A 144,179-nucleotide genomic window follows, 5' to 3' on the forward strand; every position below is an offset into this window, starting at 1 on the left:
CACAGGCTTTGAGTCTAATTGTGCAGCGGCTGGAATTTACCTAGAGATGGTCAGGGAAGTCAAGAATGCCCACGAGCAGATCTGCTGTGTTGCCCTATAAATCAGAAAATCTAAATGGAGACTTTCAAATACTTATTGAGAGGGAGAAATCTCACAGAGGAACACGAATGGCAACAAAATTTGAAAAAAATTCAACTACAATTAATTATAGAAATGAAAATAAAAACAGATATAAATTTAGAATATTAGGATACAGGATCTCATTTCTGCAAAGGAATATAAAATTATTTGTGTATCTATATAACCTGTTGCTGTATCTAAGTTAGTATCTAATTAGCAAGGAAAAACATCTGGAAGGACACGGCCTACTAGCAATAGTGGTTTCATGGAGTAAAGGACTGTGAGGTAAGAGAGACAGAGGTTAAGTTTTACCTTTTAATAATGTATTACTATGTTGTTTCATTTTGTTCAAATAAACATATATTGATTTATAATTGCGTTGATAATTTTGACACACAGAAAACAGTTGTTATGTTTTTTTAAAAGATTGGCACCTGAGCTAACAACTGTTGCCAATCTTCCTTTTTCTTCTTCTTCTTTTTCTCCCCAAAGCCCCCCCCGCCCCCAGTACATAGTTGTACATTCTAGTTGTGAGTGTCTCTGGTTGTGCTATGTGGGACGCCGCCTCAGCGTGGCCTGATGAGCGCTGCCATGTCCACACCCAGGATATGAACCGGCCAAACCCTGGGCCGATGACGAAGCGGAGCGCGCGAACTCAACCACTCGGTCACGGGGTGGCCCCAACAGCTAGTTTTAAACTGAATCACCAAACTGATAATATAAATGTATGTAGTGATATTGAAAGGTGTTCACAATACACCCTTCAATGGGAAAAAATCTCATTACAAACCATACAGTAAGATTCTATTATTTCAAAATAAATCAGTCTGTGTAAAATATGTTAAAAAATAACTCCAAATATTTACACACAGATAAACACACACATGCACACAATCTCCTCCTAAGATGGGGCTGGAGCTGCCTGTTCCTCCCCTCTCAAATCTGAGGTAGTTGCTGAGTTCCTTAGCAATATTCCTGCTCTAGGAGGAGTCCAGAAATCTCTGTCTGGTTGAGGGAACACAGAAAATTCCCTCATTCTCCAACTTCCTGCTCCATGATATTCAAACTGCAACTCTCATTGATGTCAATGGTTATTCTTCTAAGTTTTATTGAAAGGAAAAAAAATGACTTTCTAATCATGAAAATCAACAATATTTTTGAAATCTGGTAAGAGAGCAGATATATAATATAATCCCAATCCATTTCAAAAGATAAATATGGATAGAAACACCTTGAAGAGATAAACACTCAGTTTCATTTTCCGCTGTCTCCAAAAATATGTCATTCATTCATTCATTCTTCCATTCATCATATAATATTTGAGTGTCTCCTGTGTGCCAGCCACTGCCAGCCTAAATCTCTGCCTCCCGACCTCTTCTTTCCTGAGCTCCAGAAGTGTAATAGTCTACATTCCACTAGACCTGTCCCATGTTAGTGTTCACCTGTACACACATGACCAGGGTCAGATATCATCGCCCACCAGCATAAACCGAAGAGTCCAGGAACCCTGGGAGACAACTCTCTAAAGGGAAGGGGAAGAGAGACATCCTGATGCTTTGAGCATTTCGGCTACCTTCTCACTCATGCGTTCTCTTTTTTACATACTAATGATTTGTGTTCTTTTCCTGATTGCGGCTCACTGCCAAGATGGTGCAGAAAGAGTTAAACATGAGATGACTCTTGGGAAGTCTCATTCTCGGTTTCTCTCATGGGCATGAACTACAGGGTTCGGGCACTTTCTACAATTGTGCTGTTAAGTTTCACATAGATTTCCAGACTTGCCCAACTGCAAGGTAGTGGATTTCCCCAGGGATGAACCAGGTCATAGAGTATTTCCTGACTGTTATAGTTGTCTAGGATCTCAGATTAACTCTGCCCTCCCTTTACCCAGCTAATGCCTCCTTATCCCTCAGGTCTCAGCTTAAACATCACTTCCTGTGGGAAGCCTCCCCAACACACCCAAGACCAGTTAGGTACTTGTGTTATCTGCTCTGCTCCCATAGCACTCTGACTTCTCCTATCATAGCAGCTACAACACTTCATCATCATTTCTGGCTTCACTATCTTCACCTTTAGACTGCAAGCTCAAGGAGGGCAAGGACGATGTCTGTGTTTTGCTTTGTTTTTCACCATTGTAATGTGTTACACCTCTAAGGCTTCATGCCTGTATTTTTATTTAAGTTCAAAAGTGATGCGAATTCTTAGCGATAATTTCTGCTGTACTAAAGAGTGTCTTCATCCTTTTACAATTTCATTATAATTTAATTTGATTTAAGCCACACCAAATGAGTTTCCACATGCTATTAAAATTACAGAGGCTTGTGTACAGATATTAATGAGAGCCTTGCAATTTTTGATTGATAGGCCTTCATTCTTCAGTTTTATGTTTTATTTCATAACACCTATCCATGGAAGAAAAAATTAATACAAAAGATCAAAAGAACACAAATCTCTCATAATCCTGCCACACAACTAATACATTTTTCTCATCAATAACAACGGTGAGATGAATGACATTTAGTCAGTTTCCTATTGCTAAAGAAGGTATTTCATATTTGCAGTTACAATAAATCTAGTTCATTTCTGTTTTCCTCTTTATGCCCCTGAAATCCATTGGGTAATTTTTAGGCTTTTTTGAATAGACCTTGATGACTAGTTTGATGTATGCGTACACGAGTGTTTACGAGCATGTGTTTGTGTGTTCCTAGAACACTTGTCTATGTTTCCATATGCCCCTTCATTGACGGATATCCTTTGTGTTCTTTTTATCCTTCAATAAACTTAGGTTTGTGGTAAAGACCAAAGTTAGGTCTTTAGGCTGATAAATTTTATTGTTTCCATACTCTTGTGAACATCCTTAACTATTTCCTTAGGGTACATTTCAAGACATGGAATTGCTGCCTCAAATGGTATACACATGCTTAATTTAATCCCCCACCTGCCACCCAGAAAAGTTGTGCCAATTTAAAGTCCATAAACTGGAATTAAGAGAAAAAAGCCTCAGGGAAGTGAGGAGCGTGGCTGTACTGATGTCCTGTTAGAAAGTGCAGGCCTTAGATTCCACTGAGCAGCAGTTTTAAGGCCACGATAACAGTAAATACACCTCAGAGTGATCAGCAGGGAATGGCAATATTAAACATAAGCACATTTTGAAACAGCATGGAGGTAAATAATAGAAGAGCACAGGACTTGAAGAGATTAGCCCTGGATTACAGTGGCAATTTGATGAAGAATACGTAAAACTGTTTTAAAATCCCTGCGTTACCATTATTATGAGATAAATTGTACCCCCAGGCCATCACCACATTTAGCCAGAGTTAATCCAAGTTCTCACTGAGCCAATCGATGGATCAGCTGCTCTCCTACCTCATGTCCTCAGCAGAAGACTGTTCTGTCCACTCATCATAACAGTCTTCCAAAAGGAGGATCTTGCTGTCCCTATTACTTGAACACTCATTGCCAAAGTTTCCTTGATAAAGAGAAAGATTCTTGGACTTTGCAAGATGTTGCAGATGCTTGCTCTGGATGCTTAGCACCTCTCTTGAAACCTAAAAGTTGATACTTTCGTGTTTTGGTGTCCAAGAGATAGAAGGGCTCAGACAAATGACTTAGGCAGAGACTGTTGATTCTGGTCTGGATTGACCTGGCTTGGTCTCCAAGAAAAACCTTTGAATAGTAAAAGGTTTATATAAGGGTCGGATAACTGGGGCAGAAAGCAATTAAGCAATTCCAGACACTGCCTTAGACCCTGGAAAGATAGAGCCATTTATTTTCCTATTTGAACATAAGCTCTTCTTTCTCTTTTTCAGCAAATATAGTTTAGCACGCCGAGTCCCTCTGAAAACAGTATGACTCAGCCAGATGCTGAGGCCTGAAAGAGGCCTAAAAAAGCAGGTTTGTGCCGTTGAATTGCATGAGAATTTGCAAGGGGTACACATAGGCGTTACATAATACTGTTTGGTCGTGAAGGTTAGACTTTCACATTTACTTCAGACACTCCTAGAATAATTGACATTTTTTGCAATTACCATCAACGTTTTTTCATACTTTAACTACCATGATCAAGATATAAAATAAAAGGGAAAATAAGGAGAAAAAGTAATTACCGTGATGAACTGGATTTTATACCAGTCCTCTCTAACCTTTTTCTCAAGTAAAATTTCAGTGTCCAACAAAATGCCATTTTCTACTCTTTTATTTTCTATATTTTCCCATAGATATGCTCTGTATTAAGCTATCTCCATTATGGCATTCTGAATAGGTGAATTACGAACTGGCTGTTCTTATTACTTAAAGATCTTGCAGCAGAGATTTCTTTTAAAGAGAATCAAACTCTTAATTTTTAAACTACTGTGCAAAGTTATTGTCCATTATCCTAATACCAAAAGGGTGGAGGCACAAAAATATAAAGGTATATGGAAGGTTCACTGAAATAATACATCAGAGGATGTAAAAAGGATAAGGCAAATTGATTCGTCCAGTTCCCTTATTTTTATGGTTGAGGAAACAGGAGTAAGAGAGGTTCAGCAACTTGTTGATGACAGAGCTGATTTGTGGATGACAAAAGACTAGGTACCAGAAATGGAAAATAGCATTTCTAAGATTCTGAACAACAGACATGCATTTTCCACTGTCCCTGTGATAGACATCCAAGTTGCCTTCAACTTCCCACCACCAAAAATATATCCTTATACATATTCCCTTATTTAGCTATGTATAAAACGACTCTGAGATATACATCCAGGAGCAGAATTGCTGGGTCATTGAGCATGTGTACCCTTGTTGTGACTAAGCGCTTCTATATTGATCTCCAGAATGAACGCACCAGTGTGTATTTCTGCCAGCAGCATATGTGGGGACCCACAACCCTCAGCAATACTTGGCATTATCTACCATTCTACTTTTTGCCTGTCTATGAGGAAAGTGATATTTCATTGTTGTTTAATTGTAAACTACTAATGAATTTGCATGTTAAATACTTAAAATACATTCTATGAAATTTGTTTTTTGTTATTATTGTTATTTACCACTAAGCTATATATTAGTTTTTACACCAGGTCCACGGTGGGGTTTTGTTACTTCCTATTTTACGGTTTGCAAAAAAAAATCAAAGGTTATGTTTTTTAATGAAAAATTTACCCACTGACCCAACACCACTTCCTAAATAATCCATGTTACCCACTGATTAGAAATGCCAAGTTTATCACATTTTAGAACCTTCTTGGGACTGAGCTTTTATTCTGTTCCATTAAGTTGTATCTAAGATTTTTTCCACCAGTCTTATCCTGTTTTACTATTTGCTTCCTAAAGCTTTTTAATAACTGAAACGTAACATTTCCCCCATTATTTGCTCTCTGGGAAGTCAACAACAAACAACAACACCACCACAGTAATAAATATAGCTAACATTTGCAATGTATCTAATACTTGACTTACATTATCACACTTAATCCTGGATTACACACAATGGTATAGATACTATTTTTATCCCCACTTGAAACATAAGAAACTTGAGGTATAGAAGACTCAACTGGTTTAATGTGGAACCTAGTCTCAAACCCAGGTCTCATTACAGCAAGCTTATACTTCTAACCACTGTTGCAGTTAAATGAACTGTATGAAATAGTCGATATTGGAGCATTTCTGACCAATGACAATGCCATTTCTTATAGTTCGATCTAATGTACAGCAATTTGTATTTTAGAAGTGAGGCCATCCCAGAGAAATAAACATGCTCATGATCCAGTAACTGTAATGAGTCTGCTATCTGGATCTCTGGTCTTCTAACTCCCCTCTTCTAACCAGCAGAGTCATTACTCTCATTTATTTCTTGGACTCGAATAGGAAACTATTTCATTGGTGACCCAGTAGAAGGCAGTATAAGAGAAAGTACATTAAAGTAGAGAAAATTCCATAAAGGCTATTTTTCCCTTTTCCCATATTCATCAACCTATCCTACAACTCAGAACACTGACGCTCACAGATAATTAAAAATGTATTTACATTTCACTTGTCACTATTGCACTTTCAAATACTCTGTACAATAATTTTGCTATGTAATTTATATTAAATTCATATCTTTAATGGGCAAGAAGGCAGGGAGACAGCAGTAATACTTGTTCAAAGTCTGCTATGTCTAGACAATACTAAAGGTGTTGCATTTTTTACCTTGCATTAGCTCTTTGAGTGTATGGTGTTTATATCTGCTAAAAATATCATTTTTATAAGATAAAAAAGAAATATGCTTTGCTTTATTTACAACATGCATTTTACGAAATAGCTTGTACAGAATTATCCCAATTTTGTTTTCAATCACATAGTAAAAATGGAGATATTCATTCAGTTTTATTTGCTGATTTGATGATGACTTAGGCATTTCTTTCTTTCTCTATCTTTCCTTTATTCATTCAACAAATATTTACTTCACACCTGCTAAGTACAAGGCACTGTCAGATCAAATCATCTCTCTATCACAGGTCTTTTCTTTAGAGTTCCAGATCCTACTACCCAACTACAGCGTGATATGTATTTACCTGTGTGACAAGGCATGGACATTTTGTCAAGCCAATTCAAATTATACAGTTCTTGAGCTCGGAAGTCTTATCATCTAAATAGAAGGCCATGTGGTAGTAGCAGGAGGAGAGCATAAGGTTTGGAAATAGGCAAATATGGGTTAAAATTCCTGTTCTACCACTTACTTAAGGTGCATAAACTTGGAAAGTTTACTTAGCATCTCCAAGACTTAACTTCCTGATTTATATAAGGGGATTGTTATCTGAGCTTCAAAGGAATGCCTGTGGAATGTAGTGCATTCAGCCATTCTGTCTGAAAATTCAGCACACTAATTTTTTCCCACTCCGTCTCCTCCTTTTCCTAGCAGAAATGACCATGCGATGAACTCAATAGCATAACTATGCCATAGAGAACATTCAGAAATGCAACAACAAAAATAAAATTAAATGTATGTTTACATTATGAATGTGATCTGATGCTGTTTCTGTGTAATGGAACAAGTTGACTGATAGAATTCAATCATTGTGCTTTTCCTAACCTGTTGGACCTTCTGGATTAACATGATGCATATGTATGGCTTGGGAGGTTCTAATATTCTTTGAGCCTCAGAATGCTAAGACATAGCAGAAATATAATGCATAATGATGGATCTGCAGGAGGGACACAAGAACAAGAGTCAGGAACTCTGTCTGGGTCCCAATTCCTAAGCAATATCTGATAATAGGACAAAGCACTCCCAAGTGTTCAGAAAAGTTGTGGAACTCAATGAGATCCCTATTTCTGCAAGCATTCGGAGTTCTCAGAAGGGAAGGAAGAAGCTCTCTTATGTGCAAGGAATCAATTTGACAAGAACCACGTAAGAAAATTAGGCCTCTAGAGAGTAGTCACCAAATAAATGTCTTCTATTCATTTTATCTTTTAAATGCCCATTATGTTGGCAAGGTACCTGGTAGAATTCAGAGACCACCCACAAACACGTGAAGCCTGCCCATTAGGGAACAAGCTAATTAAATTCTCACTATGATAACTTCTTTACATGGTCAACTCATTTAATTATGTTAGCAAGCCTCTGAGATAGAGGTTGTTCTGAAAGTGGGATTGTCTGATACTGCAGTGTTCTTTAAATACACACACACACACGAAAATATACATGTGTGGTTTGTATCTCTGCTCTTGTCTACAACAGTTTTCTGCATGCCATTCTGCAGTTTCTGCCCTTTTGTTGGGGATTTTCTTTTTTATCTCCAAGTTTGGGCCTTTATCAAAGGATGTAAGCTTGCTTTTAGGGGAATGTATAAAATCATACCTGAACTGAGTCCCTTGACAGTTCTGGCTATGCTGACCCTGATCCCAAGACCTCTGCTAACAGGGGAGTGGATCTACTGAATGTTAATGGATGTTGTCGTGACTGTCTGGAACAACCGTACATTCAATTCTAGAGATGTAATCATGACAACAAGGTGTCCACACAGCCAATATTCAGAATCCTTTCTCTCTATTAAAATGACATATTAGATTTTTCTTATTCTAAGGTTTCTTTCCTTCTCTCTTCCCTCCCTTCTGCCCTGTAACAAATTGAGTCACAGCAGTAGCTCACATATAGCCTTTTTCATTGGGTTTGGTAGTGAGCCTGTTGGTGATTATAAAATACTGCAGCATCCCTTGGATGTTGATCAAAATGAAAGAAGTCAGTCCGGGATATGAAATAATAAGAGAGAAAGAGGCCATTTCATTCCTTTCTTTCTGTTTCAAAACCACGGGACCATTCTTATCATTCTTCAAACAAAAAAAAAAAAACAGTCGAAAAACATCATATGCAGACATTAGGCTCTAAAACTCATTAACTATGTAGCACTATCTCTAGGCAACTCCTATTTTTCAGAATTTTGAAATATAATCTGAAGCTTGTGTCTCTCTTTTCTGGGAGACCCCTGTACAGGAGAGGCCAGTCATGAGGTGGGCCAGAGAGTCATGTTTCATCAGATCTTGAGAGCCGTCACAAACATATAGTCTTTCCCATATTCTACCAATCCAAATATAGGCAGTATTTGGTTATCTCCTGCTGTATAAACAAATCTCCCCAAACATACAGGCTTAAAACATCAACAGTTTATTATTATTTGTCATGATTCTATGGGTTGGCTAGGTGGTTCTTTTGTTTCTGGTGGTCTCAGTTGGAGTGCTGGGATGGTCAAAAGGTCAAAAATAGCCTTACTCACATACTGGAGGTTGATGAAGGCTACTGACTGGGAGGTCAGTTGGGGCTGGCAGCAAGGAGACTCAATTCTCCTCTCACGAGGGTCCTCTACATCCCTGCTTGTGTTCTTCACAGCATGGCAACTAGGTTCCCAAAAGGAGCATTCCAAGAGGCGAAGGTGAAAGCTGAAGACTCCTTAAAGCACAGCCTCGGAAACTCCACAACATTACTTCTCCTGCACTTTATTGGTCAAAAGTAAACACAGGGACAGCCCAGATTCAAGGAAAGGAAAGATAGACTTTTCTTCTTGATGGGATAGAGGCAAGGTCACATTCCAAAAGCGCATGTGGAATGTGAGATATTGTCGCAGCCATCTTTGGCAACATGATCTACCACAGGCACCAGTCTGAAGCACTATCTCTCCCAGATCTCTACCATGTCCCTTACCCCATCATCCACTTCAAGCTTCTGCCACAAAGACCCCACCACTTCTCCTCACCCTCAACCAGAGGCAGTCATGCTTTCCTCTCTCCTAGACGTCTGTATTCTGTTGAGGAGTCCTCAAACCTCAGTCATCCATACCCGTGAATTCAGTACTGCTTGAAGCAGTGACTGAACTTCAGATTCAGTTGCTTCTCACTCAAGTTTTTAATGGAAATTTCGTACTCATCTAAGCGGCAGGGAGGGAGTTGTTTGGTCATTATACTATTTATTTTATATCACAGTCATCTCTATAATGGAAGGAAGCCATGTGAGGTTAGATAACATTCTAGAAACCTTACCACGTGCTAGACACTTTTCATAGATTGCCTTGTTTTCTCTTTGAAAAAGTCCTTTAAGGAAGACAGCATAATTCATATTTTTCAGATGATTAATCTCAGGTTTATGGAAGGTAAGTAACTTTTCTAAGAATTAACACATAACAAATGGCAGTAAGAGGATTCTAACTCTCATTCTCCCCATCTGCCTTTCTGTTAGATGTGTTTCCAAGGTTCAGGGACTGGTTGTTTTAAACTTGCCAGCAACAATGTCTAGGGTAGATGAAGAAGAATAAGCAGAAGCAGAAGGAGAAGAAGAAGAAGGAGGAGGAGGAGGAGGAGGAGGAGGAGGAGGCGAACTTGGAGGACGAGGAGGGGAAGAGGAAGGAGAAGGAGGAAAAGTTATACCAACAGAGGATGTGAAGTAATGGCCCTTGGCCTAAAAAGCTAGACTAGAGGAACATAGGAGTAACTTCTTTTTATACCTTTTAATAATATTGAAACCTTTAGAGGCTTAAATAAGTTAAATACTTATCCCAGATCACCAAACACGTAAATATGAGAGCAGGAATTCGAAACTAGGACTGACACTGAAAGCCCTGCTCCTTACACTGAGTCCTGTATTTTCCAGGTTGTTAATGTCATAGACTTCCGATCTCCTGCTTAGCTGACTTTCCGGTTTGCACAATCAGGAGAGTGGTGAATGCACCACTATTTGATCCAAATTTATTTATGTTGAACTTTGGACAGAGCAAAATTTTAACACATTCTATATGGCAAAAATCATCATGAATAAAATTAAAAGCCATAAAAAACTTGAGAGAAGATATTTGCAAAATGTATCATTAATGTGATCAAATTCTTAATATATAAAGAGCCCTTACAAACCAACAGAGGAACAAGCTAAGGATACGAATACTTTAAGTGTGTGCATATATACATAGGTGTTGGTATAACAAATGCAAAGAAACTATTAAAGGATTTTTAAATCAAAGGATGTCTTTGGAGGAAGGAGGAAATATAGACAGATTCACTTTATGCATATCTGCATTATTCAAATTTTTTACAACAAACATGTATTTCTGTCAGCTGTCTTAGAGAGTTCTGAAAATGGGGGTTCTAGAAGCGTTTTCTTTACTAAATAGACTTCCAGATAGATCTCTCTACTGGGTTAGAGCAATGATCCTTCCCTCACTCCTTCTTTCCCTCTTTTGTCTGAGGTATTTAAGTTTCATTTCTGGCTCTGATCAAGAGCTGAAATTCTGCTGTTTTTTATAAAATCCGTCCAATAAGTAAATATAATTCTTATAAGGAGGGAAAAAATATGGCAGGTATGAATTTTCAAGCCACAGTAATGCACTCAAGTATACAGGAAGTGTTACTCTGTATATTTTTCTATATTGTAACTGAATCTAATTTCCATTTTGAGCCCCAAGTCTGCTGGAGTAGGAGGTATAATTTCTCCAACTCAGGGTAAATTCAGTTGCTTCTTGGTTTTCCCGGTTAGTGTATAATAAACGTGTATCAATGTACCAATCAATTTATACATCTCCACTTCTCATCATATGACATCTAAATTCTCAAAGATTATGTAGTGTGTTGATCTTTACTGTCCTTGGTGATATCCGCAACATATGTGAATTTCCATCTAAACCTCAAACATATGGTTCATGTTGCCGTGCTGCAGCCTCTCGTCTTGACCATAAGACTGATTCAGGACTGTAGGCACTCTTGCACAGCTAATTTTTGTGTCCTACTGGGAACACAGAAAAACTGGACTGTGTTCGACACCTCTGAGGGATGTGGGAAACATAGTGGGACTACCTTAGGCCTTCTCTGACCCTCATATGAAATGAAGCCATCTGTATATACTATACTACATTGTGGTGACACCTAGAATTCTTGTAAGGCTATGCTGTCTCAAATATCCAGAGAGGGGAAGGGAAGTATTGTAGGGTAAAATGTATATGTGAGGGGGCAGAAATAGATCAGGTGATATTCGTCTTGCCACATTTCCTACCCCTAGGAAATCATTGTTCCCTCACAAAGAAAATATATTTCTCATCTAGGTGTCACCCCCTCAAAGAAGGTAAGAATAGAGTTGCTGTCCAAAATTTGTCTAGCATAGTAATTCCCATATATAAATCAGCAAGTAGGTATTATCTTCCCTAGGGTCCCCTTTTGTCAGGTGGATGAAGCTGGATACTGGGTAGATTTTTCACCTCCCTCATTTATGGGTGATTATTTGTTTTTCCAGGCCCAACTGCTGCCAGACAAATCATTCTTATTTACCCCTCCCATCCATGATTCAATGATGCAATCTAAGATCCCCACCTCTGGGACTTAAATTCTAGCCTAAATTGATTTAGCTCACCCTGAATTGACTGAGAAGACCCTAAGGTGACTGAATTTACCTTCAGTTGGCAGGATTAGTTTTTCTGCAACAGGCAGAATGGGGCTCAAAATGCACGCTAAGATCAGTTGTATAAAAGCAGGGATTTCTTTACTAGCTGAGTCTTATATCCTGAAAATTCGAACCCACTAAAAAATAGTAGAGGTTATTTCTAAAGAGATTGTGAAACATTTTGTACAGTACGATCTCAAATTCTTTGAAAAAGGGATATGCATAGAAAAAAGATTAGAAGGGTATACACTCAATTTCACTTGCTGATAACCCCCAAAATCTATAATTCATCCAATAATTCATTCATTCAAAAAACATTTATTGGGTATTGTTATGCATCAGGCACTAGAAATTCAATTCCATAGCTTCATCCCATAGCTTGTTTCTCCTAAATTCCAAACTTATATAGCAAATTCCCTACTACACATGCCCATTTGAGGAAGATAAATATTACTAACCAACTGAAAGTCTATGACCCCACATGAACTGTACCAAACAAGTTTGGGCCAACCTTTGCCCTGAATCCTGAAAGCTCACGATGTAAAAGGGAGGCCGTGTGGCAGAGTGGAGAGAACCTGGGCTTTTAAGTCAGACACAACTGGGCCAGAACTCCTGCTCTACCTCTTATTAACTGTGTAAACTTGGAAAATGTAATGAAGTTCTCTGAGCTTTACGGAGCATGCTTAGTAAAAAGATGAGGAATAAAAGAGATCCTGGTATCTACTGTACAGCAGTTTTGAGCATTTAAAGAAAAAACGTAGAGAAAGTACCTAAGAGGGTTTCTGGCCCATACCAGACACTCAGCAGAAGCTCGCTTCCCATCCTGTCATCCTGTCTCCTCCCTTCCGTAGCAGAGGCAGCATTGCCGTAAGTGAAGTAGCACAACTATTATCACAAAAAGCTTTTGGCATGGCTACCATAGAAAGGAAAACCAACACACATTTACTTATGCAGAAAACACAGTGCATTCCTTATTATATTTGCCCAAACCACATGAAATTGCTCATATTCGGTCATTTTTGACCTACAAAAACAACTTCATATCTTTCAATTTAATAGAAGGATCTGCATCTTGAGTTGAAAGAGTGGGACGATCTTCACCCTTTTTCTCTTGAAGTGCGATTTTTACCCCCTCTCCTCTTTCTGCATCTGAAGGTAGACGTCAGGAAAGCACACAGTATGGGTGTGTCTACTATCCTTTTAGCTCCCAAAAGACTACGATAACACAAAGTAATAGTGATAGATCTGCTAGGCAGGATGCTGGAGAGAGAGTCAGGAGAGCTGCCTGGATCCCAGGACTGGAAGTATTGCTGATGACAGGACCTTGGCTGAGTCACTTTCCCTCTGATAGCTTGTACTGATCATCAGGATGAAATTGAGGAGCCTATCCAGCCATCTTGGAGTGTTGTGGAGATCTATGAGACCCAAGCTGGGCAAGCACTCTGGGTTCTCAGCTGAGAAGATCTGTTAAGGCCAAGGAATTATTTTAACAGGAATTAATCTGCAGGAATAACAGAACACTATGCGTTAGGCACTCAAATAGCAATTATTTATGAAGTGTCAACAAACACTTGCAAAACACAAATGACACTCAGATGAACATGGATTCTGCCCACTATAGAATTAGGGAAACTCATGTGAAATGTATCTACCAGTGTTCTATGAGCTTTCCATGTGCTGTCTCCTTTAATACTTAAAGTAAGCCGATGAGGCAACTTTTACTAGTTCAATTCTTTAGATGAGAATTCTTACATTTCATTAATTGAATATTGTAGTGTGTAAGTGGCAGAGTCCAAAATTCACATGTAGCCTTTCTATCTCCCCAGTCTGTGTTCTTTCCTCTCCAGGACACTGATATGGGGATAAGCAAGTTCCTGGAGTGTCCAGCCCTAGGTCTCTTAGCCCAGTGACAAGCATGGCATATCTGTTATCAACACCGCCAAGAAATCAAGAAACATTGAGTGAGTGCTCCTGGGTGTATAACACGGCATGCAGTGGGAACAACGTGAGCAAAGACCTGGAATTCAAGGAAATGTTTAGGCTCCTTGAGAACTGGAACTGGACTGCTGGGGTTGATACTGCAGAAAGGAGTTCTTTGAACTAGGATGATCCCATCAGTCAAAAAACCAACTGTGTATCTCAGACAGCAGTCTAGCACAACTGTAAGCCAAATGAGATGTAAAAATTCTTGGAGGCTTAATGTCCTTCACTGTCAGTTCCACACTCACAAGTTAGTTCAAATTTTAAAAGCAAATTTTAACAGAAATAGAACTAAGTATGTGTCAGATACTCCTTTGGGTCTTTATATCTACCTAGAGCAGATGGGCAAAATTTGAAGGGAATAGCTTTCTCTTTGTTGCTATCCTCTAGTTCAAATTGCAGGTTGAATTTTCTCATCAGAATTGTGGAACACGTCCTCCTTGTTCCTCATCAAACTCCCCTGGGTTAATAACGGGCTGGGAGATGAGTGGTAGGGTGTGGGGGGTGCTTATTTCTGCGGCTGTCCAGAACAAGTCCTGCTATTTATTTCTCTGTGTACGTGTGTTTCTGTCTAGAGCACTTTCGTGTCTTTCTCCTCCTTTGCTGTTGCCATTCTCTCCAAGTTTCTCTTTTGTTCTGTAATTCAGGTCTTTGTCAAAGAAGTTAAAGCAAAATTTAACTGGATATAGAAAATCATACTTGGCCTGACTTCCTTGGCAGTTCCGTATGATATGTCCTTGATGTCAATCTTTGCTGACTGAGAAGTGGACCCACAAAATGTTGATAGACCTTGTGGTGATAAGCTAAGACATCTGGCAGATGGCGCATAACATTCTAGAGGTAAAAGTGCCATAATAAAAAGGAGGGCTTTAAGGTCAAGATGGTAGAGTTTCCAGGCAGCCAATATTTGAATTCTTATTCTCCATTTAAGAAAAATGCAGTGTGTGTTTGTTTTTCCTTATTCAGAGTATCCCCCATAATCCATTCATTTATCTCCTTATTCATTCTCATATTATCCCCAGCCCTGGTAGCATCTCATGTTCAGTGCTTTTTATTGGAAGGTCCGCTGACATTTCGCTGATGTGTTTAAGTTACTACAACAGCCCTTATATATTGGTATCATTTTTCCTTAACAAATGCAAGGAAAGAGTCAAAAATATAAAATGGTCACTGAAAGAAAGAGGCCTTTTCATTCCCTCATTTCTTTTCCAAACTCACTCCTACAAACAAACAACTCCTCAGAACAATCCTGGCAGTCAAAGACATCGTTTGCAGACATTAAGCTCCAGACCCACCACCTGTCCATGCTGTGACTCATAATACAAACATAGACCCTCTGTGTAGCCTGTTTCCTAGAACTCTAAAATATAACTCACAGCGGGTGTGTCCCCTTCTGAGAGGTCCCTGTGTATGAGAGGCCCTTTCATGGAGTGGGCCAGAAAGCCCATGGTCCAGCAAAGCCTTGCATGAATCTTAAGAGCCTTCACAAACTTGTATTTTTCTCCAAATGTATTAATACAATCTGAAGCACTCTGTCTCCTAGAGGCCTACAATGTCCTAACAGACAACTCCACCATCCACTTGAAGCTTCTGCCACAAAGATCTCACCCCTTCTCCTCGCCCTCATCCAGAGGCAGTCATGCTTTTCTCTCTCCTAGACATCTGTATCCTGTTAAGCAGTCCTCAGGCCTCAGTCATCCATATCTGTGAATTAGATGCTTCTTGCTGTAACTACAGAATGGTCACATTCAATTGTCTCTCATCCAGGTTTGATACTATGTGTTTTTTGTTTGCTTACTTTTAAAATATTCTTTAGAAAGAAAGAAGGGTTGTATAAATCTCTTAAACCTATTGTCCCTAGGAAGACTGTAACTCATTGAGAATGAAGACATCATTCCCCAGGTTTGTGTAAACAATTCCAGAAAAATAGAGAGTGGACACAAAGAACAGAAGACCTAATATAGAATTTGGCAGGCTGACCATGGAGTGGACCTGCTGAAAGAATTATATGGTTGTTCTATATCTATTTTGACTGTCTAGCTCAGGGGTTGGCAAACTTTTTTTCAGTGAAGGGTCAGATGGTAAATATTTTGGTCTTTGGGGGCGATGTAGTCTCTGTCTCAACTATTTAACTCTGCTGTTGTAGTGCAAAAGCAGTGTGGGTGTGTTCCAATAAAACTTTATTTACAAAAACAGAAGGTGGGCTGCATTTGGCCCACAGGCCATAGTGCACAAATCCCTAACTAGCAGATGGTATAGTCCCTAAGTACATGTGCCTGCATATCCAAGCAATCAGTATTCAAATCCCAAGTGTTGGTTAGGAGACGGGGCTTTTATTCCTCAATTCACTGCCTATTATCTCACAGATTCATGTTGTAAGTGGATCCTTACCATTGGTTAGTGCTCAGCATGTTTTACTGGAGTTAATGTTGAGGTTCCTTGGGTACTTGTAAATCACTGCAATATCCTTTGGAAACTGGAATTATTATCTCTTCACAAGTGGAGAGAATGTGTTCAGGATACTAAAAAGTAACAGAGAAAAAGAGGAGTTTCCATTTCCTAAAGCTTGGCACCGCTCCTATACATAACTTTTCAGTGTAGTAACAACACTCAGAAGTAATATTCCAGATCAGCCACCTGTTTCTGCTACTACTGCAAATGCAAACATAAATAGTCTTTAGATTCATTTTCTAGTTGTCAGTATTCTTGCCTCCTTTTAAACTATAAACATGGCTAATATTTTGCTAATATCAGAATAGAACCTCAAACTTTGAATGTCAAATGAAGAATAAAATAAAATTCAGAGATAGTGACAAAATTTCCTTTGCTGCTGCTTCCATTTATTTCAAGATTTACCTAATCATGCTACTATACTTTTGTTCTCAAGTTGGGAAATCCTACCTTTGACATGTAAACCTACTGGACACTATTTACATATATATTGTGTGGTTTCTACTTGTTTGCCTCTCAGAGATCGATTTTACTTCTAAGTTAGAGGAAAAAGGTTTGCTTTAACAGTTGCCCAGAGAGATGTTATCTCCCTTTATTTTCTTCTTAAGCAGACCTCATTTCAGTCTTGAGTATCCACTGATTAATTTTCAGTCTGATCACATTGCCCACATTGGGCCAGACAGATACACAGTTCTCTTAGATCATTTTGCCCTAATTTTCTGGAGCTGCGCCCAAGTTCTGGAGGGTGGAGTCTTATATAGTATGAGAACATTGTCGGGGGAACCTTCTGGTCTCCGAATCTCTTGTCCAAGAAGGTATCTGCTGAGACATCTCTATCACATCTGTTGCTTGGTCATCTGTATATACCAGTGGACCCAGAGGTATTGAAATTAGTCATCCTGAATACATAGTCCTTTGCAACAAATTTCTGCCTACTGTCTCTGTACTAGGCTTCCTCTGATTACCTGGTAGTCTTTCTCACTACAGTCCTGCATTTATCAACAAGGATGTTATACAGGCTGATGCCTCACTACGGTCATCTTCCCTTGCAGACACCCTTTCTTTAAAGGCCAGAGATCCAGCATAGCTTAGATATATTTGGGTCATTTTATATCTCCTTTCCTTCTTCTTGAATCTTTCCTAAATTCTGCCACCTCGTGAGACATACTTATGCCGTCTATTCCTTGGTTTTCTTCCAAAAATATCTTTCTATGTTTTCCCTAGGACTTCTGACGTCTGTTTTTATCCCAAGCCTCCTAATGTGTCTCCTGGACACAGCTTAGATTTTGCTTAGTAAATGCAAATGCGTTCCAGCCCTACCACCATAGGATTACTTCCAGTTCTCCTTGGTCGAAGGAGTGATACACAAATCCTTCAGTAATACATGTGGTGTTATCTCCATCTTTAGTCCCAGACTTGGATAACAATCAACATTGCCAGGAGATTATTATTCTTAAACTTTCAGGCTGCTTGCTTATTTCCAAATTATTTGAGGGTTTAGGAAAGCACCTCATGTAGCTCCCACGTATTTATATTATTCTCCTTATTTTTGGTCTTCTTTAAAAAATAAATAATTGATGACAAGCATATGACCAGTTTCATCATACTAGTTGAGGAAATAGTTGTATTTTCCTAGTCCCTAGTGGCAGATTTGGGCTAATATTACTCTAATTACCTGGCAGGTTTTCTTATTACAAGTCTGTGTTCAAGCATGCACGTTATCATCCTTCATGTTAGTCTCTCTTGCGGAGGCCCTTTCTCTCAGAGGAAAGCAGTACATTTTGTCAAGGCTGATTTAATGCAGCTGTTATGCCAAGGCTGCTTCAAAATGTCAGTGTTGAATGTCAAAAGGCTGTTTTTGATTACCAAGCTATGTACGCAACAGCCATCCCTGACCCTCACCCTATCCTTGACCCTTTCTTCTAGAGAACAGACCAGCTTTTCTCTTAACATTTTCCACTTTCAATGTCTGTGGTCAGTAAGTCTCTGTGGGATCTAGGGCTATTTTTCACTCTTTATCCAGTCAGCTTCTCAGTGGAAAGTCTTACAGGATATTTCCCCCATCACTCGCATCTTGATGAGACCACTGGCATTTCTCCTGCATCTGATTTACATAGTCTAGGGGACTATGTATCGTCCTTTTTTTGACACATTATTACCTAAAGTTCATCTTTTATTCGGATTTCCTTAGATTTTTACCTAATGTTCTTTCTCTGTTCCAAAATCCCATCCAGGATATCACATTACATTCAGTTGACATGTTTCCTTAGGTTTCTCTAGACTGTGACAGTTTCTTAGACTTTCCCTGTTTTTGATGAGTTTTGAGGAGTACTGGAGAGGCATTTTGTAGAATATCTCTGAATTGGGATTTCTTTTTTTCTTATGATTAAACTGGAGTTATGGGTTTTTGGGAAAAAGGCCACAGAGTTAAGGTATCTTTCTCATCACATCGAATTTTGATCTTTTGAGGAACCTCCCTACTCTTTTCCATAGTGGCTATGGCAATTTACATTCCCACCATCAGTGCACAAGGGTTTCTTTTTCTCCACATCCTCACCAATACTTGTTATTTCTGGTCTTTTTGATAATAGCCATTATAACAGATGTGAGGTGATGTCTCCTTGTGATTTTGGTTTACATTTCCCTGATGACTAGTGATGTTGAGCATCTTTTCAAGTACCTGTTGGCCATCTAGGTGTCTTTGAAAAAAATGTCTATTCAGATCTTGTGCCCATTTTTAATTGGACTGTTTCGTTTTTTGCTATTGAGTTGTTTGAGTTATGTATATATTTTGGATATTAGCCCTTTATTAAACATATGATTTGCTAATATTTTCTCCTATTCAGTAGGTTGCTTTTTCATTTTGTTGATGGTTTCCTTTGTTGTGCAGAAGCTTTATAGTTTGATGTAGTCTTACTTGTTTACTTTTGCTTTTGGTGTCAGATCCAAAAAATCATCACCAAGACCTATGTCAAGGAGCTTACTGCCTATGTTTCCTTCTAGGAATTGTATGATTTCAGGTCTTACGTTGAAGTCTTTAATCCAGTTTTAGTCAATTTTTGTATATGGTGTAAGACAGTGGTCTAGTTTCATTCTTTTGCATGTGGCTGTCCAATTTTGTCAACATCATTTATTGAAGAGACAGTCTTTTCCTCATTGTATATTCTTGGCTCCTTTGTCATGAATTAATTGACCATATATGGCGTAGGTTTATTTCTGAACTCTCTATTCTGTTCCATTGATCTATGTGCCTGTTTCGACGCCAATACCATGCTATTTTAATTACAATAGCTTTGTAATATATTTTGAAATCAGGAAGCATAGTGCCTCCAGCTTTGTTCTTCTTTTTCAAGATTGCTTTGTCTAATTGGAATCTTTTATGGATTTACACTTTCGTATCTATTTTTTTCTTTTATTTTCTGAAGTAATGTCAATTCTTGAAAATGGCTTTGGATGTACTTTACTCAGTCTCCAAGGTCGAGTCTCACCCTTTTAAAATGTCACATAATTTCTCTGAAATTACACCCTCATCTGTATTGCATGAAGCCAAAAAAGAATTTACAGCACGTTAAATGTACTGGATATTATCTAACTCAGGCTTCCATTAATAGACCCTAATAATTTCTGATGAAAATATATTCTCCTTCTTTAATTTTTAATTGCACAAATAGTACATTTTCATTATAGAAAATTTAGAAACATACAAAAGTAAAAAGGAGAAAATCACACTTTCCACTTCCCAGTTAAAAACATTACTAACATTTTATGTTTATGTTTTATTAATTTGAAGGTGTATATATGTATTTACATATATCTTTTACAAAACAATTACAACTTTGTTGCAAGATATTTTCCCATTTATTTTTATTTATTTTTATTTATTTGTTTTTGGATGTACATCATAATATATTTCGAATTCTGTGTAGATTACGTCATGTTCACCACCCGAAAACTGATTATACTCCATCCCCTCACATGTGAACCTAATCACCCCTTTTGCCCCCTCCTTCCCCCTTCCCCTGTGGTAACCACCAATCCAATCTCCAATGCTATGGGTTCGTTTGTCGTTGTTTTTATCTGCTACTTATGAGTGAGATCATATGGAATTTGACTTTCTCCCTCTGACTTATTTCACTCAGCATAATACCCTCAAGGACCATCCATGTTGTCACAAATGGCCAGATTTCATCATTTCTTATGGCTGAGTAGTAGTCCATTGTGTAGAAATACCACATCTTTATCCATTCCTCCCTTGCTGGGCACCTAGGTTGCTTCCAAGTCTTGGCTATCGTGTATAATGCTGCAATGAACATAGGGGTGCAAGTATCTTTATACCTTTGTGTTTTCAAGTTCTTTGGATAAATACCCAGCAGTGGGATAGCTGGATCATATGGTAGATCTATCCTTAATTTTCTGAGGATACTCCATACTGCTTTCCATAGTGGTTGCACCAGTTTGCACTCCCACCAGCAGTGAGCAAGGGTACTCTTCTCTCCACATCCTCTCCAACATTTGTTGTTTCCTGTCTTGTTAATTATAGCCATTCTGACCGGAGTGAGGTGATGCTCCATTGTAGTTTTGATTTGCATTTCCCTGATAGCTAATGATGTTGAGCGTCTTTTCATATGCCTGTTGGCCATCCGTATATCTTCTTTGGAGAAATCTCTGTTCAGATCTTTTGCCCATTTTCTAATTGGGTTGTTGGGTTTTTTTGTTGTTGAGCTGTATTAATTCTTTGTATATTTTGGATATTAACCCCTTATCTATTATATGGTTTGCAAATATCTTCTCCCAATTGTTAGGTTGTCTTTTCATTTTGTTGATGGTTTCCTTTGCTGTGCAGAAGCTTTTTAGTTTGATGTAGTCCCATTTGTTCATTTTTTCTTTTGTTTCCCTTGCCCGGTCAGACATGGGACTTGAAAATATACTGCTCAGACCGATGTCAAAGAGTGTACTGCCTATGTTTTCTTCTAGAAGTTTCATGGTTTGGGGTCTTACATTCAAGTCTTTAATCCATTTTGAGTTGATTTTTGTGCATGGTGTAAGGGAATGGTCTACTTTCATTCTTTTGCATGTGGCTGTCCAGTTTTCCCAACACCATTTATTGAAGAGACTCTCCTTTCTCCATCGTATGCTCTTGGCTTCCTTGTCGAATGTTAGCTGTCCCTAAACGTGTGGGTTTACTTCTGGGCTCTCTATTCTGTTCCATTGATCTGTGTGTCTGTTTTTGTGCCAGTACCATGCTGTTTTGGTTACTATGGCTTTGTAGTATATTTTGGAATCACGGAGTGTGATACCTCCAGCTTTGTTCGCTTTTCTCAGGAATCCTTTGGCTATTCAGGGTCTTTTGTTGTTCCATATAAATTTTAAGATTCTTTGTTCTATTTCTGTGAAAAATGTTGTTGGAACTTTGATAGGGATTGCGTTGCATCTACAGATTTCTTTAGGAAGTATGGACATTTTAACGATGTTAATTCTTCCAATCCAAGAGCTCGGAATATCTTTCCATTTCTTTGTGTCTTCTTCGATTTCTTTCAACAATGTTTTATAGTTTTTGGAGTACAGATCTTTCACCTCGTTGGTTAAGTTTATTCCTAGGTATTTTATTGACTATCTCTCTGTCGGGATATGTAAGAGATACTTACATATTAAATATATTAACCTTCTGTCTATAATATATGATTCTAATGTTTTATTACTGTTTTTCATATGCCTTTCAATGGTGGTTTAGGCAATACAAAAAGTGGTTTTTATTTATCTTTTGTTTATAAAACACATCTCATTGTAAAATATTTAACAGTACATTGACATACATTCACAAAAAGCATTATCGATCTATAGAGTTTGTAGTGGTTTAACAATCTCTACTAGATCCAAAACTGGTGGTGACCAGAATGAGGACCGCACTAACCTTCTGACAGTCCGTGAGTGAATATCAGCCCATTGGACCTGAGAATCATACCGGATATTAATTCCCTGTGCAGTCACTTCCTAACTGAGTGACCTAAATCAAGATACTTAACTTTTTAAGCCTTAGCATCTTCATCTACATAATGGAGATAATAATACCTAACTCAAAAATTTGTTGTGAGAAGAGGTAAAATTTAAATGTCTCAGACATGATAGCTTCTTTTCCCCCATGCCATCTTCTTTCCTTCCTGAGGTCATTTATATGTCTGAAGACCACACTGACTAGAGACCATCCAATCCATGTGGCCCACAGATCCAGGCTTCTTAGTCCAAACAGCAGGATTGCAAATCCACCATTGATACCAAATGATGCTTATTCCTTCACTCAAAAAATATTTATTGAGCACCTATTATGTGCCAAGCAGTGAACAAAATGGAAGATCTGCCATTTTAGAGCTTATATTCTAACTGGGGGAAATATACAACGGACAAGTACTTATTTAATAATATGTTAGACAGTGAGGCATTTTAATATAGTAAAGAAAGTATATTATAGTTTCTCTTACTGAACTTGCACAGATCTTGAGAGAGAGTTTTGAGGCCACAAAGTAGGTTTGTGCTAGCTAGCTTTCTATCATACTACCCACCTATCAATACTAGATTTAGGATTCCAAAGGAAGATATCACAGAGAGTCATTTATACATTTACTGAAATTGAAAAATGAAATCAGACTTTTTCTTATAAAAGGCAATTCTGATCAGATTTGATGTTTTTTCAGTGAGGACTAATTTTCCAATTGAGTAACATGCTGAACATTTTCCATAAATTGATTGAACTATATTTGGAGGGCCAAGATTTATGAGAAAAGGATATATATATATATTTTTTAAAGATTTTATTTTTTCCTTTTTCTCCCCAAAGCCCCTCTGGTACATAGTTGTATATTCTTCGTTGTGGGTCCTTCTAGTTGTGGTATGTGGGACGCTGCCTCAGTGTGGTTTGATGAGCAGTGCCATGTCCGCGCCCAGGATTCGAACCAACGAAACACTGGGTCACCTGCAGCAGAGCGCGCGAACTCAACCACTCGGCCACGGGGCCAGCCCCTGAGAAAAGGATATTTACAGCACACATAAAATATACAATATACCAGAAATTACATCCTTTGCGAATAAAAAATACGAGAGGGCTGGTTTTGAAATTCTTTTAGGGAATGTGAGAGGAAAAAAGTAAAAAAAAAAAAAAAAAAAAAAAAAAACGACCTCGAAATTCTGCTTTTGAAAAGTATCTGCTGCTCTGATCTGCACCAAGCAATGCTCCCCCTAGAGAAAGCTGTGAAGTGCTTTACCATCCCACCCTGCTTGGTTCCCCGCAGCGCAAGGGGACTCCCATCTGGCCTCTCAATTGTTTTCTGTTCAGAATTCTCTGGGCAGCACCTGACATTAGGCTGGGCTAATGTTCTGTCCTTTGAGGGAAGGAGAACAGGCTTTCTCATTATCCCTGCTTGAGGTTTTTTAGTATTTTTTCTAGACATCCTAAGCACTGCAACTGTGTATCACCTACTGGAAAAGGGATACTGGGTTCGTGATGAGTTAAAGATTTAAATTGTCCTCAAGTCACTTACGGTAAATAGTAACGACAGGGCTTATTATTCCTTTTGACTGAAGAACAATCTAACGCACAGTGTGGTTTAAGGTAATGCCTTGGAAATCGCAAAATATCTTCTTTTAAAAAATTATTTTATTGAGGTCATATTGGCTTATAACATTGTGTGCACATTATTATATTTCAGCTTCTGGATAGACTGCATCATGCTCACTACCAATAGTCTAGTTTTTATCTGTCACCATATATACGTGCCCCTTTCCCCCTTTCTCCCTCCCCCGACTCCCTTCCCCTTCCCCTGTGGTAATCGTCAATCTGTTCCCCTCATCTATGTGTTCGTTTGTTTATCTTCCACGTATGAGTGAAATCATATGGTATTTCTCTTTCTCTGTCTGACTTCATTCACTTAGCGTAATACTCTCATGGCCCATCCGTGTTGTCCCAAATGATACAATTTTGTCTTTTCTATGGCTGAGTAGTAGTCCATTGTGTATCTATATACCACATCTTCTTTCTCCACTCATCCATTGATGGGCACTTGGGTGAACAATGTCGCCATGAACATCGGGGTGCATATCTCTCTTTTTGAATTGATGATTTCAAGTTCCTTGGATAAACACCCACTAGCGGAATAGCTGGATCATATGGTATTTGCACTTTTTAATTTTTTGAGGAGTACCCATACTGTTTTCCACAGTGGCTGCACCAGTTTGCATTACCACCAGCAGGGTATGAGGGTTCCCTTTTCTCCAAATCCTCTCCAACACTTGTTATTTCTTGTCTTTTTAATAATAGCCATTCGGACAGGTATGAGGTGATATCTCATTGCAGTTTTGATTTGCATTTCCCTAATAATTAGTGATGTTGAACATCTTTTCATGTGCCTGTTGTCCGCCTGTATACCTGCTTTGGAAAACAGTCTCTTCATATCCTATGCCCATTTTTTGATCAGGTTGTTTGTTTCTTTGTCGTTGAGTTGTATGTGTTCTTTATATATTTTGTAAATTAACCCCTTGTCAGATATAGGGTTTGCAAATATTTTCTCCCAGTTGGTGGGTTGTCATTTCATTTTGTTGATGGTCTCTTTTGCCATGCAGAAGTCTTTTAGTTTGCTGTAGTCCCATTTGTTTATTTTTTTCTTTTATTTACCCTCCCTGAGTAGACATGGTATTCAAAAAGATACTTCTAAGACCAATGTCAAAGAGCACACTGCCTATGTTTTCTTCTAGGAGTTTTATGGTTTCAGGTCTTCAATTCAAGTCTTTAGTCCATTTTGAGTCAATTTTTGTGTATGGTGTATGATAATGGTCTCCTGTCATTCTTTTGGCTGCCCAGTTTTCCCAACACTGTTTATTGAAGAGCCTTTCCTTTCTCCACTGTATATTCTTGGCTTCTTTGCTGAAGAATGAGAAATCAAGAATACAATCCCAGGTTTCTGTCCGGTGGCTGAATGATTAAGTTCGCACACTCCACTCTGGTGGCCCAGGGTTCGCCCGTTCGGGTCCTGGGCATGGACCTACACACCTCTCCTCAAGCCACGCTGTAGTGATATCCCACATAGAAGGACTAGAATGACTTACAACTATGATATACAACTATGAACTGGGGCTTTGGGGAGAAAAAAAAAAGAGGAAGGGTGGCAGCAGATGTTAGCTCAGGGACAATCTTCCTCACCAAAAAAGCATACCTTTAAAAAAAAATACAATCCCATTTACAATCACAAGAAAAAGAATAAAATAGCTAGGAATTAATGTAACCAAGGAGATGAAAGACCTATACACTGAAAACTATAAGACATTACGGAAAGAAATCAAAGAAGACATAAAGAAATGGAAAGACAATTCTGTACTTACTGATTGAAAGAATAAATAGAGTTAAAATGCTCATATTACCTAAAGTAATCTACAGATTCAATGCGATCCCAATCAGAATCCCAGAGACAGTTTTCATGGAGATAGAACAAAGAATCCTAAAATTTATGTGGGACAACAAAAGACCTCGAAAAGCCAAAGCAATCCTGAGAAAAAAGGATAAAGTTGGAGGTAGCACACTCCCTGGATTCAAAATATACCGCAAAGCTATAGTAATCAGAGCAGTGCGGCACTGGCAGAAAAACAGACACACAGATCAATGGAACAGACTCGAGAGCCCAGAAATAAACCCACATATCTATGGACAGCTAATCTCTCACAAAGTATATTTAAGATCTAGAAACTGGGAAGAACCCCAGATCTCCTGACCCTCAATGCTGATAACTTACAGTCAGTGATAATCATTCTGAGCATCCAAAGCATCCATTTTTCAACACCGCCAAGTGTTCTGCTAAGCCTTAGATATGTGTTATCCAGATGAAACCCCATCAACACCCTTATGAGGTCACATCAATTGCCATTCTCATTTCAAAGATGGATAATGAAATCTTGGAAGAGTTAATGTACCTGGCCAAGGTCGTGTAGCTACTAAGTGGTAAAGCCATAAACCCTGGGATCTAATCTTAAGATATCTGATGCCATTATCCCATCTACCCAAAGACGACATTGTACCGCAAAAATTAAAACAGTCATGGCCGGTCTACTTCTTTACCTGCAATTAGAACATAAGAAAGAAACCTTTCTGAAAGAAAACAGAAAAACAAAACGAAAAAACTAAAGCAAAGCACATAAACCAAAAACTATGATCACATGCTGAGTGCCATGAAGACAAGTAAGACTTGTCTGACAAGGTGACCAGAGATGTGAATTAAGTAAGGAAGCTGGTTACAGGGATATCTGGGGGCAGGCTGTTACAGGAAAAGACAGAAAGGCATGGGATCATGCTTGGTAAGTTAGTGTTAGAGGAGCAAAAAAGAGGTTCCTGTGGCTGGGGAAAAATTCATTTACTCATTCAACAAATATTCAAGTACCCATTGAGCCAGGCACTACTATAGGCACTTAGGATAGCTTAACAAACAATAAACAAGGATTTCTGCCCTGTTGGAATTTATATTTTTCCACTCTGGGAGATGGACAATTAAAAAGAAAACAGCATATGAATAAAGCATATTGTATTCCAAAGGGTGGTAAATAATGTGGAAAAGAAAAAGAAACAAATAGGGAAGAAGCGGAACCAGGAGTGTGGGGTGAGGGTTGGAAACGAACAAATATAAGCTACCCTTGTAATTGATAGGACTCTTATTAGATGGGCGGAAATTTTCTCCTTTGTGCTGCTTTGGTCCGGTGTCCATGTAAACGCTATGCTGGCCTCACTGCCCTGAGGTCAGAACATATTTTTCCTATCTTTGGTGGGGTCTGGACTCCTTGTTTAATGTACCAGAGCAGCAGGGACACGAATATCGGAGAGCCTTTTGTCGTCAAGCGGCCGCTCATGTTTAACACCTCCTGCAGCATAGCCAACGAATTTGAACATTACTTCTCTGGGTTTGAGACCCGGCCCGGTAGAAGCCCTGGCAGGCCAGGGCCCAGGCCGCAAGCAGAGACACTGTGCCTCGCTTTCCACGCAAGGAGATCGAAGCCGTGGAGGGGCGCACGCGGAACCATAATCCTTTCAACCGCTGCGGACTTGGACAGAACTGTGTTCCTCAGGGCGGGTCCGCGAGCCTGGCCCCGCGAGCCTGGCCCCGCCTCCCAGGACAGAGCTGATTGAGTGAAAGGGGGTCACCTGACCTAAGCTGCACCAATCGAAGTCCTCTTCCGGCTAGTTTAACTTTGAGAAGGAACCGTTAAGGAAGGCGCCGGGCGTGACCAGGGTTGGGTCTGGTTTCTGCGAAGCTCGCGAGGGAAGGTCAGGGGCTGCCGCCGCCGAGGTCTTGGATGGCTTCCGTGTTTTTCCCAACTCTTTTTCCAGTTAGGTAAGGTACAACAGTGTCGTTTTCTAGAACTTAAACCTAATAGTGGCCTAAATTACCCAGGGTCGAGGTTTAGGGGTTAATAAACAAGGCAATCCAGCTGGATTGCTCAGTGATCCGTTCTCCTCTCCACCCTCTATGCATCCGTCTATCCTCACGTCTTATTCGCTTCAGTTGTACAGCCAATCATTTCATGCTCCCTCTTTAAAATCCCTCAGCCTTTCTCTTCTTAAAAAGAAATTATGTTTCTCCTTTGCATCTTAGTTTTGTTTGCGGTTAGGTTTGAATCCCAGACTTTAAATCGTAAACACTGAAATATATGTATAAAAGTATATTTCTGTTTCTGTTTCATTTCTTTTATACTTAAAAATGCTGTTCTCACCTGAAGACCAAAAAATATTCATCTACATCTTGGAGAGGACTACAGTGTCGTTTCTTACTACAGGCTCTCTAAAGAAGTTGGAATTCATTTTTAAATGGATGATGGTGATAGGAGCATTTTTCCATCTTTCTATCCATCCTTCTAACTATATTTCGGTTGGTTAAACTGTCATTAAACAGTGTCGTTTATAGAATAACCATTCCTGTAATTACTGATTTTGTCTTTTTTAATTCTTTATTTTGAAATAATTTTAGACTTACAGAAAGGTTGCAAAAGATAGTACAGAAAGTCTTCACCCAGATTTCCCTAATGTGGACCTCTTATCTAACCACAGAAAAATCATCAAAACTAGGAGGTTAACGCTGATGCAGTACTATTGACTAACCTAGATACTCTCTTTGAATTTCACCAGTTGTCTCACTAATGTCCTTTTTCTATTCCAGGATATCGCATTGCATTTGGCCATCGTTGCTCCTTAGTCTCCTCCCGGCTGACAGCTCCTCAGTCTTCCTGGGTCTTTCACAACCCTGACGCTTTTGAAGATACTGGTCAGGTACTTCACAGAATGTCAGTTTGGCTTCGTCTGATGTTTTCTTTTGATTAGATTGAAGTCAGACATTTTGGGCAAGATAACCTGTTTTATTCTTCTCCCCTTCACTCCACTAGTGATGGAGGGATTTCCAACCTAGTGTTATGGGTGTGGCTGAACACATCATACCCGACACTGGACACGTGAGATCCATAGCAGTTTATTAGTAACACTGACTCACAGCCTGTGGGAGGAGGACACTATGCACCAGGTGGAGCCTCATGGGTGCCACGCTCTGGAAGCGAGTGAAGAAGCAGGGGCTGTGGGCGGGCAGTCTTTGCAGTAACGAGAGGATGAAGTGACCCTTGGTTCCCCTGGGAGAATGTAATTGGCTTGTCTGCGTAATTCTCTGGGCTGGTGGGGAACTGAAACCTGCTACTCAGGGATGAGCAGGCACAGTGCCTAGTTCCCGTGATAAGGAAGATTCTTTGGCTAAGGAGCCTTATTCGTGCAAGCACAATAAGGAGGAGAACCTGTGGTTAGGCCATTTGAGGCCCTCTGGATTTTCCCCAGATGTTAAGGCATACATGTTATTGGGCCTTAATTTTAGGTCTTATGCCACAATACTGCAAAAGTGATTTTGCTCCCTTCTCTGTGCCTCATGTCAGGGGTATGTGATGTCCTTAGGTTGTATTACTGATGATATTCAGCTTGATCTCTTGATTAAGATGGTGGCAATTATGTTGCTCCATTGTAATGGTACTATTTTCCCATTGGTAAGTGATAAATATCATGTGGGCAGTACTTTAAGACCATGAAAATACCGTGTTTCTCCTCAAACTTTTGCTCGCTACTTTTATAATCCATTACCTAATGGTGACTTTCTATTTTCCTCATTCCTGCTACATTTATTCATTGGAGTTCTCCTGAAAAGCTGTCCTTTCTCCCTCATTCATTTATTTATAGATTTTCAAGTTATTTATAAAAATTATTTTATAAAATGTATTTCAAATTATTTGTATCAGTATTGACTCATGAATAACTATGTTTTACTATGAGTTATAATCAAGTTATATCATTACTGATTTTGTGCCTTGAATCGTTCCATCTTTGGTCATTGGGATTTCCTTTCCGTTGGTTCTGTGTTCTTTTGACGTGACCCTACCCTTTTCTTTTGTATATTTCTTTCCTTACTATAAGATGTTCATGTTCATCTGGTGTTTTTTCCCCCACCGCAGCCCTGGATTCAAACCGCTTCTGCAAGGAGCCCCAGTTCCATTTCTTGGAGAATGACATTTTAGAAACTGATATCTCAATGTGTATTCATTGCTACTGGGGTTTCATTGCTGCTAGGCCGTGTCTATCCACAAAAGTAGGAGATATATTGTATGTGTATACACCCGTGCTTCCAGATACATCTACATTTATTTCTGTACCTACCCATCTGTACAGATATTAAAAGCCAGGAGCTCGTACTGATACTTCTGATTTCAGTCCCTTCCAGCTTTATTTGTAACTTCTTTCTCTTGCCTGGCTCTCATTATCTACAAGATTTACTTCCTGCTGTATACATAAAGTAGTTGCAGAAATGCTAACAATATCCCTGTCAGAAACAGATTTACCAACTTGTATTTGTGTACAGTTCTTTTTGTCTTTAGCCTCAAAAGATGTAATCAGAATGCAGTTTTCCCAGGTTTCTTAGCTTAGCTGTTCTTCCTCACCTCTTCAGTGTGGTTAAGATATTCGTTTGTAATATACTTAGGTTAATTTGTTGGTGTTTGAATTTGAGTTTGGGTTCTCCCCACATCCTGGTAGATTTTAATTGTTTATTTAACTAACGTTACTATGATTCAAAAAGTCAGGGCTATACAAAAACGTCTACTCAAAGAAATGTCACTCTTTCCTCATGCCTTCTGTCCCTTTCCTGTCCCCCACTTCTTTCCACTCCTTTCCCACACTCCCCCGTGGATAACCAATCCCTTTAGTTTCTAGTTTAATCTTTCCTGTATTTATTTCACACAAATGAGCAGATACATGTATTTTTTTTCTATGCCCTTGTTTGTTAAGCGAAGGATAGCATTCCATACATATCCTTGCACTTTTTCTTTTTCACTTAGCGGTGTGCCAGGAAATCACTCCTTATCATTCCATAGAGTTGCTTCATCATTCTTTTTTACAGCTGCTCTGGACTCCATTGTGTGGCTGGGTCACTCACATTCAACCACTCACCTATGTATGGGCATTTAAGTTGTTCTCAACATTTTGCAATTACAAACAGTGCTGCAATGAGTAACCTTGGGCATAAGTATTTTTGTATTGGTGGAAATACATCTTCAAGTTATATTCCCAGTAGTGAGATTATTGGGGCAAAAGTTAAGTACGTATGTTTTTTTGTTGGGTATTTCCAAGTTTCTCTCCAGAACGGTTGCACTGGTTTTTATTCCCACCAGCAATGTGTAAGAGTGACTGTTCCCCCACAGTCTCACTAACGTGTTGCCCTGCTTTTTTAACTTTGGTCGACGTGGTAGGTGAGAAATGGTATCTCGGCATTGTTTTAATATGCGATTGTCTGATTGTGAGAAGTTTTGACTCATCGTGTGTTTCAGGATCGTTTTATATATTTTTTTGTGAATTATCTGTCCATATCTTTTTTCTCAGTTTTCTATCGAATTTTTAGCCCTTTGCCCTTTGATATTTAAGAGTTCTGTATATATTTGGGATATTATCCATTTGTCTCTGGTGTATGCCGTAAATACTTTATCCCAGTTTGTCAGTTGTCTTTTGATTTATTTAATATGTATATTATGATGTGTTTGTCATACACAAGAAATTCTCATGTAGTCAAGTTGATCATTCTTTTCTTTCATTGCCTGTGGAATTTGAGTCACAGTTAGAAAGGCTTTCCCTACACTGAGGTTAAAGAAGAGTTCTGCCATATTTTCTTCGAGACCTTGTTACGGCTTCACTTTTTATGTTTAGATCCCTAACCCATTTGCAGTTTGTTTTTTGTGTATGGTGTGTGATATGGACCTACTTTAATTTTTTGCCAAATGTCTCCATTGTTCCAGCACCGTTTATTAAATGTCCATCTTTGCTCCAGTGCTTTTACATGCCCTTTTATCATATACTAGAATTTCCACATGTACTTGAGTGTATTTCTGGGTTTTCTGTTCTATTCCATTGGGCTACTTGTCTGTTCATGTACCAGAACCACAATGTTGTAAATTACAGAGGCTTTACAGTATGCATTAATGTCTGGTATCAGTACTCCCCTCTCAGAGGTTTTCTTTTTCCCTTATGTTCCGGCTATTCTTGCATGTTTGTTTGTTTTTTTTTTTTTTAATATGAACTTTATATCAACTGGTCTAACTCCATAAAAATGTTTGCTGATGTTTTTGAGATTGTATTAAATTTATGCATTAACTTAGGGAGAATTGACATTTTTGCGGGGAAGGGGGGAAGATTAGCCCTGAGCTAACATCTCTTGCCAGTCTTCCTCTTTTTTGTTTTTCTCCCCAAAGCCCCAGTACATAGTTGTATATCCTAGTTGCAAGTCATTCTAGTTCTTCTGGGTGGGATGGTGCCAGAGCATGGCCTAACGAGCGGTGCGTAGGTCCGCGCCCAGGATCCGAACTGGAGTGCGCGATTTTAACCACTCTGCCATGGGGCTGGTGCCAAGAATTGACGTTTTTTTTAATGCTGAGTTGTTCTCTCCAAGGACAGTGAATGTCTTTCCGTCTATTCAGGGTTCTTCTGTGTCCTTCAGGAGTATTTTTAAAATTTTCCTCATATAGGTGTTCTGATTAAGTTTATTCCTACGCATTTAATCTTCTTTGTTGCTATCGTCTATGGGATTTTCTCTATCAATGTGTTCTCCAAGTGGTTTCTGTGTGTGTCCAAAGACTACTGATTTTTGTATGTTAACTTTATGTCTGTTTTCCTTACTGATTTCTTTGATTCAGTTGATTTGTCATTGTTTCTATAGGGCTTTACAGATATACTATAATATCATCTGCACAGAGAGATGGCTTTACTTTTTGTTATGCGGTCTTATAAATCTTATGGATTTCTGTAGTCAACTGACTCATACTTATAGTACAAGACTGAATAGGAACGAAATACTGGGCACACTCTCCTTGTCCCCAACCTTAGTGGAAAACCGCTAGTGGTCTCCCATTAAGTAAAATACTGGCATTAGGAATTAATGATATATCTTTTCTCGTGTTAAGAAAGCATCCTCTGATTCATATTTTGTTGAGGTTTTTCTTTTTTCCTTAACATGAATGGGTATTGAATTTTTCCAAAGGTTTGTTCAGCATCTATGGTGGTAATCATGTGATATTTGACCTTAACTCTATTACCGTGGTGAATGATATCAATGGAATTCCTAACGTAGAACCAACCTTTTATTAATGGGATAAATCTCACTTGGTCACAGTATATTAATTTCTAAATGTATTGTTGGGTGTTTGCTAATATTTTATTTAGTATTTTTGTATCTACACTTGACCGGCCAGTGTCATACTTGCTTCATAAAGGGAGTTAGGAAATTTTCCCTCCTTTTTAATACTCTTGAATAATTTATAGAGCATTGGTGGTATCCGATCTTTGATGATTTACCAGCATTCACCTGTAAAACCATCCGAGTGAGATGCGTCTTGGGGGTAATTCCTTAATAACTTACTTTATTTTTTCTATGAAAATTGGCTAATTTCAGCTTTCTAACACTAGAAGTAGAATTGTGGCCATGTGTATTTCTCCAGGAAATTATCTACTTCGTGTAGATTTTCAAATTTATTTGCATAGAGGTTTGCAAACTAATCTCTTTTATTTTCTTTTCTCTGTTTGAATGGTTATCTTTTGTCATTTATTACTTTGTGTATTTGTGATCTCTTTCTTCCTTTATCAAGCTAGCTAGTGGCTTGTCTATTTTAAAAAACAAGATTTTCATTTGTTTCTCTATCCTATATCTCCTTCATTTCTGCTTATATATTTATTATTTCTTTCCCCTGCTTTACTTCGTTCTTTTTCTTTTTCAGTTTTCTGAGGCCATACTTTAATTCATTTATTTTCCTTCTTTCATTTTTACTCATAGAAGTATTTAGTACTCTGATTTTGCCTCTGATCACCGATTTAAATGTATCCCATAGATTCTGATGTGTAGCTTTTCATTCTTTTAAAAAAATTTCTACAGCTGCAGTTTGTGTCTCCTCTTTAACTCAACATTTTTTGGCAGAGGCTTTTAAAAACTTTCCAGGTAGAAAGGCCTTTCCTTTTTCGGTCTGTGTTAGTAATGTTAACTTTTTTTGCATTGTGATTAGAGAGGATTGTTTGTGATATTTCTACTTGATGGAAATTAATGAGGTCATTTCTGTGTGACAATTATGATCGATTTTTGCCAAGAAAATGTATTCTCTAGTTTCAGAATGTCTGTGTGTGTGTGTGTGTGTGTGTGTAGTTTGCCTTATTGATTATGTTCTTTAGATTTTCTATATCCCTAGTCTTCTTTTATATCACTTAATCTGTCTTGTACCGAGATTGGTGTACTCCTACAATTCCCGTGTTTTTATCTAAATCTCCTTGCCCTTTTGCTTTAGAGAGGTGGGTGCTGTGTTATTTGGTGCGTAGATATTCCTAGGTGTTATATCTTCCTTGTGAATCTTGGCTTTTATCGTTAAGACATGTTCTTTGTCCTGTTTAATGCTTTTTTAAAAATCATCCTTAACCCCCTGTTTTCTTAACACTTTACTATGTGGTCCATTCGTTGTGTTTTTTGTCCCCAGTGTCATTTAACACTCGCCTACTGAGCTATGACAAAAATTTTATTCTGTTTTCTTCTACTCCTCTCCTTTCTCTCATTTTTAGTGGTGCAATTTATGTTTTTTTCACAACATAAAGCATTTGTACGTTAGTCTTCCTCCCTTTCCTCCACCTTGATTTTAGTATTAGGTGTAAAATGCTCACCATCAGATATTTTGGTGAAGTTTTTCTGTCATTGCATGGGGGATCACAATCCCGGTTCATCTTTCAGATTACCTAGCAAACGTTCTGTAAAGAAACAGACAGAAAATATTTTAGGTTTGTGGGCCACAGTGCCTCTGTCACAACTACTCAACTTTGCCATTGTAGTGCAAAAGCATCCATGCACAGTATGTAAATGATTGGTCACGGTTTTGTTCCAATAAAACTATATTTACAAAATCAAGGAGTGGACTAGATTTGGCACAATGGGCCACAGTTTGCAGACCACTGCTCTAGTAGATTCCTCAGGCAGGGCTGAGGCGTACAGAATTTCCTAAGTTCCTCTGTGTTGAAAAACTGTTTTTCTGTAGGCTGTGATATTTGAGGCACAGCCCAGCTGGATATAAAACCTTTACTTCAGACTTTCTTTTTAGTCCATTTCTCTTTTTAGATTTTTACAAATATTCTGATTCCAGGTAGGTTTCATATCCTCGAATGCTTGCTTGAGTATAATTAATTCTGTTTGGAGTGTTGACTTACAGTCTCCTGCTTTGTGGTTGTTAAATATGTGTGAAATTTTGCTTCCTTGTCCTTTTTTTTTGCCATGTTTTTCTGTGGTATTCCCCTTCCTTTTGTTCGTTTGTATGAAATTGGGTTGTTTCAGGAGATTCCTAGTTTAATGATGTCATTTCCTGCCAGTATAGCAAAGTCCAGTTCTTTTATTCATTGTTTTGGGTTGTTTTGGTGATGGAGGGAGAAGTTGTGAGTGCTCTGATTTTGTGGCTCTCTTAGTCTTGCAAGATCCTTAATTTTTCCTTTTTGTTTCCTTTCCCCATCATTACCTAAATGCCGAAAGATACTTCTCCCTTCCTCTTTGCCTTTATTCTTTCCTAGAAGTTATGTCTTTCAAAGACTGCACCTTAAATCATCCCTACCCCTTTCAGTGTTCCTATTTTGGAGTCCCTTCCCTGTAGTCCCTGTTCTCATCTTCCAAGACACCTTTTTAATATTTTCAGACTTATTCCGTGCTTAGTCATTCTGCTGTAGTTTTAGATCAGCTTTAAGCCCCTCACCATCTTCCTCACTCTGCGGGTCTTGTGGCTTTTCTTGGTTTGTCTTTGCTTTGCCACAGAGCCTAGTGATGGGGATGTGACAGATTGTATGCCAGGAATTCATGATTTTTCTTTTTTTCCTCACATTTATTTTTAACTTTTGGCATTCTCTCCATTTTAAAGCAATGATGAGGGTGTGGATTTTATGTAGGTTTACATTTTCCTTCTTCTTGGTTTGTAGTCTTTGGGGAGGAAATGTTGGGAGGAAGGCAGCTAGGTGGTCAACGTTGTCTTCTGCTAGCTTACCTCTGATTTCTCATGGCATTTTATCTTACGTAAATTTATGTATGTGTGTATGTGTATGCACATATATGCTTAGGCACACACACAAGTCTATTTTTATAGTAGAGGTCATCTGAGGTGGCCGTCTGATTCACTATATATTTATTCGATAAATATTTTGTCCATTGCTAACCTTGGAGGCAAACAGATTGTAGGTGTCTTCTCGGGATTTCTAAATATTCTGCACCCCGAAGCAGGTTTACGAAGATGCACCAAAAGGCCACAGCCACACTGCTCGAGCTTGCTGCAAGGAGTCTGCTGAGTAATGAGCCTGCAGCTATCCGGGCCCTGGAAGAACTCCCAAGAGACCTCTTTGTTCCATTGTTCATTGCTGCCTTCTTGGGTGGGCATAGGAAGATACTAACGGCAATGGTGAGGGTTTGGCCCTTTCGCTGTCTCCATGTTGGGACCTTGAGTGTACGAGAGTCATACTACGAAATCGTGGAAGCCGTGATTGATGGTCTGCAGATCCCCCCTGTCCGGAGCCCTTCCTCTTGGTAAGACTATAGCTGATAGGGACATTGTGAGTCAGCAGGAGGGTATGCTGGAGCCTGGGGCAGGGGAATACCTAACAGTCTCCCGAAAGTAGCCAATGGTGAATGCTGAGGATCTCTGTGGGCCTATTGTTCCAACACTTGGGGTCACCTTAGGGACTCCAGTGTCTTACAGAGTTGATTATAGAATAGAGGTGATTGAGGATACTGTGGTTGGATTTACCTCCTGAGTAAGAAGAAGGACATGGGTATTGAGACTGTGGAGGACCAGAGGTGAAGAAAGTGTGGGAAAAAGAATAAAAGATGCTAAATTTGTGTGGAAAGAACTTCTTGGTGAATGGTATGTGGAATGACAACTGGGGATAAAGAGTTCCTTCCTGCTTCCCATCATTGAACTTGCTGGATGATATTCAAGTTGTCTACCTCTCATGTGTTCTGTCTCCTCCTCTCCTTACAGGGGGCCAAAACTGAGGATCCTAGATTTAAGGCAGGACCTGGACTGTGAGACAACATGCTTGGAGACCGGGACCACATTCCCTTTCTGTTTTCAGTGTTGTATTTATTCTCGTCACTCTATCCTTAAACTAGAAGAAGCCCGGCATAGTGTCAGGTGCCTTGGAATTGTTAATTCAGAGTCTGAGCTTCAGTCAGCCCAGGAACCCATGGAATTGTTAGTGGACCTTTCCCTCAGTGATACCTTGAGAGCAAAGCAATTTCTTTCTTTCCTTCGGAGTAAGGTTGAGCAGAGCGTTGGGTCCTTGCACCTCTGCTGCAGAGATTTGCAGATTGATAAAATGTCTGCCCACAGAAGTATCCTGCAGTTTCTGGATCTGGGATGCGTTGATCACCTGGATGTGGGTGAGGCAGATCTGAGTGAAGTCACCACCCTTTTGGCTCGGACGATCCACCTGGACAGCCTTAGTCTGTATAACATCGCCTTTAAATCTTGTCAGAGGAAAAACTTCAGAACTTTTCTCAACCAGCTTGGGCGGCTGGACAACCTCCAGAAGCTCATCTTGTCTTTCTTCCACCTCACAGATCAACTGCACAAACTGCTCAGGTGAGGGAGTGGGAAGGAACCTGGGTTCCCTGAACCACCCCATGGTTAAAAGAGGAGAAGAGACCATGCTTGGATATTCCTGAGCTCCTTGTCACCTATTTCTCCTTCCACCTCAGCAGGGGCACTGCTGGGAGTTTGAAACTGGCCAGGCTAGAGAGGGGTACCTCATGGTGAGGGGAAAGACAAGATTAGAAAAGGAAGTCGTGCTCATCCTTTCATTCAGTCAGTCACTCAGTCGACCATGTGCGGACACTGTGATAAGTCTGTGAATGTACTGGTGAAGAAGACTCAGTCCTTCTGCTGTTGGAGTTTACAGCTCTCTAGAGAGGAAGGGGAGGCATTCAGATGGAGAAACGCTCTATGCTGTAGCGCCGATGCACATCCCCATGGACTGGCCACAGTAGCTAACACTGCCCACTCGCTTTGCTCCTGTATTTTCCCCAAGGCTTAGACCCTGAATGGAGAACTTGTCATCTGGGAACTAGTCAAAGGGAACCCACAGTTGGCTGCTTTCCCAGACCCATCCCCACTAAATAAGTGAACAGGATTCACCATGGATTAGGTCATAAATCCTAAGTGCATCCAATTTTTTTCACTTAATCTTTTCCACAACCCTGTATAATAATTACCTTTATACACATTTTAAAGCTTAAAAACCTGTATTATCTCAGAGTGGAAAAGTAACTTCCTCAGCATCACAAGTCTCTTAAGTCTGATTTCCAAGCCCACATGATTAACCACTGTTGCAAAATATGTGCAAATTAGTTTATTCTAGAGCCTTAGGTACGTTTCATTCAGGGCTGGCTGCCCTGCTCCAATCCTCATTCTTCTGAAATAACCTTTCTTTTTTCTCTGTATAGAGTTCTGCCGCCTCAGTTGGATACATTGTGTCTACCTCTCTGTGGCCTGTCTGACAGAGATGTCACTGTCCTGTCCCAGAGCTCTCAGGCCACCCACCTAAGGCTGTTGAATCTCAGTGACAACCAGATATTCTCGGAAGATTATGAGCCCTTCCAGACTCTGCTGGAGAAGGTCTCAGGCACCCTGCAGCATCTGGAGATGAGTAATTGCCTGATAACTGACTCTGCTCTCTCTGCTGTCCTCCCAGCCCTGAGCCAATGTTCCCATCTCCGTGTCCTTAGCTTTGCCTTCAACCCCATTACGATGCCTGTGCTCACGAGCCTTCTGCAGCACTTGGCATCCTTGATGGAGCTGAAGCATGTAGTTTATCCTGTGCCTGTCCATTGCTATGAACAGTGGAATTTTCGTGGCACTTTGGACCCACGGAAACTTGCCAAAGTGCAGGCCCAGGTGAAGGCAATGCTGCAGGCGGTACAGCGGGACGACATGACCTGGACCACTTGTGCTGAGTGATTTCCACAGTACAAGGAGGTGTTTCAACACTCAAGTGTGGCCATTCAAGCACTCACTGTTTTTCCTGAAGCCCAAGTTTGTGGAGACACGTATATAAAATTCTACTGTTCCAGGAAACCGGGGATAGGAAGGTTGACTGAGTAGTGGACCTCTATAAAAGAGGAACTCTGAAAAAAAATAGAGGAATTTGAAAGGCCCTGTGGATCTCTTGCCCCTGGCCCTCGACATCCTCTTCTGGTGACTAACCCCAGCGTTGGGTATGTGACGTAAGGTAACCTGGTCATGGTACATCACCTCCCTGTCCACACTGATTGGCCCGTTTATCCACTTAGGGGCACTTGACACAAGTCAGATCAATTGGAACTCTTCCTGGATGTGGTAGCGGTTGAAGCCGATAACTTTGCCCTCTAGGGTTCTGCAAACATCTTGTAGTTATGATCGCCTTAGGTTGCTTATGAGAAACCAAATGCAAGTAAAAGGAAACAAACTTTGCCCACTACCTACTGGTGTCTTCATCAACCTGTGGCTGCCCGCTTTCTCAGGTCTCAGACCCCTGGCTCAGTTATTCCTTATCTCACATACATTCGCTGAGTATCTGTTCCGATGTAGATACTGTTTCACGTGCTAAGAAAAATAAAGTCCCTGATCTCAAACCACTCACAGTACACATGTTCCTGTGATTTTTCAGTTTCTCCACTCTTTCTTAGGGCATTTAGGAAAATTATTTCTTCCCCCAAACTCCAGCTTCTTTTCGCTTTTTCCGTTACATACTGTGCTCAATCCATGCTGGCCTCTTGATGCTGTTGGATAGCTGCTCAACCCTCAGGTCATGGCTTAAATGTTTACCTCCTCAGATAGATTTTCTCTTACTTCCTTACTTAAGTAGCTTTACTCTGCTGTTGCTCTCTCTTAATGTACCATGTACGTTTCCTTCATGGTCTACACCATTCCTTATGGATTTGCTCCCTCTGCTCTTCCACTAGAGTTGCACTGTTCCGTGTGGGACACACTAGCCATATGTGACTACTGAGCACTAGAAGTGGGGCTACTCTGAAATGTCATGTACTCTTAAGTGTTAAGTGCACGCTGTACATCCCAGGCTTAGTAAGAAACAAACGAAGTAGAATCCCTGGTAATTTATTTACATTGTTTACATGTTGAAGTGATGACGTACTGCATGTCAAAGACAGTAAAGAAGAAAGAATGTAAATGAAGTTGCTTATGTTGTTTACGTGTTGAAACGATAGCACTGCATTTCGAAGACTTTTAAGGAAAAAACGTTAAAATAACTAATTAATGATCTGTTTGTATGTTTACATGTCAAAATGATAAAACATTGCATTTCAAAGACCTATTGGGAAAAAAGAATGTAAAATTAATTGATAGTTTGTTCCTATTGCTTACGTGTTGAAATGATAACGTACTGAGTTTCAATGACTTAGTACCCAAAAAAGAAGGGAAAATAATTAATAGTTTGTATATTGTATTTTCCTGTTTAAATGGAAACAGACTGCATTTTAAAGACTTAGTGTGCGAGAAGAACGTAAAAGTAATTAATGATATGTTTATATTGTTTCCATGTTGAAATGATAACACACTCATTTCAATGACTCAGGAAAGAAATAATTTAAAATTATTTTTTCTTATTGCTTACACCTTGCAGTGGTAACAAACTACATTTCAAAGACTTAGAGAAAAGGATGTAAAAAGTAATTATTCATTAATGTAGTTAATAATTTGTTCTTATTTCCATTTTGTGATAACACACTGCATTTCTGACTTAGAAAGACAAACGTTAAAATAAGTAATAAATGAATTGTGTATGTTGTTTCTTTGTTGAAATGATAACACATGGCATTATTGTGTTTTGTTGAAACGATAGCACAAAGGCTCTGTAAGAAAAAAAGAATGCAGAATTGATCATCTGTTCATATTGCTTACACGTTGAAAGAATGCACTGTGTTTCAAAGACTTACTAAAAAGTATAAAATTAATTTACTTATATTGTTTCCATGCTGAAATTATAATTTGCTTTTACTTTTGTGTTAAATAAAATAACTATTACAATTAAATTCACTTGTTGCTTTTGACGTTTCCTTTTGGTTTTTATTTATTTATTTATTTTTGATGTGGCTCATTTTATGTTTCTGTTGGACAACATGGCGCTAGACCACTAGCTCCATGCAGGCAGAGGCTGTTTCTGTTTAGTTTCTGTATTAATCACGCCCTTTTATTTTCTGTATTTTGTGATGTTTTGACATCTGGGGACTTGTTGACACTGGAGAGACTGCCCCTCCCAAGGCTAGGGAATTCCTAGAGATAGTAAACTGCTTGCCTGTGAGCAGGCCTTTCTCATGCACACCAACCCAGACAGAACCCTGACCCCCCAATCACTTTCTTCATGGGCTCTCCCAGGGCTCTTACCCTCTGGGCTACTATTCCCCTGCCCTTATCACCCCACGCACAGGTACCAGACCACCAGGGACAAGCCATATGCCCCAGTGCCCGCTGAAAATACTCAAACTAGCTAATCCTAAACCTATCGAACCTGCCTTGCCTTTTCTTTCCCTTAGAAACCACAATAGAGGTGAAAACTTCTATAGCACTAAGCAGAGGAGTGATTACTAACATTATTGGTGCATTGTTGACAACATGAATGACATGATTAGACATTTTTTTTGCAAGATTGGTGGTTCCCAATTCTTTGCTTTCAGCAGATTGGAAGAATGATCTAAATGATTTGTCAGATAGAGGATCATTAAAAATAACTTTGGATGGTGGGAATGCAAACTGGTGCAGCCACTATGGAAAACAGCATGGAGATTTCTCAAAAAATTAAAAATAGAAATACCATATGACCCAGCCATCCCACTACTGGGTATCTATCCAAAGACCTTGAAATTGGCAATTCCAAAAGTCCCGTGCACCCATATGTTCATCGCAGCATTATTTACAATAGCCAAGACGTGGAAGCAACCTAAGTGACCAGCAACTGATGATTGGATAAAGAAGATATGGTGTATATATATATACAGTGGAATACTACTCAGCCATAAAAAAGGATAAAATTGTCCCATTCACAACAACATGGATGGACCTTGAGGGTATTATGTTAAGTGAAGTAAGCCAGATAGAGAAAGACGAACTCTGTATGACTCCACTCATAGGTGGAAGTTAAACATGTATACAAAGAGAACTGATTGGTGGTTACCAGGGGAAAGAGGGGGTGGGGGGAGGGCACAAAGGGTGAAGTGGTGCACCTGCAACATGACTGACAATAACGTACAACTGAAAGTCCACAAGGTTGTAAACTACCACAATCTTAATAAAAAGTAAAAAAAAAAAAAAAACTTTGGAAGATATCGTAAGACATTCAAAGAACTGACTGCTATTTTTACACAGAAGTCCTCTATTACTATTTGTTAGGGTCACAAACACAGACTGACAGAAGCCCAGGAATTCATTTTGTTTCCTGTGGGAGGCCTGATTACTTAGAACTCATTTTTAAAAGCACATTTCGTTGGGTAACTAGAACTGCTGCATTACTTCCCATTAAAGCAATAAAGTAGAGTAAGAGAGTCTCAAAGAGAAGGAAGCTTCAGAGTGAGGAGTTCCACTTTCGTGTAAGCTGCAGAAAGCTGGAAAGAGCATCATTCCCACCCTATCAAGGAGAAAAAGCCAAAGAAGCTGCACATTCATTTTACTTGACCCCATCAGAGAGCTGAAGTCATTATAGGGCAACCAAGTAGACTGAATTCCAAGGAGGGTCAGGTCTCTCCAGGAAAAGACTGGGTGCATGGGCTTTTGACACAACACAGGAAGAAGGAACACTAGCCACCTATACAAATAGGCTAAAAGAAATTAGCTAACATTTTTAATGAATTACTAAAGATCAAGGGTTAGCTCGTTTGACAGTATAAAACCCCTGAGAGCGCCAGACAGAAAGGGAGTTCACAGTCATTTGCAAGCTCTCACTCATGCACCTCTACTTGGTACCCGCAAGAGAGATTGTGAACAGGGTAGGAGATCACAGAGAGCCCTCCTGAGTGGTGCAAGCTTGCTGGAGAGGATAAGCCATTGCTGCAGAAAAATCATGAATCTTCAACCCCTGTCCATACCCTTCTCTCATGTGAATCAAAAGCATTAAGCAAACTTTATCACCAACACGTCACAGGTAAAAACACATCATTGTCATGGGAAAGGCAGAAGAAAAGAACCCTCTACCATTAGATGAGATGCAGGAAAAAGGCCAGGGCTCATTATCGTTTACCAATAACATTAGAAATTTCCTACCACCGAGGAGGCGGAGGAGGGAAACACTCTTCTGCACTGTCAATCACAAATACAAGGCAGAGTTAGGCTACCACACGGGGGAGAGATGGGAATGCTGAGAGGGCCCAACCCCGGGAACACAGGCACATAGGGCCTGCTTGAGACTGAGCTTGGGCGAGATGTCAGCAAGACGGCAGAGTAGGAGATCCCAGACTCCATTCTCCTATAAAAGCAACAATTAGACAGCTATCCACGAGCCAACATAGCTCTGGGAGAACTCAGGAGTCCACTTAAGGAGCTGCAGCAACATGCTGGGGCAACAAACCTGAGAATAACCACACGCAAAGGGTAGGAAGAACAGTTTCATTTTGCCTGCATCATCTCATCCCCCAGAGCAGTGCTGCTCAGTGTCGAGAGGGAACTCCCCAGCCAGAGAGCTCCCTTCGCAGGGAAAAGAAGAGCAGGTTGAACGACCAGCTTCCCCAGCCTTTCAGGGCACTGCATGAGGGATCTGCTTCAGTTTGACCCCACCCAGGTCGCTGGGAAGACCGGCAGAGTGAGATGTCTGGAGACATCTAGGAATAAAGAAGGGCAGGGGCTATTGGTATCAGCCATGTGGCAGGGGAGGACACAGTCCCCAGTGGCCTGCTCTGCAGAGGACCCCAGCCGCCTTCACCACTGAGGACCTCAACAGCCCCCAGAGACCCTCCATACCTTTCACCACTGAGGACCCTGAAGTGTTAGCTCTTGCTAACATTCAAAATTCAGCCACACTTTCCATACGCTAACCACAAACTATCTGTAACAGGGAACAATCCCATTTACAACAGCATCAAAAAGAACAAAACACTTAGAAAAAATATTAACCGAGGAGGTGAAAGATCTGTACACTGAAAACTACAAAACATTGATGAAAGATATTGAGGAAGACACGAATAAATGGAAAAACATCCCATGTTCACAGATTGAAAGAAAAATATCGTTTAAAGGTCGGTTCTGCCCAAAGCAATCTACAGGTTCAATGCAATCCCTATCACAATTCCAACGGCATTTTTCACAGAAATACAAAGACAATGCTCAAACTTGTATGGAACCACAAGATTCCAAATAGCTAAAGCAATCTTGAGCAAGAAGAACAAAACTGGAGTCATCAAACTTCCTGATTACAAATTATATTACAAAACTATAGTGATCAAAACAGTATGGCACTGGCATAAAAACAGAAACACAGACCAACGGTACAGAATTGAGAGTCCAGAAACACACACGCATATAAGGTCAACTAATTTTCAACGAAGGGCCAAAAACACACAACGGGGAAAAGATAATCTCTTCAGTAAATAGTGTTGTTAAAAGTGGATATCCACATGCAAAGAATGAAATTGGACCCTTATCTTGGGCACCATACACAAAAATCAACTCAAAATGGATTAAAGACTTAAGCATAAGCCCTCAAACTGTAAAATTCCTAGAAGAAAACACACGGGAAAACCTCCTTGACGGTGGTCTTGGCAATGATTTTTTTCACTTGACAGCAAAGGCACAGGCAACAACAGCAAAAATAAACAAATGGGACTACATCAAACTAAAAAGCTTCTGCACAGCAAAGGAAAGAATTAACAAAATGGAAAGGCAGCCTGCAGAATGGGAGAAAATATTTGCAAACCATTTATCTGATAAGAGGTTGACATCCAAAATTTGTAAAGAACGTACAAGTCAACAGCAAAAAGCCCCAAATAACCTAATTTTTTTTAACATTTTTAAGGGCAAAGGACCAGAACAGACTTTTCTTTTAAAGAAGACATACAAATGGCCCACAGGTGCACGAAAAGGTCCTCACCTCATCAGGGAACAGCAAGTCAAAACCACAATGAGATATCACCTCATGCCTGTTAGAATGACTTTTATGAAAATAACTAGAGACAGCAAGTTTTGCTGAGGATGTGGAGAAAAGGGAACCCTAATACACCGTTGGTGGGAATGTAAATTGGTACAGCCATTGTGGGAAACAGTACGGAAGTTTCTTTAAGATTTAAAAATACAACTATCGTATGATCCAGCAAATCCACTTCTGGACATATTTCCGCAACTGACGAAATCAGTACCTGAACATCTGCATTCCCACGTTCACTGCAGCATTATTCACGGCACCCTAACTGGAAACAACCTAAGGGTCCATTGACAGATGAATGGATAAAGAAAATGTGATAGACATACGAACATTATAAAGCCTTTTAAAAGAAGGAAATGCTGTCATTTGTGACAACATGGATGAACTTGGAAGACATTTTGCAGAAAGACAAATACTGTATGATCTCACTTATATGTAGAATCTAAAAACAAATTAAACTCATTCTTGGTAAAATCTTATATGCAGAACCTTTAAAAAAAATTGGACCCATTCTACTCTGGTAATGGCGGTTATGAGAGGCTCGGCGTTTGGGTGAAGCGGGGCGATATCAGTCAAAGGGTACAAACTTTCAGTTATAAGATGAATAAGTTCTGGAGACCTGATGTACAGGATGGTGACTACAGTTGTAAATAATGTATTGTATACTTGTAATTTGCTAAGAGAGTAAATCTCTAGTGTTCTCACCACAAAAAAAAAAAAAAAAAAGGTTAACTGAGAGCCGACTGATACGTAAATTAGCTTGGTTGTAGTAATCATTTCACAGTGTATACATATATCAAAACATCATGTTGTACACCTTAAATATGTACAATTTTTGTTTGTCCATCTCACCTCAGCAAAGCTGGGGAAAAAGTCTGAGCCTGGACCAAGAGCATGGAGGAAAACCCTGCCTACTACCATCGGGCTACAGGCACCACATGAAAAGCGACACAAGTTTCCTCCTGGGGGAGGTGTGAGAGTGAGGAAACAGACCCTATCTGTGGTGCAGGCATACAGGGATGGCTGAAAGTGGAAGATGGAGGGGGAACACTGAAAAAGCAACAACAACAAACCAACCTGTGTCACCCAATCAAGCCCGTAAGAACAAAGTAACACTAGAGGAATCTGAAGGCTGTGGTGCACCAAAGATAATCGCGTCATCAACAAAAGCAAAACCCAGCTCAACTCCTGATTACCTTTTGACTCTCAACTATAATATAAGCAAATAATAATGGTGTTAGGCGGCAACTCTCCATGAGCTTCTCACATGTCTGCCTGTTTTTCTGTACCGGGCTATATTTTCCAGGACTTTGACTTTTAGGGAACCGTCTTAGAAGGCACTTAGATAATGTTTCGCTCCAGGGCAGAGGACAGATTCTTTTGCTGACCAGGTTAATGAAGACCAGGACTCCCCCTGCGGGAATGGTTAGGCATGATTGCTAGCCGTCCCATTATAAAAGATTGGGTTTTCCTGATCTCAGGATTCCTCATCTGTGATGCAAACCCACTGTGTGCACAGTTTTCACCTGGGCTACTCAGCGTCAGCTGTGTGGGATTTGGGGGAGGAAACAGCACAAACATACAGCTCATGCTTGCTGCTGTTCTGTGAGCAATAAATTCCTTCTCCTCTGACCCAGAAGTCTTGTCACCGAAAGTTCGGTCCCTGAACCTGATGCCAATCCAAGTAACGAGAACAGCGTCTTGAGTGGAAGAGGAAAGTTGCCGGGGTCCCGCCCCGGCGGAGTCCAGGTTCCTGAGGGATGGACGGCGTCGGCGCAATGAGGGGAAAATAAAGGGGACGTGAGACTTGGGTTGGTGTTAGCAAGTCCGACTTTACGGTGCACAAGTGTCGTTTATATATTTTTCAGGATTAGTACAGAAATGGTTCTACAAATATTCTCAGAGAGATAAGGAAGTAAAAAAACGAGCACAAGAATATTTATTAGCATTCTATTCTATAGAGCATAAGGTTAATGGTAGTCTTCTCCGCAATTAAGTAGTGTTTGTTGTCTCTAAGCAAAAAGAGATAGGTACCTAGGCATCTGTTGTAATTCATGGTAAAGTTAAATCACAGAGAGAAGGTCCAGGCCTCCGGACAGGACAGCAGTCCGTCTGGTTACATCCTGGTGGAGCCATCCCTGCCTCCCTCAATCATTTACGCCATTAGTGTAGATGGTTAATGGGAACAAAAGGCGACTCCAGGGTGTCTTATCCCCAGGGCTATCTGCATTCTCAGCGGGCAGTTAAACATCTTTACTTTTTCGTGCCCTTTAGGGGGTGGAAGCATTCCTTTGTCTTTTTGATTGTGGAGCTAACAGTCCCTTAAGCACACTGCCGTAGAAAGTATCACTTTGTTAGTAAAGTAAAGGGCTGAAAAGCTAAGCTAAACTATATATCTTCAAGAATAAAAAACAGAAAAAAGTATAGACATAACCTTGCTAGAAAGCATGCATATAATTCAGAAAATATCAGGGGTGTCGGCCGGCCATTCTTCACCGAGGGGCATCCCTGCACCCCTCGGCCCTTCTACTCATCAATTATTTATTATTTATTGCTTTTAGGAGAAAACCTCTAAAACATTTTAACAGAAAGCAGAAGGTCAAGAATAATATATAGATACTTCTTGATCATCCAATTAACCAACAAACTTAGAAGGACGATGCATATATATTTAGACAAAGAACTGGAGGGAGAAGGAAACATTAACCAGACAGAGGCCATAAACCTAATTCGACATCTTATCTGGGCAGGATTCCTTTCTGATTGTCTCAAATGGGACTGTGTGCTCCTCCAATAATTAACTGAAAAATATCTTGAAAGTTACCTGCAGGTGGTCACATTCTCTTACTATATCTAATTTTCCCAGGAGGTAGTGCCTCCCAAGCAGCCACCCAAAGGAGTGAAAACTGGAGGTTAAGAAAGGAAAAGGAATGAAGGGCAATTAGAAGCAGCACAAGTTTCAGAACTATGTGAGGGGCTGGCCGGTTATTCTTCACCAAGGGGCGACCCTGCACCCCTAGGCGTTAATCGGCTGGACCCTGTCAAACAGCCGAACAAATGATGTAGCCACGGCTCCCAGCAGAAAGTCTTTACTGTGCCAGGCACAGGGAGCAAAGCAAGGGCTCATGTCTCAAAATTGCTAGCTCCCCGATAAGGAACGGGTAGGGATTTTTATTTGGGATTTTGGGTATGGGAGGAGGCGCATGTAGCTGTGCAGCCCAGCATTTTCCCACCAGCCTGCGTTTGGCCTTGAGAGGCTGCTTGTAGCTAGGTGGGGGGCGTGGGGCTGGTGAGATAGGAGGATGGCAGGTGGGCTGGGCATCCTTTGCCGCCTTCTTGTCTTCCTGTTTGAGGAGGGTTCCAGCGCCAGGAGTCGAGGAGTTGAGGTCTGGGAAGCCTCCGCCCTTTGATATTCTTGAGACAGCAGCTTTCCTGGCAAACTTCAAGGACACATGATTAGCTAAACTTTAGTGTGCCTCCAACTCCAGGCCACCTGGACTGTTAACAATTTGTAACTCCTATTTAGTTGCAGAGCTCAAGGAGTCAAAGGTTAAGGAAACAGGTATTTACATATAAGTGGAGCTAGAGAAGCAGGAAAGGGGGTGGTAGGTTTCTAACCCCATATATGCTGGGTTCAGTGTAGGGGAACTGATATCAGGGCTGGTGGTAAGAGCCTGTAACAGTCTCATGTCTTCTCCAGCATCTATGAAACCATGGCAGGCTAACTTTTAACTTGCAAGTAGAGCAAAATCACACACCCTTCATAGTTCTTGAAAGTTTGGATGACAGCAGTAGGATGTTGACAAAGAAGAAATGACAAGGGCTTTTGTCCTGGGTTAGAGGATACAAGAAAGCTCCCCAGGATCTGGTATCAAATGTTCTCATCCCGGGTGGCGCGTGAGGGTGCTTAAAGGTCCCCAACTGTCCTGCCTGTTAATGAATGCTTAGAGACAGAGTGGTAAGAGGTAGGGTTGGAACAAGCTGCAATGAGTGGTTCTTTGCTTGATGCTCACTCCCCTCCGTGGGAGAGGAGGAAAGGATGTTGCCATGATAAGAGGGCAGCAAGCCCTGCAGCCCCACTCAAAAGGCAACATGGCTGTCACTGCTGAATCAAGGGGCCCCCAAGATAAGTTAGATAGTGTCAATAAGAAGATAGAAGAACTTTGGGTGGAACGAAAAGCGAATTTCATTTAGCTGAGCTTGGCCCACCACAGGACAGCTGAAAGTGAAAATAAATGCAAAGCCTTTCTTACTGGTGGGATGCTTACTCACGCTTCCATGTCACGTGTTCGCCACTCTCCATCTACCCTAATCTCAGCAACTTTAATGAAAACTCTGCTTGTACTGAGAAATTTGGGGGAAAGGAAGGGACTCAAACTTTGTTTTAACGTGGCAGAATGTACGTGACATAAAGTTTGCAATTTTAACCATTTTCTAGTGTATAGTTCAGTGGCATTAAAAACATTCACATTGTGGTGAAACCATCACCACTGATGCGGGGTCGGTGAGCCGAGGAATCGAAAGAAAGATTTCTTAGACTCTCAAGATCTGGCAGTAGTGCTCTTTTATTTAGAGAATAGTATAGAATAGCATGGGGACAGGACCCATGGGCAGTCAGAGCTTCTGCTGCCGCTGCTTCTGCTGCCCCCGCTGGCATGGGGACAGGACCCATGGGCAGGCAGAGCTGGTGCGTGGGGACAGGACCCACGGGCAGTCAGAGCTCCTGCTGCTGCCCCGAGTTGAGGGTTAGGGTTAAATTTAAGGCATGGGTATGTGAGTCATCTCTTTACAAGACAAAGGAAAAAAAGTTAAAATGGTACCAGTGCCGGTAGGGTCCGGCCGTTGGGCGGTCCCACAACTTTTAGATAAGAATCAAACCGGATTGAGTAAATGGCAGAAGTCACCGCTCAAATATTATCTTCAGCTAAAGACAAAGGAGGATTTTGGGGTGGGGGGTCAGTTACATGAGGTTGCCAGACAGTAAACAACTTAAGTTCTTGCCTTCCCCATTAAGAGTTTCCAGAGATAAGGCCATCCCCCCTTCCTCCTGGCGCAGAGAGGGAGGCATGGAGATTTCCTTCACAAATGCAATTGCCTCTGATCAAAGGGCAAGCAAATTCCACTCCTAGGAGCCTGATTCTCATCTGCAGTTTTAAAATTAAGCAGCCTAAAAATCCTCATCATAAACTGTTTTAAAATTAAGCAGCCTAAAAATCCTCATCATAAACTGTTTTAAAATTAAGCAGCCTAAAAATCCTCATCAACCACTATCCATTTCCATAACTTTTTCATTATCTCAAACTGAAAGTCTGTACACATTAAACAGTAACCCCCCAACCACACCTCCCTCCAGCCCCTGGTAACCACTAGTCTCCTCTCTCTAGCCATTGATTTTACTATTCTACGTATCTTACGCAAGTCGAATCATACATTATTTGTCCTTTTGTGTCTGGCTTATTTTCCGTAGCATAACATTTTCAAGGATAATTCACGTTGTAACATGTATCAGAATCCCATTCCTTTTTTTTTTTTTTTTTTTTTTGAGGAAGATTAGCCCTGAGCTAACGTCCGCTGCCAATCCTCCTCTTTTTGGCTTAGGATGACTGGGCCTGAGCTAACATCGGTGCGCATCTTCCTCTGCTTTATATGTGGGACGCCTGCCACAGCAAGGCTTGCCAAGCGGTGCCGTGTCCGCACCCGGGATCCCAACCAGCGAACCCCCGGCCGCCAGAGCGGAACGTGCGCACTTAACCGCTCTACCACTGGGGCGGCTGCCTCATTCCTTTTTAACGCAGAATATTATTCTGCTGTGTGTATATGCCACATTTTGTTCATCTGTTCATCCATAGATGGAAATTTGGTTATTTTCATTTTTTGGCTATCGTGAATAATGCTGCTATGAACACTTGTGCACAAATATCTGTTAGAGTTTCTGATTTTAATACTTTTGAATATATACCTAAAAGTGGAATTACTGGATCATCTTGTGTCATTCTTTTGAATTGCCATGCTTTGTTCAGTAGTGGATCCACCATTTTAAATTCCCACCAGCAATGCTCAAGGTTATCCGTTTTCCCACATCCTCATCAGCACTTGTTATTTTCTGTTATTGTTATTTTGGGGGGATAATAGCCGTCCCAATGACTGTGAAGTGGTTCATCATTGTGGTTTTGATTTGCCTTTCCCTAATGATTGCTGATGTTGAGCATCTTTTCATGTGCTTATTGGATATCTATATATCTTCTTTGAAGAAATGTCTATTCAACTCCTTTGCTCCTTTTTAAATTGGATTCGTTGGGGTCTTTTGCAGCTGAGTTGTAGGAGCACTTTAAATAGTCAGAATATTGACCTTTGTCAGATTTATGATTTGCAAATATTTTCTCCCCTTCTGAGGGTTACCTTTTCACTTTGTCGATAGTGCCTTTTGAGGCACAAAGGTTTTTAATTTTATAATAAAGCCCTATTTGTATATTATGTCTTTTGTTGTCTGTCCTGTTGGTGACATATTCAAGAAAACATTGCTAGATCTAATGTCATGAGATCTAATGTCATGAAACATTCCCTCTATGTTTTCTTCTAAGAGTTTTATAATTTTAGCTCTTACATGTAGGTCCTTGTTCCATTTTGAGTTACTTTTTGTATGTGGCGTATGGTAAGAGTCCATCTTCATTTTTTGCATGTGGATATCCAGTTTTCTCAGCACCATTTTGTTGAAAAGATTCACCTATCCCTATTAAATGGTATTGGCACCCTTGTCAAAAATCATTTGATCACATATGGAAAGGTTTCTTTGTGAGCTCTCTGTTCTCTTCTGTTGGTCAGTATGTCTGTCCTTATACCAGTACCACACTGTTTTAATTACTGTTGCTTTGTAGAAAGATTTAAAATCAGTATTTGTGAGTCTCTCAATTTTGTTGTTCTTTTTCAAGATTATTTTGGCTGCTTGGGTCCCTTGAGATTCCTGAATTGCAGGGTGGGATTTTTTTTCTGAAAAATAAAGTTGTGGGCATTTTGATAAGGGTTGCATCAAATCTGTGGATTCCTTTGAGTAGTATTGACATCTTATAAATGTCAAGTCTTCCAGTTCATGAATATGGGATACCTTTCCATTTATTTATGTCTTCTTTAATTTCTTTCAGAAATGCTTTGAAACTTTCAGTGCAACAGTCTTTCACTTCTTTGGTTAATTTTGCTTAAGTATTTTACCATACTGATGCTATTGCAAATGGAATTATTTTCTTAATTTTCGTTTTGGATTGTTCCTTGTCAGTGTATAGAAACACAATTGACTTCTGCATGTTGATTTTGCGTCCCGTATCCTTGCTGCTTTTGTTTGCTTGTTCCAATTGTTCTTTCTTAGAATCTTTAGAGTTTTCTACATATAAGATCATGTCATCTGTGAAGACAGATATTTTACTTCTTCCTTTCCAATTTGCATGCCCTCTACTTCTTTTTCTTGCCTAATTGTTCTGCTAAAGTTTCTGATACTATGTCTTTTAAATTTTTTATTTTATTATTTTTATTGAATATATTTTAAGTGTACAACTGGATGATTTCATATACTTATATATTGTGAACTAATCGCTGCAATCAAGTTAATTAATGTATCCATCACGTCACATACTTACCTTTTCTTTTTTCTGGTGAGAAAACTTAGGCTCGATATATCCCCTTACAAAATTTCAACTATACAGTACAGTATTGTTAGTCATAATCACTATGGTATACATTCTATATATATATATATATATATATATATATATATATATATATATATACACCACACTTTCTTTATCAGTTCCTCTCTTGAGAGTCAGTTAGGTTGTTTCCATATCTCGGCTATTGAGAACGCTGCAATGAACATAGGAGTGCAGGTATCTCTTTGGCATCTTGATTTCAGAACATTTGGATAAATACTCAGACATGGGATTGCTGGATCATATGGTAGGTCTGTTTTTTAAAGAAAATTTTAGGGGAACCTCCATGCTGTTTTCCATAATGGTTGTACCAATTTACATTCCCACCAACAGTGCATTAGGGTTCCAGTGTGTATACAGACACACACACACACGCAAACATATATGCAGTGGAATATTATTCAGCCTTAAAATGAACGAAATGCCATCATTTGAGACAACATGGATGAAGCTAGAGGACGTTATGCCAGGTGAAATAAGCCAGATTCAGAAGACAAATACTGCAAGATGTCACTTACCTGTAAGTTGAATCCAAAAAATGTCGAATAAAGGTGAACTCATGGAAGCAGGGAGTAGAATGGTGTTTACCAGGGGCTGGGGGTGTCAGGAAAATCAGAAGATGTTGTTCAAAGGGTACCAAGTTTCAGTTACATGGGATGAATAAGTACTAGAGATCTAATGTACAGCATGGTGGCTATAGTTAATGATACTCTACTGTTCTTTGAAATTTGCTAAGAAAGTAGATCTTAAGTGTCCTACCACAAAAAGAAAGGTAACTGTGAGGTGATGGAGATGTTAATTAGCTTGATTGTAGTAATCGTTGTCCATTTCACAACACATACATATATGAAAACATAATTGTTATATACCCTTGCAGAATTGGCTTGTTTATCATTATATAATGACTCTTGACCCTTGTGACACTTTTTGACTGAAATTCTATTTTGTCTGATATCAGTACGGCCACTCCTGCTGTCTTTTGGTTAGCATTTGCATGCAATATCTTTATCCATCCCTTCACTTTCAGCCTATGTGTCCTCTAAGCCAAAGCAAGCCGTTTATAGGCAGAATATGTTTTGATCTTGTTTAATCTATCCGTTAGCTACTCTATGTCTTTTGATGGAGGTACAATCCATTTATATTTAAAAGAATTAATGATAAATAAGGACGTCCTGTTGTCATTTTGTTAATTGTTTTCTGACTGTTTTGTAGCTCCTTTCTTCCTCTCTTGCTGTCTTCCTTTGTGATTTGATGATTTTCTTTTGTAGTGCTGTGCTTTGATTCCTTTCTCTTTGTCTTTTGTGTACTTACTATAGATTTTTGCTTTGTTCTTACCATAATGGTTACATAAAATCTCTTATAGTTATAAGTTTATTTTAAGCTGATAACAGCTTAACTTTGATCGTTTACAAAAACTACAATTTTACTCCCCGCTCTCCCATTTTGTGTTACTGATGTCACAGTTCACATCTTTTTATAGTGTGGGTCCATTAAAAAGTTATCCTAGCTATACTTATATTTAATACTTTTGTCTTTCAATTTTTATACTAAAGCTAAAAGTGATTTGTACACAACCATTACAGTGTTAGAGTGTTCTGAATTTGGCTATGTGCTTGCCTTTACCAATGAGTTTTATACCTTCATATGTTTCCAGGTCGTTAATTAGCATCTTTCTGTTATAACTTAAAGAACTCCCTTTAACATTTCTTGTAAGGCAGGTGTAGTGGTTGAATATCTCCCTCAGCTTTTGTTTGTCTGGGAATGTCTTTATCTTTCATTTCTGAAGGACAGCTTTTATGAACAGAGTTGTCAGCTTGGTTGTCAGTCTTTTCCTTTCAGCACTTTGACTGGTTCGTCCCACTCTCTCCTAGCCTGCAAAATTTCTTCTGAGAAATCTCCTGATAGCCTTATGCTGTTCCCTTGTATGTGACGACTGACTTTTCTCTTGCTGCTTTCAAACTTCTCTCTATGTCTTTGACTTTATGCTTTATATCTTGATTATAATGTGTCCTGGTGCAACTTTGTATGGGATGATTTTGCTTAAGGACCTTTGCGCCTCATGAACTTGGATGTCCATATCCCTCCAATTATTTGGGAAGTTTTCAGCCATTATTTCTATAATTAAGCTTCTACCCCTTTCTCTCTCTCCTTCTGGGACACCCATAATGCATATATTGATTCATTTTATGGTATCCCCAAAATGCCATAGGCTTTCTTCACTCTCTCATTCTTTTTATCTTTTTTCTCTTCAGATTTGATAATTTCTACTGACCTGTCTTTGAGTTCATGGATTCTTTTTTCTGCCCGTTGGAATCTGCTCTTGAAGCTCTCTATGGTGTTTTTCATTTCACTCGTTGTATTCTTCAGATCCAGAATTTCTGTTTCAGTCTTTTGTATGAGTTTTACGTCTTTATTGAACTTTCTGCTTTCTTCAGGTATTGTTTTCCTGATTTCCCTGAGTTGTCTATCTCTGTTGACTTGTAGCTGGCTGGGTGTCCTTAAGCAATTATTTTGAATTCTTTGTCAGGCAATTCAGGGACTCCATTTCTATGGGGCCGGTTACTGGACAATTAGCTCGTTTCTTCTGTGGTGTCACGTTTCCTAGATTTTTCCTGTTGCTTGAAGTCTTGTGTTGCAGTCTTCATGTGTGAGGAAGCAATCACCTCCTCCAGCATTTACTGACGTTCTTGAGGAGAGAAAGACCTTCACCAGTCAGCCAGGCTAGGAATTCTAGGGGTCTCTGAGGCCTTTTCTATGGATGCACCCGCTCCACTTCTCTTGTTCACTCTTGTGAGGGAGGTGTTAAAATTGTATGTCTCCTCCAAATTACGCAAAGCCTGGCCACTTGATGAAAGCCTCCTATTTATTTTCGTTAGGGCAGTGCCCTGAAGTGTTCAAGCTTGTGTTCCTTTTCCCAATCGAGCAGAGTCCAACCAGTTCACTTTGTGTTCTTGTGCATGATCTGCAGAGGCTCAAGTGCACCATCTGCAAGGGTGCACGTGGGGCACTAACTCTAGGGGGGAGCAGCAAATGAAGTGCTGGGGATGCTCGTGAGCTAATTGGGGTTTCTGTAGGTGACATATCCTATGAGGTTTGTGAGTGGGCCTGGTGGTAGAGCCCATGAGGGGGTTTGTAGAAACCGCAGCCCCTTGTCGAGGTTGGTGCCCTGTTCACTGTGAGCCCTTGACACTTTTCCCTGCTCTTTGGTCTCCCCAGACTATTCAGCCATGCTTATCCCCTCTGTGTTCTTGGTGGGAGCAGAAAGAAGTGGGCCTCTTGGGCAGTGTCTAGCACAGCTGGAGGAAGTCAAGTGCTCACTACACTCTGACTTTCCCCCATGGGAGAAATTGCAGGCCGAGGGCGTCTCTCTCAGCTTTGAGATGAGCAGCTTTGGAAGAGGATTGACATCGGTAAAGTGAAACTGTTCTTACCCTCCTCAATGTGTCTTTCTTAGATTCTTTTCCTTCCACATGGTTCTGGGACTTCTGCACTGGACACCGGGGCTCCCACAAAGGTACGATCATCCATGACTGATTGCAAGGTAAGTGTTTATTTGGCTATGTGAGGGCTGAAAACTCCTATTCTTCCAACTTCCTGATGTCACACTCTAGAACTATTTTTTGAATGGCAAAATGTTGGAGTGAATAACAAGAGGCAATCCAGGAAAATACTCATTCTCTACTAATAATATACGCATATGTGAACCACAATTGTTTATTTTTAGTGTGCTGCACATGGAGGGGCTCATCAAAATGTACTGGAGAGTCATATCCTCACAAATGACACAGCTCATGAGTAAACAGACTATATAGAAGCCCTACCCTCTCACATCTCTCCATCCTTTGCCCGGTAGAAGTTTACATTGTGGATGTAATTTTCTATTGCCATGCTATGGTAGTCCCCAAAGTATCAGCCTATTGCCTAGACATGTCAAATTTTACACTGTGATAGGGTGTGGGTGGGCATATCCAGCAATTTGTCATGGAGCACTACCAGCAACTGTCTCTCTTCTCCTCCACTGCTTAACGCTGACAAGAAAGTTACTCCTAGATAAGTTAATGAGTTTCACAAAGGAACAAAGAAAAACATGTTTTGAATGCAATTTTCATAATGACCCAGACCCGTCTGATGATATCTCCTGTTTACACTTGCTAGGTAAGTCAATTTTGCTTTCTGAAAGTAAATTCACATAGGACATCTAGGTCAGTTGTACCTATTTGTGTTAGAACCAAAAGCTTTTGAGTATTTATATTTAAGTTAACAGCTTTACAACTATTCTGTTGCTCCCCTTCCCCATTTCTCTGTGTTGGATAAAGGCACGTCTCTTAAAGCCACTAGCTCTGACCTCCAAAGTGTCCACCACAAAACAAAAAAGATAAAAGAAGGAAAGGCTGTTCCCATTAAATCCTGCCAAGTTACATGCAAGAGAAATGGCTTATGATCCTGCCTTACCAAAATAAACTCAGTGCCTGATAAATGCAACGCCTAAACTGGACCCCAGACATGCAGATCTTTAATGATAGAGTTTTTTCCCTGCCCCTCCTCAGTGTATAGTGGAGAGTGCTGACAGAGTCCCATTGATGGGACCAAATGTTTTCTAAAAGTTCCTAAGAAACTCGTGATAGTCATCTCAGAGAAAGAATGATTGATTAGCGTATCGAGTCTGACAGGATCAAAATCTGACTTAAAGAAGAGTGATAATTAGAACTTCAGGATTTGTCTTTTGGTGAAAAAAGTTGATCCCAATCACCATCAGTTGAGCATAGGTGGACTAGACAAAATTCTTCTGCATCTTACACTGTCAATCTGTTCATTTGTTTGGAATTATAAGAACTAGGTTTGGGACAGAAAGCAGGTCTTGATGTCAGATTCCATCCTGTGACTGTTTATAGATGCTTGCTGAATCCAACTTAAAGGTTCGTAATAGGCTCTGTTGTAGCTAAATATGTGCCTCCATTTTTGTATCCTGAATTTACGTGTCCCACAAGTAATTCTCCACAATTACATGAGACACACTGACTTGCACAAATACTGTCTTCTCTTACTATTCTTCACTCCAAACATTTCGACTTTCTTCAGTAGGTCTAGAAGCACACACACAGTCTCTTGTCTTTACCAAGTTGTTTGCCTAAGCCAGCAAACCAGAAAGAGCAGAGCAAATCTCTTCTGGACATACAGACGAAGCTGCAGTTTCCCGCACAAATCAGCAAAAGAGGTGCTCGTGGAATTGCCATTTAAAAAAAAAAAACAACCTACAATATATATTTTCCTTCTCCTTTATCTGTCGTCTCTGGGGAGGCACAGACAGGATACAAATACAGGAAAATCTAATGAATTCAGATTCCACTCATTTGTAATTGTTGGAGTTCAGGCAAGGGAACAGGTGTGATGTTTAAACTTTATGACGGTTCTCTTTTCAGTGCTTATTTAAAAGGAAATGATTTGAACTAACATCAAGAGTTGTATACAGCACTTTTATATACACATATTTCACATATTAGTGATAGGTTTATTTCTATACATAAACCTCAACTAGAGGTCGTCAAGTAGACTCAACTTTGACTAGGTCTAATTACTGACAGTACTTGAAATTACTTAAGTGACATTTCAGAGATCTCCCATGATGATCTCAACTTGTCAGTCACTGGGGCTGGTTTTCCAGGTTTTCTGAATTAGTAAGGCTGCACTAATACTACTCTCTGTCGACGAACCTCGTGGGTGACCAGAACACAGAGTTGGGGCCAGACTGGCTGTGGGCAACTCTCGGTTTGCCACCTACTATATCTGTGACCTCTTAGGAAAGTGATTTAATCCCTCTGTACTTCAATTTCCTCATCTGTAAGTTTCTGTAACAGTACTTAGTCTATAGAGTTACCTCTCTTAAGTGAGTTATCCTTTTCAAGTGCATGGCCCACAGTAATCACTGTACACTTTTCTTTTCAAATTAACAACTAAAACTCATTAGATTTTCTTTAGTTTCCTTTACGCTTGCAGGGGACTTTAAGTCCACAACACTTCCCTGTCCCCACTGCTTAGGCTCTTACAGTAGATTCTACAGTATGCCCTCGATTATGGTTTTCAGGAGGATGTATTTCATTGTTACGTACTAAATTTCATGTGTTATTAGGGGAAAAAGCACGTAAAATGAACACATTAAAGAGGGATGTAAAGAGTAGGTAAAGCCCAAGCTTGTGCACTGTGGAGGGTCACCTGGAGGCACCAACATCACAGAGGAGACCAGGAATGTGGGCAATCTCAGATCTCCAGGTCTCCTGAGGATAATGTTTTCCTGCAAAGGCGGATCAGGAGAATCCTACTGTCTTGGACCCTACTGTCAGGAAGGTGACTCAGCCCTCCGAAGCACAGGAGCATTGTGGGTTTCGGAGGCTACGGGTCACGTGGAGGCTGCCATCATGTCGCCAACAGTTATGTGGCAGGCCCAGCCCTACCTGTCATGTCGGCGCCATGGGCTCCTAAACCCAAAGGTCATGCCGTCTCTTTGGCCCTGTTGCCGCTATGGTCGTGTGGTAGGTCCAGCTCTTCAAGTCACTACAGCAGCGTGGACCCTTCTCTCATGTAGCCCTTACTGGCTACGAGCATGTGGAAGCCTCAGCCGTTGACGTCATATAGGTGAGCCACTGCTTAGTGTCACCTGGATGATATGGTTATGTACCACCCCCGTGCCCATGGTACACGTGAAACTCAGCCGTCTCTGTCACGTGAAGCTCGTGGGCTACTAAACTCTGCAGATCCATGTAGAGGCAACAATGTGGCTCCTACCACACGTGGCAGACAAAGCCCTTTCAGTGACGTGGGCAATGCGCTACCGGTATTGGTCACATGGATTCTGCGGTCACATGGTGGGATATGGTCACGCGAGACTCAGCCCTCTTAGTCACGCGAAGATTGAGGGCTCCTGAACCCTGAACGTAACGTGGATCCCGAGGTCATGCGACCCCTTGTGGTCGTGTAGCTCGGCTTAGCCTGCTGAGTTGCCGCCGTTCCGTGCGGAAGACTTTAGAACTGCAGTGCGCCCCCTGGCTCAGGGGGAACTCTGTTGAGACTCGGGCTCGGATCGCAATCTCTCCACCAACTTGTATATCCTGCTGCGGTCTGCAGTGTCCGGTAAGGGGGCCGGCAGCCAGTATTAGAAGTTTAGTCAGAGAATTGGGCTTTTGGGGGCGGCCACGCGGCCGAAGACCTGAGAGGGGGCTGGGCAGACGTAGGGGGAGGGCTTCTGAATGTGGCCTGACTTTTGTCCACCGGTCAGAGCAGCCCTGTGAGTGTGTGTGACCTGATCCTAGACCCACGGGAGCTGCTGTCGGTGGAGAGTGAAGCGGCAGAGAGTGTTCTGCATCGGAGGGTGGGGGGGCCGTGGAGGGGGCTGCGGGGCTTCCTGGGCTTGTATGTCGTCTCAGCAGCAGGGCTCTGGAACCCGGACGGGACCCCCTTGCCCGCCCCCACACTAAAGCCTCATGCCTGCTTACCACCCCTCTATCTTCGCTGTCCGTGCAGTGTGACGGCCTCCTCTGACCATGCTGTGATTAAGGAGTCCAGAGACCTCCTAGATGCCGATTTGCATAGATGATTCCAAATCCTATCTTAATTTCTGCCACTTACTCGATTTTGTAAAGATTCTTCTTTATTCCCTCGATGTATTTTCCCCCCACAAACATTCCAAACGTGTGCTCAAGAAAGAAGCAAAGCGGAGCCAGCCCCGATGGCCTGGTGGTTGAAGTTTGGTGCTCACCGCTTTGCTGGCCTGGTTTGGTTCGGGTTTGGAACCGTCTGTCAGTTGCCATTATGTGACGGGGACTCACATAGAAGAACTAGAACTGCTTACAAATAGGATAAACCACCACGCACGGGGGCTTTGGGGAGTTAAAAAAAAAGGAAGGTTGGCAACAGGTGTTAGCTCAGGGCGAATCTTTCCCTGCAGAAAGAAAGAAAGAAGCAAAACAGAGCTAGAGGGAGATGGAAAGGGGAGGAAGCGGCAGAGTGGGAGAGGAGGAGGAAGGGAGGGGAGAGAGAGAGAGAGTGAGTTTATTTTCAGGAATTTGATATTTCAGTAAAAGTGTCAAAGTAGCCTTGCTGTGAAGATTCAGACTTTATTTTTATACTTAATTTGAAGTTCAGGGGTTTTACAAAATACTTCTGGGAGCTGGGCAGCGATTTTTCCATGCTTAGGATTTCTAAATGGCTTAAAGCAGTTCAGCCAGACACTATTGTTTCTGGTTCCCCCCATGAGTTTCTAACCATTGCTTCTTAGACTTCTTGAAAACTCCCTCCGTTCCTTCACTTGGAAAATAATAGTGAATTGATTTAAGAAAACACTAGGTAAAATTGTGGGTCATACTCACATTTGGCACGTCACGAAAGTGGTATTGAGTAGGTAAAGTTGAGCAAATAGCAAGATTGTGCTTACATTTATGGGGGATCTGAGTACTTCTTGACAAGTATATTCAAGAGTTCAACAATTCTTCAAGGTTCAAGAATACTGTCATTTGTGATAGTGTGTAATACATGTGGCTGAAATAATACACTTTATTTTTCTCTCATTTCAGCATTTCCAAGTTTGTTCTGCAAACACCAGGGCCAAGAAAGAGCAACAACAAAAATGTACTCTACTTTACAGAAGGATAGGACAAACAGGACTGAAGGTAAATTAATTTCCACACTGTAGGAATTTTTTAGAGAATATGCTAATATGCAGTACGAATCTCCAAGGAAGGGATAGTTTGCCTAACTTACGTGGGAATGGAACATTTTTCCACGGAGCGTCTCAGGTGCTAGTGTTCTTCAGAAAATATTTTGGGAAATCCTGTCCAAACTAAATCTCTACCACTTTAAGGCCTTGTGTCGTTGTTTACTAAAAGCAATGGGATGTATGTTTATAATAATTATAATGTACTCTTCTTTTCACTAAGAAATTACTTACTGCTCTTTCATTCCTTTTATCTTATGTCATTGGCCAGTCTCTCTCTCGCTTAAATCTTGTCAGTTTTTCGTTCTTCAGAGCTAATCCCAATTTCTAAGCATGTTTCTCGTAGCCTGGTGGCAAGAATAAGTGCGTAAGTGCAAATCATTAGGAACGCTTATCTGTAGCAGCAAATATAGTGCCCCCATCTAGAAAGCAAGATACAACTTATCTATCAGGATCAGCAGACGCAATGCCTCTCATTTTATACAAATACTCCACACTTTGTCAAAACAGTTTTGTTATTACTATTTAACAATTCTGGCTGCCATGTTTTGACTCTCTATTATATGTCAAGCACTGTGATAACCTCGTGGTCTGAGTTAACTCGTTTAATCTTCAGAAAAATCCTACGAGGGTTTATTTTAATTTACAAACGAGACATGAGAGTCTGGAGAGGCTGAGTTATGCCGTAGCAATAGACAATCCCCAAATCTCAGCGGCTGCTCCTCACTCCTACTGCATGTCCACGGCAGGTGCACGTCCATCACAGGATGGTGGATGTTGGGGGTCTGAGCAATTCTTATTGGAATGATTTGGAGACCCCAAACTGGCAAAGCAGCCACCATCTGGAAAACTGTCAGTCACTGTGCCCGAGGGGAAGAGGGCCCTGGGGGTCTCAAACCAGCAACCATAGGCTCTGGCCCAGAAATAACACATGTCACTCCCAAGCCATTAGCCAGCACTAGTCACATACACGGCCCTGCCCAAACAAAGGGCATCAAGCGAGAAAGGCAGTTCTACCAGGTGCCTGGAACAGGGGAGAAATGGAAGCACTTGGCAGACAGCACCACTGACTACTGCATGACGGGACTGAAACTCAGGGAGACTGAGTACTTGCCTAAAATCACATAGGCAGTAAGTGACAGAGCCGGGATTTGAAGCCAGACACGTATGTTTTCAAAGTCGATGTTCTCTCTATCCTCCTTTCAACATTGTATGCTATGCCCTTAAATGACATTCATATATATTTGTAGCAGAGATTCCATGACTTAAATGCTCCAGTTCCCTCTTCCTTAATCATCTGCTATTCCAACAGTGCAACTGAACAGACATGATGGCATTGACCAAAAACAACAGCACTGCTAGGCCACACCTCTCTTCCAAACGAAAGAAGCTACTGGACTTTTGAGCGTCCGTTATATTCAAGAACAAAAATTAGAAAATAGGACCTGATGGTAGATGAAAAGACTGTTTATTGATCATTTGCTTAATAAAAACTAATCTCGTGTCTTTCCACCATTGTCAAGGAAAAATAATAAAAACAAGAGCAGAACGAAACTGCTAACTGATATGAGAGAATTCAAAAATGCTAAATGTCAGTACTTTTTTTTTGGTGAGGAAGATTGGCCCCGAGCTAACATCTGTTGCCAATCTTCCTCTTTTCGCTTGAGGATGATGGTCCCTGAGCTAACCTCTGTGCCAGTGTTCCTCTGTTTTATGTGGGATGCTGCCACAGCGTGGCTTGACGAGTGGTGCTAGGTCCGCGCCTGCGATCTGAACCTGTGAACCCCTGGCCGCTGAAGCAGAGCAGGTGACCTTAACCACCATGCCACCAGGCCAGCCCCCTAAATGTCAGTACTTTAGAGACATAGGATAATAAAGAAACCTCTGGCAACAGGGGTCAAGAAAATTAGAGATAAGGCACAGATAAGCCACTTGTGGAATGAAAAAGCTGTCATGCTTGCAGTTACAGCAAAGATTCAAGAGGTAAGATGATAATATGAGAAAGATAGGCTGATAAATTTAAAATTTAGATTAAATAGGTAAATCCCAGAAAAAAATATAACTTTCCATACTGGTGTAATAGAAAATCTTAATATTTTTTTTCTTTCTGCTTTTTTCTCTCCAAATCACCCCAGTACATAGTTGTACATTTCAGTTGTGGGTCAGAAAATCTTAATATTATTAAAAGTATTCTTGACGAGGAATACACGAGAAGGCCAAATCATTAGCCAATCTCAACTAGTTACATAAACGCAGAAAAGTGTAAATAAATTAATAGCAAACTAAATCCAGCAATGGCTAAAACAGGTAATACTGCATGACAAAGTTGTGTTTAATCCCAAGCATGCAGCGTAGGTTTAACATTAGGAGTTCCGTAATGCAATTTAGCACGTTAGTGGAATAAAGGAAGGAGGAAAAGATGATTATCACAAAATATCCAGTAAAAACAGGTTTACCAAAAAAATCAAATCACCAATCAGGATTAAACAACAATAATAATAATTCTCGGCAATTAATAAATAGAAAGATATTTCTTTAAATTGACAAGAAGTATTAATAAAGAACAAACTACATCAAACCTCACTCTTAATCGTGAAACATTAAAAGCATTCCCTTTAAAATCAGAAAAGAGACAAAGATGACTCATGTGACCACTTCTTTTCAGCATCATCCTGCGTCTCCTAAGCAGTACAGCAAGCCAGAATACATACACGCATCTATACATCCATAAAGAAATAAGTGTAATAATAAGTGAAAATAAAGCTCTCAATACCATATGGTCATCTTCATATAAATTCAGGAGAAGCTACAGAAAATTTAAAAGTGAACATAAAGGTTAATAAGTTTGTAGGACATAAGACTAATATACACAAAATAATTGTGACAAATAGAAAAATACCATTTTCATTCTGAACGTACCATTTACGAAAGCAAAAATTAGGACATTCTGTGAAATAAACTGTGAATCGGCTCCCTTGGTAATTATTCTAACATCCATAAACTCTTACATGCTTTCCTCTTCTATAGAGGCTAGAAAGCTTAAAACATGAAAGAGAACTAGTTGGTGGGTGTGTGTCTGTGACACACACATTAACCAGAATCCCTTGCAGCTAGGGTCCCAAGTGGAATCTCGGTTGTATCAGGCATATGCACCATCCTGAGACTTGGAGGTGTAACTGAATGACGTGGGAGCCCCATATGGCTCAATGACGCGGTCAGCTATGTGTGATGGGAGAGGTCTCTGGGTTTTGTGGAGCGACCATAGCAGGTGCCTAGAATTCAGTCTCTGTCATACATGTCAAGTGGTGGGCAGGCAGCAGTGGTGTTTCAGGTCTAACAGTCCGATAGTGTGAGTGAGCTTCCCCTGGCTGTGCAACATCCAAGGGTACTTTTTCTGGCCGTCACGGGGTTTTTGTAAGCTGTATAACATATTTTACTAAGATATCTTATTTTTATAAAATAGCTAGAATGAATTCTGGCATAGGCAAGTAGAAACCGTGGTTAATAGAGAACTTGACACCGAAACTGCTTGCAAGCAAAGGGCCCTGAAGGAGGCGGGGATCTGGGATAGGTTGTGTGACCTAGTTGGATCTGAAGAGAGTAAGGATCCAGTTGACATTAGAGGATGGGGTATTGGCACTCCAGGGCACGCAGTGGTGAAAGAGTCGCAAAAATTATCACGTGTGTTCACTGGAATTGAAATGTCTTTGAAGTCAGTGTGTCAGTGGAGCAAGCAGCTGCTGTGAGGGACTCAGAGGACACTCCTTTCCCCATGGTATCGGGAAACATGTTGGTGAGGAGAGCGTCTTCACATCTGAAGCGTTCTGAAGTGGCTGACTTGTGTAGGCCACAGGTGAGGTGGGAGGTCCTGCCACTGACATGGTCACCCTCATTTCAGTGGGGATGTTGGGATCCTGGAGCCACAGGCCAAGTAGAAGCACTTAACCCCCCGCGTCAAGGTGAGTGCTCTTGACCTTATTCGACAGCACAGATGGCAGGATGGTCACACTGATTTGACCTACCGTAACATTTGAGGGTGGCTACCTGATCAACAGATCCCTTGGATCTTGAAATATCTGAACAGTCTCTAAAGTTGCAACTGACCAGTGTAAAAGTAAGTAAAATTCAAACAAATATTTATTTACAATAAAATATAAGAACATAAAATATAAATAAATAAAACTTTACATCTGGTGACTTGAGCCATCTTGATGGCGAGTGATGGTCCCTTACTCAGTTCCCAACCTGACCCACAGCACCATGAACGAAGGGACTACTGAAGAAATTCCCTACAATGAAGTCACAAGAAACTACAGTAAATCTTCTTCCTGGGCTTAGGCAGAGGGATCTCCAGCCATTTACCACAGTTACTGTGCACTTGCTTCAAGGACACTTGCTCCAAGCCAGAGCTCAAGAAGCTTTTCCTGGAAAGGGCCGGATCATAGATATCTGAGGCTTTGCAAGCCTGTTGGGCTCCAATGGAGCTACTCCAGTCCGCTGTGGTGGAAGAAAAGCTGCCATAGACGCAGCAAGGCTGTGTTCCAATAAAACTTTATGTATGGACACGGACGTCTGAGTTGCAAATGATTTTCAGGTGTCAGGAAATAGTATTCTGCTTTTGACTTTTTTCAGCCATTCAAATATGTAAAAACCATTCTTAGCTTGTGGACCATCCAAAAGGAGGCTGCGGGCCAGGTTAGGCCCATGGGCCATAGTTCATCAGTCTCTGCTCGAGCCAAGCTAATGGAATCACTAGGCCCCCAAAACAGCGCTGAGTGGAAACTCAGCAAAATGAGGTGGCAGCCATTCCTAGGGTCTTCTGGCAAGCATCCCAAAAGCTGGTGCTTTTTAACACAGTGGTTGTCAGACTTGGGTGCACGCTGCAACCACATGAAGAGTTTTAAAAATGTGGTTGCCTGGGGCTGCCCCCAATTCCGCTTTGGTGGTTGTGGCTGTAGCCTGGTGCTACTGATTTTTCCCATCTCCCCAAGTGGCTTTAGTGTGTAAACAAGGTTGAGAACTACCTGAACAACTTAAATGATGAGAGTGCAAGTGTTGTACAATATTTAATTTTAAAATCTTATAATTGTGGTTTTGGAATAATAATATTCTAATAATAAATACATACAACATTCCAATAACAATCAATATGTAGCTATGCTGAAAGTATGAAATAAGAATTCCCGTGTAAGAAATGGGGAAGACTCTCTTAGGTAAGGAAAAAAAAAGGAATTGGGACAACACAGTGGCAAGGCAGAGGCCACCAGTGTTAGGGCCAGGGAGGAAGCTCAGCCAGCAGCGAGGCCAGAGCAAGGTGTAGAGTCAAGCCAAGCCCCAGCGAGCCCAGGGCTGACTCAGCAGTGAAGCCTCCTCCGTAGGAGACAGTGAGAACCCAGGCTGAGCACAGAAGGGACGGAAGAAACTCAGCAAATGGAGTGATTTGTACTGAGGGAAGAGAAGAAACAGAGAAAGCTGCAAAAGACCTTAAGATAATATTTCCTCAGAGAGATAAAGGAGTGATGAAGGAAGAAATTATATCCATTATATAAGAACAAAAGACTGACCAGGAAGATGGCTGCTTGAACACAAGGATCTGCTTTCACCTCCTCCTGAAAGTTCGTTAAAACAATATTAGGGGTAAGCAAATCAATACAGTGGGATATTACTCAGCAATAAAAAGGCAAGAACGTGGATGGATCTCAAAAAAAATTATGTTGAGTCAAAGCAGCCAGACACAAAGGAGTACAGGATGTATGATTCCATTTATGTGAAATCATGGAACAGGAAAAACTAATATAGAGAGACTGAAAGCAGATGAAGGTTTGCCCGGGGACAGAAGATGAAGAGGAGTTAAACTGGGCGCCTTCTGGGGTGTGGCACGTCTTCTATATCTTCATTAAGGGGGTGGTTAGCCCTGATCCCTGATTTTTACGAGTAAGGAACCAGGGACCAGGAGAAGGTGGGTGAATCGTCTAAAGCGATGCAGCTTAGTAAGCAGCAAGAAGATGCTCACATCTGCTTATCAGTGATAAGTTCTTCCTGTTATGCCGCGTAAGGAGACAGTAGGAATAGTGCTTCCCTCGAGCACCTGGCAAAACCCCGACCCAGGCACAAGCATCCTCTTCTGCACGTAAAGCATAGATAGGAGAGCCAAAATACTACGCATTTCAGCCACCCATACATAGACACAGTTGATATTCTCACGTGTCCCTTTACCTTGGCTTCTTTATGTTTATATTTACACGTAGGAACATAAACATTCATTAACATCCTCTTCTGAGGAGCCATACTGTAATATACAGTTTTTACCCTGGCTTTTTTTCTTTCACGTTGTATCATGTGATGTGAGGAATATTCCGTGTTGTTTTTTGTAATCTGCCACTTAAGCTGCGACCGTTTCTTGATTAATAATGCTTCTGTTTTAAAGGTTAAAAGTTTGGAAATGGGAACTTAAGCCCCCCACTTAATCCTGCCATATGCCTGTTTTGGTGTCTGATCTTTCAATTTTGGTTCCCTTAAACAAGATGTCAGATTATTTCCTACCGGGGATGCCGTGGTTTAGCATCGCCACTTTATAACCTAGGTTACTAGCTGACACTGCGGCCTGCCCCCATACACCCATCTGTCTTCCTTCTCATAACAACAGAATGTACAACTAACACACGTTCATCCCTTACTAAACACCAGACGTTGCGCAAGGTACCTGACTTAGTAATAGCTAACTTGTTTGTAGTGCTTGTTAGGTCACAGGCATTTCTCCGGGGGTTTTCTGTGTATTTCCAAATATTAACTCAGTTAATTCTCACAATTGCCTCACGAGGTAGAAACTCTTTACTACCTTCAATTTAAGGGGGGGGGGTGAAAAAAAACTTGAGTCACTGTGAGGTCAAAGTTACTTGCCCTGGACCATGTAATTTAGCAGCAGGATCAAACCCTGGTTGATCTGACCTCAAATCCTATGCCCATAACCAATAATGTGTGGCTCTGTGTTAAGGCTGAAATGAGCACTGGGATGGGCCTCACTCAAAGTCCGGTGGGCACTGATGGGTGTGCCATCTGAGACCAAGTTGCACTGAACTCTAGCCTTCTGTCTAAGAGACCCATCGTTGCAGCTGTTCCCCTTACTGTCTCCCCTTTCTCAGACTCTGTGGGAACTGTTTCTCCAGTGTTCGCCGTGAAGGAACAGAGACAGACAAGATCTACTACATGGACACAGAGGAAGGTTTCTAGAGGCGTGCATATTGCCAGGATGAACTCAGTTCCTCAGAGGCTTTTTCCATTTGTGTTTCGTTCTCTTCCCAAGGCTCATCCTCATCTTTCTGACCTTACATCCTTCCCTTGGCCTTTTCAACTCTATATGTCAGGTACTCACGTCCCTTCTTTCCCATCTATCCCTGATTCCAAGGACAATCATTTCTACCCCTCTGTGACAATATCAGCCACTCTCCGGTCCCCTCATCCTTCTGTGCCAAAGAGCCTGTACAGCACAGCCATGTGGCTGTAGGCATATATTTAGGCAGGGAATATTTTGTATGGTAAATGTAAAAAGTGAAACGTCTGGGTCACGAAGCGTAAGAATGGCTGGTGAATAGTTTAACCATACAGTAGGAAATTAGGCTCTCAAATACTGTTAGTAGAAATGCATATTGGTGTAAATATCATCAAATATCCTTAAGAAACTATCTCTTACATTTAAAAATATGGATGCACTTCTTCTGGGAAGCTGTAGACCAGGGACTCAGATACTGGACCTGCCCTGCAGCCCAAGCTGTGCTCCACTGGGTCTTTTGGTCTCCACCACTGGGGACGCTGTGTAACCCCGGTCAACCTATGGGTATTGTTCCGTTAATTGTTTTGTACTGAGAACTCTATTTTGTAATTTTAAAAAAATCAGTTCAACTATTCAAACACCAATTTTATTTTAAAAATGGATTAAAAAGCATATTAAGGCCAAGAAGCATATATAATGGTCATATGTAATACAGGAGGATCCAGAAAATGTAGAGTCAGATCCAGTTTTGTGTGGCACTGCTTTTACGCCATGCACACACACACACTCTTCCCCTCCTCTGAGACGGTGGCTGTCCTTACTGTCTGTCACAAAGCTGAGCACTTAGAGACACGCCTGCAGGTCCAGACCTTTCTTCCTACACACACCAGACATCCAGGAAGCCATGTCTGCTGGATTCAAGGAAGGCTTCTCCTCGTTTCTGTCACCACTGTTTGCAAAAGCCTCCCTTCCTGAGATCGGAAAACCTGTAGTTTTAGCATTAGTCGACAGGGAAGTACGCAACTCTATTTCCAACTGGACGCTAACGAGAGATATTAAGTTTGCAAAAGGAAAATTCAACACATGCTGGTTTTACAAGCAGGTTATAAAACAGTTCTGCAGCCCAAATTTTTCTGGAATACATAGATGTGGGTAGAAATGGTTGAGTGGTATGCATTCTCAAAAGTGGCTTTGTTGATGATCCCAGGTCTACCTTACATACGTTCACTTAACAAATACTAATTAGACCCTTATTATATGCCAGCCGCTGCCAGCCCAAAGGGACTCGTAATCTGCAAACCCTGTGATCCAAACAGATTTCTGCATCTAGTTCAAGACAGATATTCCACTTGATCCAAGACACCTGGGCCCACCCAAACTAGCTTCCAGTGACAAAACATCATCCCGGTCTTACAGAAATCTGTCGGTGGGACCTGAAAGTTCACCATTAGAGGAGAACCCGTGCAGTAGCTGGAGGAACACTTAGGATGTGGAGGCAGATCAATAGGTGAGGACACAATTCCTGTCCTGCCACCTACTTGGCTGAGAAATCCTGGGAAATGTACCTAACCCCTGTGAGCCTAATATTCCTGATCTGAAAAGGGACCATGGCTACAGCGTCATGGATTTCTGCGTGTGAGGAGGTCAGAAGAAATCTAGTGAGTCTGCCCAACACGGAGCAACTGTTGGTTGCTGGTGGGCAAGTGTTGGCTTCCTTGTCACCACATCCTTTCCCTACCACAGCAGGGTGCTGTTGCCCTGTACTCAACGACATAGCAATGATGTCGGGGAATTCCGAAATGACACAGGAAGTAGCCGTCTGAACACACAGGGTGTCATAAAGGATATTCATGACTATTTCCTTGTGGGAGGATCAGCTACTATATGGTAGAGCCTGAGGGAGAACCCAGGCAGCCTGGGTGACAGGCACTAGGTGCTTTATAATACTCCTGTTATCGCCTTTGATTCTGGGAGAACAACTGTGAGACAGGGATTGTGCTGAGATGCACATGTTCAGTAAGTGGATGTATGTCTGTGTGTGTGTGGGGGGGGGGACGGTGGTCCCTCTCTGGCTTCTTATCACGTGCCCACTCTCCTGTGAGATTCCCAAAACAAGGCCATGCCTGAGATTGCTCGTGTCTGAATCACCTTGATGAGGGAGGGGTCTCGCCCTGTTTAGGCACCAGACTTGGTCAGTCTGGGGATTGCTGTAGCTGTTAGCTGGCTCACTTGGACACTTTCCCCTCCGCGATGGTATTTCTGAAGTAATGTTAGTTCTCGAAAATGATTCTGACTCTTGTTATACGCCATATGTTGACCGCATGCCCTTACTCCTCCCTTTAATACTTGATTTCTTCCTTTCATTGGTGGATTTTCAGGAAAACGAGTTGGTTGCCTGGCGTTGTCCAAAGGTCCCTGATAGTGTTTCTCTTGGTGGTTGTTATTGTGGTTTAGTATGATTATGAAGTCATGGCTTTTTAACACGTTGATGGGCTTCAAACCATTGTTGTATGGTTTTGAGCAGAGGAGTGAAATGACTTGCCTCATGCTCTGCTGCTGGGTTGAAAACAGACGGTGACAGAGCAAGGATGAAAGCAGAGGGACCAGTTGGTAGGTGCTATAATCCAGGAGATAGGTGTTGGTGTCTTGGCTAGGGTGGGAGTAATGGAGGTGGGGAGAAGCAGCTAGGTTCGGGATATACTTTGAGAGGGGGGCCAAGAGAATTTCCTGATCAGTTGGATGTGGAGTATGAGAGAAAGAGAACACTCCAGGGTGCCTCCAAGTTTTGGGGACTGAGCAAGTGGCATTTCTGGCTCAAATGCTCGATTCATGTCTAATTTCACTTCCAGTGCCACACAGGCAATGTCCTAAAGGTTGTGAGCAGCAGGAGGGTCCTGACAGCGGGCCACACAATGAAAGCAATGACTTCTCGGAGGAGTTCATCTGAGGCTGGTCCTAATCACTACATCGTGGAGTGATCAGCATTGAACGAACTTTTACTCATAAGTGTGCCCTCAGCCAACATGGAGTAATTAATTTATAAAGTGTACAGCACACAAACCTAGAAAACCTTAAGTATTAGAACCCAAAAGGAAGCTGGTTTCTAACAGCCTAATTACCTGAGTAATCCTCCCTCCCCTTAAACCACTAGGATTATTATCTGCTGGTACACTGTTTGACTTGAATGTGGTAAAAATAAATTACCTTTAGTGAATCCACCTACAGTACAAAGAATTGAGACTATCTTATTTCTGTAGATGCCCAGAAAAACTTCCAAATCTCTCCATATGGTGAATTACAAATGTTGGTGGGGAGTGTTTGGGTGGGAGGGGTGAACAGCAACACAAATCCTAGGAGTGAATACAGGCTGAAATATAACCAAGACACTTTACAAGCACACCTGTGGCTACAATACCCAATAAAGTAGACATCAGAGCAAAGAAATTAATAAGAGACAAACAGAGGCACTACATAATGATAAAAGGATCAATCCACCAGGGAGACATAACAACCCTAAAAGTATGTGTACCAAACAACAGAGCCTCAAAGTACACAAAGCAAACTCTGATGGAGCCGAAAGGAGAAACAGCCATGTCCATAATTATAATTGGGGCCATCAATACCCCCCCTTATGAGCAGGTGATAGAATTACTAGAGAGCAAACCAGCAAGGATTTAGGAGATCTGAATAACACAATAAACTAACAGGATCTACATGATGTAAATAGAACACCCAACAACAGCAGACTACAATGTTTTTTCAAGCGTCTATGTAACATTTACCAAGATAGACCATCTCCCGGGCCATCAAACAAATCTCAGCAAATTTAAGAAGAATTGAAACCATACAGAGTATCTTCTCTGACCATAATGGAATCAAATTAGAAACCAAGAGTAGAAAGAGAAAGGGAGAATGCCTGAACCCTCGGATATGGTAGTTGATACATCATTCCAGTTGGTCATTCAGACGCCTGTTGTAGAAGAGCCGAAGTTAGAAAGAGCTGTCTCCTGAGCAGAAAGGCATGTCAGGCTACGCAAAGAGAAAGCTCACTCTGGATATTTCAAACAGGGTGTTGTTGAGAGCTAGGCTGGAGGCTGTTACATCAGTCCCACCTGACGTTAAAGCTTGTACTACACCAGCAGAGGAAGTACAGCTTGCTGATTGTTAGTGGAATCAGTTTGGTGGCCGATTGGCTTTGGGAAGTGAGAGAGGTTCCCTCCCAGGTACTGGTGTGGTTGCTAGAGAGGCCTGAGAGAAGGCAAGATTCAGATACCTTTCTAGTGTATGACTGGTGTCCCATCTAACCCATGGACGCACACGCCTCTGCTCTTTATAAACCCTGCTGCATTTTTTAAGAGATTCAACACAGTTTCCCCCTCCCGCTCCTCCTGCTCCTCCTCCTCTAACATATCTTCCCTGATAGTGCCCTCTGTCAGATAAGGCTCTCCTGTCTGCGCAGGCAGAGGAGTTTCCTTTCTGGAGTTTGTGGGATTGGTCCCTTAGGGCAGGCTGGCACCTTGCTTGCCCTACCATGGTGTTAGCTCAAGACGTAGTAGATGGTAAATGGACCACTGATGTGTCTTCAAACTTGTATTGTTGTTCCCCTTTCCAGAATACAATGATAGTGGCAGCTTACCTCGAGGAAGAAATAGAAATTGGAGTTCTTTCCGAGGTAATTTTGGCAAAAGGAACCCTCGTGATCACGGTGGATATGAACCTTGGCCTTCACACCACCAGGAGCATGATGGAAACATGGTGATGAGGGATGTCCAGGAGGACCCCCAAGTAAGATGGTAAGTGACCAGGCAGCCTGGTTTGCATGTAGCAGCTCCTGGGACTATGCAGCTGTTTCACTCTCCATGGTGATTTCCTTCTCTCACTGGAAAACTGGAGAATACTGGGAGTGGAATAATGGTTGAGCAATCCTAATTGTAGTCCTGCTGTCACAGAGGCAAAGGTGTATAGAAGACTTTCTTAGCATTGATGGCCACTCCCCTTCTCTGCACTTCCCCCCGCAGGACGCCCTACACTATTCGACACAAAAACAGAAGAGTGAAATGGCATAATGAAGACCATATCCAGAGGGCTGTGTGGAGAAACAGAAAACCTTTGGAGAGAGAAGTGGGGGATAACACAAAAGATGGAACCCCAGGGAGCTGGTTCAAGATCACAGTGAGTGTCCTACAAAACTGTAGGCAATGTACAGGAGAGAAAGGAGAAAGGTCGGGGTTTCGGGGGTTGTGTTGGGCTCATGTAGAGACACTAAGTACTTTGCTGGGGACAGTTTGTAATCTGTCTTTTTTAGTACAAGGAGTTAACCTTCTTGTTTATCTAAGGGCCAATTCAAAGAAGCCATATAAAGTGAACAGCCTGACTGTAGGGAGAACAGAGGAGCCTGTCTAAAGGCAAAGATGGAAACTACTGTCACAAAGGTGGAGCAGCTCCACACTGGATGTCTCAGTTTGGCTGAAGCTGAGTGTGGAGGATGGGGGTCGAGTCTCTGGAGACATTGTCTGAGGTGCGAGCAGGGTCTGCCCTAGGGAGGATCTCCTGGAACTTTACAAAAAGAAGATCATGCCTACCACTTTAAGTTGATTGTTTGGAGGAGAGCTTTGGATAGAGAGAAAAGGAATGTAGGAAATCTATATTTGGCACAAACATAAGAAATCATGCCAGTCGTCCCTTCTTTTGAAATCCTTTGAAGCGCAATAGAAGGTTGGAAAAGAACACTGCTGGGTCTGTTCTCCAGGCTTGATTCCATGTTGTCTCTCTTCTCTCCAACCCTTTTCACCCCCAGATTCCATATGGGAGAAAGTATGACAAGACATGGCTGATGAATTCAATCCAGAGCCATTGCAGTGTCCCCTTCACTCCAGTGGATGTAAGAGACGATGGCGAAGTCAGATGAGTGGGCACAGGAAAGGGGGAGAGCCCTGGCTCGGCAGGGGCCATGGCCTCTGACACTATTGCTGTTGCCTTCAATCCCTGTAGTTCCACTACGTGAAAGACTGGGCTCGGTTCTTTGTGCAGGATGCTGGCCCTGCCTCTGCCTTGAGGGATGTGAGCTACAAGATTTGTGGCAAGGAGAACCAAAAGGTGTCTGTTGAGGGCCGTACCTGTACCCAGTCCCGGGGGAGGAGGACAGGCCAAGGGCCCGTGGTCGTCTTTGGAATTAAAGTTCACGGTGCTTACTCCACCTCGCCTTCCTGCAGATATCTATCATTGTTGATCCTTCTGCTGAACCCTACTCTGTGCAGAATAAGTTGGAACCAGAAGAAATGGAGCAGCTAAAGGTAATGCAGATTCAAGGTACATTGTATGCCCACACCCAGACCCACCTCTTCTTCCCCCAGCCCCTGATTTCCCTATCACCACCACAGCCTCAGAGCCTCTCTCTCCATCTCTCCCTGCAGCTGGCCATGAGCAAACGATATGATGTCTCCCAGCAAGCTCTTGACCTCCAAACGCTCCGCTTTGACCCAGGTATGCCTGACAGCAGTAATTCTGAGGCAGGTGAGGACAGAAAGATCTGCCTGGGAGGGAGACTTAGGGATGGTGACGTGGAGAGGGGTTGGTGCTGGCCCTGGACCCATCTCAACCTTCTCATTCTCTCTTCTTGGCTTTCTGAAGACTTGGTGGACCATGATATTGATATAATCCTGAATCGAAGAAGCTGCATGGCTGCCACCCTGCAGATCATCGAAACGAATTTCCCCAAGGTGAGGCCTTAGGCCTAGCGCTGGTATTATGATGGGGGTGGAACAGATGGGATGGAGGACAGACTTGTCTCCCAGGCCCCAGATGTCACCATCACTCTAACTCTTCTTCCTCAAAAGCTGTTGTCCTTGAACTTGTGCAACAACAAACTGTACCAGCTGGATGGCCTGTCTGACATTATACAGAAGGCCCCGACAATCAAGATCCTGAACCTCTCCAAAAATGAGGTGGGAAGAGGGAGCCAACCAAAGTTGGTTGAGAGTAGGTGGTGGTGCTCATCACAGTGATGACAGGAGGCAGGTGAAGGTGCCTGTGGGAGAGGGTGGGGGCTGGGTGCGCAGGGGCCCAGATGTCTGTCTTTCCTTGGGACTCCTTTTCCAGTTTCCTCCCCATGTTCCTCAGCTGAATTCCGCGTGGGAGGTGGGCAAGATGAAAGGGCTGAAACTTGAAGAGCTGTGGCTGGAAGGCAACCCCTTGTGTGACACCTTTCGAGACCAGTCCACCTACATAAGGTCGGTGTGAACCCATGTCACCCTTCTTGGGGACTTTCACGCACGGGAGCCTGAACGACCCCTGACAATGCCCCTCTGCAGAGGTGGTGGGCCTGGTCCTCTGGGAGGACCACAGGCCCTGCCATCTCTTTTCTGTGTCCCTCATCTGTGCTTAGAGGGCTCCTTTCCTTCCTCTGACCAGCTCACCTCTTCAGGTGCTCTGGGCTCTGTTTCCAGAGTCTGCACCTGGCTTGCTCTAGCATGCTCTCCCAAGAGTGTGTTCCAGGCGGCAGGGCTCCTCCTACTTGCCAGGACGAGGACCCACCAGCCTTGAGCCAGATGCTGGTGACCTGGACTGAGAAGGGCCCTCTGGACCAAGGTCTCATGCTGAGACAGGGCTTCTTGCTTATGAGCCAATAGGGAGATTCCCTCTCCTGCCCTGAGAAGGATCCTTTTTCCCTTAGTTCAGATGGGTCTCCCCTCCGATCCCAGGTTGCCATAGGATCTTTCCTACCCCATGCTGAGGTCCAAGGCCCCGGGTTGCTGTCTTCATGACATCTGTTCTTCTGGCACAATGCCAAGAGCTGGGCACTCCTTGGGAGAAAGCTGGGTTCCCTGAGTCAAGTGGCCAGAAGTGGGTCACCGCCACTGAGAAGGCTTCCTGAGGCATGAGTGAAAGGCAGAGGGCAGAGGTGGCTGAGGAGACAGAAGGAAAGGCCTCTCGGGGGCACTGCCCCTCCCTCCATCCACATGTCACATCATCCTGCCTGGTCCTTCCTTGAAGAACTGGGGGTCACCCAATAAGGCTGTGATTCCTCAGACAAGGACTTGACTAAGACAGGCACAGGTGCACAGGGGCCATCAGGAGAGAAGGTGGTGATCATAAGAGGGGGCCATAGGCCTGCACCCCATGGTGAGCTGGGACCTGACCCTTTACTCCTTCTGGGGAAGGCCTCCTGCCCCCGTGGCTCCTCCATTTCCCATTCCCAGCTCAGACTGAGCTCACACAAGTGGCAAAGTGTCAACCAGCATCCAGTGGGTCCCCAGCCCAACAAGTGCATGTTTTCCACTCCTACCTCGGGGCCAGGGCCAGCCAGGGCAGATGAAGGAAAGGGCTGCAGCAGGGGAGCCATCATCCCTTTCTTCTCTCTTCTTCCCTGATCCCCACCACCAGGGCAGAGCTTCTTTCTATTCCCTTTGCTTTGCTTTCTCTCTCTCCTTTGTCTCTACTCCCGGGTGTCTCTCTCATCTCTCTCTCCTACCTTCACTCCCTCTCTGTTCTCATCCCCTCCCCTTCCCTCCCTGCCTCCTGAGCCTGGCCTCACTCACTTCTTTGCCTCAGCATCATGGGCCATCCCTGGAGGTGTCCTGGTCCCGGCAGAATGCTGGACCCCCAGTGAGGTAGCAGAGCCCTGGGCTCCCACCCCATTCCCTCTCCTCTCTGCAGCCTTTGGTGGGGTCTTGGAGGAAGGAAGGGGGGCAGGGAGGGGAAGGAAGCCCTGGACCTGGGCTCCAAATGCTATATTGTGCATGGGGAGGAGTGAGAGCAGTGTAGGTGAGAGCCACCCAGGGGGAAGGAGAAGGAGGGAGGGAAGCCAGGAGGAAGGGAAGGCAGGAGGGAGGGAATATGAATGTGAAGGTGTGGAGTGAGATCTAGAGACTGCGCCTTTCAGACAGTCCATATGACAGATGCTCAGTGCTCAGCGGGGAAGTGGACCCAATAGCCTTGAAATCAGAGGCTGAGTTGGGCAAAGGGGGCTTCTGGACGGGCAGAAGACACTGGGCTGTGTTTATGGTATCAGTATTTTAAATCAAAGGAAGTGCTGCAGCCCCGAACTATCAACCACTTCTTTCTATTTTCGGTTTTGGACAGTGCCATCAAGGAATATTTCCCCAAGCTGTTACGCCTGGTAAGTGCCTACGTTTGTGATTGTCTCTCGCTCACATTGATGGCCTCCACATCTGCCCCCAAGCCCTTTGGGGCTCGCCTAGGTTATATGTTTGCATGAGACCTTTATCCATTTTAAGGGACAGGGACTCCTGAGAAAGACATGAATATATTTGGTGGGAAAATGCCCATGCTAACGCCCACACACACAAAAAGTTGCGTTTAATAGTAGAGACTTCCAAGACCTCATGTTGAAGACGCCCACTGTAGTCTTGCCCATGGATTTTCCAGGGCCCTTTCACACCTGACCTCTGACCCTCACCCTCTCCTGGGCCCATCCTTTTCCCTGATCATCTAGGGCCACCTCCCTGGTCTGCACTGCTGACTTCCTCTTCCCTTCTCCAGGATGGCCAGGAGTTACCCACGCCGATTGTCGTTGACGTTGACACCTGCTACTTAAAGCCTGGCAAGGTGAGCAAGAAGGATCAACAACATTGTGGTATCACAAGGGAGGCTTTATCAGCCACATGATCTCAAAGTCTTTTGATTCCAGGAAAGCTGTAAAGGATCTGAGACACTGAAAAATCTAGTCATGCAATTCTTGCAGCAGTAAGTACTCCCGGGAGCACAGGAATGGGGAAGGCTGGGACAGGCCAGGCCACCCAAGCACAGATCTGCTTGTGGGAGTTTTTGAGTCTTATTTGACATTTACACCACGGAGACAGATTGTCTTCATTGCTCCCCCACAGGTATTACTTCATCTATGACTATGGAGACCGACAGGGTCTTCTTGGTGCTTACCACGACGAGGCCTACTTCTCTCTGAGCATTCCCTTCAACCCCGAGGACCCAGCTCCGTGAGTATCACAGCTCAGACTCTGTTCCTGGGCCCTGTGGCTCCCCAGCAGACACAGGCCAGCTCCTGGAAACACCCACACTGGACAGATCACCACCTCCTGCTCCTCCTTCTCTCCTAGAAGCAGCTTGTGCGAGTACGTCAAGGATAATAGGAACATAAAGAAGCTCAAGGACCCCTGTGCGTGTGGGAAGATTGGGCAGGGAAAGGGGGCGTGGAGGGGTCAGTCAAGGCCCAGAGTGTGGCAGTCCCTGACCTTCACTCTCATCCCCCCACAGACCTGAGGGTTCAGCTGCTGAAACATACAAAACATGACATCGTGGGCTCCCTCTGTGTGTTGCCCAGAACTCAGCATGAATTCAGCTCCTTCTTGGTAGAAACCTGGCTCCAAACGGTGAGCACCTGCTTCCTCCCTCAGGCGTGCCCAGAAAGCCGCAGGTGGGTAGGAGGTTTAGGTGGTGACTGAGCCCCTGGGCTCTTCCCTTTCAGGAAAGGGTGCTGTGCTTCTCTGTCAACGGGGTGTTCAAGGAAGGTGAGTGTATGTGGAGTCCCCACCCCAGATGCCCCACTGCTCCTTCCCCCCGGCTGGGCTCCCTCTCAGAACTCTCCCAGCTTCCCTGGTCCCTTCCCCTCTCTTCCTACTCCAGTAATCTGTGTTCTTCAGTTCCCACTCTGCCTCCAAACCGTCCTGGTCTGACCTGTGTCCATGCCTGTCTGCCCCGCACAGCTCAGGCACAGGGACACAGGCTGTGGAGTTTTGATGTCTCTCATCCCAGATCCTGGCTCTGTGAACTTTGGCCGGTTCCTTAACCTCCGGGTTACCTCATTTGGAAAATGGGGCTAATAATACCCACCTCTTGGGTCGCTGTGAAAAATGAATTGACTGAGCCTGTAAAGTGGTTGTCACAGAGCCCGACACATAATAGGGTCCCTGGACTGGGAGCAGATTGCTCCTATTGTTGCCCGCTCCATTCCCAACACCCTGACTCCCAGTGAACAACTGTCCCCTTCAGCATGACTATCAAGTCAGATCCTGACTAGGTAATGCCGTGTGAGCATGTAAAGCATGTGCGACTCTTCGGGGGTATTTTTGTTTGTTATTTGTCTTTAAAGTGGTAGGAAAGTCTCAGAGTTCTGTTCGTGCCTTCACACGAACCTTCATCATTGTCCCTGCCAGCAATTCCAGGTGAGTGCTGTGTTGTGAGTGGGAACACCCAGCCCAGCCTGGGCTCAGTGGGTGGGAATGTGGTGGTGTTGACCTCGGGGTTTTCTCAGTATTGTGGAAAGCCACCAGTTAGATCCGAGGAGCAGCCTAGCCTAGTGGGTAAGAGCATGGGGTCTGGAGTCGGAACACTGGGTTCTCTTCATGGCCCCAACACTCACTAGCTGTGTGACCTTGGTTAAGTCACATGACTTCCTTGTGACTCAGTGTCTCCCTCTGAACATGGAGATTAGACTGTCCGCCCCTTGGGCTGTTGTACAGGGTAAATGCAAGTGCAAAATTGTCCCTGGGTTGCAGGTAAAGTACAAATGTAGTGAAGCTGGTAGACAGTCTCTCCAAAGGTGAGCTCTGTGAGAAGGGTGGAGGTACGAGCCAAGGAATCTAGGGGGCAGGCACAGTATAGGGCTCTGGAAGGAATCTGGTTGCTGAGTGGCCGTGGGAGCAGGCTCATTTCCGGGGTTGTGGGGTTGTCCATTCATCAGTTGTCCGGGGGCCCATTTTTCCTCCAGTCTGTGCATCGTGAATGACCAGCTGTTTGTGAGGGACGCCACCCCCAACGAGACTCAGAGAGCGTTCTTCATGCCAGATCCCACACCCACCTCCAGCTCCGTGCCCACCGTCTCCCAGGAGCAGCAGGAAATGGTGCAGGCTTTCTCCACCCAGTCTGGGATGAACCTCGAGTGGTCTCAGAAGTGAGTGCTGGGTGTGCATGGGAATAGGGGCGAGTTGGGACATCCTGGGGTGAATCAGGAAAACTTGCCGGCGATTTGGAAAAATAACTTTTTGGATATTTTCCTTCCCAAAACAAATTGGGTCCATGAAAATGGTATAATCCCACTATATATGTAAAGGATTTTAAAATTAGTGTAATGCTTAACGACATTATATTGTACATAGAAAATCTGAAAGAATCCACCAAAAGACTACTGATAAACAAGTTCAGCAAGGTTGCAGGATACAAGAGCAATATACAGAACTCATTTGTATTTCTATGTACTTGCAAAGAACAATGCAAAAATGAAATTAAAAAAGAAGCCCATTTACAATAGCATCAAAATAGCAAAATACTTAGAAACAAATGTAGCAAAAGAAGCACATATCTTATACTCTGAAATCTGTAAAACATTGTTGGAATATATTAAATAAGCCATAAATACACAGAAAGACACCCCGTTTTCATGGGTTGGAAGACTTGATATTGTTAAGACGGCAGTAATACCCAGAGCAATCTACAGATTCAATGCAATACCTATCAAAATGCTTCCATGCAAAAATCGACAAGCCTATTCTAAATGTCATATGAAAGTGCACCAGAACAGTCTTGAGAGAGAAGCACAAAGTTAGGGGACTCACACTTCCTGATTTCAAAACTTGCTACAAAGATACAGTAGTCAAGACTGAGTGGTACTGGCATGTGGACAGCACATGAATCAGTGGAATGGAATTGAGAGTCTACAAATAAACCCTCACGTTTATGGTCAATTGATTATCAACCAGAGTGCCGAAAACTTCCGATGGAGAAAAAGTAGCCTCTTCCACAAATGGTGGTGGGACAACTGAAATCCACACGCAAAACAACAAATTTTGACCCTTGACTCACACCCTATGCAAACACATACAGAAAATGGATCAAAGGTCTAAAAGCAAGAACTAAAACTGTAAAAACTTGGAAGAAAACATAGGTGTAAGTCTTCATGAGTTAGGCAACCATTTCTTATATATGACACCAAAAATACAAGCAACCAAAGAAAAAATAGATAAATTGGACTTCATCAAAATTAAAAGCCTTTGCGCATCAATGGACACTATCAAAAAAGAAAATCCCACCAACAGAATGGGAGGAAATATTTGCAAATCACATATCTGACAAGAATATATGAAGAACCCTTACAGCTCAACAATAAAAAGACAAACCACCAAATTTTAAAAATGGAGAATATCTGGATAGACATTTCTCCAAAAAGATATATGAATGGTCAGTGAGCACATGAAAAACTTCTTAACGTCATTAGTCATTAAGGAAATGCAAATTAATACCACAATGAAGAATCCTAAAATTTATATGAAACAACAAAGACCCCGAAGAGCCAAAGCAATCCTGAGAAAAAAGAACAAAGGTGGAAGTATCACACTCCCTGATTTCAAAATATACTACAAAGCCATGGTAACTAAAACAGTATGGTAAGACCTGAAACCATGAAAATTCTACAAGAGAACATAGGCGGTACACTCTTTGACATCAGTGTTAGCAGCACATTTTCAAGTACCGTGTCTGACTGGGCAAGGGAAACAAAAGAAAACATAAACAAATGGGACTACATCAAACTAAGGAGCTTCTACACAGCAAAGGAAACCATCAACAAGATGAAAACACACCGTAACAATTGGGAGAAGACATTGGCAACCATATACCTGATAAGGGGTTAATATCCAGAATATACAGAGAACTCATACTTCTCAACACGAGAAGATCCAACAACTCAATTAAATGGTGAGCAAAAGATCTGAACAGACATTTCTCCAAACAAGATATAAAGATGGCCAACAGGAACATGAAAAGATGTTCAACATCACTAACTATCAGGGAAATGCAAATCAAAACTACAATGAGATACCACCTCACTCCCGTCAGAATGGCTATAATTAATAAGATAGGAAACAATAAGTGTTGGGGAGGATGTGGAGAGAAGGGAACTCTCATACACTGCCGGTGGAGTGCAAACTGGTGCAGCCACTATGGAAAACACTATGGAGTATCCTCAAAAACTTAAGAATAGATCTACCATAAGATCCAGCTATTCCACTGCTGGGTATTTACCCAAAGAACATGAAAACATGAATGCGTAAAGACACGTGCACCCTGTGTTCTTCGCAGCATGATTCACAATAGCCAAGACTTGGAAGCAACCTAGGTGCCCATCAAGGGACGAATGGATAAAGAAGGTGTGGTCTAGATATGCAATGGAGTACTACTCAGCTATAAGAAATGATGAAATCCGGCCATTTGCGACAACATGGATGGACCTTGAGGGTATTATGCTAAGTGAAATAAATCAGAGGGAGAAAGGCAAATACCTTATGATCTCACTCATAAGTAGAAGATAAAAACGACAAACACACACATAGAAACAGAGATTGGATTGGTGGTTACCTGGGGTGGGGGAGGGAGGGCGAAAGGGTGACTAGGCACATGTGTGTGGTGGTGAATCGTAGTCTTTGGGTGGTGAACATGATGGAACCTACACAGAAGTCAAAATACATAACAATGTACACCTGAAACATATATGGTGCTATAAACCAGTGTTACCGCAATTAAAAAAGTAAATAAATAAAATAAATTCGAAAAAAACCCAAACCAGAATGAATTACCACTTCACACTCACTAGGATGGCTTTCATCAATAAAACGAATGATAACAAGTGTTGGTGAGGATGTGGAGAAAGTGGAATTCTCGTGTATTACTGGTGGGAATGTAAAATGGTGCAGTAGTTGGGGAAAACATTTTGGCAGTTCCTCAAAAGGTTAAACATGGAGTTCCCATGTGACCCAGTAGTCCCACTCCTAAGTATCTACCAGGAGAAATGAGGTCATACGTTCACTCTAAAACTTGTACAGGAATGTTCACAGCAGCATTATTCATAACAGCCACAAAGTGGAAACAGCCCGAAAGTCCTTCAGCTGGTGAATGGATAAATAAATCTGGTACATCCATATAGTAGAGTATTATTCAGTCATAAAAAAGAACACAGTTCTGATATATGCCATGACATCGATGAGCCTTGAAACCATGCTAAGTGAAAGGAGCCAGTCACAAAACGTTGCGTATTGTACGATTCCATTTATATGAAATGTCCAAGACAGGCAAATCCACAGAGCCCAAAAGCAGACGAGTGGTTACCGGGGTCTGTGGTAAGGGGAGGAATAGTGAGTGATCTCTAATGGTTAAGGAGTTTCTTTTTGAGATGATAAGATTATTTTGGAACTAGATAATAGTGATGGTTGCACAATCTTGTGAATATACTAAAAGGCACGGAATTGTACACTTTAAAATGGTATGTGCATTATATCTCAATAAAAAATGATTGGAAACTTGTATTTCTAAAATTTTCATTTGTTATTTTCTTGAACATCTTTATCAATATATATTAAGCTCCCTCGTTCTTTTGCACAGCTCTGTTTTTCAGTTTTGAATGCTAGTGATAGACATTTGGGTTTTCCCTGGGTCTTTCTTCATCATTACTCATAGTGCTCGTTCTGGTACATGCGTCCCAGCAAAAACGTGGCATAGATTTAGCAGTGGCACTGCATGGTCAGCGTGTCTGTACTGCGATACTAATGGAGATCACCTGTTCTTCTCCCATTCCAGGTGCCTTCAGGACAATGAGTGGAACTACACCAGAGCTGGTCAGGCCTTCACTACGCTCAAGGTGAGGTCTGGGAATCAAGTGGGTTAAAGCTGGATGTTTCTGGGCCTTCAGGAAGGCCAGGATGGTGGAGCCCAGTGGCCTGGGAATGAAACTCAGGGAGCTGGCCCTTCTGACATCCTGACTCCTTCCCTCCAGACAGGGGGCAAGATCCCAGAGGAGGCCTTCAAACAAATCCCCTGAAAGGAGCCCTTGGATCGCGTCTTTGCCTTCATCCACGTCATCTTTGTTTCTCTTTTCTGCAGCCTACAGCCATGCCCATGCCTGGGGTGGGAGGCCTGGCTGACTGAGAAGGCAAAGTTAACTTGTAGGCCGGGTAACATAACGACCCGAAGGGTCAGTTGTTCTCTGTATTTTCCCCACTCACGATTGCTGTTTATTTTCATAATAAAGAGTGACGTTGCACGTTGTATGCTGTGTGTCCTGGATCGCTCTTGCCCTGCCCCAACCATGAGCCAATGGGTCCAGGACTGAAAGGCCCTGCCCTCTCCTCCTGCCCCCCATTCACCCTGGCAGTCCCTAGCAGACACATCAGGCTTGAGTCCATAGGTAGTTTGTCAGTAAATCCTGTGAGAAGGGACACATGCTGCTTCCAGAGATTGGCCTTTGCAGGCAGTGTGAATCAGTCAGTTGCTCTGCCTGAAGGCCCGCAGAAACAAGCATGTGACCTGGCACAAAGGGGCTTCGCAGAGGATGCCTTCTGCCTGGTGAGGGCTGTGGACCGAAGGAAGCTGAGGACTCACATATTTGACTTCTTATTCCCCATCATTTGAATGTATTCGAAGACCACACCACGAACAATTTTATGGTTTGCACACAGGGGAATGGGAAATGGGCCTTTTCACACCTCTCACCATGCTTCCATTTCTCTTCTCATCCAGGCACTGTACCGCCCCCTCCCCCTTCCTCAAGGTGGCCTGTTGGAGGGATGTCACTTTAGCACCTGAGAGGGAGGGAGGGAGAGCCAGCCTGTCTGCCCAGTGCCTTTCTCAGGGAGCTGACACCAGGTGCTCCAGGTCCATGTGTCTGAGGAGGTTCACTCGTTCATTCTCAGTTCCAAACAACAATAGCACGTGATCTCACGTTCTGGTCAGTTCTGTGCGACCTTTCTCATTGACTAGCAATTAGTAGTTCAGAATTGCAGGCAAGAGTTGAAAGAGACACTTACACAATTCATTTTCCACACTTCCGTGACGTTTGCACTTTAGACGACAAGCAGGCATAACTTTTGAAATGAAAATAACAGCAATAACAAATTTCAACTTAGAATCTTGTAAATGATGACATAGGTGCGGTGTACCACCTGTTTACAAATTATGCCTCTAATTTTGGGTCTCGCGTACTACCGGTATTTCCAACCACTTGCCACTTTTCCATTCTTTACGTATATTTACATGAAGGATCCATACATTGGCGCGTGCATGTCTTAAAAATATGAACTAAGGGGATAATTGCCATTACATAAGGAATAATTCCATGTTATTCTGTGTGGTGCCTCAGTGATCAACGTCTAGTCTCGGCCTTCTCACCTAGAGTACAGAGACCACAGTGCACACTTCTCAGCCGCAGCCTGAGGAATAGAGGCAGTCTCACACGTTAGCAAACAGTCGCACTGTCTGGCTCAACTCAGGCTCTCCGAGCTGTCTGAGTTCCCTCATGGGCAGGGGCATTGGAAACCATTGCATGGCCCGTCTACTTCGGCTCTTTACATCCTCAGGCTTCCACATCCTCGGGCTCCCTCCCTAGCCACCTCAGATGCCACAGTCTTCCAGTTACTCATTCTCCTGCCGGTTCCATGACCTGGGCAAATGCTGACCCTGCTATCTTCTTCCTCATACAGAGGTCCCTGTGCAAACTGTCCTGCTGGACAGGTTTTTGAAGTGTAAATGCTGAGGCAATCTTGCTTTGCAAGATTATTTCTGAAGTTGGGGGGCAACAGGTACTCTTATACATTGCGTCTGAGCACCTACATTGGCGTAGCCATTCTTTAGCATAATTTGGAACAATTTAGTCATAAATACACACACACATATACATGTACACACATTTTCATATAAAGAGAATCATAACATAGATACATATTGCGTGCGTTTCTTTCAGTTGTCAAATTTATTGACACAAATTTGTTTATAATACTCACTTATTATTATCCTTTAAGTTTTTTTTGAAATTTGTAGTGATGTGTTTTTTCTAAATTGAGGTGAAATCCACATAGCATAAAATTATCCATTTTTTAGAAAAAAATGTTATTGAGTTTGATAGTTAACAACCTTGCGAAATTTCAGTTGTAGATTATTGTTTGTCAGTCATGTTGTAGGTGCACCACTTCTCACTTTGTGCCCACCCCCACCCCTCCTTTCCCCTGGTATCCACTAATCTGTTCTCTTTGTCTACATGTTTAACTTCCACAGATGAGTGGAGTCATACAGAGGTTGTCTTTCTCTATCTGGCTTATTTCACTTAACATAATATTACCCTCAAGGTCCATCCTTGTTGTTGTGAATGGGATGATTTTATCCTTTTTTCTGGCTGAGTAGTATTCCATTTTATATATATACCATATCTTCTTTATCCAATCATCAGTTGATGGGCACTTGGGTTGCTTCCACGTCTTGGCTATTGTAAATAATGCTGCAATGAACATAGGGGTGCATGGGACTTTTGGAATTGCTGACTTCAAGTTCTTTGGATAGATACCCAGTAGTGGGATGGCTGGGTCATATGGTATTTCCATTTATACGTTTTTGAGAAATCTCCATACTGTTTTCCATAGTGGCTGCATGAGTTTGCTTTCCCACCAGCAGTGTATGAAGGTTCCTTTTTCTCCGCGACCTCTCCAAGATTTGTTACTTTTTGTTTTGGTTATTTTTGCCATTCTAATGGGTGTAAGGTGATATCTTAGTGTAGTTTTGATTTGCATTTCCCTGATGCACAGTGATGATGAACATCTTTTCATGTGCCTATTGGCCATCCGTATATCTTCTTTGGAGAAATGTCTTTTCATGTCTCCTGCCCATTTTTTGATGAGGTGGTTTGATTTTTTTGTCGTTGAGTTGTGTGAGCTCTTTATATATTATGGAGATTAACCCTTTGTTGGATATATGACTTGCAAATATTTTTTCCCAATTAGTGGGTTGTGTTTTTTTTTCAATCCTGTTTTCCCTTGCCTTGAAGAAGCTCTTTAGTCTGATGAAGTCCCATTTATTTATTCTTTCCATTGTTTCCCTTGTCTGAGAAGACATGGTGTCTGAAAAGATCCTTTTAATACTGATGTCAAAGAGTGTACTGCCTATATTTTCTTCTAGAAGCCTTTTCAAAGTGAGCAATACATTGGTGTTTAGTACATTTAAAATGTTGTGGAATCACCACCTCTATTCTGCTCCAAAACATTGCTGTCACCTCAAAATAAAACCCCATACACTTTAACCAGCTACTCCCATTTCCCCCTCTCCTGCAGCCTCTGGCAAACAGTCTGCTTTCTGTCTCTACGTATTTGTCTCTTCTGGAAATTTCACTTAAATCGAGTCATACAATATGTGAGATTTTGTATCTGGCTTCTTTCACTTACCATAATGTTTTTGAAGTTCATCCACACTGAAGCGTATATCAGTACTTCATTCCTTTTTTCTGGATGAATAATATTCCAATGTATGTATATACCACAGTTCTTTATCCATTCGTCCCTTGATGACAGCTCACGGACCTATGAATTGTCTCAACCTTTTGAATACTGTGAATAATGCTGCTGTGAGTACTCGTGTACAAGAATCTGTTTGAGCATCTCCTTTCAATTCTTTTGAGTATAGACCTAGGCTTGGAGTAGCTGGGTCATATGGTACTTCTGTCTTTCACTTTGTAAGGAACCACCAAACTGTTCTGCACAGCAGCAGAGCCATTTCGCATTCCCACCAGCAATGTTCAGGAGTTCCAATTTCTCCACATCCTCACCAACACGCCTTATGTTCCTTTTTAAAAAAGTTATAGCCATCATAGTGGATGTGAAGTGGTATCTCATTGTGGTTTTGATTTCCATTTACCTAACAATTAATAAATTTTCCTCCAAGCACTGCTTTTGTTGAATCTCACAAGTTGTAGTATACTGTGTTTCTGTATTTAAGTGTCTAAAGGTATTTTTAATCTCCCCCATGATTTATTCTGTGACCAATAGTTTGTTTAACTGTGTGTTGTTCAGTTGTCACATATTGGTGCATTTTCTGGTTTTCCTTTTTGTTATGAATTGCTAGCTTCCTTCCATGGTGGTCAGAGAAGATACTTTGTGTGATTTCAGTCTTTTGAAATTTATTGAGAGTGACTTTTGTGGCCCAACATAACAGTTTTTCTAGAGAATGTTTCAGGTACCCTTGAGAAGAATGTGTATTCCAGTGTTTTGGGGTGAAGAGTTCTATACATGTCTGTTATAGTAGATTTATAGTGTTGTTGAAATCCTCTACTTCCCTATTGATCTTCTCTCTAGACGTTTTTATCCATTATTGGAAGTGGGATATTGAATTCATCAACTATTTTGTAGAACGTCTATTCGTCCCTGCAACTCTGTCAACGTTTGCTCCATATATATTGGGCTCTGTTGTTTGATGCACATATGTTTACAATTATTATATCTTCTTGATTAATTGATGCTTTTATCAATATCTGAAAACCTTCTCTGTCTCCTGTAACAATTTTTTACCTAGAGTCTATTTTGTCTGATTTTGGTGCAGCCACCTCAGCTCTCTTGTTCCTACTGTTTGAATGGAATACCTTTTTACATTTTTTTCCATTTCACCCTGTTTCCTCTTTTTTTTGCATCTAAAGATGGTCTTTCGTAGATAGCATATAGCAGTATGTATTTTTTAAATCCATTCTGCCAGTTTCTGTCTTTTAATTGGTAAGTTAACTGCTCTACATTTAAAGTGATTACTGATAATGAAGGAATGTTCTGCCCTTTTGCTATTCGTTTTTTATATGTCTTATATCTTTTTTCTCCCTCAATTCCCACTAAAGTGGATTATATGTGGTTTATTGATTTCTTTTCTAGCCTATCTTTTTGGTTCACTTCTGTGTATGTGTGTGTGTGTGTGTGTGTGTGTGTGTATAATTTACTTAGTGGTTAGCATGAGTATTACAATTAACCTTCCTAAATTTTAAAAGATCTCCTTTGAATTGACACCAACTTAACTTCAGAGGCATACCAAAGTCTGTTTCTGTACAGACACATGCCCCCTTTATGCTCTTATTCTCACAGATTACTTCTTTTCACTTTGTGTGACACTTAACATAGATTTATAATTATTGATTCATGAAATTCCTTTCCAATCATGTAGAAGACAAAGTAGGAGTTACCAAGCCAAAATTCAACAATACTGGCTTTTAAGTTTACCTATGTAGTTACCTTTACTAAAGTTCCTTGTTTCTTCATGCGGCTTCATGTTACCGTCTAATGTCCTTTCATTTCATTGTGAAGGACTCCCGTTAGTGATGTTTGTAGGGCTGGGATAGAACCAACAAACTCCATCAGCTTTTGTTGATCTGGGAATGTCTTAATTTCTCCTTCAGTTTTGAAGGATGGTATGAAGATTAAGAAAGGGAAACCTCATTTAAATGGAGGTGGGAAGCCTTGTACGGAGTGCTCTCACACCCATACCTTCCATCAAAGCTTACCTTACAATTTTGGGTAGGAAGTGCAACTACTTTAGTACTCCAGCAGGAGGAAGGAAGATTTTTCTCTTTGCCTAGCAACAGCCCAGTTAATGAGAAGCCATTCCCACCCTGAACTCTTACTGTCCTCCAATGAATTTTCATTTAGAACAGCCCCTCCCAACTTCCCCCTTTTTCCTTTTCTTTTCTTTTTAATTTTTTTATGCTTTCCACTTCTTCTTTTTTGTTTTGGTGAGGAAGATTGGCCCTAAGCTAACATCTGTTGCCAATCTTCCTCTTTTTTTTTTTTTTCTCCCCAAAGCCACAGCACATAGTTGTGCATCCTTGTTGCAAGTCATTCTAGCTCTTCCATGTGGGATGCTGCCACAACATGGCTTGATGAGTGGTGTGTAGGTCTGTGCCCAGGGTCCAAACCGGCGAACCCCGGGCCTCCATAGCCGAGTGCGTGAACATAACCACTCCGCCATGGGCCGCCCCCCCCCCGCCCCCGTTTTTCTATAAGAGCAGTCTCTCCTCCTTTGCTCTCTGGATTTGCCTATGGTGTGCTATAGCTTGCATTTCCTGAATTGCAATTCCTCTGGCTATTCCTGAGTAAACTTATTTTGCTGGTAAGGTGAACAAGTATTTTATTTTAAAGTTGACATTAAATGGCGTCAGAAAGTGGGATCCAAGGGATGTGACCCCTGAGTGATGGTCACTCCCGGAATTGAGTGAGGTACCCACATTGAGCCTCTTGTGCTCATCACTTCCATGAGTCACAGCCTACTTTTGGTTTGGTAAGTCTCATGTCAGATTCTGAGCTCTGCTCTCCCTGCATTTTGAGCTCTCTGACTTTATTCGGGGTCACTAAAGGCTTTGTCCTTTCAGGTTCAAGGCTTTGTCCTTGGTATCAAAACTTCATCCTTGGTGAGTACTCAGCTGTTTTCCTTTCAAAAGTGTGCTGAAACTTTGGTAAAGTTCCCTTTGGAGTCAGGCTAGCTAGGAATTTTCTTTTGTTCTTGGAAGAATGTGAGAAATGGGATCCCAGTCATCTAAGTGCTCTAAGGGCAGCCCTCCATCAGGGATCCTGGAGGTTTTATTTTTAAAAACTAGGGTCCCTCCTCGTGAGTGTTTCTAACTGAATGGACCAATTTAGCCAAAATTGATTTAGAACACCAATGGCCATTTTGGAGAATTTTGGATCTCCCCAAACCTGCTTTTCTCAGAGTTAAATCAGAAAGCTGTGGCCCTAAAATTAAACAGATCGAACGGGATGCCTATTGTAATTGGTAGCTTGAGGTCTCCAAGCATATTCAGGACTCTAAAATTGCCTCTCTGCAAAACACCATACCTAAATTAACTGAGACAACCAAACAGCTAAAGGAAAACAAAGTGGCTTCTGAAGCCTCATGTTCCCCTCCCCTAGCTTCTTTGTCTCAGGCTCCACCTCTGATGCCATCTTCCTCTTTCCCTTCTGCACAGCCCTCACCTCTGCGTCCGCATTTAATTCTCTTGCCAAACTCCCTTTCTTCTCTGAGCCTCTCCCTACTTCCTCCTCCTCTGAACGTATCAGAACCTGCCCCTTTAAAGTTAAGTCTCCTGAGGATCCGAATAAACCCCAGATTTCTTATATTCTCTGGACTAAAGCTCAATTGTGAGCCATAGTTAAAGAGTTTCCCAAAGTAACTGAGGACCCCCTTGGGTTTGCTGAAGAATTTAACATAGTCATTCAAACTTATCAACAAAGATTTTCAGGTTTACATCAGTTAGTCTACATGCTTGTTGGTGAAGGTCAGGCGCAACATTGGATGAAACTTGCCCGATGGAAAAACCCTGAAAGGGATTTAGAAAAACAGACCCTTAACTTTTGGCTAAATACCCAAACGACTCGCTAGAGAGCTTCACTGAACAATTACGGTAGCTTTTCCTAAGCCCATTGATTGAAACGAAATGCAGGCTTGCACACAAAAGGCTGATGAACCTGTTCATAACTATCATAATTGGCTTCAGATCGCTATGAAAAGATTCTGGCCTCCTCATGGATGTTAAGTCCACTCTGATAGCCTTTAATTCTATGTTTATTAATGGGCTGAACCAGGACCTTTCCTTCTAGTAAAAAGGACCAGGATGAAATGAGAGACTACGTCCACTCCAAATTTGGTCCATCTAGCCAATCAGCTCGCTTGCAGCCTAGATGATTCATCTAAAAGGAGGACCACAAAAAGCCTTAATTTTCAATTTCAACAAATAGAGGCCCCTAGACAGAACTAGAAATTTTCCAGTCTCTTCTATTATTGTAAAAAGACAAGGCGTTTGAAGAGAGATTGCCTCAAGCATAAGCCCTCCAGGGATTTCCAGCGCTCTAACCACCCTTTCCAGTGTCTTCTTAATCCCCAACGGTGATGCTCTGAGGAACCACAGGGGCTTTTCCAAATTCTTCCCCTTAATCAACTCGGGGAAACCACTCTCCAGATTGGGAATGAATTTTTCTCTGTACTTGTTGACACTGGAGCCACGCTCTTGGTGCTCAACCCCACTGTTATTAAGCAGCCCCTGCCTCAGAGTAGTGAAACGGTTAAGATAGTGGGAGTCTCAAACAAACCCCAACAGGCCCCTGTCTATAAACCCATTCCTTTTTGTTTAGGGAGATACCTACCCCTTTCTCCTTTGTTCCTCTGCTCCTGTTCATTTCTTGAGCTGAGATTTCTTAGAAGAATACCATGCTGGAATTTTTTTCTCCCAGGAGGGGGAAATAATTCTAGAATTTGACAGCAGCAACCAAAATAGTCAACGAGGTGAATTAAATGGCCCTCTGATATCTTTTACTTGCTCCATCTCTCGTGACACTAAAGCTAATTCCAAGGACATTAGTCATTTGTCCCTATTAGGTCAGATACCAGCCTCTTTATGGGCAAAATCTACAACCGCTATTGGCAGAATCCATTGTACACCTTTATTAAGATCCACATAGATCCCTCAAAGCCTCTTCCCGGGATTAATCAATACCCTCTATACACCTCCATAAATAGAGGTGGTCCAGGGCATTAAGCTGATAAACAGAGGATATAAGGCCCAAGGCCTTACTGTGCCTTGCACTAATCCCTGTAACACTCTTATTTTGCCTGTGAGAACACCCAGTGGCCAAGGATCGAGGTTTGTCCAGGACCGCCGAGCAATAAATAACATCGTCATCCCTGGGCACCCGGTTGTTCCTAACCCTAATATGCTACTGGCATCCATCTCCACTGAGCACAAATTCTTTACTGTAATTGATTTATGCAGCATATTATTTAGTATTCCAGCTGATGAAGCTAGCCCATACCTTTTTGCCTTCACTTGGGAAGGAAGACAATTCACCTGGACAGTAATGCCTCAGGGCTTTACTGAAAGGCCTTCTTATTTCTCACAAATCCTGAAGGCTGATCTGGATATTATAAAGTTTCCAGCAGGGGCTCTACTTTTTTGCAATATGTGGACAATTTGCTTCTTTGCTCTCCCCTCCAAACCTCTTCACAGGAAGACAGCATCCACTTGCTAAAGCTTTTAGCCTTAAAGGGACACAAGGAAAACAAGGGAAAATTGCAGTTTGTCCAAACCCAGGTTTGGCATTTAGGACATTTGATATCAAAACCAGGGGTATACTTAGACCCAGACAGGCTTCATGGTGTCCTGAGTTTCCCAAAACCCAAAACTAAACTGTCAACTGTGAGGTTTTCTCAGACTAGTTGGTTATTGTGGAAATTGGATTCCAAATTTCTCCCTTCGGGCCAAACCTCTGCATGTTTTACTAAAGAAAAACAACTCCTATCCAATTTTATGGGAAGAACAGGATGACGTAGTCTTTAAAGCCTTAAAGGAGAGTTTAATGAACCCCTCTTCCCTTCAGCATCCCAATTATCAGCATCCCTTTTTCCTTTTTGTACATGAAAAGGAAGGCAATGCCCTTGATGTGCTCGCCCAAAAACACGGGGACCACCATCGACCCATAGGGTATCATAGCCACCGACTGGACCCTGTGGCATGAGGGTAGCCCCCTTGCCTTAGGGCCATACTTGCTGCTGCCCTTTTGGTTAAGGCCACTGAATAAATAGTTGTGGAATCCCCTTTAACCGTCCTCGTACCCAAAGCAGTGGAAGCCCCCCTAAATTCTCACCACAGCTCAACATCTTTCAGCCACCTGTCTCATCTCTTACAAGATCCTCTTCCTAACTGCTCCTCATATAACTCTTTCTTGCTGCAATCATCTTAACCCTGCTACTCTTCTCCCCTCCATTACCGATGATGTCCCTCTTGACTGCTTAACACTAATGGATCACCTCCTGACCCTTCCCGATGATCTGCAGAAAACTCCTTTGAGTAACGTAGACTTCTCATGGTCCACTGATGATTCTTATTTAAAAGGTGGCGATGGCAAATATTGTGCTGGGTACGCACAGTCGACATCTTTTGATGTAATTGAAGCAGTACCTTTGCCTTTGGCTACTATGGCCCGACAAGCTGAATTATACATACTTACATGGGTCTGCACCCTAGCCAAGGGCAAAACTGCCAACATTTACAGTGATAGTACATACACTTTCAGAGTAGCGCACGATTTTGGCATATTGTGGAAGCATCGTGCTTTCCTCACTTCCAGCAGAAATAAAAGTAAAAATAGCCCTTATGTTTGAGAATTATTGGATGCTATACTTTTACCTGCTGCTTTAGCTATTATTAAGATCCTGGGACAGTCAAAGCCTGACTCTCTGGAAGCTAAAAAAAATCACCTTGCTGACACTGCTGCAAGGAGTGCTGCTCTTAAAGGAATCAACAGCAGTCAAATTGCTACCATGGTCCAACAGATATTTCCCTAAATGATATCTTAGAAAAACTGGCTAGAGAAGCCCCACAATCAGCCTCAGAAAAGTAAAAGCAAGATCCTCAGAAAAAGAACTAAACAAAAGAGAGACAAATAATCTACATGATAAGGAGTACAAACTAATAGTCATAAGGGTGCTCACTGATCTTTGGCGAAGAATAGATGAACACAGTGAGAACTTCAACAAAAAACTGGAAAATATAAAAAAGAACCAATTATAACTGAAGAATACAATCATGGAAATAAAAAGTTCACCAGAGGGAATCAATAGCAGAGTAGATGACACAGAAGAATGGATCAGCGATCTGGATGAAAGAGTAGAGGAAATCACCCAAGCTGAAGAGAAAGCAGAAAAAGGAACCGAAAAGGATGAGGACAGTCTCAGGGACATCTGGGACAACATCAAGCATACTAACAACAGTATATAGATGTCCCAGAAGGAGAAGAGAGAGACAAAGGGACAGAGAAACTATTTGAAGAAATAATAGCTGAAAAATTCCCTACCCTGAGGAAGGAAACAGACATCAAGGTACAGCAAGCACAGAGAGCACCAAACAAAATAAACCCAAGGAGGTTCACACCAAAACACATTGTAATTAAAATGTCAAGAATTAAAGATAAAGAGAGAATCCTAAAATCTGCAAGAGAACAGCAAAAGTTACATCTAAAGGAAACTCCACAAGGCTATCAGCTGACTTCTCAGTAGAACCTTACAGGCTAGAAGGGAGTGGCACAATATACTCAAAGTGCTGGAAAAAAAAATTACCCTATACCCAAGAATACTCTACCCGGCAAGGTTATCATTCAGAATGGAAGGACAGATAAAGAGTTTCCTAAAAACAAAAACTGCAGGAGTTTATCACCACTAAACTGGCCTCACAAGAAATGTTAAAGGGACTTATTTAAGTGGAAAGGAAAAGACCACAAATAGGAATAAGAAAACTATCAAAGAAGATATATCAATGGCGATGGCAAATTTACAGAAAAGGTAGTGAGTGGATCAACCACCTATAAAGCTGGTATGAACGTCAAAAGGCAAAAGTACTAAAACTATCTATTTCCATGAGAAGAGGCGAAGGAATACCAAAAAAGAGGTAAAATTTGATATCCAAAACCTAAAATGTATGTGGGGGGAATAAAAGTGTAGGGCTTTTAGTAAGAGATCAATCTTAAGAGACCATTAATGTAACATACATTGCTATTTACATAGGTTATTATATATGAACCTTATGGTAATCACCTGGCAACCAAAAACTTATAATAAATACACAAAAAGAATAAAGAGAAAGGAACCCAAACATAATACTACAGAAAGTCATCAAATCACAAGGGAAGAGAGCAAGAGAAGAAGGAAGAGAGAAAACTACAAAAACACCTAGAAAAAAAGTAACAGAGTGGCAATAAGTACACACTTACCAATAGCTACTTCAGATGTCACTGGACTAAATGCTCCAATCAAAAGACATAGGGTGGCTTACTGGATATAAAAAACAAGACCCATATATATGCTGCATACAGGAGACACACTTCAGACCTAAAAGCACTCACAAACTGGAAGAAAAGGGATGAAAAAAGACATTCCATGCAAAGGGAAATGAAAAGAAGGCTTGGGTAGCAGTACTTGTATCAGACAAAATAGGTTTTAAAACAAAAAGTGTAACAAGAGACAAAGAAGGGCATTACATAATGATAAAGGAAACAATCCAACAAGAAGACATAACACTTATGAATATGTATGTGCCCAACATGGGAGCACCTAAATCCATAAAGCCAATATTAACAGACATAAAAGGAGAAATTGAGAGTAACACAATAATAGAGGACTTTAAAACTCCATTTACATTAACAGATAGATCATAAAAGCAGAAGATCAATAAGGAAACAATGGCCTTGAGTGACAGATTGGAACAGATGGACTTGGTAGATATATATAGATCATTCCATCCAAAGACTACGGAATACACATTCTTTATGAATGCACATGGAACACTCTCCAACATAGAGCACATATTAGCCCACAAAACAAGTCTCAATAAATTTAAGAATGTTGAAATAATACCAGGCATCTTTTCTGACCACAATGGTATGAAACCAAAAATCAGTTATAAGAAGAAAACTGGAAAAGCCAGAAATACATGGAGATTAAACAAAATGCTATTGAACAACCGTTGGGTCAGAGAAGAAATCACAGGAGATATCAAAAAATACCTGGAGATAAATGAAAATGAAAATAGGACATACCAAAATTTATGGGATACCGTAAAAGTGGTACTAAGAGGAAAGTTTATACCAATACAGGTCTACCTCAAGTAGCAAGAAAAATCACAAATAAACAATCTAACAATGCATCTAAAGAAACTAGCAAAAGAAGAACAAATGAAGCCCAAAATCAGAGGAAGGAAAATAATAATAAAACTCAGAGTGGAAATAGATGAAATAGAAACTGAAAAAAAAAAAGAACAGAAAAAAAATCAATGAAACTAAGAGCTGCTTCTTTGAAAACATAAACAAAATTGACAAATCTTTAGCTAGACTCACCAAGACAAAAGGAGAAGGATCACATAAATAAAATCAGAAACGAAAGAGGAGAGATTATGACAGACACCACAGAAATACAAAGGATTATCAGAGAATACTATGAAAAGCTGTATGCCAGCAAATTGGATTACCTAGAAGAAATGGATATATTCTTAGAATCATGAAACCTCCCAAAACTGAATCAAGAAGAAATAGAGAATCTGAATAGACCAACCGCTAGTAAGGAGATCAAAACAGTAATAAAAAACCCCCCAGAAAACAAAATTCCAGGACTAGAAGGCCTCACTGGTGAATTCTACCAAATATTCAAAGAAGACTTAGTACTTATCCCTCTCAAACTCTTCCAAAAATTTGAAGAGGAGGGGCAGCTTTCTGTCTCATTCTACGGGGCCAACATTACCCTGATACCAAAACCAGACAAGGACAACACACAAAAAAAGAAAATTACAGGCCATTATCACTGATGAACATAGATGCAAAAATTTTCAACAAAATACTAGCAAATCGCATACAACACATTAAAAAGATCATACACCATGATCAAGTGGGATTTAATTCCAGGGATGCAAGGATGTTTCAACATCCACAAATCCATTACTGTGATACACCACATTAACAAAATGAAGAATAAAAATCACATGATCATTTCAATAGATGCAGAGAAAGCATTCGACAACATAAGGTATCCATTTATGATAAAAACTCTAAATAAAACGGGTTTAGAAGGAAACTACTGCAACATAATTAAGCCCATATGACAAACCCACAGCTAACATCATACTCAATGGTGAAAAACTGGAAGCTATCCCTCCAAGAACAGGAACAAGGCAAGGATACCCACTTATGCAGCTCTTATTTAACATAGTATTGGAAGTCCTAGCCAGAGCAATCAGGCAAGAAAAAGAAAGAAAAGGGATCCAAATTGGAAAGGAAGAAATAAAACCGTCACTATTTGCAGATGACATGATTTTCTATATAGAAAACCCTAAAGAATCCACCAACAAGCTATTTAGAAATGATAAACAAATACAGTAATATTGCAGGGTACAGAATCAACAGACAAAAATCAGTTGCATTTCTATACACTAACAAGTGCAATAGCAGAAAGAGAAATTAAGAATACAATATCACTTACAATGCAACAAAAAGACTAAAATACCTAGTAATAAATTTAGCCAAAGAGGTGAAAGACCTGTACACTGAAACCTATGAAACATTCTTGAAAGAAATCAAAGAAGACACCAAGAAATGGAAAGATATTCCATGCTCATGGATTGGAAGAATTAACATAGTTAAAATGTCCATGCTTCCTACAGCAACCTACAAATTCAGTGAAATCCCTATCAAAGTCCCAGTGACATTTCTCATGGGAATAGAACAAAGAATCCTAAAATTTATAGGGAATGACAAAACGCCCCCAATACCCAAAGCAATCCTGAGACAAACAAACAAAGCTAGAGGTATCACACTCCCTGATTTCAAAATACACTACAAAGCCATAGCAATCAAAACAGCAAGGCAATGGCACAAAAACAGACACACAGATCAATGGAACAGAATTGAGAGCCCGGAAATAAACCCACATCCATGGACAGCTAATTTTTGACAAGGGAGCCAAGAACATACAGTGGAGAGAAGAAAGTCTCTTCAATAAATGGTGTTGAGATAACTGGACAGCCACATGCAAAAGAATGACAGGAGACCATTATCTTATACCATACACGAAAAGCAACTCAAAATGGATCATAGACGTGAATGTAAGACCTGAAATCCTGAAGCCCCTAGAAGAAAACATAGGCAGTATGCTCTTTGATATCGGTCTTAGCAGTATCCTTTTTGAATACAATGTCTCACCAAGCAAGGGAAACAACAGAAAAAGTAAGCAAATGGGACTACATGAAACTAAAAGCCCTCTGCACAGCCAAGGAAGCCATCAACAAAATGAAAAGACAACCTAATAATTGGGAGAAGATATTTGCAAATCATATATCTAATAAGGGGTAAATATTCAAAATATACAAAGAACTCATACAACTCAACTACAAAAAAAAAAAACAAACAACCCAGTCAAAAAACGGGTGGAGGATATGAATAGACATTTTTCACAAGAAGATATACAGATGGCCAACAGGCATGTCAAAAGATGTTCAACATCGCTAATAATTAGAGAAATGCAAATCAAAGCTACAAGATAGCACTTCACGCCCATCAGAATGGCGATAATTAACAAGACAAGAAATAACAAGTGTTGGAGAGGATATGGAGAGATGGGAACCCTCCTACACTGCTGGAGGGAATGTAAACTGGTGAAGACACTATGGAAAACATTATGGAGATTTCTCAAAAAACTAAAAACGGAAATACCATATGATCCAGCTATTCCACTTCCAGGTATTGATCCAAAGAACATGAAAACTCTAATTCAAAAAGATATTTGCACTCCTATGTTTATTGCAGCATTCTTCACAATAGCGAAGACTTTTATAGCGAAACAACCTACGTGTCCATCAATGAATAAATGGATAAAGAAGATGTGGTATATATACACAATGGAATCCTCCTCAGCCATAAAAACGATGAAGCCTTGCCATTTGTGACAACATGGATGGACCTTGAGGGTATTATGCTAAGCAAAATAAGTCAGAGGGAGAAAGCCAAATACTGTATGATCTCACTCTTAAGTGGAAGATGAAAACAACAACAGACAAACACATAGATATAGAGATTAGATTGGTAGTTACCAGAGGGGAAGGGGTGAAGGGGTGAAGGGGAATGGCAAAAGGAGTAAAAGGGCACATATGTACAGTGACGGATGGTAATTAGCCTTTGGGTGGTGAACACGATGTAGTCTATACAGAAATCAAAATATAACGATGTACACTTGAAATTTATATAATGAAAACAAGAAAAATAAAAACAAATAAAACCGTGAATAAAGATTGAAAGTTCAACAATTGTTGGTTTGACAAAAAGAAAGCTCTGGTTTGGGCTAAATAGCAACCTGATCCTGCTGGAGACTCTACAGTTCCCGTTGCTAACCACTGTACATGCCTTGAATCATCGGTCCTCCAATACAGTCGTAACCTTTATGCACCAATACTAGTGGGGAAATATTAATAAGGCTGCAAAAGTGCCTGTTTTGCTTGCCATACCTATCCAAAATACAATTCAGAAAAACCAGTTCACACCACTCCCAGACACATCAAATTGTCCAACGGACCATTCGAGGTTTGGCAAATGGATTTCATACAGCTTTCCCCATCGCATGGATATAAGTATGTCTTGGTCATGGTCTGTTTTTTCACTGGACTGAAAGTTGCCTTGTAGATAGGCCACTGCTGCTTCTGTGGCTAAAATTCTGTTAGAAAAGATTATCCCTAGCTGGGGAACCTCTCTTGAACTTTATAGTGACTGGGGAACTTATTTCATCTGTCAAGTATTTCGACAGGTCTGTGCTGTCTGGCTGGTTCCACAGCACTTTCATCGTGCTTATCATCCTCAGTCCTCTGGGCGGGTCGAACGCACTAACGGCGTCATTAAGACTCAATCGGCAAAGTTTGTAGAAACCCTCCAGATACCCTGGCCAAAAGCACTGCCACTAGTTCTTCCAAATCTTAGGTCTATCCCCTTCGGGACTCGTAAACTCCCCCCTTTTGAGATAATTACAGGACATCCCATGCACCTGGCTCCTGCTACTTTTGATCCACAGCTGATAAAGGGAGACATGCTTCAATATGGTAAAGGCCTAATTGCTTCTGTTGAAAATAACCATGCTTTAGCAAAGCAATCTTTTCACAGCATGCTCCCGGGAGACAAAAACCCCTAGCACCACACTCCGCAGGCTGGAGATTTTGTCTACTGGAAAAGACACCTCCAAAAGGACTCTCTCCAGCCTCACTGGAAGGGCCCCTATCAGGTACTGTTCACTAACCCGTGTGCCTCCACTCCAGGCAGTGGACGCTTGGATTCACGGGTCATGCCTAAAGAAGGCACCTAACCCCAGCTGGACCTTCCCATTTTCCGGTGACCCAAAATTAAAGATTTCCAGGATTTGGAGCTCGTGCTATCTGAAGAAGACAGCTTTCCCCAGATGACCAGACCAGGCCTCAACCTCATATTCTCACTGTTACTTCTCACTTTATTTTCTCCTTCTCTTTCCTGGAAGGACAATGCCAGCGTCTGCATTTCCTAATCTATTGGGAAAGAGGGAAACATCTCCAATTGTTGATTCTGTCATCAGGAGCCTCCGTCTGTCCAAGACAGAAATGACCCATTATTTCACCCTTTAAGTGATTTCACTGGAGTTCCAAATGCTGCTGTAGACTTAAACTGTTCCACAGGTCCATTTCATAAAGTCAGGGTACTAAGCCCATTTGACCTCATTTCTTGCACAATCTAACCCAACTCTGGGATGGGAAAATAAGATCTCTTAAATATCTATATAAGAAACTCTGTGGGACGGCCAATGTAAATTGGGCCATTTGCAAGCTCGCTGACATGCTCATATATTTAGGCAGCCTTTTGACATGTAATAATATAGTATCTGAGACTTGGTTGAATGATTCTAATGCCTCCATAGTGGCAAATGGGTCCATAGATGCTATTACTTCTCAGGGATCCCTATATACACCCTCTGGCTACTCCTTTATATGTGGAGGTTTTGGCTATGGTGGGCAAATCGTTGTCTTGGTAGCTGGATTATAAAAGGGTAATGTGCTCTCATTTGATTTACCATTCTTTTTTCTCTCTATAACTAATCAGAAGCCTCCCATTTGTCCACCCCATTATGCCTCCATAGCTGCCTTAGATGGGAGCTCCCGGGAAACACACATGATTCTGCGTGTGCCTCCATAGAGAGAGCTTTTCTCCACTGAGCCACAGTAAATGCCAAGGAAAATATGATCAGAAATGGCTCCCTAACATTAGCAGAGCTAACCAGTTCCACAGCCAAAATAGTAGCAGCCCAACAAAGATCACTTAACTCATTGGCTAAGGCAGTTTTAGACAACTGCATACTCCTTGTACAATAGCAAACACCACTGGTTGCCCATGGATAAACTCCTCTGGGGAAATAGAAACTCAATTGCATAAAATTAGGGAAGAAGCACATTGGCTACAACAAATTTCACCTGATGACCCCAGGTCTTTTGATACATTTAGCTGGTTACCTTCAGGTTTGGACTCCTGGCTTAGAACCACCATACAAACTGGATTTGTCATATTACTTTAGATTCTGCTCCGTATAACCTTTTTTTTTTTAATTAATGTTATGATAGATTACAACCTTGTGAGATTTCAGTTGTACATTTTTGTTAGTCATGTTGTGGGTACACCACTTCCCCCTTTGTGTCCTCCCCCCACCCCCCCTTTTCCCTGGTAACCACCGATCAGATCTCCTTATCAATATCCGTATAACCATTTTTAAAGTTTTGTGCCTGTCGCCTGTCAAACCTTTCTGAAAACAATGTACAATAATTTGATGCTGGCTCAACACTTTGAGATGATCTCCAACGCTTACCACCTTGATAAGATATAGACTTTACATGGGTAATGCCTGAGAGTTCTCCCTCCTAACTGCCCCTGTTACTCAAATGTGGCCAAAATGGTTTCCAACCACTATGCACTTTCCCTTCAAACGAGTTTAAAGGGAAAACTCATTTAAAATGGAGACAGGAAGCCCTGTAGGGGGAGCGCTCATGCACATACCTTTCATCACAGCTTACCTTACAATTTTGGGCAGGAAGTGCAGCTACTTCACAACTCCAGCAGGAGGAAGGAATGTTTTCTCTTTTTGCCCAGCAATAGCCCAGCCAATGAGAAGCACTGCAGCTCAGCCAATGAGAAGCTCTTGCCACCTCAAACTCTTACTTTCCTGCAACGTCCTTTCGTTTAGAACAGCCCCTCCCAACTTCCTCCCTTTTCTCTCTAAAAGCTAGCTCCCCTCCTTTGTTCTCTGGATTTGCCTATGGTCCACCTTCACTTGCATTTCCCAAACTGCAATTCCTCTGGCTATTCCTGAATAAACTTATTTTGCTGGTTAGGTAATGGGCTATTTTTGTTTTAAAGTTGACAATACTTTTGCTGATTATTGACTGCTTGACTGGCAGATTTTCATTTTTCTTTCAGCACTTTAAATATGACGTCCCATTGCCCTCTGGCATCCATGGTTTCTGATGCAAATCAGCTGTTAATCTTTCTGAGCATCACTTGCACCTGATGAGTTGCTTCTCCCTCAGTGCTTTCAACATTCTCTTTGTCACTGGCTTTTGACAGTTTCATTATAATGTGTCTCAGTGTGGATCTCTTCAAGTTTATCCTACTTGGAATTCATTGAGAAGATGTGTATATTCTGATTTTTCATCAAATTTGGAAAGTTATGAGCCATTATTGCTTCAAATATTCTTTCTTTTTCTTTCCCTCTCACCTCTTCTTCTGGGACTCCCATGATGCATATATGGGTATGCATGATGGTTTCCCATAGATCCCTTAGGCTTTGTCCATTTTTCTTCATTCCTTTTTTTTTCCTTTCTGTGCCTCAGACTGGATAATTTCCACTTTCCTATCTTCAAGTTCACTGATTCTTTACTCTGCGTGCTCAGGTATGTTGTGGAACACTTCAGTGAATTTTTCATTTCATCTGCTGTAATTGTCATCTCTAAAATTTCTTTTTGGTGCCCTTTGTACTTTCTATATCTTTATTGATATTCTCTGTTTTTTCATTCATTGTTTTCCTGGTTTCCTTTGGTTCTTTTCCCATGTTTTCCTTAGCTCCTTGAGAATATTAAAACAATTCGTTTGGAGACATTGTCTTGTAAGTCCAATGTCTGGAATTCTGCAGGGATGGTTTCTGCCAATTTCTCTTTCTTTTTCTTTTTTCCCCTGTGAATGGGGCATGCTCTCATGTTGCTTGTAAGCCTTGCCATTTTTTGTTGAAAACTGGACATTTTGAATATTATGATGTGGCATCTCTGGAAATCAGATTCTCCTCTCTACTGAGTTCTTGCTGTAGTTGCTTGTTGAGACCTGCTGTCATCCATTTCTTTAGTGACATATCCAAACAATTTTTGCCAAGATCAAAATCCTTGTCATATGTGGTCAAGGAAGTCATCCTTCTATCTTATCAGTGGTCAGAGAGTGACATGACAGAGATTTCCTGAAAGGCCTGGCATCAAAAAGAAAAGGAAAAAAAAAAACCTTCCAGTCTTTATAGATTGGCTCTGAGCTGGGGCAATCCACCAGTGCTTAACCAGGTCACCTCCAACTTGGCCTTAGCCTTCACCTCTTGCTTTGGGGGATCCCAAAGGTGCAAGCCTGGCTTCCTCTCAGACTTCTGCTGAGCCTGTGTCTTTCCTTGTGCGCATGCATTGGACTACAGATTCTCTGCAACACCCTTCAAAACCCTTATTTCCCCAAGAATTTTCCTCCTCACTCTTGGCCTTCCCAGGCTTTAGGGGCTCTCTGCTCCTTGCCATAACCGCCTTCTCTTGCCTCAGGAAGCTATGGGTAGTATATATTTTGGGATTCTTTGGAGAGATGCCACCTAGAAAGCCATTCCTTGCCTGGAAGGGAGAGTGGGTAACAAAGATCATCCTCTGCATTAGTCCCTCAGGGATCCTCCAGGGAGGTCAGAAAGCACAACCACACTTTTTGGAGAACAAGATCCATGATACAACCCCTGGCACCAGCAAAAAGCAGCATGAATGTGGTTGCCAGTCTCATGGCCACCACTGATCTGAAGAATGGGAGATGTTAGGTGGATAAGCAAAAACTCCACAATGTACTTCTTACCAAAATTTAGCAGCCTCTTTCTTCACTCTATATTGCTCTGGTTGCTGTAAATTTATCAGGTTCCAGAGTTCTGATGAATTTGATTCTGTCAGTTTTTGTCAGCTTAATCATTGCTTCAACAGAAGGGCTGATTCTCAATGCTTTCTACACCACTATTTCCATGATGCTAGTCCTTCATGATGACTTTCTTTTATTTCCGATAGTGGCAATTTGTGCCTTCTTTCTCTCTCTTTTTTCTTCATCAGCCTATCTTGTGGTTTATCAATTTTGTCAATAATTTCAAAGATCCAGCTTTCTTTATTCATTGATATTTTCCTACTGTTTGTCCAATTACTATTTCACTGATTTATGCTCTCATATTTACAATTTAGTATTTCCTTTCTTCTACTTACCTTGCATATAATTTTCATTTTTTTCCCTAGTTTGGTAAGCCGGAAGCTTAGGTCATTGATTTTTATCTTTTCTTCTTTTCAAGTGTAAGCATTTAAAAATATAAATTTCTATCTAAGCACTGATTTTTCTCTGTCTCGCAAATTTTGACAAGCTGTATTTTCATTTTCACTTTTTCTGATTTATTGTTTAACCCATAGAATAATTAGAACTATGTTGTTTAGTTTTCAAATATTTTGGGATTTTACAGATATTGTTTGTTACAAATACCAAAAAAAAAAACATTTTGAGTCTTTTTCCCCCATTTGTAATGTTATGCAAAGTACCTAACAGGGTCGTAAACACATTGTAAGTACAAAGGATACAATGAGCTACCAAATGCAAATTCCCTTACACATAGTATAGGCTTCATATTTTGTAGTTACTCTTTCTCCTCATTTCTGCATCAACTAAATCTCAAGGGATTCTCTCACAGAAGAATTCGTCAAGCCGTAACCTGGAAAAGATTTTGTCTTACCTAACACAGAGTTCTAAATCTTAATTATCTCTTCACAACTCACACCATGAGTTAAGCAAGACTGACAAGAAGGATCAGTTTACTCAGGAAAATACTAGCAGGTTGAGAAGTAACAACTAAGCATCATGATCAAAGGGAAAATAGACTACAATTGTATGTTATGAAACAATTTTTCTAACCTCGAAAAGCCCAGGTAACGTCACTGTGTTGTCATACATTGAACAGAGTAACTGTATAATAGTTGATTGACATATTCATCCATTCATGCAGTGAACAACAATTAGTGGGAATCTATTATGTGTTTTCAATGACGAGCCTGAGGAATTAAGAAGAGGTGAAGTGTTGTTGCAGAGACAATGTCATGTCTTGACCCAATCTCTTTTTGTCATTGTCACACAGATATTTCACAAATTTATGGGGAGCTGGGTGGGACCTTATGACTGAGATTTTCTGACCAATGGAATGAGAGTATAAATAGTATGTGCATCTTTTAGACCTGGATCCTAAAAGCTGCAATATCCCACAGACATATTTTCTTCCCTCTCTTTGTCACATGCCTGGATGACAAGGACACAGAAGAGAACTCCAAAACCACAGAGAATTAAGTCCCTAGATCCAAGGAGTCTGGGTCTCAGAACCACTGCATGGAAGGCTGCATCGGACCGTGACATGAGTGAAAATTAAACCAGGGACTTCAGTGGGAAGTAAACCTTATTTGTATTAGGCATTTGGCAGGTAGAATTATAAGATGACCCCAATATCCCTGTCTCCTGGTGTACACACCCTGCATACTCCCCAGGACTATAAATCTGATGGATTTTACTCACATGATTAGGTTATGTTATATGGCACAGCTGACTTTAAGAAAGGAATATGATCTAGGTGATCCTGACCTAATCACGTAAGCCCTTTAAATCTGCGTCTAGAGGTCCGAGACAGAAGATTCAGAGTTTGGAAGCACAAGAAGGATTTGGCACGTTGGTGTGGCATTGAATATGGAGTGTTTTAAGTGGTAAGGAGCAATTAGTCACCTCTAGATGCTGAGAGTGGCCCCTGACTGACAGTCAACAAGGAAATGGGGACCTCAACCCTACAGCCACAAGGAAGTGAATTTTGCCAACACAACAAAAAAGAATGAGTTTGGAAGCACATTTTTCCTCAGAGGTTCCAGTGAGACCTCAGTCCAGTTGGCACCTTGATTTCAGACTTGTGATACCTTGAGCAGAGAGCCCAGCCATATGCTGGAATTCTGGCCTACAGAACTTTGTGGTAATTTGCTATGCAGCAATGCAAAACTAATGCCGTCTCCTGACACAGAAATATGCTATGGTTAATATTTTTTTAAAAAAGAAAATAAAAGAAAAGCTTTGGTTAATTATCCCAGAAGAGGAATTTCCTAGGAGTTTACAATAGTGAGGATTATTCCTGAAGCTTGAATTGACCATTGGTGGGGTCTGTGGTTCAAGTAGAGATGACCACAAAGAGAATGGGCAGAGTCTAAGGGCACACGGAAAACATGCCATTGAATTCACCAATGCTTTGGTCTGAGAAACGAGGCAAGTGAGTCAGAGTTGGAAGTCTGGTGGGTCCCAGGCATGGTGGGATGGCAAGAAACTAATGCCCTATATTCATGCTTACACATCATGGAAAATCCAATTTACATCGCCATTATATGATTGACTACCAGCAAAAGCAGCCTCTTTATCTATAACAGACAGCAAAGTAATTCTTCTTAGAATTAACTAGTTTAGTTACGTGTATTATACTTCATTTAGTTGAATTCCATTTGGTTAAAATGTTCACTGACAGTAAAGGAAGACACTTGATTTTCTACTTGAATACATCTGCTTCAGTGGGAAATGGCATGAGGTGTTTTTGCTGGATGTAGCTGAGGTGGTTCAAAGGAAAGAACTTGACCCATGACATATGCAAACCTATCTAGTAATGAGCTGAAATATAGTGGAGTTTTGATGCATACACTTTAAATCCCATGTTATCCTATTTTTCTACATCATCTTCATGTTTTATAATGGAAAAAAAGTGTATAAAAAACCCCACTGGTTCGGTTAGAAGGTGCTTCAGTGAATTATCCTTCTCTTTTTTTTTTTGGTGTACATTTTGTTGTACATCTGAGGGCTCTTGAACAATGCCATGTTTATTAATGCAATAAACATGCACATGTAATGATGACTGTTTACTTCACCTTTCAGAAATAGGTCTTATTAGTGTAATGAAGTTTTATAATTTCACAATTTATTTTTCCTTATTTTTTCTTGGAGTCCATTCTTTGCAGGTACAAGAAGACAGAAGAACATATTGGCGCAAAATTAACCCTCCCAGCATCTTTGGCCTTGACATATCTTTTTTTTAAAAAATTCTCCTCTTGTTGTATTTTTCATTTTCTGGCCCATTAAACTGTTTGCTGTCTTAGAATAGCTCCTTATCAAACACTGATTGTAACAAACTGGTCTGTCTTTACATCAGGGGGATCATTTTATCATATGGAGATCTGAATTATCAGGAGTTGTAATGAGATTTGACAGGTAGATGCAGACAGAAGTATATTCATGGTAACCTTGTTGAAGTTCCACCTCATGGCAAAGTTATGAAGGAGCAAACTTGCCAAGGTTGCCTGTAACTTTGTATTTCCATGATTTTAATCTCCTTGAATGAATGAAATGGTTTTGTTCTCTGTTAGAAGATACTAATGCCCTGGTCTTTGAAAAATGTTTTTCTTTTCTTTTGAGGCATTGGAATGTGTTACCCAAAAAAAAATATGAAATCCACTTTCTCAGGAGACTTGTGAGTCTACTTCATTTTTCTGCAGGGAAGCGGGAAAATGGAACAGATCTGTGATCTCCCAAATTTATTTCAATTCAAGTCAAGTCAACTCAACCCAACTAATTCAATTCAATGTGTAGTAAGTGTCTTTTAATTTGGCAGGCACTGTGTTAGAAGCAGACATTTTGTCTACAGAATTGGGAAAATAGTGCCTGGCTTATCTCACAGTCTTGTTGTAAAGCTAAAATGACATTGCAGAAGTATATAGAGGCTGGCACATAGTATACCGTCAATATACAGTAGTTTTCTTATCATCAGGAAACACCTTGACAGCCTTGATGTAAGATTAATTTGAAATGCAATGTGTTGTGGTTTCTAAACACTGAATGTCTTCAGAGTATTACTGGACAGTGCTTCATACAAGGCAGTGTTGAGAGGCAGTGAGAGCGCCAACAAGTCTAGGTTTAGATCTTGACCTCCAGCACCTCTTCCATGTAACCTCTCCCAGTGCCAATTCACTTGTCTGTTCTAGGGCTGTTTATCCTTTGAACATGAAGTAGCCAGTTGATAGCAGGTCCTCACGAAAAGGTTAACTATATCTGTGATTACTATTATGAGCAATATTTCCTAGATATCTTAGCCTGGGGTCCCCCAAAGGCAGAACCTGAAATGAATGCTTGCATGCAGTAGTTTATTTGGGAAGTGATCCCAGGGAGCAGAGGTAAGGGACTAGGGGAGTGGAGAAAGTGGAACCCTCATACATTGCTTTCGAGATTGCAAAATGGCACAGCCACTTTGGAAGAGTTTGGCTGTTCCTCAAAATGCTAAATCTCAAGAGAAATGGAAACATACATCCACACAAAAACTTGTACACAAATGTTCATAGCAGCATTGTTCATAACAGCCAAAAAGTAGAAACAACCCAAATGCTCATCAGTTAATGATGGATACAAAATACGAGGCAAGTTTGGTTTCTTCTGAGGCCTGTCTCCTTGGCTTGCAGACGGCTGCCCTCTTGCTGCCTCTTCACCTGGTCATCCCTTCATACTCATATAGACATGGTGTCTGTATGTCCTAGTCTCCTCCTCATATAAGGACACCAAATTGGATTAGGGCACGCCCTAACAGACTCACCTTAAGTTAATTCCCTTTTTAAAGGCCCTATATTCAAATATAGTCACATTCTTAGACACTAGGGGTTAAGGCTTCAACATATGAATTTGTGGAAAACACAATTCAGTACATGACAAGTAACAACACTAAATCACAGAAGGAGGAAGGGGCTTGCCCAACGTTCTAGTGGCAGAAGGTTTTCCAACTTTTAGTAAAGTATTTCCTAGGTCAGGCAAAGCCTTGATCTTGCCCAGACTTCCTCTTTGTCAACATGCTGCCTCTATTTACCAAACCTCCAGTCTGACAGTTTATCTGAAATGCCTCCACATTGTCCTCTTGAGGGCACCTATGCCTTTCCTGGCCACAGGTTTTCTTTCCTCAAATTTCTGCTCCAGCTTGTTTATGAATGCCACTGGCCTCTCTGAAGTGGGGGCACATCCTTACACCCCATAACAAGATGGAAGAGATATAATGACAGAGTCCATGAAGCGAGGATGTCCTCTGTTATGGGTTAAATTGTGTCCCCTCCCAAAATTCATATATTGAAATCCTAACTCCCCAGTACCTCAGAATGTGACCTTATTTGGAAATAGAGTTGTTGCGGGTGTAGTCAAGATGAAGTCACACTGTAGTAGGGTGGATCCCTATCAAGTATGACTAGTGTCCTTATAAAAGGGAGAAATTTGTACAGAGAGACACATATAGTGAAGAGGATGTGAAGAACCACAGGATAAGACAAGCCAAGAAGAGAGGACTGGAACAGATCCTTCGCCCACAGCTCTCAGAAGGAATGAACCCTGCTGACACCTTGATTTCAGACATCTAGGTTCCAGAACCGTGAGACAACAAACTTCTATTTGTATTCCCAAACCTTACCACTTGCCTTGTGTCAGTGAGGTTAAGAGTACAGGCTTTGGTAACAGACTGCCCGTTTGATTCCAGATTCTAGCACTCTCTAGCTCTATGATCTTACGCAACTTAATTTCACACTGTGCCTTATTCCTCATCTGTAAAAAGGAGGACGTAATATAACCGATCAAATGGAGTCTTTGAGGGGGCCGCCCCTGTGGCCGAGTGGTTAAGTTCGCACGCTCCACTTCGGTGGCCCAGGGTTTTGCCGGTTCGGATCCTGGGCACGGACATGGCACTGTTCATCAGGCCATGTTGAGGCGGCATCCCACATGCTACAACCAGAAGGACCCACAACTGGAATATACAACTATGTACTGGGGGGATTTTGGGAGAAAAAGCAAAAAGAACCCAAAAAAGACTGGCAACACTTGTTAGCTCAGGTGCCAATCTTTAAAAAAAAATGGAGTCTTTGACACATACACAGATTCAATCTCATGGAAGTGTTCTGAAGATTAAATGGGGTAATTTAGTTACAGATCATGTAACTGTAGCTCATATTGTCAGTGTAATTTCTCATCTAGATGATGCCCGCACCTGCGCTCTTTGTAGGGTTATGGAAGATAGGAAAGGTGGTAGAGAAAGAGAAGTAGCTCCTAAATCCCAGAAGTTTTTGGTTGTGATGTTTCCTCCCAGGATCTGACTTAGAAGATCATGCTGACTTTCACATTTAAGGTGGCTTGTCAGCTAGCCCTGAAGGCCCAGAAGTCCAGGGCAATGAGCACTCTGCAGCTGGAGACTTGCAACCAAATCTTCCAAACCAGTGCTGAACACTCAAGTTTGCATGAAGAAATCAGCAATACGTAGACTCCAGTCACCAAGACTTTCTATCTTCCCTCTAGCTCTGGGATTCAAGGTCTTGGGGTGAGGTTGCATGCAAAGTAAGTCTTCTCACACTTCCAGACAGCTTGCCTTTCAGATAAACTGTCCTCTAACTACTTACCCCACTGCTGAGTTTCTTGCCTTGGGAAGACTACTGCCACTCCAGCATAAGATAGACAATTGTCAGCCACAGTGCTGTACTCCCTTTGCTTGCTAGGCTTATCCCAGGGCTAAGCCACGATGGGGCCATAGGGAACACAGCTCACAGAGGAGCCCCTGCAAATGCAGATTAGTAGTTGCCAAGGATGAGGGCAACAGGGAATTGGGACTGACAGCTAATAGGTACCGGGTTTCTCTTCAGGATAATGGAGATGTTCTTGAATTAGATTGTGGTGATGATTGTACAGCATAATGACTATACTGATGACCTTTGAATTGTATGTTTCAAAATGGAGAATTTTATGTTTGTGAAGTATATCTCAGTGAAAAATATAACAGGAGGGATTGACTTGCACAGCAGAGAAAGCCTGCATCATTTTAGAGAATACCTCAATTGTCACAGACTTTTGGTAGAAGTATGGATGTTAAAGGCACTGCTGGTGAGGGCTCAGAAGGAAACAGGGAATATGTTTTTGGAAACTAGAGGAAAGGGTCAACTTGTTATAAAGTGGCAGAAAGCTTAGCTCAGTTGTGTCCGATATTTGTGTAGAAAGCAGAACTTGTAAGGGATGAACTTGATAATTTATTTGAGGAGGATTCCAAGTAAAACTGCTGAAGGTGTGGCTTGATTTCTTCTTGCTGCTTTTAGTAAAAAGACAAGAGGAAAGACATAATTTGAGGAAAGAACTGTTAGACATAAAGGAACCAGGACTTCATAATTTGGGAAATTTTCAGCCTATTCAGATTACAAAAGATGCTAAAATCAAGAGATACAGTATGCCCTAAAGGGAAAGCCAAGGGTGTGGCTGGACACCCTTTTGCTAGAGCTTCGGGAGGATGAAAAGATCAGAATATTCACTCACACAGAGGGCTCTTTGAGGAGATTAAACATGTGACTCATGGATCCCCTCGACCACCTCAGCAGAATCCAGGAATAGAGATAGGATTATCCAGGAAAGATCTGTGAAAGATCCTCCAGTCAAATGGGGTCCTTGACTCATACACAGTAGACTCACAAGCATTTCGAGAATGTTCTATCAGCAGGAACACTGCCAACTTCAAGTGAATGAGACAGAGAGAAAATCAAATAAAAGGCGGCTGTGGGACTCCTAAAATTCTACAGGTAGGACACAGGCTGATAAAAGTACTCAGCCGCAAACATTCACCATCCTCCAAGAAAAATGGAGGGTGACTCTGCGGACAGAGTCTTGGGTGTAAAGGGTGGAGCCTCAGGTGCAGAGGGCAAAACCTCCAGCCACAGAGGATTATTCCCAGGCCTTGAAGCCTAATGGAATTTGCCTGGTTGGATTTCAAGATTACTTGGAGCTGAAACTCTTTTCTTCATTTTCTCCCATTTGCAGTGGGAATGTCAGTAACTATTATCCTTTGCTTATTCCACCACTGCAATTTGGGAGGAACTAATTTTTTTTCTAGTCCACAGGTCTACTTATGGAGAGAAATTCTACCCCAGGGAGGATCCTACCCGGTTTCTTGCAGACCTGATAAAATGATTTACAGATGAGATTTTGGGCTTGAATTGATATGCCACGTGTTGAGATTTGGGTACTATTGAGACGGGGTGAGTGTATTTTGCGTGTAGGATGGATATAAATCCTTGGGGGTCAGAAGGCAGACTATAGTAAGCTGACAAATGGCCTCCAAGGATATTCATGTCCTGGTCCCTGGAACCTGTGAATGTAATCTTACTTGGCAAAAAGGACTTTGCAGATAGGATTAGGTTAAGGGTCTTGAGAAGGGGAGATTATCCTGGTGGGCAGTAAATGAAATAATAAGTGTTCTTATTAAGAGGAAGGGAGAGGGAGATTTCACGCAGGAGAAAAAGGCAACACAATGACTGAAGCAAGAAGCTATGCTGCTGGTTTGGAGGATGGAGGAGCCAAGGAATACAAGAATGCAGCACTCGAAGTAGAAAAGGCAAGTCAACCAATTTTCCCCTAGAGCTGCCAGAGGGAGGGTGGCCCTGCCAATACCTTTGTTTTGACCCAGTAAAGGTGATTTTGAACTTGACTTCCAGGACTACAAGAGAATAAAAGCAGGTTGTTTTAAGCCACCAAGTTTGAGGCCATTTGTTACAGCAGCCATAAGAAAACAACAGAGGTATCTTTAGAGATCATCTAGTCCAATGGTTTTCAAACAATCCTCAAAACTACTTGTTCCAGCTCTGCTTTAAGTGAAGCTGTTCAGTTTTTATCTCACTCATGGCCTTATGGAAATATTTCATTTTTAAAAAAAAATGACTGGACAGGATTAAACAATAAAATCACTGATTTATTCCAATACACAATTTTACAGATGAAAAATAAAATCCCAGAAAAGTGAAAAGATTTTCCCTTACTCAGCCAGAGAAGACAAACAGAAAACAGGTTTAACTCCCAATTAGAGCTTCTTGTGCCACAGTGCACTAACACTGGAGATAAACTGTGGAGGAATAAATGAAATCATATAGAGAGAGAGATTAAAAGAGTGCCTGGCACACATGTGCTCATAAACGTTATCTATTATTATAATACGTCCTTGCATTTGCATAGACTATCTTTGGAAGGATACACAAAAATCTGGCAACACTGCTTTCCTCTGGGTAGGGAAATGAGACATAGGGGTAGGGAAGAAATTGACTTTTCACCATATATCTTTTTTAATCATGTGCATGTACTACCAATTTATATATATTCTTTTTTTCCCCCTAAACGGTGAGCAGGACTGAATGGAGCTGCTTTTCCTTGTTTAGGATTAAGATTCCTATCTGATGCGGGGTCGGTGAGCCGAGGAGTCGAAAGAAAGATTTCTTGGACTCTCAAGATCTGGCAGTAGTGCTCTTTTATTTAGAGAATAGAATAGCATGGGGACAGGACCCATGGGCAGTCAGAGCTTCTGCTGCCGCTGCTGCTGCTGCCCCCGCTGGCATGGGGACAGGACCCATGGGCAGGCAGAGCTGGTGCGTGGGGACAGGACCCACGGGCAGTCAGAGCTCCTGCTGCTGCCCCGAGTTGAGGGTTAGGGCTAATTTTATAAGGCATGGGTATGTGAATCATTTCTTTACAAGACAAAGGAAAGAACATGAAAAAAAGTTAAAATGGTATCAGTGCAGGTGGGGTCTGGTCGTTGGCTGATCCCATGACTTTTAGACAAGAATCAAATCGGATTAAGTAAAGGTCAGAAGCCACCACCCTAAGTCAGTTACATGAGCTTGCCAGACAGCAACCAACTTAAGTTCTTGCCTTCCCCATTAAGAGTTTCTAGGGATCAGGTCATCTCTCTTCTTCTTCCTGGTACAGAGAGGGAGGCACCTTTTACAGATATTTACCTTACAAATGTAAATGTGTCCCAACAAGGGCAAGTTCCATTCCCCAGAGCCTCCTTCCCTGTCCCTGTTATCAAAAGCAATCAGCCCCAAACAGTCCCGATGCCAAAGAGACACATCCTGGGGTGGCCAATTTCAGGTCCCTACAAGGTCATCCCCCCTTCCTTCACAAACGCAAATGTCTCTCAAAAGGGCAAGCAAAATTCCAGTCCTCAGAGCCTGCTTCTCATCTGCAGTTTTAAAAGTAACCAGCCTAAAAATCCTCATCATAAACCGTTTTAACATTAAGCAGCCTAAAAATCCTCATCACTATCGTCTCTATGTGGAGATAGAGAGCCAACTCAGAATCTCGAAGAAATCAATCATGCCAAACTTCAATTATAAAGCAGAAAGTAAATTTTCATTTCATCCAATGTCTGTATCCACCACCTGCTCAGTCATCTCCACAGGGGTTCCTTCAGAGCACATTTTTCTATAAGATAATCAGGCTTCCAAAATTAAGGTTTAAAAAAAAATTGTGTTAATATTGGCAATCAGATTAGAAAATTCAACTAGACAAATTTCGCTGCCTGTTTATTCAATACACCACATTCACCAGCCTTAGTCTCTTTCCTGAAACTATCTAAATCACAAGATTAAAACCCTTGAATGATCCATTCCCCAGTTTCTCTGTGTACCCTACATCCGGCCAAAGTAAAAGTATCACTCTATTCACCTAGCTGTGTCAACCACCTGGGATCCACCCTCTAAAGAAATTGTCCTGGGACAAAGGAAACTCAAATCCGATCTGTTACTCTTCTTGGGTTAAGTAAATTATACTTAGCTCTTCTCATCCCCTGAAATGGTGAGGACATTTTTTTTCACCCAGTTATAATATTCCTTAAGTAAATTTCTCTTTTCTCCTGTCCATTCCAAACAAGTTCAAATCCAAACTGACATTTTCCCTAATTTCTTAGGTTGCGGTTGGTCTATTGCAGTTGGCTTGAGAAGGAGTGGAAGAATCTCTACAGTCTCAGAAAACAAGCCCAGGTTCTCGTGTACCCAGAACATCTGTCATTCGTGATGCCGACAGAGCTGAAAATCATAATCTGGCAGTTAGAATTCCAGACTGCAAGTGGGAAGAAGCATGGTGGCTGCCCCACCCTTGAACACCTACATAACTTCTGTCAAGAATCACGGGATGCTCTAAACCTAGAAATATGAAAACAGAGAATCGTTCAGCTATAGAACAGGACCAAGGATGAACTTGACATGAGTCGGCCACTGACCTAACAGCTCGGATTTGGTGTCACTATCAGGGACTCCAACCCTGACCCCCAAGATCACTTGAGAGGGAGAGGGAAAACAATCCCATGGAGGCTGAGAACTGTTCTCAACTCAGTGCTTGTTAGCAGACAATGTGGACTTTCATCCGGTCCCCAGTTTTCATACTGTTTATGCCACACACCAGCAAAGGAGATGGGGCCTCTTACTACTGCTGCATCCTCCAAAATTACGGAAAGATTTGGTACAGGAAGTTGGATTCTGTGTCTTCTCTTGATCTATAACTCAGTGAATTTCTGACTTCCAGAAGCCCTCATGCTCACGCTCTGGGTAACACTACAAAGTTTTTATAGGCCTCACGGAAATGATTTTCCATTGGGGAAAATAATGCTAGCACTTGATGCCTGCCCAAGCCAGAATACTGAAGAATGATCAGCCAGGGAAGTGAAAACTGAGGGCTCACGGGCTTCACAGCTAGTTAAGGATAATGCCACAGAAGCTGGATTCAGTTGCAGCACAGAAGGAACTGAGGTTTGCTTGCAGCTCAGAAGTTTATTAACGAAGGGGATTGGGCCAGTTGGTGTTTACATGCTTGAACGCTGAAGCCATGTGTTCTGGCTGTAGTTAGGAAGAGGACTGGTTGCTCTGCTGGCCATAGGTGACGTCATCCCAGGAACAGGCTGAGCCCTCTCTCCTGGGTCCTTGTTGCCACAGCTGGGGTCCAGCATTATCAGAGACATTCCACTTCTGTTTCTCCTGCCTGAGCCGGAGGGATGATATTTTTTAGGATTTCAGCATAGTAGGGGCTATATACCTGCTGATTGTGACGCATCAGATTGACAAACTTCCAGCCCAGGTCTGCCAACTCCCCCTTGATGAGAATAAGGCCTCCAGGGAAGTCTAGCAGAGATTCCTGCATGCCACGGACCAAACAGCATTTGAGAAACAAACGGATCCGCTGATCTGTGAGCAAGCAAAAACAATGAAAAGAGGAAGATCAAAGAGGTTTCAGGAGAAATTCACATTGCCCTTTGCACTCTCTGCTCATCAAAGTTTAAGTTAACTGAGATACTCACTGACCAACCCACTCATTTGGGTAAATCGTATAAATGAGATTTGTTCCTTGTGTTTTGGAAGAGCGAATGCTGTCAAGCTCCCAAAGACAGTGCACGATCAAAAGATGTTGAGCTAGTAAATTTCTGGCTGTTCATAAGATTACGTGGCTCCAAGTGAGCTCCTGGTGTGCATCTGACCTAACAAGAGGATCCTAGACACTGTACCTGAAATTCCAAGGGCACACATTGCAGCCAGTATGCCAAGTTCAGGCCCACACACCCAAATCTGACCATGTTAAGATGCAAAAGTTAGAAGCAAGCTGGCCAAGTTCACTGCTTCCCCTCCAGCATGGAACATGTTCTACAGTCTAAGACAGCATCAGTTCCTCGGAGAGGAGTAGGGGCCTGCGTGGTAACTTAAAGCATGGCATAGAGACAGGGTTTCCCAACATAGGTCTTGGACTACAAGTAGAGAATGATCAGGGGTGACTCAGTAGGGTTGGTGGGACAGTATCTCACCCCTGCAAGTTATATATCCTAGCTGCAGATCCACCTTAAAACCATACATTCACTCTTCAAACTGGAAGAAATCTACTTCAACCCTGCACGTTATAGATAAGGAAACTAAAGCCAAAACATTTTCCCAATGATCATGCTTTTCCATTTTTAAATGGTTCTGTAACTGACTTTCAGGGTTGAGGCTACCTGCGCACCCTCCAAATTCTTGCCATCCCTCCCCACCACCACCATGAGACTCTTACCAATGATGGTACAAACACGGTTCTCCTTCTTGGCAATGTTCTGGAGTTGGCCTGTAAGAGATGCTGTGTTTTTGCTGCTCAGGGCAGAGAGACCCATGCTTTTGAGGCCTTGTTGGATTTCCAGAGACACTTGTTCACTCACACTCAGCATAGCCTCTTCAGGCCTGGAAATGAAGGACAGAAAGCAAAGTGGCCCTGGCAGAAGGGCAAAGCCAGAGAGCCCCGGAGCAGAAGCCAGATCCACTCAAAGGCGAATTTCAGCTCCCCACCATGATTAAACAACAGGACCCAGTGTGTAGGTGAAATACCTTCATAGCTACCCTCAAGGTTCCAGCTAATTCGTGCATACAGTACTATATTCTGCTTCAAAGAACACAAGACAAACTGGACAAGGGTTCAGCTCCATCCTTGGACCCATTCAGTACTCTTTAGTCCCATAAATTTGATCTAAATATTGTTTTAAGATTTCCTTTGGTATTTTCCATGGCTTTTTTTCCTACCTTGCCAATTAAATTGAAAATACATAGAGACTTGGACTTCTAAATCCTCTTTTTACTTTGGTTATGGTGCCCTGCATACAGCGAATGATCAATCGGTTACCGACCAATGGATCACTTTCCAGTTATACATACACAAATCAGTCACCCATTCAAGTACATAAGGACCCATTCTTAGCAAACATAATGAATCGTTTGTAGCAAACTAGCCACACTCTGCTCTTTGGAAAGAAGTTTTATTTTTTCTATCCCAAGCCTCAATAGAACTTATCACAAGACATCAGCAATCTTTGCAGATCGTTCCCAAAGTCCTTTGTGTGGTTTGTGATGAAGTAGAAGCCATACTACATTACCTGCCTGTGTGCCAAAGACCACATACTAGTTTCAACTTTAAGAAAGATCTATGAAGCTTACCTGGAGTTAAATTCCTCTGTCAGGGCCTTGGTTATGCATTTCAGTTTATCCACAAATTCAGGTGAGTTGAATAAAACATTACCAGAGAAACTTCTGGCCACTAGCAAGACTGAGGTCAGGATGGTTAACTGGCGCAACTGGGACTCCATCTCCTGCAGCCGGATTCTGTCCATCAGCAAAGTCTGGTGAAGCACGGAAAAGCAGGTTGCCAGGAGAAAAGGGTTCTAGTGAAGTTGTTGAAAACAAAACCAAAAGGCAATGCTCTAACACACATTCCTACCTCAGGGAATTCTTCCTTGTCAGAATCCGAGAGAAGAAGGTTCAGGTAACCCTGGTATAGCACCATTGTGGGACTGGGGAGCTCCGAGTTGTCAGCTGCCCAATTTGGAAGTGCACAGGCCATAGTGGAGGAGCCGGGAGAGTCAGGAGAACTCGAAGATGGTGGAGTGATGTCTGCTGCTGCTTTGGTTAGCCATTTTGTGGTGCATTCAAGGAGATCTATGACATAGAAGGGAACATGTGAGTATCTTCAAACTCCAAGACTCCAAGAGGAAGGCTTTAAGATACTCTCTAGGTCAATAAAGAAGTGATTTTCTAGGTCTTTCTGTCTTAGAGAAACGCTCCTTCTCCCTATCCCTTACCCAAGGAAGAAATTTTCTAAGCAGAAAATACAAAATACTCTATCACTGTAAGAGGGCAGATCCAAGGTCAAATCTTCCCTCTCCTGCCTTTAAATTTTAAACCTACTGGGCTGCCTGTCGAGGAGCTCCTGGAATTTAGCTCGTTCATACTGGACGGAATGTTCCTTCAGGTAAGGTCGAAGACTCCGGATGGTATAGTTTACCATGTCCATTTTCATCAGGCCCAGAACATGGAAGATACCCCTGTCATAGAGAGAAATCAAATATTTACACTATGAAAGGAAATCTGGTGCAGAGGGGTGGAAGCCAAGCGAGGAGTCCTAAAATTGTTGACTTTAGAGTGAAAAGGGGCCTTAAAAACAACAACCCTACTTCGATTTACAAATAAAGACACAGTAGCCAGGGACCCAAGGCCACAGAGTGAGCTGCTGGCAAAGCTACGGACAGAGACATCTTCTGCCTTTTTAGTTACCAGTCCAGAGCTCTTTCCACCGTAGCCACTCTGTCTTCTCAGCAAAAAGGGTAGTCAGTGGAAGGAAAATGACCAAAGTCCCAACAGCTATCTGTAGGTAGTTGGAATGATGGTGATTGAATTTCTAAATCATTGGGCATATCACTTTACCTTTCTGGGTCTTGGTTCTTCTAACTGGGAAACAGAGATAATCCTCATTCATGTCCCCTCACAGGGTTTGAGTTAGGACACGTAGGAGAACATCTGGAAAAGGGCTGTTTGGAATCTCTAGAAGAAAGAATTACTGTGCTCTAATGTCTTAACAGCATTTCTTAATAGGGGTCCAAATGACCTAAAGATCATCAGACAGGCCCTGAGAGACTGTCCTCAGAAAATAAAAGCCACTAGTCCAGGGAGGAAGAAAAGAGGTATTAGTCAGTTTTTCAGCACAGAAGAGCTAGACAAGGCAGGGGCTCTAACACAGTATCTGGCCCCGAGTTTTTTGGCACCATGTCTAAGGCAGATTTCAGGGACAGTACATTTAGTTTCTCACCTCAGTAACTGCACAGGATCTGTTATGCTCTTTAGTTTGCGCACTGCTTCATCTCGGGCTGGTGCACATAGCAGGGCCATCAAATTAAGAATGTAGTTAGAGAGATGAGGGACATCCAGGGCCCCATGTTCTGCTTCCTGCTTGAGGAGATCCATGTCCAGAGCTTCTTCCACCTCATTTCTTAGGCGGTTCTGGCGTGGTAATAGCAGTGATAGCAAGATCTTCCCAGAAAAGAAAATCAATAGAGCCAAGCTGTTTAGAACCTCAAACATTCCCCAATAAACAACCCTCTTAAGACAAAGGTATCCCAGCCTGTGTCTTTCTGGGGGTCCAGAAACTAGGTCTCTAAATTTCTTATAGAGAATATTTATTATCTCTCTCGGTTTAGGGGCCAAATATAATTCAAGGCTTCATTGGAATCAGTAATAACAGTAGTGCCGTATTATTTTCTGAGCAGAATGAGATAAAGGTATGAATAAAAACAAGAGTGTGATAAAGGAAGTGGAGGATATAAAAACATAAAATTAAAACAATATATAAAATATAAAAGACACCACCACAAGGTGATGAGACAAGCTTAATAAGGGATAAGGACATCTTTAGACTGTTTTACTTCAAAGGGAAATGATGAAATAGGAAAAGCAACCATTAAGGGTCACTTAAAACAGCCTTTTGACTCGAAAGTATAAGTTGCTTGTGGGCAAGGGCTCTCTTATGCATCTATGTGCTTCTGAAACACATGAAACATAGTGAGGATTCAGTGAAAATATTTAATTGAATGATAAACCATGTTGTTATAACAAGATCCCAACTTTCAAGCTTCTTCTCATACAAATAAAACGGAAGCTTCTCCATATTATCTATTTAAGGAGTGGGCCATGTTCAGAAAGGAAGTATGCTACTTAGGATATTGGTAGCCATCAAGAACCCAAAGGTCTGAGATGCCCAGAAACACCATCTACAAACGGGAGGTTGGTTACTCACCTCCTTAACTTCTTTTAGAAGTTTAAGAGCACACGTGAAGTCAGGGGGAGTACTCAATAGCTGCTCTTTCAGATGGTCCCAAAAAGCTTTGTACACTGTGTCCACGAACCTGCCTTCCAGACTATAAGAAGGTTAAATGAGCAAATTGCTCTTTACCATGAGAACTGATATAGGATCATAATCTCCTAAATCCCGAACAGCATTTAAGATCATCAAAGACCATTAGATTGACAAGCCAGGAGCTGTGTTTAAACATGAGCAGAGTTGAATAAACTGAGTTTAGTCTCGGATACGAAGGCATTGGCCAAATCTTCTCAGAAGGGTACCTCATGGTTCCAGAAAAGCTCTCCTCCTGCAGTAGGAAGAACCATGAACTAGGGGTTGAGCCCCTGAGTCCTAGCCTTGGTTCTGCACCCTACCTAAACGTGTGCCTTTAGTCCATAGACTTAGACTTTTGAACTAGGTGATCTTTTCCCTTCAGTCTTGAAATCCAGGAAAGGATTTTTCTTTTTGGTAACGTGCACCCATCTTAAAAGTTTTACGTGGACCTTAAACTCAGCAAGCTGAAACTGAATTCATAAAATCTTCCCCTTTTAAACTTGTTCCTTGTTCTTGCAAACCAGAAAGCTTAGCCCTTTTCCTCTTAAAAAATACAACAGTGAAGGGTGATGTCAGCATCATGGTGGAGTGAGCTTTCCTGGGACTCTCTCCCCTCTAACATATAACAAAAAGGAGCAGCCACATTCCAACAGGAAATATCGTAATAGCACAGGAATCCTCGGAGAGTCACAGCAGCCAAACGACGGAGGGCAGAGAGGCTGGAATCCCCCTCGGAGGAGCTGGAATGGGGTAAGAGAGAACTTTTCTTCCTCCTCTAAAGACTGGGATTGCTGCCGCGGGAGGATCCATGAGGGAAGGAGTGGGGGATGGGTTGTGTGACCGTAGGATCACCCAGGACTCCCTAGCGCCCTTGCAGCCTAGAGGGAAGCCCTCTATTGGGCAAAAGCCTTCATGTGGGGTGACCTCATCAAGCCAGGAAGCCAGGAGACCAGACCAGACAGGGCGAGCTGATCCAGAAACCGGGCACTGCCTGCTAGAGAAAATGGCCCCCTCCCCTCGCCCACACTGTGCCACGCCATCTCACCTGAAGGGAGGGGGGGCTCAAAATATATGACTCTCGACCCCCACCCAGTGGCGATAGGCTGTAATGGCAACCACATAATATCACAATGGGAAAAACACGTAGCTCTAGCATCAAGGTTCATCAAAACTCCAGACCAGAGAGAAAATACACACACAGAATTCTGTCCTGAAGACTCAGAAATGAGTAAACTAAACGACAATGAATTCAGAAGAGCTATCGTCAAAAAACTCAATGAGGTAAAAGTGAATACAGAGAAACAATTCAATGAGTTCAGGAGCTACTTCACAAAAGAGATTGAAACTGTAAAGAAGAATCAATCAGAAATACTAGAGATGAAAGACAAAACAGAAGCGATAAAACAAGATACAGATTCGCTGAATGCTGATGTGGACGCCATAGAGGAGCGAGTCAGCACAATCGAAGACAGACATCTTGAATTGCTCCAGACAGAGGAGGAGAGAGAACTGAGACTGAAAAGAAATGAAGAAAGTCTCTGAGAAATATCTGACTCAATGAGGAAATGCAACATAAGAATTACAGGTATTCCCAGAAGGTGAAGAGAAGAAAATGGAGCAGAAAGCATGCTCAAAGAAATAATAGCAGAGAACTTCCCAAATCTAGGGAATCAGAGAGAAATATGTGTGGAGGAAGCTTTCAGCCCTCCTAGATTTATCAATGTAAAAAGACTTACTGCAAGGCATATAGTAGTAAAACTGGCAAAAATGAATGACAAAGAAAGAATACTCAGGGCAGCAAGGCAGAAGAAAATAACCTACAAAGGAACCTCTCTCCGACTTTCAGCAGATTTCTCTGCAGAAACCTTACAAGCTAGGAGAGAATGGAATGACATATTCAAAACTTTAAAAGATAATCTTCAGCCAAGAATACTCTATCCAGCAAAAATATCCTTCAGATATGAGGGAGAAATTAAAACTTTCCCAGACAAACAAAAGCTATGGGACTTCATTGCCATGAGACCCCCCCTCCCCCACAAGAAATTCTCAAGAAGGTCCTCATACCTGAAAACAGAAAAAAAGGGAGAAAGGGGTCACAAAACACAGAGTAGGGAGACACATAGAATCAGAATAGGATAGCAAATATTCAACTATAGCATTAGGATAAAGGGAAGGAAAACACCAAAAACAAAGACAACCTTGTCACTTTAATCACCAACTCACAACACAAGTTGAAATAAGATAGGAGAATTCTAACTTAGGAGGGGAGGAGGAAAGGAACTGAGTAAGTTGAGAGTAAGGAAATAAGAAGGCATCAGAAAATGGACTATGGTATGCATGACATTCTGAATACAAACTTCAGGGTAGCCACTTAACTAAAAAGCAGAACAGAGACACAAAAAGTAAATAAGGAAAAAACTAAGAAACACAGAATAAGAAACTGCAGAAATCAATGGGTACACCAAAACACACAGGACAAGAAACAAAGGAAATGCAGGAAAACCAGAGAACGAGTGACAGAATGACAGCATTAAGTCCTCATACATCAATAATCACCCTCAACGTAAAAGGATCGAACTCTCCAGTAAAAAGACACAGAGCGGAAAGATGGAGTAAAGAACAAGATCCAATAATTTGTTGCCTCCAGGAAACACATCTCAGCTCCAATGACAAATACAGGCTCAGAGTGAAGGGGTGGAAGATGATACTCCCAGCTAGTGGCAAACAAAAGAAAGCAGGTGTTGTAATGCTTATATCAGAAAAAGTAGATTACAAGATAAGGCAGGTAAAGAGAGACAAAGAGGGGCAACATATAATGATCAAAGGGAACTACCAATCCAATCTCCATTGCTATGTCTTTCTTTCTCATTGTTTTTATCTTCTACTTATGAGTGAGATCGTAAGGTATTTGACTTTCTCCCGCTGAATAATTTCACTCAGCATAATACCCTTAAGGACCATCCATGTTGTCACAAATGGCCGGATTTCATCATTTCTTATGGCTGAGTAGTATGCCAAAGGGACACTACATCAAGAAGAAATAATGCTTACAAATATCTATGCACCCAACACAGGAGCACCAAAGTTCATAAAGCAGCTATTAACAAACCTAAAAGAAGATATCAAAAATAACACAATAATAGTAGAGGACCTCAACACCTCACTCACACTGTTGGACAGATCATCCAGACAGAAAATCAACAAGGAAACAGTGGAATTAAACAAAAAGCTAAAACAGTTGAACATAATGGACATATATAGAACACTCCATCCAAAAACAGCAGAATACACATTCTTCTCCAGTGCACACGGAACATTCTCAAGGACAGACCATATGTTGGGAAACAAGGCAAGCCACTACAAATTTAAAAAAATTGAAATAATAACAAGCATCTTCTCTGATCATAATACTATAAAGCTACAAGTTAATTACAAGAAAAAAGCTGAGAAAAGGACAAAGATGTGGAGACTAAACAATATGCTATTGAACAAGCAATGGATCATTGAACAAATTAAAGAAGAAATCAAAAAATATCTGGAGACAAATGAAAACGATAGCATGCCATACCAACTCATATGGGATGCAGCAAAAGCTGTATTAAGAGAGAAATTCATCACAATACAAGCACACCTTAACAAACAAGAAAAATCCCAAATAAGCAATCTCAAATTACACCTAACTGAATTAGAAAAAGAAGAACCAACATAGCCCAAAGTCAGCAGATGAGAAATAGTAAAACTCAGAGCAGAAACAAATGCTATTGAAACAAAAAAGGCAGTAGAAAGGATCAATGAAACAAAGAGCTTGTTCTTTGAGAAGATAAATAAAATTGACAAACCCCTAGCCAGACTAACAAAGAAAAAAAGAGAGAAAGCTCAAATAAACAAAATCAGAAATGAAAGAGGAGAAATAACAAGACTCCACAGAAATACAACGGATTATAAGAGAATACTATGAAAAGCTATATGCCAACAAAATGGATAACCTAGAGGAAATGGATAAATTCTTAAACTCTTACAACCTCCCAAAGCTAAGCCAAGAAGAAAACAGACAACCTGAACAGACCAATCACAAGGAAAGAGATTGAAACAGCAATCAAAAGCATCCCAAAGAATAAAACCCCATGACCAGATGGCTTTCCTGGGGAATTCTACCAAACTTTCAGAGAGGATTTAATACCTATCCTTTTCAAGCTATTCCAAAAAATTAGGGAGGATGGAACACGTCCTAACACATTTTACGAAACCAACATCACGCTGATACCAAAGCCTGACAAGGACAGCACAAAAAAGGAGGACTACAGGCCAATATCACTGATGAACACAGATGCAAAAATTCTCAACAAAATTTTGGCAACCTGAATTCAGCAATACGTCAAAGGATCATACATCATGATCAAGTGGGATTCATACCAGGGACACAGGGATGGTTCAACATCTGCAAATCAATCCGTGTGATACACCACATCAACAAATTGAGGATTAAAAACCACATGATCATCTCAATAGAAGCAGAGAAAGCATTTGACAAGATCCAACAGCCATTTATGATAAAAAGTCTTAACAAAATGGGGATAGAAGGAAATTACCTCAACATAATAAAGGCCATATATGACAAACCCACAGCCAACATCATACTCAATGGGCTAAAACTGAGTGCCATCCCCCTGAGAACAGGAATGAGACAAGGATGCCCTCTATCACCACTCTTATTCAACATAGTACTGGAGGTTTGGGCCAGAGCAATTAGGCAAGAAAAAGGAATAAAAGGAATGCAAATAGGGAGCGAAGAAGTGAAACTCTCACTGTTTGCAGATGACATGATCTTATATATTTGGAAAACAACAAAAAATCCATTGGAAAACGATTAGAAATAATCAACAACTACAGCAGAGTTGCAGGGTATAAAATCAACTTACATAAATCAGTAGCATTTCTGTACTCTAATAACGAACTAACAGAAAAAGAACTCAGGAACACAAAACCATTCAAAATCACAACAAAAAGAATAAAATACCTTGGGGTGAATTTAACTAAGGAAGTGAAAGACCTATACTACGAAAACTACAAGACTTTCCTGAAAGAAATTGATGACGACCTAAAGAGATGGAAAGACATTCCATGCAGGTGGATTGGAAGAATAAACATAGTTAAAATGTCCCTTCTACCTAAAGCAACCTACAGATTCAATGCTACCCAATAAGCTTCCCAATGACATTCTTTACAGAAATAGAACAAAGAATCCTAAAATTCATATGGGGCAACAAATGACCCCGAATTGCTACAGCAATCCTCAGAAAAAAGGACAAAGCTGGAGGCATCACAATCCCTGACTTCAAAACATACTACAAAGCTACTGTAATCAAAACAGCATGGTATTGGTACAAAAACAGGTGCACAGATCAATGGAACAGAATTGAAAGCCCAGAAATAAAACCACACATCTATAGACAGCTAATCTTCGACAAAGGAGCTGAGGGCCTACAATGGAGAAGAGAAAGTCTCTTCAACAAAGGGTGCTGGGAAAACTGGACAGCCACATGTAAAAGAATGAAAATTGACCATTCTTTTTTACCATTCACAAGAATAAACTCAAAATGGATCAAAGACCTAAAGGTAAGACCTGAAACCATAAGGCTTCTAGAAGAAAACACAGGGAGTACACTCTTTGACATCAGTATTAAAAGGATCTTTTCAGACACCATGTCTTCTCAGACAAGGGAAACAATAGAAAGAATAAACAAATGGGACTTCATCAGACTAAAGAACTTCTTCAAGGTAAGGGAAAACAGGATGGAAACAGAAAAACATCCCACTAATTGGGAAAAGATATTTTCAAGTCGTATATCTGACAAAGGGTTAATCTCCATAATATATAAAAAGCTCACACAACTCAACAACGAAAAACCAAACCACTGGATCAAAAAATGGGCAGGAGACATGAACAGACATTTCTCCAAAGAAGATATACGGATAGCCAACAGGCACATGAAAAGATGTCCATCATCACTGATCATCAGGGAAATGCAAATCAAAACTACACTAAGATAGCACCTTACACCCATTAGAATGCAAAAATAACCAAAACAAAAAGGAACAAATGTTGGAGAGCTTGCAGATAAAGAGGAACCCTCATACACTGCTGGTGGGAATGCAAACTCATGCAGCCCCTATGCAAAACAGTATGGAGATTTCTCAAAACATTAAAAAGGGAAATACCATATGACCCAGCCATCCCACTACTGGGTATCTATCCAAAGAACTTGAAATCAGCAATTCCAAAAGTCCCATGCACCCCTATGTTCATCGCAGCATTATTTACAATAGCCAAGACGTGGAAGCAACCTAAGTGCTCATCAACTGATGATTGGATAAAGAAGATATGGTGTATATATATACAATGGAATACTACTCAGCCATAAAAAAGGATAAAATCATCCCATTCACGACAACATGGATGGACTTTGAGGGTATTATGTTCAGTGAAATAAGCCAGATAGAGAAAGACAACCTCTGTATGACTCCACTCATATGTTGAAGTTAATCACGTAGACAAAGAGAACAGATTAGTGGCTACCAGGGGAAAGGGGCAGTGGGGGGTGGGCACAAAGTGAGAAGCGGTGCACTACAACACGGCTGACAAACAATAATGCACAAGTGACATTTCACAAGGTTGTAAACTATCATAATCTCAATAAAAAAATACTATAGTAATGTATGCCTTTGTTAAACATTTTACAAGCAATACAAAGATAAACGGAAAAAACATCAAAGTTCCTCCCTCAACACACCAATCCCACCTGTGAGATGTCACCAACTGTTATTTATCTCGTGTGCACTGGAGACCTTCTTAATCACTTTCCCTCATTCCTTTTATCCACTTGGTCTCCAAGTTCCAGAGATTTTGCTTCTTAAACATCTCTGGAATCCATCCCCATCTACGATCACCTCGCACCTGGACTATTGCAATATGCTATTAAATGGCCTGCCTGCCCTGACAAAGTTTTACTCCCACAATGCCACATATTCTTACTGAAATCAATTCTTTTTCTAAGATACAAATCTGATGGCACGCCCATTTAAAATCCTTTAGGGGCTCCCCATCACCAGCAGGATACACGGCCTCCAAGATCCTTCATAACCCTATTCTGCCACTTCTCCTACCTTATTGCCTTCCTCCTTCCAGCACTCTGTGTTCCAAAAATAGCGATCTGCTTATAATGAATATATAATCACCGTCCACCATTCTATGCCTCTGATACGTCATTTCCATTTCCAGGAGAATCCTTTCCTCGCTAGACCACTTGAAAAGCACCTATTCATACTCCAAGACTCAAGTGTTGTCTTATCAGGAAAGCCTTCCTGAATGCTGAGCACAAACACAGAACTCCATATACTAGATGTGAGAGAATTTATCATTGCACAGTAGCTATCTACTATTTGACAATCTCCCCTACAGAAGCTTCTTGATAGCAAAGCCAGCATCTTACTCATCTATACGTCTCCAGCCTTCAAAATTCTGCCCTCCTCCTAGTAAGTACTCAATAAATATTTGTTGAATAATGATACGAAGATCAGATTTCTCTTAGGAATCTCTAGCTGTAATTAGTGTCATTTTATAAGCCCAAGGGGAAAACCAATCATTGATTATCTATAGATAAGACATAACCTCAAATTCTGTTTCAACCTCTTTCCCAGTATCCTTTTTGCACTACTACACTAGAATAAGGCTGTTAATAAAACAATGAAAACTAAGCTCTAAATAGTATTATTTCCTCTGCTTCATTTATCTGCCTCTCATCGCCACCACGACCCCCTGCCACTTCAACAGACCTTCACTCTCCAAGCTTCACTTTCTCTGCACCCCTGCCAGCAGAAAAATAAATCTAACTCGGCGTCCAAGGACAGCGAAGGCGGTGAGGAAGATGCTAGGAGACCTGTGTTTTGGTGAGAACCTTCTTTAGGGAAGCTGTGCCTGGTATGAGTACCTGTTGGCAACAGGCAAGGGCAAACTAAGGAGTGTGAAGAACAAAAGAAACACTGACAGAGCAAGGTGCTTTAGCAATAGAATCCCTAAAATGGCAAAATAGAAGCATGTAAGGTGGGAAACTAGAAATGCAATACAATATAGGTTTCAACAGAGAAATTTACCCAGTTAACTATTAACAAACCATTAGAAGCAGTCATTTCGTACTTACTGAAAGACTCTTATTTAAGCATTGCAATAGCAATACAATTAAGAAGAACCAGAGTAAAGTCTGACTTTAGAGGGGCATTATTTATCAATGAGGTTCTGATCTTCGTTTGCAGATCTTTATTAAGCTGATTATGAAGCAGAAATGCTCCCTGAAATCTCATCCCGTGAAGAGTTGGCAATATCACTATTAGAAAAGTAATCTTTTCATCTGTACCTGTATAACTTGTAGACAATTAAAAGAGTAACTGCTAGGAGCTATTTCCTCCAAAGCTGTCAAAGAAGACCTGAAATTCACTCTGTCTTCCATTGTTAACTGGGATATCAAGAGGAACATTCTGACAATAATTACTTTGGTTTATTTCCTGTGTAAATATAATTTTTCTGCTCTGACTCTTTGGAACTAATAATTACACTGATTACTCCTCTGTTTTATTTGTTGGTACCAGTTAAGACATACTCAAACATTAATTGTATTAATGAAAATGCTTCAAACATGATTAAAAGTCATTTGTGCTATGTGCCTATGTCAGGAGGAGTAAAATGGAAAAAAAAAGGCAAGAGTCTGTACCTGTTGGGAGGTAAAACACTCTCTTCCAAATAGAAATCTTTGTTTACCACGATTTCATGAGCAATGCTAAGCTTGGAAACTTTGCTAATTGTCTCTATCAGCTCTGTGACAGAAAGCACTTCAGGTTGGCGCTCTAGAAAAAAGTATAGCAATCGTCAACAGGGAACCCACACAAATAGAATTTTTCTTTTATTCAGAGATTCACTCAGCCAATTAAGGCCCCCGAATTTAGATTCATCAAATAGATCTTACTCAGACTCACTCCATCATTCCGGTATTTGAGGTTTTCTGAACTCTTTGCCCTTCAACAGCACTAGAAAGTTAGAGAAGTCAGGCATGAGGAGAAGAGAAGTTAGTTTACGAAAAGGAAAATGTGAAAATGATTTCAGAACCATTTTTTGGACTGTCAAAGCCATAAGTAAAACACAGCAAAGAAACCATGAATAAGTTGTGGCTTATAAAATAAACATTTATCAAAAAGTTACTGTTTCCGCTATCCTCTTCCTACCTCTGAAGAGACAGGAAGATACACAAGAAGAGAGTCTCTTTACAGATAACACCACAAATCCCCCTGGAGGGCTCTAAAGTTGAACCATGCTTCAAGCATGGTTCTCAAATCTGGGGATTCCACAGACTAATAAAATGTCCAAAAAAGAAGAGTTACTGACAATGATTTGCTGATTTTTATTTTCCCACATATTGACATTAAGGCAAACAAAGAAAACATCCACCTTACCATCACCAAAATAATCATTTAATTTTAAAAGTAGATTTTAACATCCCAAAAGGCAGAAAGTCGGTAAATAAAGTCAGTATACAGTAATCCTTTAAATTGGATCGATTTAACTTTATTTTTAAAAACTTATTACAATATCTTTGTTTTATTTCACTCAAGATTGGTAAGAACTTTTCCATACACTAGCTTGGAATTTGGTAATCACTGTTCTGAGTTCATTATGCAGATTACTTACAGGAGCGATACATCGTAAGCACATAGAGTAGTTATAATTATTTACTTGGTATACGACCAAAACATGCAAGAAAACTATTTCCTCACTCACTTTCAATATAGTTCCATAATTTGTTCAGAGAGAACTATTTATCCCCAAGACATAATAAAACTCACATATAAGGATCCTAAAACTCACCAAGGAGATGGTCTACTTATGTACATTTACTTCTCGTTAAAAAAGTCTTTCAACAAACGTTAGTACCATCAATCGACACCTCCTTTCTACCCTAACTGAAAAGCTACATATGTTAAAATATACCAGCTATATCAAGTCACTAAACCATTTATTTCAGAGACACTGTGAACCAAGACTTGTGCTATTCTATGAACTAGCAGTGACCCTTAGTGGCCACCAGAGGAACATACGTGATTCAACTTAGTATCGTGGTTTCCAACTATTTTTCCCGTCTGTCTTCAAGAGTTTAGATCAAGTCACTACACTTTGACAGATCTTCAGATTGATGTTTGGTTAAGTGCACTGGAGATTATTGTAAGAGAACTGCAATTTGAGTTCCCATGAGGTTGGGCTAGTCAAACCAAAACCTCAAATAAATGCCTACCGTCAGGTGTGGAAGAGACCTCATGCCCTTATGTATACAGAAAAACAGTTATTACAGATCTGAAGAATTTTACCCTAGACCAGTGATAATTTTTATGTCAACAAAATACTCCCAGAAAAGGACAGAACACAATTCCAGCACTAGATAATTTGGATTCTCTCAAATCTATCCTAGATCTACCATTTGCAATCTACAAAATCAAAATACAAGAATGTAATCTATTTTCCGTGTTTTGAACTAACTCAAATACTCCCAAGTCTTGTCAAACACAAGTAATTGTGCTTTGTTACCCTCTTTCTCAAGAGCCAAAATGTCTTTTAATCGTACTTGCCAATCAGGGGCCTAGGTCCCATATGTAAAAATTAGAGGGGAAAAAAGACAAGGAAAAGAACAATCCAAAAGAGGAATAGCAGAAGGATGAGAAAGGAAAAATGCAAGGTTGCAAGAGCCTTCTGTGCTCTTTAAAGGCACTTAACCCACAGGCTGTCTATTCCTTTAACCTAACTGTTATCAAGCACTACCCAAGGAAGTGATGGTAGAATTCTAGACCTACCAGGACGGTGGCTATCTGAACAGAAGCTCTTGTTTTCCTGGCTCTGCCCTGGTGTTTTAGGCTTCTGGACCTCACCCTCTGCTTCACTGGAATCACTCTGGAGCACAGTTTCCTCAATGTTGGGCATCTTGATGTTATCTGGAACTGAGGGGGAAAAAAGCAAGCTGTTGGTGGTGTAAGATCTGGCTGTGACCCAGGGATGAGGGGGAGGAAGGCTCTTCAACGGCCACTGTGTGCCTTGATGACTGATGCTGCTGCTCCCAGTTGAGGAGGTTAATGACAAAGGTTCAAGGGGCCTCTCACCGGAACAGCTAGGGTCTTCAAACAGCCTTGGGGCAAAGATAACTTGGGACTAACGGGGCTGCCTTTCCTGAAATCAAAGAAGTTTAGCGTTGGGCAAGTAGCAGAGAAAATCAAGGCCGAGAGATGGACGACTTGCCAGAAGGCACCCTGCACATGACTGACCAAGCTGGAAGAGGAAACTTCCTCAAAACTAGGCGTCTTCAACTAGTCGGGAAATGATCCTCTTCCTCCTTAACTTCCACCCCAGACCCGCCTTACGCTATAAAGAGAGCTGGCGGCTGGATTCTGGCAGTAAGAGAACCCCGCGGCTCCCAGGACCCTGATTCCTAACCTCCTTTCCAGTCCTTGACTGGCTGCCCCGCGGCTGCGTCTGTTAGTGAAGCCCCTCTGCCGGTCTAATCTTGTCCTGGGGCATACCATGGCGGAGAAGGCAAGAGGGGGGAATCAACAGGAAGGGGTTGGACAGAACCATGGAGTTGATGAGACCTACCTGGAGCGCACCCCTGCCAAGGCTGCTAGATAGAAGAGTCCAACACCTGAAAACAAAGGCTGGCCAGTCTCCTGGGTAGCAGGCCAGGCCATGTGTCCAGGGTATGGTGGGAACCAAGAGAGCAGGAAAGGCCAGCAGGGACGCATCATCAGATGATAGAGGAGGGAGGCAAAGATCTCCCTTGAGGACGCCTTGGGCTCATACCCTTCTTCGTAGGCTCGAAGCCCCTCAGGAGCTTGGAGTTAAACTTTTCCAGTCCTGTTCCACCCCCACACGCCAGGAACCGTCCACCTGTTATCCTTTCTCCCCACGGGGGGAAAAAAACCTTTAAATGACCATTTTGTTTGTTTCACCTCCTGCTGCTCGTGTAGCCTTAGAAATGAAGAACCAAAGGGTTACAGAATTGTGTTTGATGACTTTTTTCTTCTGTTTAAGTGAATCCTCCACACAATGTGAAGGAGACAAAGTAGGCTGTTAAACTCTTGTTTACGAATATGCAAACCAAGAGTCATTTAAAATGGCTGATCATAGAAGTTGCGTGGCGAAGGAGCAAGACCGTTAGTCTGAGAGGGAGCCTAGGTTTTGGTTTAGTTCTTCCAACTGAATTCCGGGCATGTTCCTCATTACAATCCAATTCTGAGCCTTGGAGAGCGTCTAGAACCTGAGGATTCTGGAATAGATGACTCTAAGGGCACTCATGTTGTCCACTCTTTCCTCCTAGTTTTTCACTCCACCGGCCAATTACCACACTGATGTGAGGACCCTGGATTGGCCCACTTCCAAATTTTGGAAAAACATGTATGTTTGAAAAGATGTTTCTACACTATACTATTCCATCCTGCTCTTTTATCTTGACTTAATTTTTTAACCCGTTAACATTTTTTCATAAAACAAGACTATAATTTGATCAAATTCTCACCCCAAACTTTGCCTTGTTAGTGTCAATCGTGAACTGTGTATAACAATCTGGCACAACATGTGGATGTTGAGAAAGGAAGCTGTGGATTAGAGGTCCAAGAACTTTCCAGCCTAAGGAAACTTCACCCCACCCTCCAGGTCCAAGAGGAAATTAGGGGTCTTGGCCAGTAAAGTCACGGCTTAGCTGAAGAGTGTATAAAACTAATAAATAGTAATTCTGGATACCTTCCTCATCCTCTCCTGATATTTGCCTCAGTAATCACAACTGTGAAACAAAATGCTGTCACACAAAACTGAAGAGAAATGGTTAGGTATATTTTTCTTGATTTGAACATCAAATTGTACATTCATGAAGTGTATGTTTCTCTATACCAGAAATTGTTCTCCCTTTTTAAAAAATCAGATTTCTACTTGGTTTGTTTCTGAGAAAAAGTACCCAGAATGACACTAGTTTGTTTCCTCATGAAAAGTTGCTTTGTTTAAAAGAGTCTCCCCAGTGATGCCTGAAATTCTATTAGCACTAAATTTACATAAGTTAAACTGTCTTTTTTTAGTAGACATATTTTATAGAGCAGTTTTAGGTTTGCAGCAAAATTGAACAGAAGGTACAGAAATTTCCTATGTGCTCCCAGCCCCCATACTTGCATAGCCTTCCTCCACCAATTATCAACGTGTACCACCTGAGTGGGACATTTGCTACAACTGATGAACCGTTATCACTCAGAGTCCATAGTTTACATTGGGATTTGCTCTTGGTGGTGTACGCCTGTGGTTTTGGACAAAAGTATAACAACGTGTACCCAACAATGTAGTATCATACACAGTAGTTTTGATGAGGATTTTTAGGCTGCTTAATTTTAAAACGGTTTATGATGAGGACTTTTAGGCTGGTTAGTTTTAAAACTACAGATAAGAAGCAGGCTCCGAGGAGTGGAATTTGTTTGCCCTTTGATCAGAGACAGTTGCATTTGGGAAGGAAATCTCCACGCCTCCCTCTCTGCGCCAGGAGGAATGGGGGGTGGCCTTATCTCTGGAAACTCTTAATGGGGAAGGCAAGAACTTAAGTTGTTTACTGTCTGGCAACCTCATGCAACTGACCCCCCCCCCCAAAATCCTCCTTTGTCTTTAGTTGAAGATAATATTTGAGCGGTGACTTCTGCCATTTACTCAATCTGGTTTGATTCTTATCTAAAAGTTGTGGGACCGCCCAATGGCCGGACCCTACCGGCACTGGTACCATTTTAACTTTTTTTCTTTGTCTCGTAAAGAGATGACTCACATACCTATGCCTTAAATTTAGCCCTAACCCTCAACTCGGGGCAGCAGCAGGAGCTCTGACTGCCCGTGGGTCCTGTCCCCACGCACCAGCTCTGCCTGCCCATGGGCCCTGTCCCCATGCCAGGGGGGGCAGCAGACGCGGCGGCAGCAGAAGCTCTGACTGCCCATGGGTCCTGTCCCCATGCTACACTATTCTCTAAATAAAAGAGCACTACTGCTAGATCTTAAGAGTCTAAGAAATCTTTCTTTCGACTCCTCGGCTCACCAACCCCGCATCATTTCCGCAACCCTAAAAATCTTCTGTGTTTCTCCTAGTCATCTCTCTCTTCCACTTGGCCCCTGGCAGCCCTTGATGTTTTTACTATCTCCATAGGTTTGCCTTTTCCAAATGTCATATAGTTGGAATTATCCGTTAAGTATTCTTTTCAGATTGGCTTCTTTCACTTAGCCACATGCATTCAAGTTTCCTCCAATTCTTTTCATGGCTTGCTAGATCATTACTTTTTAGCTCTGAATGATATACCATTGTCCAGATATACCACAGTTTATTTATCCATTTACCTACTCAAGGACATCAAGGTTGCTTCCAAGTTTTGAGTTTTGGCACTTGTGAATAAAACTGCTATAAACATCCATGTACAGATTTTTGTGCAGGCATCAGTTTTCCACTCTTCGGGGTAAATACGAAGGAGTGTGATTGCTGGATCATATGGTGTGAGCATATTTCGTTTTAAAAGAAATTGCCAAACTGTCTTCCAAAGTGGCTGTGCTATTTTGCATTCCCACCAGCCATGAATGAGAGGTCCTCTTGTTCCACATCCTTGCCAGCATTTGCTGTTGTCGCGGTTCTGGATTTTGGCCATTCTAATAGGTGTGTAGTGATATCTCATTGTTTCAGTTTGCATTTCCCTCATGACATATGAAGTGTCGAATCTTTTCACATGCTTATTTTCCTTCTGGGTATATTCTTTGGAAAGGTGTCTGTTAAGGTCTTGGGCTTCTTCTTTAATCAGGTTGTCTGTGTCCTTATTGCTGCGTTGTTTTAAGTCTTCTTTGTATATTTCAGCTAAGAGTCCATTATCTGATATCTTTTGCAAATATTTTCTCCCAGTCTGTGGCTTATCATTTTATTCTCTTGACAGTATCTTTTGCGGAGTGGAAATTTTTAATTTTCATGAAGTCCAGCTTATCAATTCTTTCTTTCATTGATTATGTCGTTGATATTGCAACTAAAACCTCATTGCCAAATCCAAGGTCACCTAGAGTTTCTCCTATGTTATCTCATAGGAGTTTTATAGTTCTGCATTTTACATTTAGGTCTGTGATCCATTTTCACAACTTTTATGAACTGTGTGAGGTCTGTGTCTCTATTCCTTTTTTGGCATATGGTTGTCCAGTTATCCCCAGTACCATTTATTGTGGAGATGATCTTCTCCATTCTATTGCCTTTTTTGTCAAAGGCAGTTGTTTCTTTATCTGTGGCTTCTGTCTCAAAGATCAGTTGACTATATTTATTTGGGGCTCTCTGTTTATTCCACTTTTCTCTTCTTTTGTGAATACCACACTGTCTAGATTATTGTAGTTTTATAATACGTCTTGAAGTTGGGTAGTGTCAGTCCTCCAACTTTGTTCTTCTCCTTCAATATTGTGTTGGCTTTTCTAGGCCTTTCGTCTCTCCATATAAACTTTAAAATCATTTTGTTAGTACCCACAAAATAACTTGCTGCGATTTTGATTTGGATTGCCCTGACTCAATACATCAATTTGGGAAGAACTGACATGCTCACGATATTGAGTCTTCCTATCTTTGAATATGGAACATCTCTCCATCAATTTATTTGTTCTTTGATTTTGTTCATCAGTGATTTGTAGTTTTACTCATATAGGTACTGCATATAGTTTGCTAGATTTATACCTAATTATTTCATATTTTCGGTACCAATATAGATGGTATCGTGTTTTTTAATTTTAAATTTCACTTGTTCATTGCTGGTATATAGTAAATCAGTTGAGTTTTGTAGACGGTCAAGTGATGTCTAACCATGTTTTCATCAAAGACAGACTGCATATACGACGGTGGTCCCACAAGATTAGTATCATATAGCCTAGGTTTGTAGTAGGCTATACCGTCTAGGTTTGTGTAAGTACACTCCTTGATGTTTGCACAATCATAAAATCACCTAACGATGCATTTCTCAGAACGTATCTCTATCATCAAGCGACTCATGACTGTATTAACTTTGTATCCTGCAACCTTGCTATAATCGCTTATTAATTCCAGGAGTTTGTGGATTATTTAGGATTTTCTACATAGACTTTAATGTCATTTGCAAACAGGGACAGTTTTATGTCTTCCTTTCCAATCTGTGTACCTTCTATTTCCTTTTATGTCTTAGGTGTTAGCTATAGCTTCTAGTATACTGATGAGAGGGGGCAGCCTTGTCTTGTTTTATATCTTAGAAGAAAAACTTTCAGCTTTTCACTGTTGAGTATGATGTTAGCTGTGGGCTTGTCAAATATGGCATTTATTCTGTTGTGGTAAGTTCCTTCTATACTTAACTTGTTGAGAGGTTTTATATTGAAAAGATTTAAATTTTTCAAATGCTTCTTATGCATCTATTTAGATGATCATATGATTTTTATCCTTCATTTTGTTGATGTGGTGTATCACATGTTGATTTTTGTATGTTGACCCTTACTTGCATCCCAGGGATAAATCCTCTTTTATCATGGTGTACAATCCTTTTAACGTGCTGTCAAATTCAGTTTGCAAGTGTTTTGTTGAGGGTTTTTGCATCTATGCTCATGAAGAATATAGGTCTGTAACTTCCATTTATTGCAGTGTCCTTGTCTGGCTTTGAGATCAGGGTAATGCCGGCCTCATAAAATGAGTGTACAAGTGTCCTTCTTCTTAAAATTTTTGAAAGAATTTGAGAAAGATTGGCATTAATTCTTCTTTAAATGTGTGGTAGAATTCACCTATAAAGCCAGCTGGTCCTGGGCTTTTCTTTGTTGGGAGCTTTTGATTACTGATTCAACCTCCTTACTTATTATTGCTCTTTGCATATTTTCTACTTCTTCATGATTCAGCCTTGGTGGGTTGTGTGTTTCTAGAAATTTACCTATTCTTCTAGGTTATCCTATTTGTTGACATTTAGTGGTTCATAGTAGTTTCGTATGATCCTTTGTATTTCTGTGGTATCACTTTTATTGTCTCCTCTCTCATTTCTGATTTTATGTATTTGAGTCCTCTATTTTTTTTCAGTCTAGCCAAAGGTTTGTCAATTTTTTTTATCTTTTCAAAAAAGCCAACTCTTAGTTTCAATGACTGTTTCTCTATTCTCTATTTCATTTAGTTCTGTTCCAATCTTTGTTGTTTTCTTCCTTCTGCTAACTTTGGGTTTAGTTTGTCCTTCTTTTCCTAGTTTCTTGAAGTGTAAAGTAAGGTTGTTTATTTGAAATCTTTCTTTTTTCTTGATGTAGGCATTCATCACTATAAATTTCCCTCTTAGAACTGCTTTGCTGCATCTCATAAGTTTTGGTATGTTGTGTTTCCACTTTTCTTTCTTTCAAGATTTATTTTTATATTTCTCTTTTGATCCATTGGTTGTTCAAGGGTGCTTTTTTTGATTTTTACATATTTGTGAATTTTCTTTATATAAATTTTCTGCCCCTTTCTCTCTCTCTCTCTCTTCTCCTTCTGAAGGCTCCATAATTCATATATTAGTTCTCTTGATGGTATTCCATAAATCCTGTAGGCTTTCTTTATTTCTTTTCATTCTTTCTTTTTTCCCCTCTGACTGGATAATTTCAAATGACCTGTTTTTGAGATGCAGATTCTTTCTTCTGTTTGGCCAAGTCTGCTGTTGACATTCTTTATTGAAGTTTTTATTTTATTCCTTGTATTCTTCAGCTCCAAAATTTCTGTTTGGTCTTTTTTTAATGATTTTTTATGTCTTTGTTGAAACTCTCATTTTTTTCATGTAATGTTTTTCTGATTTTGTTTAGTTGTCTATCTGTGTTCTCTTGTAGCTTCTAATAATTGTAGAAAACATAAATGAAAAGACATTCGTGTTCATGGAGTCAAAAATTAACATTCTCAATCTCTGAACATTCCCCAAATGTATCTGCAGTTCAGCACAATCTTTATTAAAATCCTAGATGGCTTTTTTTGCATATATTAGCAAACTGATTCTGAAATTCACATGGAAATTTAAAGGATGCAAAGTAGCAAAAAGAATCTTGAAAAAGAAAAGCAATGTTGGAGAATTCACACTTAATACAGAGCTATAGAAATCAAGACAGTGGGTTAGTGGCCTAAAGACAGACATAGATCAATGGAAAAGAATTGAGAATCTAAAAATAGACTCATGCATCTACAGTCAATTGATTTTTGACAAGGCTTTCTAACCATCCAATGAAAAAAATAGTCTTTCAACAACTGGGGCTGGGACAACTGAATAACAACACGCAAAAAAGTGAGTTTGGATGTATTCCTCATGTCATACAAAAAATTAACTCAAAATGGATCATAGACCTAAATATAAGCGCTAAAACTATAAAACTCTTGTAAGAAAATATAGAGATAGACATTTACGCTCTTGAGTTAGGTGATGAATTCTTAAATATAACACCAAAGGCATCAACAAAAAAAATAGATAAATTGGACTTCCTCAAATTTTTTAAAAGTTGTGCATCAAAGAATACCAGAAAGAAAGTGAAAAGGCAACTTCGAGAATGAGAGAAAATATTTGTAAATCTGAATCTGACAAGGGACTAGTGTCCAGAATATATGTAAAGAACTCTTACAACTTAACAATAACAAAAAATAATATTGCCCAATTAAAAACTGGACAAAGAGGGGCCTCCCCCATGGCCAAATGGTTAAGTTCATGCACTCCACTTTAGCAGCCCAGGGTTTCACTGGTTTAGATCCTAGGCATGGACATGGCACTGCTCATCAAGCCATGCTGAAGCAGTGTCCAATATAGCACAACCAGAGGCACTCATAACTAGAGTATACAACTATGTACTGGGGGACTTTGGGGAGAAGAAGAAGGAAATAAAAAAAGAAGATTGGCAACAATTGTTAGCTCAGGTGCCAATCTTCAAAAAAAAAAAAAAAGGACAAAACTTGAACCAACATTTCTCCAAAGAAGATACACAAATAGCCAACAGGCATATAAAAATATACACAACACATCATTAGTCATTAGGAAAATGCAAAATCAAATCTATAATCAGATTATCATTTCACATCCAGTATCATGACCATTGAAAAAACGATGGAAAATAACAAGTATTGGTAAAAATGTGGAGAAATTGTAGCCCTCAAACATTGCTCTCTGGAATATAAAATGATGCAGTTACTGTGGAAAACTATTTTGGGGCCTTCAAAAAGCTAAACTTAGAATCACTGTTTGATCAAGCAATTCCACTCTTGTGTATGTACCAAAGAGAATTGAAAAACATTGCTCAAAGACTTGCACACAAATATTCATATCACCAATATTCATAACAACCAAAACATGGAAAAAGCCAAATGCCCATCAACTAATGAATAGCTAAAACATGATATGTCCATACAATGGAATATTATTCAGCCATAATAAGGAATGAAGTACTAACACATGCTGCAACTTGGAGGAAACTTGAGAACATATGAAGTGGCAGAAGTCAAACAACAGAGGATACATATTGTATGATTGAATTTATATGAAATGTTCAGAATAGAAAATTCCATAAAGACAGAAAGCAGATTATTGGTTACTGGGGTCTGGGAGAGGAAAGAAGGAGGAATAAGGAAGAATGACTATTTAACGGATACAGAGTTTCCTCTGGGGGTGATAAAAATGTTCTGAAACATAGTTTTAATGGTTGCACAGCATCATGAATGCACTAAAAACCTTTGAATTTCATACCCTAAAGTGATTAAAATGGAGAATTTTATTTTACTTGAATTTTACCTCAATTATAATAAATTTTCAATCCAAAAATTGGAAACTAAAGGAAAAATAAAGGAGGAACAAAAGAAACAGATGAGGTAAGTAGAAAACAAAAAACATGCTGATATATTTAAGCTCAAACATTAATAATCACATTAAGTAAAATAAATGGTCTACATATCCCAATTAAAAGACAGATCTTGTCAACTGAGATAAAAAAGCAAGGCCCAAGTATATCCTGCCCTCATGAAACACATTTTAATATAAAGCCACGAGGGGTTTTAAAAAAAAGATAAAAACACTCTACAAAAGAAATCTGGAGTGGCCATGTTTTAAGACAAAGCAGACTTCATAGCAAAAAATACTGATGAGAATGAAGAAGGTTATTTTGTAATCGTAAAAGAGTAAGTGTAGCAAGGCAAAATCTAAATATTTTGCAAGTCATAAAATAGCTTCAAAATATATGAAGCAAAACTAATAGCATTGCAACAAGGAAAAATAGATAAAGCCACAATTAGAATGGGAGACTTGAACACACTTCTCTCAATAATTGACAGGACAAGTAGGCATAAAGTCATTAGGATCTAGAAGCCCTGAAAAACACTATCAACCAACTTGACCTATTGACTTTTACAGAATTTTCCGTCCAACAATAGCAGAATATATGTTCTTCTTAAATGCATACAGAAAATTTATCAAGTCAGACCATATTCTAGGCCATAAACAGGTCTCCATACATTTAAAAGCATAAAATTAATACAAAGTATGTTCTCCAACCACAATGGAATAAAAGCGTTAATCTGTATCAAAAAAGTTCCTTAAAAGTTCCCAAATATTTAGAAACTAAATAGAAAACTTTTTTTTTAGGAAGATTCGCCCTGAGCTCACATCTTGTTGCCAATCTTCCTCTTTTTACTTGAGGAAGATTTGCCATGAACTAACATCTGTGCCAATCCTCCTCTATTTTGTATGTGGGTCATCATCACAGCACGGCTGATGAGTGGTGTAGGTTCATGCCTGGGATCCAAATCTACAAACCTATACCACTGAAGCAGAATGTGCAGAACTTGACCTCTATGCCATGGGTCCAGACCCTAAAGAGAAAACTTTTAAATAAACCTTTGGTTCATAGAAGACATCAAAAGAGAGATTGGTAAGCATTTTAAACTAACTAAAAATGAAAACACAAATACCAAATTCGCTGTATGCTACTTAAGTACCACCTAAAGATAAATTTATAGTACTACATGTCTATATCAAAACTGCAGAAAGTTTTCAAATCATTGATCTCAGCTTCCATGTTAAGAAACTAGAAAATTAAGGATCAGAGAGAAAATCAACAAAACAGAAAACAAAAGCAATAAATAAAATTAATGAAACCAAGAACTATTCTTTTAGAAGTTAAATAAAAGCAGTCAACTTCTAACCAGTGATCATAAAAAAAAAGAAAAGACAAATTCACAATAGCAGGAATTACAGAGGTGACATTACTACAGATTCTATGGGTATTAAAAAGAATAATTAGGCGGATATTCTGAACAACTTTATGCCAATAATTTCAACAATTCAGAGGAAATGTACAAAATTATTGAAAGACACAAACCATTGAAGTTTACTCAAGAAAAATTGATAATCTGTATAGCCCTCTATACCTGTTAAAGTAATTGAATTTGTAGCTGAAAAATTTCCCAGAAAGAAAAGTTCAAGTCCAGATGGCGTCACTCTGAAATTCTGCCACACATTTAAGGAAGAAATAACATCAATTTCAATACAAGCTCTTTCAGAAAATGGAACAGAGGAGAATGTTTCCCAAGTAATTCTATGAGGCTAAGATTACTTTAATACCAAAAACCAGATAGAAATATTACAAGAAATTAAAACTACAAATATCTCTCATGAACATAGATACAAAAATTCCTAACAAAATTTTAGGAAAACAAACTCACCAATATATAAAAAGGATAAAACATCATGTCCAAGAATGTAAGGCTGGTTCAACAGTCAAAACTCAATCAATGTAGGGGGTCTGCCCATGACCAAGTGGTTAAAGTTCCCCGCAGTCAGCTTTGGTGGCCTGGGTTCACGGGTTTGGATCCCAGGCATGGACCTACTCCACTTATTAACCATGCTGTGGCAGGCATCCCACATACAAAGTAGAGGAAGATTGGCACAGATATTAGCTCAGGGCTAATCTTCCTCACCAAAAAAAAAAAAAAAAAAAATCAATGTAATTTACCATATCAGCAGACTAAAAAAGTAAAATCATATAATTATTTCAACAAAAGCAGTAAAAGCAGTCAACAAATTCCCACATGCAATCCTGACAAAAATTCTCAGTAGGTTAGGAACACAAGGGACCTTCCTTAACTTGATTAAGGGCCTCTATGAAAAACCTATAGC

The 144,179-nt window shown here is 41.1% G+C and overlaps 3 protein-coding genes across 4 annotated transcripts; 2 read left to right on the top strand and 1 right to left on the bottom strand.

Annotated features, from left to right (window-relative positions):
* The first annotated feature begins 27,636 nt into the window (after window positions 1-27,636).
* LOC138921744 (melanoma antigen preferentially expressed in tumors-like) lies at window positions 27,637-41,046 on the top strand. Of its 2 annotated transcripts, none has more exons than XM_070256905.1 (5): window positions 27,637-27,783; window positions 28,606-28,715; window positions 36,241-36,543; window positions 36,998-37,600; window positions 38,461-41,046. In XM_070256905.1, exons 3-5 carry the CDS (start codon window positions 36,254-36,256, stop codon window positions 38,972-38,974), a joined length of 1,407 nt encoding a protein of 468 aa, XP_070113006.1. In that variant the 5' UTR covers window positions 27,637-27,783; window positions 28,606-28,715; window positions 36,241-36,253; the 3' UTR covers window positions 38,975-41,046. The 2 variants fall into 2 exon arrangements, with proteins under 2 accessions (XP_070113006.1, XP_070113005.1); XM_070256904.1 differs by having other exon boundaries at window positions 36,244-36,543.
* Window positions 41,047-59,830: 18,784 nt separating this feature from the next.
* Window positions 59,831-84,816, top strand: LOC106781137 (nuclear RNA export factor 2-like). The gene is made up of 22 exons (XM_070256906.1): window positions 59,831-59,959; window positions 61,399-61,494; window positions 73,421-73,601; window positions 73,827-73,980; window positions 74,606-74,689; window positions 74,800-74,904; window positions 75,021-75,101; window positions 75,222-75,291; window positions 75,439-75,527; window positions 75,645-75,752; window positions 75,928-76,037; window positions 77,890-77,926; window positions 78,310-78,375; window positions 78,458-78,513; window positions 78,654-78,761; window positions 78,882-78,940; window positions 79,039-79,154; window positions 79,250-79,292; window positions 79,874-79,946; window positions 80,492-80,674; window positions 84,349-84,409; window positions 84,545-84,816. The coding sequence occupies exons 2-22, from the start codon at window positions 61,452-61,454 to the stop codon at window positions 84,587-84,589; spliced, it is 1,872 nt and encodes a 623-aa protein (XP_070113007.1). The 5' UTR covers window positions 59,831-59,959; window positions 61,399-61,451; the 3' UTR covers window positions 84,590-84,816.
* Window positions 84,817-114,738: 29,922 nt separating this feature from the next.
* On the bottom strand, window positions 114,739-133,564 carry LOC100147508 (T-complex protein 11-like X-linked protein 2). Its single transcript, XM_070256870.1, has 10 exons — window positions 133,480-133,564; window positions 132,846-132,989; window positions 130,721-130,853; window positions 121,857-121,977; window positions 120,873-121,093; window positions 119,975-120,111; window positions 119,508-119,725; window positions 119,228-119,409; window positions 118,317-118,480; window positions 114,739-117,463 (listed from the first exon to the last, which is right to left on the bottom strand). The coding sequence occupies exons 2-10, from the start codon at window positions 132,970-132,972 to the stop codon at window positions 117,231-117,233; spliced, it is 1,536 nt and encodes a 511-aa protein (XP_070112971.1). The 5' UTR covers window positions 132,973-132,989; window positions 133,480-133,564; the 3' UTR covers window positions 114,739-117,230.
* Window positions 133,565-144,179: the final 10,615 nt, after the last annotated feature.

Source organism: Equus caballus, chromosome X, assembly GCF_041296265.1.
Source record: "Equus caballus isolate H_3958 breed thoroughbred chromosome X, TB-T2T, whole genome shotgun sequence".
Taxonomy (NCBI): domain Eukaryota; kingdom Metazoa; phylum Chordata; class Mammalia; order Perissodactyla; family Equidae; genus Equus; species Equus caballus.

What these genes read in the sequence shown, in the direction of transcription:
- LOC138921744 (XM_070256905.1), top strand. Translation starts at nt 36,254, where the DNA reads ATGCACCAAAAGGCCACAGCCACACTGCTCGAGCTTGCTGCAAGGAGT. An exon ending in GTCCGGAGCCCTTCCTCTTG is followed by an intron (nt 36,544 to 36,997) that starts GTAAGACTATAG and finishes CTCTCCTTACAG; the next exon opens with GGGGCCAAAACTGAGGATCC. An exon ending in CAACTGCACAAACTGCTCAG is followed by an intron (nt 37,601 to 38,460) that starts GTGAGGGAGTGG and finishes TTCTCTGTATAG; the next exon opens with AGTTCTGCCGCCTCAGTTGG.
- LOC106781137 (XM_070256906.1), top strand. Translation starts at nt 61,452, where the DNA reads ATGTACTCTACTTTACAGAAGGATAGGACAAACAGGACTGAAG. An exon ending in GTGGCAAGGAGAACCAAAAG is followed by an intron (nt 74,905 to 75,020) that starts GTGTCTGTTGAG and finishes GCCTTCCTGCAG; the next exon opens with ATATCTATCATTGTTGATCC. An exon ending in GACCAGTCCACCTACATAAG is followed by an intron (nt 76,038 to 77,889) that starts GTCGGTGTGAAC and finishes GGTTTTGGACAG; the next exon opens with TGCCATCAAGGAATATTTCC.
- LOC100147508 (XM_070256870.1), bottom strand. Translation starts at nt 132,972, where the DNA reads ATGCCCAACATTGAGGAAACTGTGCTCCAGAGTGATTCCAGTGAAGCA. An exon ending in AGTGTTTTACCTCCCAACAG is followed by an intron (nt 121,978 to 130,720) that starts GTACAGACTCTT and finishes ACCTTCTTATAG; the next exon opens with TCTGGAAGGCAGGTTCGTGG. An exon ending in GATCCTGTGCAGTTACTGAG is followed by an intron (nt 120,112 to 120,872) that starts GTGAGAAACTAA and finishes TCTCTATGACAG; the next exon opens with GGGTATCTTCCATGTTCTGG.